The sequence below is a fragment of the Colossoma macropomum genome, unplaced genomic scaffold (genome assembly GCF_904425465.1).
Source record: "Colossoma macropomum unplaced genomic scaffold, Colossoma_macropomum, whole genome shotgun sequence".
In the NCBI taxonomy this organism is placed as follows: Eukaryota; Metazoa; Chordata; class Actinopteri; order Characiformes; family Serrasalmidae; genus Colossoma; species Colossoma macropomum.
Genome location: NW_023494805.1, coordinates 44,091,988 through 44,215,090, shown reverse-complemented (window position 1 = coordinate 44,215,090; position 123,103 = coordinate 44,091,988). Strand labels below are relative to the sequence as shown.

General features: G+C 39.9%; 5 protein-coding genes and 1 long non-coding RNA gene across 12 annotated transcripts; 1 reads left to right on the top strand and 5 right to left on the bottom strand.

The window, feature by feature from the left end:
* Positions 1-7,396: 7,396 nt before the first annotated feature.
* Positions 7,397-17,436, bottom strand: klhl6 (kelch-like family member 6). The gene is made up of 7 exons (XM_036597574.1): positions 17,044-17,436; positions 15,339-15,504; positions 11,487-11,936; positions 10,543-10,780; positions 10,234-10,436; positions 9,310-9,523; positions 7,397-8,724 (listed from the first exon to the last, which is right to left on the bottom strand). Exons 1-7 carry the CDS (start codon positions 17,307-17,309, stop codon positions 8,423-8,425), a joined length of 1,839 nt encoding a protein of 612 aa, XP_036453467.1. The 5' UTR covers positions 17,310-17,436; the 3' UTR covers positions 7,397-8,422.
* A 4,386-nt stretch (positions 17,437-21,822) lies between these two features.
* Positions 21,823-42,795, bottom strand: pak2a (p21 protein (Cdc42/Rac)-activated kinase 2a). 4 transcript variants are annotated; one of them, XM_036596580.1, is made up of 15 exons: positions 42,738-42,792; positions 42,386-42,453; positions 31,507-31,731; positions 30,976-31,082; positions 30,279-30,423; positions 29,587-29,714; positions 28,485-28,620; positions 28,315-28,378; positions 27,966-28,014; positions 27,735-27,847; positions 27,422-27,539; positions 27,016-27,115; positions 24,861-25,057; positions 24,353-24,490; positions 21,823-23,490 (listed from the first exon to the last, which is right to left on the bottom strand). In XM_036596580.1, exons 3-15 carry the CDS (start codon positions 31,676-31,678, stop codon positions 23,404-23,406), a joined length of 1,554 nt encoding a protein of 517 aa, XP_036452473.1. In that variant the 5' UTR covers positions 31,679-31,731; positions 42,386-42,453; positions 42,738-42,792; the 3' UTR covers positions 21,823-23,403. The 4 variants fall into 4 exon arrangements, with proteins under 4 accessions (XP_036452473.1, XP_036452475.1, XP_036452474.1 ...); XM_036596582.1 differs by lacking the exon at positions 42,386-42,453 and having other exon boundaries at positions 42,738-42,795; XM_036596581.1 differs by lacking the exon at positions 42,738-42,792 and having other exon boundaries at positions 42,386-42,727.
* A 1,961-nt stretch (positions 42,796-44,756) lies between these two features.
* On the bottom strand, positions 44,757-50,850 carry ing5b (inhibitor of growth family, member 5b). Its single transcript, XM_036596625.1, has 8 exons — positions 50,661-50,850; positions 48,584-48,655; positions 47,889-48,055; positions 47,697-47,808; positions 46,609-46,702; positions 45,770-45,893; positions 45,128-45,189; positions 44,757-44,991 (listed from the first exon to the last, which is right to left on the bottom strand). The coding sequence occupies exons 1-8, from the start codon at positions 50,695-50,697 to the stop codon at positions 44,952-44,954; spliced, it is 708 nt and encodes a 235-aa protein (XP_036452518.1). The 5' UTR covers positions 50,698-50,850; the 3' UTR covers positions 44,757-44,951.
* A 248-nt stretch (positions 50,851-51,098) lies between these two features.
* On the top strand, positions 51,099-77,002 carry LOC118825601 (NACHT, LRR and PYD domains-containing protein 3-like). Of its 4 annotated transcripts, none has more exons than XM_036596283.1 (12): positions 51,550-51,657; positions 52,072-52,197; positions 55,107-55,355; positions 63,707-66,628; positions 67,909-68,082; positions 68,716-68,877; positions 69,354-69,527; positions 73,272-73,445; positions 73,932-74,105; positions 74,230-74,403; positions 74,543-74,589; positions 76,112-77,002. In XM_036596283.1, the coding sequence occupies exons 2-12, from the start codon at positions 52,106-52,108 to the stop codon at positions 76,651-76,653; spliced, it is 4,884 nt and encodes a 1,627-aa protein (XP_036452176.1). In that variant the 5' UTR covers positions 51,550-51,657; positions 52,072-52,105; the 3' UTR covers positions 76,654-77,002. The 4 variants fall into 4 exon arrangements, with proteins under 4 accessions (XP_036452177.1, XP_036452176.1, XP_036452174.1 ...); XM_036596281.1 differs by having other exon boundaries at positions 51,597-51,657; positions 52,061-52,197; XM_036596284.1 differs by having other exon boundaries at positions 51,099-52,197.
* LOC118825602 lies at positions 66,446-73,451 on the bottom strand. Its single transcript, XR_005008671.1, has 3 exons — positions 73,343-73,451; positions 71,217-71,329; positions 66,446-66,554 (listed from the first exon to the last, which is right to left on the bottom strand). It is a non-coding gene; the product is annotated as an uncharacterized LOC118825602 (long non-coding RNA).
* A 28,526-nt stretch (positions 77,003-105,528) lies between the features above and the next one.
* LOC118825787 (NACHT, LRR and PYD domains-containing protein 3-like) lies at positions 105,529-115,865 on the bottom strand. The gene is made up of 10 exons (XM_036596607.1): positions 115,681-115,865; positions 113,696-114,046; positions 113,550-113,606; positions 110,478-112,242; positions 109,419-109,589; positions 107,796-107,966; positions 107,406-107,576; positions 106,502-106,675; positions 106,285-106,331; positions 105,529-106,193 (listed from the first exon to the last, which is right to left on the bottom strand). Exons 2-10 carry the CDS (start codon positions 113,961-113,963, stop codon positions 105,652-105,654), a joined length of 3,366 nt encoding a protein of 1,121 aa, XP_036452500.1. The 5' UTR covers positions 113,964-114,046; positions 115,681-115,865; the 3' UTR covers positions 105,529-105,651.
* Positions 115,866-123,103: the final 7,238 nt, after the last annotated feature.

Sequence of the window (123,103 nt, the reverse complement as noted above, 5' to 3'; positions counted from 1 at the left end):
CTAAATACGGCATGAAGCTCGTTCAGAGAGTCGATCCAAACCAGGATCAAGTTCAGCTCCTTTCATCACCTGCTGCTGCTGCCAGAGCCCTGCAGTCCAGCGCAGCTTCAGTTAGTCTGTGACTTTCTGCAGGAGGAAGATCTCATCTGAGAAGCCCTTCACAGAAGGCCAAGGGTGAGTCCGGTGGGTCAGAGCAGGTATCAGTGACACCTGGCAGAACCTCCACTTCCTCTGGGCTGCAACAGGAGAACTCTCTCCTCTGACTCGCTGACCCCACGACTGCTGCAGCAACGTCCTGCACACAGATCAGATTCAATCTCGCTGAGGATGGAGCAGGTCAGAGGTCAGAGCACAAATCACATTTACAGCCTCATTTAAATACATAAAGCAGCTCGAAATGCATATTAACAAATTCCATTTAACAATTCATAATAACAATACACAACAAGTTCCAACTGTTACATTCTGGTACTTGATGTGACAGTTCCAACTTAAATGGTGCAGCTTTTACATTCTGGCGGCTGATGTGACAATTCCACCTTAAATAATGCGGATGTTACATTCTGGCGTCTGATTCAACAGTTCCACCTTAAATGGTGCAGTTTTTACATTTTGGCGCCTGATGTGCCAGTTCCATCTTAAATGGTTCAGCTGTTCCATTCTGGTGGCTGATTTGATAGTTCCACCTTAAATGATGCAGCTGTTACATTCTGGTGCCTGGTGTGACAGTTTCACCTTATATGGTGCATCTGTTCCTTCTGGCGGCTGGTTTGACAGTTCCACCTTAAATGCTGCAGCTGATCCATTCTGCTGCCTGATGTGACAGTTCCAACTTAAATAATGCAGCTGATCCATTCTGGCAGCTGGCAGTTGCACCTTAAATGGGGAAAATTAAATACTAATTTATCAGTGTTTACAGTTACAGCCGGTGTGCGGAACACAGCGGCTCAGTGATTCATAAAATACAGATAAACACATATAGTTACTGATTTGTGCAACAGCTGCAGTTCCTAATGTATGCACTAGAGGCTCTCTGCATTCTTTAGCATACTTTTGCATTGATACAAACGGGGAAGAATATAATGGCTGAACTATTTAAGGTGGAATTGTCACATCAGCTGCCAGAATGGAACAGTTGCACCATTTAAGGTGGAACTGTCATATCAGGTGTCGAGTTATAATCAATATATTACTATTATAATCAATAAGAAATCCATAACCATATACTAAAAAGTTGATTGACAAAAGTGTATTAATCCTCTCACTAAGGATAGGCCATGCTGTGTGTAGGTTAGGGGATTTTTGCATTGGAGAGTCCCTGGAGTTCAGAAGCTTCTAGAAGCCAGTGTACTTTGTTGCAAGGACAAGCTGGCCCGTGAGAGGGGAGGTAAGCTCAGACAGTATCAGTGTTGGAACCAGTTTAAAAAGACAAAATTTAATTAAAAACCTTGAAAGGATGGGGGCAGCTTAGGATAGCTGAGCATGCAAGTTTTTAAAAAATCAAGGACGCGTGCGGTCGGAAATAAGGGTTTCCAACTGAAGTGTAAGGATGGGAAACAATGGGAACCAAAGTGAAATGAGAAAAGGTGAGAAGAAATATAAATGATGTTTCTGTAATGTACTTTGCATTTGGCTGTCCGGGAGCCATCTTGCCACCTGACGCTCAATAAATGAAGAGGGCCTTTTCCTTCCTTCACAAAGAACTCAACGGCTGAAGTCTTTTATTCAACTTTTTTCTTTTATTTTTGACTGAACTTGATTTTATTTTGCGTTTATGATGAGAACAAGCAACTAGATTTATTAAAAAACTAAAACATAGTTATAGAACAGATTAGTGTTTAATTATCCATATGTTGGGGCTCTGAGCGAGCGGGAATCACACTTAGTCCTGACACAGGCGCCAGAATGGAACAGCTGCACCATTTAAGGTGGAACTGTCATATTAGCCGCCATAAGAGAACAGCTGCACCATTTAAGGTGGAACTGTCACATCAGCCGCCAGAAGAGAACCGCTGCACCATTTAAGGTGGAACTGTCACATCAGCCGCCAGAAGAGAACAGCTGCACCATTTATGGTGGAACTGTGTGGCATGTGCCCACCCCCTGGGCCCCAACAGCGGTTGCGAGAGCCTGCCGGAAGGCGAGGCCTGAACATCGAGCGGCGGCCAACCCTGGCAAGGAGGGCGCGAGTGGGTGGGGGATGGAGCACAAAGCCCAAGCTCCGCCGAGGGACGCGAGTGACGGCGGGAGGAGGAAGACAAGGAGAACGACAATTCCGGCAACGAGAGGCACGAGGCCAAGGAACGAGCCCTGAGCTCCGCCGCCCAGGCCCCGCCCCTTGTTACGCAGTGAGGCCGCTTCACTACACATCACGCTCGACCCAGGCGGCTGAGCTGCGAGCTGGGGCGGTGACGAGGAGGCAGTGACGAGGAGGCAGAGCAGTGAGCTCTCATTCCCTCTCGGCTCGGGTGCTCACAGCTGCATGGAACAGCTGCACCATTGAAGGTGGAACTGTCACATCAGCTGCCAGAATGGAACAGCTGCACCATTTAGGATGGAACTGTCACATCAGGTCACAGAATAGAACAGCTGCATTATTTAAGGTAGACCTGTTATATCAGGCACCAGCTGCACCAGAACAGAATAGCCATACTATTTAATGTGGAACTGATACAACATACAGGGACATGGAGGAGCCTTAGTGGAGTGGAGCAGAGTGAACAACTCAAGCCTAAATATTGGAAAGACAAAGGCTGTCCTGTTGTGGCTCCACAACTGAATTAGATTAGTAGGTAAAAATAAAATAATCCTCCTTTACAGTAAAATAAAGCTCTGCTGATCGTTCAACACAGTTTAACAGTAAATGGTCTTAAACTCTGGAGTTAATGTAGAACTGCTGATTCACCCTTTAACCCTGAAGATCAGCGCAGACTGCTGGTCACCATAGCAACGCAGACAACAGTCTCGCCTAACGAAACGGCAAAGAGAGAGATTTAAGATGAACATTGATAATTTGGAGATGAATGGACTTATTTGCGTTTATAATCACTCCAGCTGGTTTCCTGATACGTTTAATCTGCAGCAAAAAACTGACAAACACTAAAAAGTCGCACGACTGAAGCTTCTCTTTTGTCAGCTTCTTGTTCGATTTTTCCTGTTCCACCTTAAATGGTACAGCAGTTGCATTCTGACGCCTCAGGCACCATTTAAGGTGGAATGGGAAATGTCAAACAAGAAGCTGGAGAATGAGAAGTGACTTTAGCCTTGTTAAAATTTAAGCATTGAGACATTTTACAAGAAACTGTTCTACTTTTGAGGAAAGGTTTCCTGCCAGAGATGTGAGAAAAGCAGCTATAGCTCAGCTAAAGCTGAAAGCAGAGCAAAGTGAGTCTGTGTTTTTGTTTATATTATATTTTTAGTCTATACTAGAACCTCAGCACATACCGAGACATATTTACAGCCAAAGTAACATGGACCTAAAACGTTGTGGCTCCCGAAGCGAGTGGTCTGATTTTTGTTGAAAGGACAAAATGTCTCTTCTTAACGTTTGGGGTGCGACCCCTGAGTTGGTGGCTGACTTCAGGAGACGGAAGAGGGCCTACCATCTCTGACCATAACTAGTGAGGAGGTGGAGATGGCTGCCTCCTTTAGGTTCCTCCTTGAGAGATGAACATCAGCTCATCTCTTAAGTGGGAGGGCAGCACTGCTGTCTCGTTGGTGAAGCTCGTCAGAGGCTCTTCTTTATAAGACAGCTTAAGAATGATATGCTTTTATAGAGCTGTTGTTGAAAATGTGTTGACCTCCATATGTGTCTGGTATGATAGTACAGCAGTATATGAGAGAGAGCAGCTAGAGACAGTGGTGCCTCCAAAATCGCTGGTTGCGACCTTCCATCTGTTGTTTCTGTTTACCCGAAATGGATGGAAAAGAAAACATTAAAATCTATGTAGAAAGTTCAGACCCAGCGCAGCACCTTTTTAAAAAGCTCCCTCTACTGGCACAAGGGTTAGAGGAACACCTTGGCTGTACTTACCCTCCCTCTTAAACTCCACTCCACAGTTTTAACCTTGTTTATTTTAATTAACATAAATGTTATTTATTGGGATTATCTATGTTTTGTGTATGAGTGTATATTGTTTGTGTGTTGTGTGTCACACGCGTCTCAAGTGACTGGGGGAATTTGATTATTGGCTCAGGTTTCAGTAGCGAGCACACGTTCCTCTTTTAATATCTTCAGTTCCTTCATTAACGTGTTAAGCTTCATTTGGTTCTCTCTGATTCACAAACTGGCTCTGTTAAATCAAAAAGGGTTACAAGTCTGACATTGTAACACTAGCAGAACCTTTTTGGTGCTACAAAGAACCATGTAAACACATTCTAAGGTGCTGCGAAGTGGTTCATAGTGTAGCGAGTTCAGGGACTGTTTTTCATGTTTATTCTGATTGTTTGACCTGCAGCAGTTATTTTTCGGGTTTGTTGTAAAAGGACTCTGATTGTGGCACCTTTTTGGGTTGTGTTGATTCTTAGTGCAGCAAGACAGCAGAGAGTCGAGCGCTGCCAGCCGACCAAGCGACGTAGCCAAAGCTCAGAGCGCTCTGCACTTACCTCTTCTGTGTGAGGCAAGGCTGGAGCCACAGACAGCCTTTAAAAAAGTCTACAGTTGTGGAAAAGCTGTGTGCTTCGCACACACACATGCATTTTTTCACATGCATAGCTGCTTATTCTCCTGGGTCCAGCAGGGGGTGCTGGAGTCTATCTCAGCGCTCACAGGGCAGAAGGCAGGCAACACCCTGGACATGTTGCTAGTTCATCACAGGGCAGACAGACATACATACACACTCATGCACCTAGGGAGAATTTAGTATCTCCAGTTGGCCTGACTGCATGTGTTTGGACTGTGGAAAGAAACCCACGCAGACACGGGGAGAACTCCACACAGAGAGAATCCTGGTCGCCTGGACGGGGAATCGAACCCAGACCCTTCTTACTGTGAAGCGATAGCACCAGCCTAAAACTAAAGAAAATTCGTCCCCAAAAAAGTCACCCATCAAAGGAAACAAAAGATAACAAAAACATTACCGAACTTCATGGCAATTTAGAACCCCCCCAAAAAAGATTACACTCCCCACAGCTTCCAATATAAAGGATAGATTTTCAAGCCCAAGAATTCACACACCACCGTAGTGGAACTATAGTTTAAGCGTCACAAAGACGAGCACAACACACAGAGAACAGGCCCAACAACTCCACTGTAAGTACTCTCTTAGTCTGGCAGGCGGAAACATCGCAGCATGCGCAGACTGATAAATCCGAAAGAAATCAGAGTAAGAGTTTACATGCACTGAGAAATCTGATTACTGAGCTCAAATCCAGCCTCTTTATCAGATTCCTTAATCGGATTTCTAGATCAGAGTATGGTGTTTACATGACACTGCAGAAATCTGATTATGATCGGATTACTGAGTGCATGTAAACACACTCACTGTCAGTGCACTGTCACAACCTACTAGAATCCTCATAAGTTTTATTAAGTTGTGAATGGAAACTTGTGACAATGTAAACAGCACCACCTTGTGACAACATTGTGTGTTTGCTGGGCGCCGCATCTCCATCAGCAGCAGCACCTGTAGACTAACACAGAACAGGAGAGCGAGAGAACGAAAGGGAGTGAGACAGCTCATACAAGAGAACGACAGAACACACGTTTAAATAATAATGTGTCCCTGAATGTAACAGTCTGTTATATGATGTTATAAAAGCCACATATTATTTTCTTAGAGCTTTGTTTATTGTACAGGTGGACGTTGGATCTGGTGATACAGTCAACAGCACCAAAATGATAAAGTGTGTAGTTTGATTAAAAAAGGCACAGAATGATGAACATCATTAACCCTAATTATCCAAATGTCTCCCTGTGATCAGTAATAGAGGTCTGTACTGTTTTTTCAGTCCCGCTTCCATCCGCAGTTCCGTCAAAGCAAACTGACATCCAGTATCTGTCAGTCTATTCACAAACACATTATTCTCTGCTGAAATAACAGGTCAGTCGTGGTCATCAGGCTCACTATGAGTAACTTCACCAAATGCCATTTATTCCCAGTAAACACAGAGCAGGAATTAAACCACAGAGCGGTTATTTTTGGTGTTTCCTGGCCGTCGGACTGAAGGCTCCGTCTCTGTGATATACAAGAATCTGCGTGTTGTTGACATGATCGGCTGCTTCACAGTTCTTTAGAATGACTTCATTCACTTTAACTGTTTTACTGTTATCATTTTATATTGTTTACATATGATTTAGTGAGTGTTCTACTTTATTTAGGCTGGTCATTAATCTGCGGGATTTCTCTTCATGTGTGCTTCGTCCCGCTCCCGCCTGCAGGGGGCTGGTTTCCCACCTCCTCAGCACACAGTGCTGAAAATTACTCCTGCACCACAAGATATTGTGGTGAGTCCAGCAGAAATCTGCGAGAGTGCAGAAATCTAATCTCAGTGCTGTGTAGATCCCAGTGTTCTGTACGCAGCCCCAGACGCTCACTAGAGACTCTGAAACTGAGGATGTGCTGCTCAAAAACCTTCACCAGGTAAATCATCTACCACTGAGAGCTCCACAGCTGTTTGTCACACAAATCTCACTCATTTTGGCCTAAACTGAAGGGGAGATACTAAATTCACCCGCTGGGCGTGCATACCCACAGTGCATTACGCAAATAGTCAGAGCTGAAATGCTGGATGAGGCGGTCATCGGTTGAGCGGACTGTTCAGATGGGTTAAGCGAGCTGTAGTTAGTGAACTGGCTAACTCAGCACACAGTGAGGGAGGTTGGGGTGACCTTATTCTGCAACATTATTAAGGTCTGCAATTGTATTACAGAAACATCCTATCTCTGAAATCTGATGTGTTTAGTCTCCATGACGACTTCAGTACGGACTGAATTTAGTTCAGTATCTATTCCAGAATAACAGTTCCTAACTTCATAATCTCATCATGAACTCCAGATAAGAAAACAGCATCACACAAACATCCTAACTAGACTAAACCTCCTAAATCCTGTCCTAACTTTAGGATGAACCCCAACAGGGTCCTCACTTCTGTTTAAGGTCCGCTTCTATGGTTTTTAGGCAGCTGAGTCAGCAGCATAGTTCACTACCAGCATAATGAGCTCCATTTATCTCTACTGTAAAACGCTGCTTTCACTGTGAGATGATTTTCTTTTCTAACTCTGCGTTTTAAAGATCTCAGATGCTGCAGACTCGATCTCCACCGCCCCTCTGATCACCTTGGTGTGTTAATGTTGATGATGAAATATTACAGTGATGGTGGTGAATAATGAGGAGACGGAGCTGAACGTGTGTCTGTTTATTAGGAGGAGTAACGTTAGCGCGCTCGGCTAAAGCGTTTGGGAAATGGAGACTGAAACTGGGGAGCGGCGACGCTCTGATAAACAGCAGGGGGCGCTCTCACAGTATTCACTACTCACCGTCTATCACACTTCAGTTCTGTTTGACCTTTTTTACATCAGTAACTGTAGCTGTATCTCAACCTCTCAGATCTTAATGTAGAACTAAAAAGAGGAAGTTGCTGTAATGCGGCTCCAGGTTTACATTGTGTGGCATTTATGGACAGTTGTGGTCTGAAATATTAATAAAGTGGTTCAAAAGGGACTGTTTATCTGTTTTATTCTGTGCAAACCTGCAAACCTGCCTACTCGCTTGTTGTAATGTTAATGCTAGCCAGCGTGGGCGAGCTGCTGTTAACAACGGTAAACAACTTGTTACAGTGAGAAAATGTCCTGAATTAAACAGGCAAGACTAATAAACTCTTCATCTGTAGCACTTTAAAAAATGTAAAGACAACTGAACGCAGTAATTAAATTTAAGCCTAAATTTAAGTTAAATTTAAGGCTTTTAATATCTGATCAATCAAAAGAGTAGGTTACCCTTAACAGTGCTGATGATATTTTTATTCATCAGTATTGCTTTATTTCACTGAATGTTCATTTTAGGTACATAATCTGGCCAAAGAAAATGGATTTAATGTCTCAGTCACTACTTTTTGAGAATAAACATCCCAAAATTAAATTGGGATGCATTTTTAATCACTAACAGAGCAATATAAGAGCACAGAGCCCATTTCTGATAAAATATACAATCGTTTATACACAGTAATGTTACGTTTCTGTATTTACAGAAATTATATAACAGAAATAGAACTAAACATAAATACAGTAAAACGCACAAAGAGCTCGTGTCAGACGGTGAAACTGCTGCTTCACTGGATCACAGTTTCGTTTGGCTCTAACTGTTTGCACAGTGCATTGTGGGAATGCACGCCCAGCGAGTGTGTTCAGTATCTCACATGGTACCAGAAAAATCTGTGTTTTCAAGTCTCTCCGGTATAAAAGCGTCCCGGAGTGAGTCCGTGGTTATCCAGCACCGGTGCCCGGAGTGATCCTGCGTATGTGTGTGTAGGACTTCCTGAGGGTCACGCTGCCATGGTGGGAGACCCCCCGGGGCAGCACGCACTCCTCCGTTAGCCGGCGGGTCTGAGGGTCCCAGCACAGCACCGTGGCGATCACCTCGTTCCTCTCGTCTCGCCCACCTGTGATGAAGAGTTTATTACTGCAGGCGGCGATTCCACAGCTCGCCCGCTCACTGCCCAACTCCGTCACCAGCGTCCACTCATCAGAGTCCGGCCTGTAAGAGAAAAGAGCCTTCATCGCCCCGCCTACAGAGAGAGAGAGAGAGAGAGAGAGAGACGGAGAGAGACAGAGACAGAGAGAGAGACAGAGACAAAGAGAGAGACAGAGAGAGAGAGAGAGACAGAGACAGAGAGAGAGAGAGACAAAGAGAGACAGAGAGAGAGAGACAGGGAGACAGAGAGAGAGAGAGAGACAAAGAGAGACAGAAAGAGACACAGAGAGAGCGAGAGACAGAGAGAGAGACAGAGACAAAGAGAGAGAGAGAGAGAGAGACAGAGTCAAAGAGAGAGAGACAGAGAGAGAGACAGAGAGAGAGAGAGACAGAGACAAAGAGAGAGAGACAGAGAAAGACAGAGAGACAAAGAGACAGAGAGAGAAAGAGAGACAGAGAAAGACAGAGAGAGACAAAGAGAGACAGAACGAGAGACAGAGAGAGAGAGACAGAGACAGAGAGACAGAGAGAGAGACAGAGAGAGACAGAGAGAGAGACAGAGAGAGAGAGACAGAGAGAAAGAGAGAGAGAGAGAGATACTGCATCAGCACAGTTTCGGACAACAAAATCATTTTAATCAGGTTTCTGTTCTCAGTTAAAGCTCAGAAGATCTCCTGACCCACGACGTAGATGGAGTCTCTGAAGGTCACAGCATTTGTGCATTTGGCCTCGACAGGCATCGGACTCTTCAGCGTCCACTTATTAGCGGTCGGATCGAAACACTGAACACTGTTAGTGGCCAGTTTTCCGTTCGGACCTCCTCCAATCACGTAGATACATTTTCCATAACTGGCTGCAGAGAAGGAGCTCACACTGAACATCAGAGGAGCAGTCTGAAACACACACACACACACACACACACACACACACACACATAAGGTTCAGCTTCGTCTGTTTCTATGGATACCACCGCTGCGTGTTTGATTGGTTAACATCTGTTTCTTTGTTCAGAAGAGACAGCGAGACAGAAGACAACTGAAAAGACAGGAGAGTTTGGGAAAAACAACATCAGAGCTCAGGCCACGAGACGATTCTGGTACTCAAAGATGACGCAAGAGATTCCGCTAACCTAGTAGCTGACATTAGCATACGTGTTTCGGAAACTGTGAGACATGTTAGCGGGAAAAAAAAAGCAGAAAAAGAAGACGAAGAAGAAGAATAAAAAGAAGAAGCATATAAACTTTGCTTTGCAATGCACCATCAATAATAACTGACAATCTAAAAAAAGAGTGGAATGGTTAACATGTGGATTCAATCAGACTCCTTAACTGATTGGTAACTGATTGGTACCTGATTGGTACCTGATGGCATATTTTCAGCATAAAGCGTAACTGATGCTTTACTGATGATAGTCGACTGTCTCATTTCCCGTATCTGGGTGGTCAGAAAGGCGGCCCTGCTCTGATCCAGTGTGGCTGACCGCCTCTCGGTTCCCCTCTGGAAGTTCTGCTGTGTTGGAGTGGTTTGTGTTTGTGAGCGGCTCTAAAACAGTCAGAGTCCTGACTGACCAGCAGTGAGGCCGCGGTTTGGTGTGAGAGCTCACCTCGGTCCAGCAGTTGTGGAAGGGATCATACGCCTCCACACTGCTGAGCCTTTGAACGCCGTCGAAGCCCCCCATCACGTACACCTTCCCCCCGACCACCGCCATTTTGTGTCTCCAGCGGCCGATGCTCATGAACTCGATCTGGATCCACTTGTTGAGGGAAGCGTTGTACTTCCACACGTCGTGTTGGGTTTCTTTACCGCCTGCACACGAGTTCATAATTACAGCTAAAATCACTGAAACGTTGCTATAAACGTGCTCGTCATGAAGGAAACAGCACTGCAGTCTGACAGACAGAGCTCAGCTCACCTGACAGGTACACTTCATTACGGAAAGTGATGCACGCAAACTCCACCCACTTCTTGTTGTCAGTCTCCGTCTCCATTTCTGTGATTGGCAGCTTGGCCACCTCCAGCCGGCTGCGGCGCAGAGGGTCCAAACACGTCACCTCCGAAACGAACTTCTCGTCTTTAGTGCAGCCGCCGATAATCATGAACACCTCTGACTGGAACTGCTGCAGCCTCGGCTTAGTGCGCTCTGAAATCACCTACAGTGAGAGAGAAATACAAACTCAAACTCAAACAACAAATAATACAAGAAAACAACCTTAACCTTAAAAATAATACAAATAAAACAACTTTAACTTTAAAAATAATACAAATAAAACAACTTTAAGATTTAAAATAATACAAATAAAACTACATTAGCCATAAGAAAAACTAAAAATCAACTTAAAACAAGTTAATAAAGCCGGAGTAACACGGAGTAAAACTTCAGCTAAAATCAGGACGTTTTAGCTGAGGATTAATTTTTGTATCAATAACTAAAATTCACTGGTTTAAATTGACTCATTAGCTATTAGCAAACTAGCTAGCTCTTAACTTAATTGATGGACAATGTGTTCTAAATGGTTCTATATATCACCAAAAAAGGGTTCTTTATAGAACTGTATACAACACATTTCCCATCATTCTGAGGAACCGTTTCACTATGCAGAGAACCATTTAAGCATGAAATCTGTAAGTAGTGCAGTGTTCGCTGTATCTGTGGGATGTTTATGTCTAATCACGCTCAGCTTGTTTACAGTCACTCATCAGTGATTTTTAACGTGCTGTTCAGTCAGCAGAGCCGTGTTCAGTGGCGGTTTAGTGACCACATTTGTGGTAAAAAGGGGGAAGTGTGTAAATCTGATTGCTGTTTTAAGTGAACGCTGTCGCTGCACCTGGACTGGACATGTTTATGGTTGTCTTTACCTCATTTCCTGCCAGGTGGTACGTGCGGGCCTCCTGAAGCAGAGGGAACAGTTCTGGGCAGCCACGGATCAACTCATCCCCCTCCGCCTTCTCCACGAAGTAGCAGGGGTCCAGCAGGGGGAGCCGTACGTGCGCAAGGATTTGGGGCAGCAGGGGCAGTCTCTCGGCCTGGTCTGCTCGGACCCAGCGCATCACCGCCTCGAACACCTGCTCCTCCTGACTGACCCCCAGCTCGTCCCTCTGCAGCAGCGCCATCAGCTCGGCTGCCGGCAGCTCCGGCAGCTCCTCCCCCGAACACGCCTGTCCGAAGTTCTGCACCAGGTGCGCCTGCGCCTGTGCCTTCAGCCCCGCCAGAGCGTGAGTGTCCGCCAGACGCAGGATTCCCACGCAGTTCTCCGGCTGCAGCGCCTCTGCCAGGTAAACTGCACACGCCTCCACCACCCGCGGAAACTACTCAGATAATCATAACATCATAACAACAATAACAACAACAACAACAACAACAACAACAATAATAATAATACTGGTATAACGGCCCAACTTTCTAACTGTGACTGTCCAACAGTCCTTTCCAAGTGTTACTGTCCTGCTGTCCAACAGTCCAGCTTTTATTGTCCAACTGTCCCTGTCCAATTGTCCTACTGAGGTTAGCACAGTGAGGTTAGCATAATGAGGTTAGCACTGTGAGATCAGCACAGTGAGGTCATCACAGTGAGGTTAGCACAGTGAGATTAGCACAGTGAGATTAGCACAGTGAGATCAGCACAGTGAGGTTAGCACAGTGAGATTAGCACAGTGAGGTAAACACAGTGAGGTTAGCACAGTGAGGTTAGCACAGTGAGATTAGCACAGTGAGATCAGCACAGTGAGGTAAACACAGTGAGGTTAGCACAGTGAGATTAGCACAGTGAGGTTAGCACAGAGAGATCAGCACAGTGAGGTCGGCATAGTGAGATTAGCACAGTGAGATCAGCACAGTGAGGTAAACACAGTGAGGTAAACACAGTGAGGTTAGCACAGTGAGATCAGCACAGTGAGGTAAACACAGTGAGGTTAGCACAGTGAGATTAGCACAGTGAGATCAGCACAGTGAGATTAGCACAGTGAGGTTAGCAAAGTGAGGTTAGCACAGTGAAATTAGCACAGTGAGATCAGCACAGTGAGGTAAACACAGTGAGATCAGCACAGTGAGATCAGCACAGTGAGGTAAACACAGTGAGGTAAACACAGTGAGATAAACACAGTGAGATAAACACAGTGAAATTAGCACAGTGAGATCAGCACAGTGAGATCAGCACAGTGAGGTAAACACAGTGAGGTAAACACAGTGAGATAAACACAGTGAGATAAACACAGTGAGATTAGCACAGTGAGATCAGCACAGTGAGGTAAACAGTGAGATTAGCACAGTGAGGTAAACACAGTGAGGTTAGCACAGCGAAATTAGCACAGTGAGATCAGCACAGTGAGATCAGCACAGTGAGGTTAGCACAGTGAGATCAGCACAGTGAGATCAGCACAGTGAAGTAAACACTGAGATTAGCACAGTGAGATCAGCACAGTGAGGTAAACACAGTGAGGTAAACACAGTGAGATTAGCACAGTGAAATTAGCACAGTGAGATCAGCACAGTGAGATCAGCACAGTGAGGTAAACACAGTGAGATTAGCACAGTGAGATCAGCACAGTGAGGTAAACACAGTGAGATTAGCACAGTGAGATCAGCACAGTGAGATCAGCACAGTGAGGTAAACACAGTGAGATTAGCACAGTGAGATCAGCACAGTGAGGTAAACACAGTGAGATTAGCACAGTGAGATTAGCACAGTGCAGGGTGGAGAGGTTGTATATGGAATAAATCAATGTGTATCTCTGTCTTTATGCACTTATAGCGGCTGTAAGATGTTAAAAACTGATAAAACTGTTTTCTGGCTTTAGGACACGATGCTGGATATTTACTGGTGTTTGTTGCTGTTTGTGATCAGCCGTGTGACCCGCCCTGCTCAGCTGCTAACAACAACCTCCAGAAATGGAAAGTTTCCTCTGACGGTTTGTTTCAGTTCCCTGTCTGCTGCTGTTTTTCTCTCTGCAGTGAGACGAGCCGGAGTTCATTCAGAGATTTTTTTCCACATTTTAATTTTTTTGCATCATTTACTTGAACAACAATGATGAAGCTGTTGTCTTGTTTATTGCTGTAAGTGTGAGTGAAGCCTTCAACACCTTAAACACCAATGATAATGTAAAAAGCTCAGAATCAAAGTGTCCATTTCAAATCATTCCAGATCACACAGAATGTAGACAAATTAACAAGCATACGGGGTTACGAGCAGCGTGTAACGGTCAAAAGTGGTGCTTTTGGTGTCACAGTCGAACACTTAAGAAATCATTTTAAAAGTGACGAAAACGAGAAACAGTGATTAAAACGCTGCTTGTTTGCGCGCCGGTCAGTACAGACATGATCAAACGGTTTGATCAGCAGCAGATCAACAGTGAAAATATCAGTCGTGTGAAACTATTTCACAGTTTCTATAAGGAACATTAGACAGATTTATAATCTCTGAAATCTGTGGTGCATCAAAATACCCAAGAGCCTCTGCACTGCAGGTCTGATAGAACCTGAAAACAACTCGATACGCAGAAAACAGCAGAACATCATGAGCAGAGAGGAAAGTCCTGCATCACACGATGAAAATATTCACAAAGCAGAAACCACTGAGCCCTTTCAATGAAAAACAGTATAAGTGACATTTTCATAAGTGCAGTGTGGCACGATGTTTAAAATAAAGGCGTCACTAAAATGTAAATAAAGCACAGTTTGGTTTTTTGATGTAAAAGCTTGTACAAAATAAAATAGAAAAGTGTGGAATGATTACTATGGTTTTATTGGAGGAGCTCAATGAGGAATGTTCTGTACACACTGTACTCATTTTAGTGTGTTTATTTACTGTTTTGATTTACTGTCAGCTCCGTTTTTTCTCAATGAAAGCAGATTTTATCAGTTATAAATATGTATTGTTTACTGTTGAGCATTATCAGTAGTAATATAATGTTTCAATGTTTTTTAATGTTCATTCCAAACCAGGAGGCCCATTTGGTCCTGAATAACACAGACCAAACACACCTGCCTCTGAAGGCCTTCAGTACCTGAATCAGGTGTGTTGGATCAAGATTGGAGCAAAACTTGTAATTTTTTACTTTTTCATTTAAAACACCAGCAGCTCTTCACACGGTGTTAAATTATTATATGCTGACCAGACCCACAGAAATTACTTGGGAAATAATCATGTTATATTAACTGTCATTTAAAGTTATATAAAACTTTATTGTAAAAGCCCTTTATTATGATTTAATATGAGCGCGAGACGTTATAAATGAGGAGACAGTCACTGGTTGAAATGCTCAACATGGCATCTGTTTATGGAGAAAGTCCCGCCCTTCATGAAAAAGAGGCAATCAGCTCCCCCCAAATTGGAGATCAAACGCAACAGCCAGAAAAACCTGAACATCACATTTTTTTGTTTTACTGAGCCAAACGCAAAAAACGATTTAAGATGTTTCTGTCAGATTTTATCAGTGATTTCAAATCTGTTTTCAAACAGTAGTTTGACCTTCAGTTTGGAGTATTTTGGTCTCTCCTCATTCAGAGAGGGAGGAGTCTGAACTTGTATGGCTGGAAATAACTGCCCTGCAGTGCTGTAACGATGGCCGCTGAGTGAACAGACTTTCCTGTAAGGACTTTGTGTGAGTCGTTAAGCTGTGATTTAAATATTCAGAACTCCTCGTGTCGTGAGAGCTGTGTGTTCTACAGCAGAACCGTACTGAGCTGTAGACGGGTCGTTATTTCATACTGACCTGGAACAGGCTGGCCGCCTCCAGAGTTTTCTGAACGTTCTCCTTGGTGATGTGCACTTTGCTGGTGTAGGTGTAGTCCAGCAGGATCTTCATGTTCTCCGCATCGATTCCTTTAATGTTCACACAGTCCTCGTGTTTCTCTCGCAGGTCGTTACAGAACATCGCTCTAAAAAAACATCCAGGAAAAGAAGAAGAAGAAGAAACTCTCTTAAGAACATTAAATTAACTTTATTGTGAAAAGAACAGAACAGAACCCTCAGTGTTCTGATATTAAACACATGCAGAACGTAATGCAGTGGTCACTAAACTCCACCTTGGATCATGATCGTAGGGATGGGCAACACGGTGATATCGTGATCCTTATATCTGACTATATGATGGTAAAGTCTGGTTTTCTAGAACACTGAACAGCTGTGTGGATCCTGAACAAGACTCTAAACGTCCTAAACTCACCTGTAACACGATCAGAGCTGGGTAGTAATCAGTAACTTTACCTCGAGTACTTTAGTAAAATACTGATGGATTTGTGATCTGCTGAGTATTTTCATATCTTAATACTTTCACTTCTACTTAAGCGAATTAGTGAGTAAAGGAATCTACTTTTACTGTAACATTTTAGCCGTTCAAGTTTAGTTACTGATTCCTTTTTGTGTTTAATTTCATTCTGTTCTGTTGTTGAAAGTGTCTGCTCTGCTCTGTGATTGGTCACACTGCTCACTTTAGTGATAGTGTTTCATTTTAAACCAAAATAACACAAAAAAGAGAGAAATAGAGCTGAACAGTCTTCAGTTCCTGTGCTGAGAGATGCTGGATTTACTAAGAAGTTACACTGCAGTTCTATGCGTTACTGAGTACTTAAGTACTTAAGTAACTTAAGTTGTTTTATTTGAAGGTACTTTTACTTGAGTATTGATTTGGCTACTCCACTCACCTCTGAACATGACTAAACCAAGACTCACAGGGATGCAGGAAGTGGTGTTGAGGGGGCTGGAGCACCCCCTGATTTCAGGACTGCAACTGTTAATAATAATAACAAAACGTTCTAAACTTTACGGTAATTTGAGCGCAGTAGAGAACCACGTGTGCTTGTTTTAGAACAGAGTTTAGAACAGTGAGCAACAGCTGCTGACGCTTTGGCGGCTCAAACTCATGCAGGCTGTGCAGAGTGCTAACACTTTACTGTAGGGTTCTGTTCATAAGGCTACATGACGCCTACATAAGATTGTCATGACAACTCACATAACCTTACATGAATGTTTATAAATGCTTATTCCAACAGTCATTATGGACCTATACCAATTTTAAAGACATAAAAATTCCAAAAACAGATAAAAAATCTGATTTAAAAAAAAAATAGAAAACAAAATGACTGACAGTTGTCAGGTCATATGGTCAAATTTAAAAGAGGCTCCATTAGTTTTAGTTAACAGTACTTTACTGACTGAAGCGATTGACAATTACATCAATTAAACTTACATAAACAGCAGAAACCCACATCATAAAAATCTAAAATATGTATTGTGTTTTTGTGTATTGGGTCTTGTTGAATAGTGATATTCTGATTCTCCACACTGCCCAGTCAGGAGGTGGCCTGGTGAATGCTGGTGTAACGAGTGAAGACCAGAGCAGGTTTATCAGTCATTTCATTTTTTTTGTTTTTATAAATACACACTGAGCTCACCTGTGAAAGTGGGCGTTTTCTTACCTGAAATACAGACTGGCAGCGGCGAGGACGGCCCTGTGGCAGGGGAAGAGCTGGCCCTGAACACTGAGCGTGACGTCTGTGAGGAAGCCGTCCAGCCGGAGACTTTGCAGGCCGTCCTGGAGCTGCTGAGGAAGTCCGGAATCCTCGAACTTCACGCTGCCGTCTTCCAGCCTGCCCTCGCTCAGCGTCTCCAGCAAGTCTGCACACCCTCCAGAACCTTCCACGGGCCGGGGGCCGTCCGAGCTCTTCTCCACAGAGTCCCCCATGGGTCATTCCCCAACACCGGCTAACAGCAGGAACCTCCTCTAGATAATCCCTCCAAAGATACAGACCACAAGTCCAGATCAGAGCAGAAACCCTGCAGAGGACCGGTGGTGCTTTCTATCAGGACGCAGTAGATGTTTTCTCTCAGGATGTGTGCTAACAGCTTCTACAACAGCTTCCTGTTCTTCAGCGTATCTGACACTTGCGCTCCGCTGAGGTCAGGTGCAAAAACAGGAAGTTTTGAAACTTCTCAAAAAAAGTGCCTGTGAAACAATGAGAGGCACGCCGGCCTACGCTGTTCTTCTTTCTGTGGATCTTTTGGAACTTCCCTTCTCTTCTGAGTTCGGCGGCTGGTGGACAGAAAGCAAACGCAGCCTGAATCGCTTCATTGTTCACAAAACTCAGATTGCAACATTTCTACATCAGTAACAGCGGTTTGGTTTCTGAGAGATTATGAAAGTGACACGGTCAAGCGTCAATCCTGAATCCTGACTCCAGGATTTGGTTGAGGTGATGTGGACCTTCTACGCATTTCCCACTTTAAGGAGCATTTTGTCTTATTAAGCAAGTAATATATATTATATTGGAAATCCAAAAAGAAGACAGCAGTTCAAAGATCGTGCGTCCTGCAATCCTGAGAAACAGAGCCCAACACAACTAATTACTGGGAGCTTTTACCCTCAATTAATTGGAATAAACCAAATATTTTTCTAAATTTATATCACACATCCAGTTGTGTAAATAAAGTGTAATTTAAACTGTGGAAATGTGTAATGTGAAGACTTCTGTGTGGTGTGGACAGAATATATATAATTCAGTAATTTTTCATTCATTTTTTAATTTGACTAATTTTGTATTTATTTATATCCTTAAATAAAACAAAGTGCATATTTGTGGTTTGTTATGTATAAATAAAGCATTAAAGAAAGTGATGTCTGTTGCACTGGAGAAAATAACACTAATAAAGTTCAGTGTTTGCAATTATGATTTCATTTAATGAGTATAACTGCTATAATTTTAGTTTTCATAGCTGATCTGACCCTAAACCTAAACCTGTTAAACTGCTACTCCTAAGCAGTGAGTTTGGACTAAAGATAAATCTAATATGAGGATTATAATCAATTGTTTGTTCTTTGAGTGTGGCTAACGTAGGCCTAGTAAGCATGAACCAACACAAACTCTATGTGTTAGGGCTAGTGTTAACTGCCCAAAGGATCTCTGATTAACTGCCCAAAGGATCTCTGATTAACTGGCCAAACGATCTCTGTTTAACTGGCCAGACGATCTCCGATTAACTGCCCAGATAATCTCCGATTAACTGCCCACATGGTCTTAGATTAACTGCCCAAACAATCTTCGATTAGCTGCCCAAACAATCTCAGGTAAACTGGCCGACCGACCTCCGGTGGTGAACTGGCCAAACGATCTCTGGTGCACTGGACGAACGATCTCCGATTAATTGCCCAAACGATCTCTGGTGAACTGGCTGACCGACCTCCGGTGAACTGCCCAGACGATATCTGATTAACTGCCCATGCGGTCTTAGATTAACTGCCCAAATGAGCTCAGGTAAACTAGCCAACCGACCTCCAGTGGTGAACTGGCCGACCAATCTCCGCTGAACTGTCAGGCCGATCCTTGCTGAACTGGCCGGCCGACCGCCGGTGAACTGGCCAAACGATCTCAAATTAACTGCCCAAACGATCTCTGGTGAACTGGCCGAATGATCTACGATTAGCTGGTCGAACAGTCTCTGATTAACTGGCTGAACTCTTTCCGATGAACTGCCCAGACAGTTTCTGATTAACCACCCAATCTCTGATTAACTGCTCAAATAGTCTCTGATTAACTGGTTATACGATCTCCAGTTATCTGGCCAAACAATTTCTGATTAACTGCCCAAACAAGCTCTGACTAACTGGTCAAATGACCTCCTATTAACGGCCCAAACGAACTCCAATTAACTGCCCAAGATCTCCGGTGAACTGGCTGAATGATCTCTGATTAACTGCCCAAACAATATTTGACTATCTGGTCAACTGATCTCCGATTAACTGCCCAAATGATATCTAGTGAACTGCCCGAACGATCTCAAGTTAACTGGCCAATTTCTGATTAATTGTCCAAATGATCTCCAGTTAACAGCTCCTTACAGTGAGCACACTCAAAAGTACAGTCATAAAAACACACTTTAAAGCTCAAAAAAGTGAAAACCAAAAATAAAACTTAAAATAAGCAGCAATTTGGAGCTCAAGTTTGTTTACATTAACTCAGACTGAATAGAAGTGTGAGGCATAATTACATTCATAATTAAATGCATACATTGATTTTATTTATTAAAATTCTCTCTGCAAAAGTCAAGCATTAACCTACGACAGGTCCACGTACATCTTCTTCACTCTGGTTTGGCTGCAGTTCACAAGTTAGCGGCGCTGCATGCTTCTTAACATGTTTACAGACTAGACAAACTGTTTTAAATGGAGCGGAAACTTAACAGACAGAGCTGTCAAAACAGGCCGCGTTTCATGTACAGCGTGAACAACCATGTCAGTCAGACCGTTTACGACTGTTCAGGACGTCTCATACTGTACACTGTGCGCTCAGCTTACTGCAACTAACGGGTTCATCAGATGCAAGTGGAACATTTTAGATTCACCAACTCGACCTGCAAGGTTTAAGTCCAATAAAGTCTGCAGAAACTCAACAAAGCAGCACTGAAAAGTCCAGCAAAACATTTCAGTAGAAAATGGTGGGAAAATGTGTGTCAGAGGGTCACATGATCACTCCAAATGTGCTGTGCAAAGGCTTATGGGACCCAAACACTTTAATGTTCCAATATTGCAAAACAAAATAAAAAGTGTGACACAGAGTTCCACACTATCACACCATATATATACCTCCTTATTTCTACACTCACTGTCCACTTTCAGCTGACCGTATAGTTTCACTCTGTAGTTCTACAGTTACAGACTGTAGTCCATCTGTTTCTCTGCATACTTTGTTAGTCCCCTTTTACCCTGTTCTTCAGTGGTCAGGACCCCCATGGACCCTCACAGAGCAGGTACTATTTGGGTAGAGGGTCATTCTCAGCACTGCAGTAACACTGATGTGGTGGTGGTGTGTTAGTGTGTGTTGTGCTGGTCTGAGTGGATCAGACACAGCAGTGCTGCTGGAGTTTTTGAACACTGTCTCCACTCACTGTCCACTCTATTAGACACTCCAACCTTGTCAGTCCACCTTGTAGATGTAAAGTCAGAGACGATAGCTCATCTTAACTTCTGCTTTTTATCATCTACAGTACATAATATCATTAAAAGATTCAGAGAATCTGGAGAAATCTCTGTATGTAAGGGACAAGGCCAAAAATCAGTATTTGCTGGCCGTGATCTTTGGGCCCTCAGGCGGCACTGCATTAAAAACAGACATGATTCTGCAGTGGAAATCACTGCATGGGCTCAGAAACACTGAAAACCACTGTCTGTGAAAACAGTTCATCACTGCATCCACAAATGCAAGTTAAAACTCTAAAACGCAAAGAAGAAACCAGATATAAACAGGATCCAGAAATGCTGCCACCTTCTCTGGGCCAGAGCTCATTTAAAATGGACTGAGGGGAAGTGGAAAAGTGTCCTGTGGTCTGACGAATCAACATTTGAAATTCTTTTTGGAAATCATGGACACTGTGTCCTCCGGGCTAAAGACCACTCAGCTTGTTATCAGTGCACAGTTCTAAAGCCAGTATTCATGATGGTGTAGGGGGGCATTAGTGCACATGGCCTGGGTGATGTGCACATCTGTGAAGACACCATTAATGCTATACATGTTTTGGCAACATATGCTGCCATCCAGACAACGTCTTTTTCAGGGAAGGCCTTGATTATTTCAGCAAGACAATGTCAAACCACATTCTGCACATATTACAACAGCATTTATTTATTATTAAAAGAGTAAAGGTGCTAAACTGACCTGTCTGCAGTCCAGATCTGTCACCACTGAAAATATTTGGCGCATTATGAAATGAAAAATTTGACAAATGAGCCCCTGAACTGATGAGCAGCTGAAATCCTGTATCAAACAATAATAAGAAAACATTTCTCTTTCTAAACTACAGCAGAGTCTCCTCAGTTCCCAAACACTTGCAGGGTGTTGTTAAAGAAGAGGTGATGAAACACAGTGGTAAACAGGCCCCCGTCCCAACTTTTTTGGAACGTGTTGTTGGCATCAAATTCAAAATGGGCAAATGTTTAATTGCATCCTATTTTAATTTACGTTCTATACAGCATCCCAACTTTTTTGGAAATGTGGTTGTAGAACGATCACTAAATAAAAAAAAAAAAATCACAATATTTATATATATATATATTTATATATATATATATATATATATATATATATATATATATATATACACACACAAAAAAAAGATTAAATTAAATAGTTAAAATGAATGAAGTGGGGTTATAAAGATAAAAGATAAAAGCAGGAAAGAAAACTTCGCTCACACAACTGAAACTGAACCAAGTCTATTTTAATAATTTACAAAGAATGTTTTAAATTGGTTTCATCATTTAAAAAAAACACTGTTTTATTTCTCGTGCAGGGGGAAGACCAGAAGTGTAATGCTGACGTCTCTGGAATGTCTTCTACAAAAAGGTTTTCACTGAAATGTAGTTTCACTTGAAAAACAAGTTAGATTTCACATACAAAGAAATACAGCAAATTATTATTTCTAAGACAACAATTGAAAATACATTAACTTGCAGTACTTTGTCAGATTGTTAGTTAAAATATAAAATATAGTATACATATCCATAAATATAAAACAGCTAGTCAAAAATGTCCCGATTCCGGTTTGTTTGTTTTTTCCATTTAGGTTTGCTACTGAAGTACATAATATACAAAACGATTTAATACACTTTCAACTTATTAGGTTTTTCCTAAAACAAAAAAATCTAAACTTTTAATCAAAGAAAGAAATAATTCTTTTTTTCATACAGCAAACACTTTCCATTGAGTTACATATTTGGAGACGAGGGTAAGGCAGACGGGCAGTAGGCACGAGTGACTGGTCGTTTGGGGCTTTAAGGGGCCAAGATATGAGATTTCAAGTATCAATGCTAATCTGAAAAAGGGGATAACAGTGATTTTCAATCGATAAATGTCACTGACCGGTCAGGTAGTCTGATGAAACCAAGGCCACAGTGATAACCGCTTATAAAAAAAAACAACAAAAAAAAAAACAAAACAAAAATAAAGACAAAAACAAGTTACTAGAAAAATCTAGACAAACGTTACAGTTCGTGGTTTTGTTTGTGGCTCTGGTGTTTTATGGGCTCGTGATGGAGCCGAACACTGAGAGTTTGGCACGGGGCAGGGCTGGAGATGTAGCTTTGGGTTTGGGTTTTGGATGCAGGGCTCTGTGTAGCAATATCTGGCAAAGTTTGGGGTGTTTGGGAGTTTTTTGGGTTTTAAGGTGCAAGGATTGAGGGTGGAGTTTGGGGGCGGGGTTTGGGCTGAGTTTCAAGGATGAGGTTTGGATCAGGGTTTGGGCTTGGGTGGAGTTTTGGGGCAGAGTTTTGGAGTGGGGTTTTGGGTGGAGCTGCGGAGCGGGGTTTGGTTTTTCATGGAGGTTTGGGTGGACTTTTGGAGCAAGATGTGTGTTTTGTTAGTATTTTGGGGCAGGATTTGGGTTCGAATGTAGTTTTTTTGGTGGAGTTTTGGGGCAGGGTTCGGGTTCGGGTGGAGTTTTGGGGCAGGGTTCGGGTTCGGGTGGAGTTTTGGGGCAGGGTTCGGGAGGACTTTTGGGGCAGGGTTTCGGTTGGGGGAACTTTTGGGGCAGGGTTCGAATGGAGTTTTGGGGCAGGGTTTGGGTGGAGCTTTGGGGCAGGGTTTGGGGGGTGAGGTGCTGATTGTGCAGGTCAGCCACTCTGGGCAGAGCCGCTGATGTCCACTGATCCGGGCGCTGTGGCTCTGTTCAGCGGTTTGGAGTGGGAAAGGTCCACACAGGGACCGGCAGCAAGAAGGGGGCGGGGCGTTGTGGCACTGTGGGCACATGCTGGCACAGCACTGGCACACGCTGGCACGCCGTTTCCACTGCTAACGGCTGCTCTTCATGGCCTCCTTGGCAGCAAGTATAAGTGGAGTGAGGCTGGACAGAGGCTTGGCTAGTTTCAGGAAAGGATGCTGCAGAAAAGTGGAGATTATTAATTTCATCATAACAACATCTGAGTTTTACGTGAGACATTGTATTATTTTTTAAACTTCCTGCATGCTTGGAAAAACTGACTGGGCCTCACCTGCAGGAGCTCTAGCATTGATTCAGTAAGGCTGCGTTCACATTACCAGGCTGAAGTGGCACAAATCCGATTTTTTGCCCTAATGTGACTCAGATCTGATGTTTTCAGAGCTGTGTGGACACAAATCTGATCTTTTCAAATCCAACCTGAGCCACCTTCATATGTGGTCCTAGATCAGACACGTATCTGATTCGTGGCCATACGACCTTAATGAGACGCTCAGATCGGAATTCATGTGCTTTTTTTCCACTGCGCGTGCGATATCATTCAGCGTTACCATGGCAGCAGCGCCGAACAGAAGTTAAAGCCTGTAAACGGTGGAAAAGCAGCTCATCTCACCTTTTTCTCCTCCGTCTCGCTCTAATAATGAAGCTGAGAGCTGATCAGAGTTAATTATCTTCTCAGCGAAGCTCGTTCTGCTCGTTAGTTTGTGCTGATGATGAACGTGATTCACTCACGTGACGTTACTGAGTACGATGAGCTCATGAGGGTCATTTCAGGACGCTGGTTCACATTAATGACAGATTTGAGTCACTTACCTAAACGAGTGTGAACCATCGAGTCAGAGAGATCGGATTTGAGCAACGATGCTTGTAATGTGAACGGAGCTTAAGGTTCTGCTTGGAGCTCCAGCACTGGTTCAGTAAGGTTCTGCTTGGAGCAGGAGCTCCAGGATTGATTCAGAAAAGGTTCTTATTAGTCCTCGCCTGCAGGAGCTCCACCACTGGTGAACGTTAACATGGGCTCACCTGTAGGAGCTCTTTACTGCCGCCTCTTTTCTCCACGTCCATCTCCAAGCAGCGGTTCAGGAAGTCTCTGAAAACTGGAGAAAGTTTCTCCGGGTTCTGCAGCTCAGGAGTGCCGTTAGTGGCAATGAGGTACAATGCCTGGACAACAAACGCAAGTAGGAGTTCTGCTTTAATTATAAGGTTTGACTTCTAGTGCAGTTTTACAACTTTTCAAACAAAAATCATGTGATACAAAATGGGTTATGTGGCAAACACATCACAATACTTGAAGAAATACATTTTCTTTGTGGAGTGTTAATCTGTTGTTGTATCATCTCTGTCAGCTCCTGCATTACTGTCTAATTCTAAAACACAGACCCATCATATACTCAGATATGTACTGTCATGATGTACAGCGTATTGTGATGTATCATGATAACAATAATGAATCGCCCAGTCGTGGCGATGTCCTGATAAATAACGTGAATGTGCTTGTGTTGAGAGCAGGTGCAGGAGTGTGAAAGCTCACCCTCAGAGGATTCTCGTTGAGATACGGAGGTTCTCCCTCCACCATCTCTATAGCCATGATGCCCAGGGACCAGATGTCCACTTTGGGGCCGTAAGCTTTACGCGTGACCACTTCAGGGGCCATCCAGTAGGGGGTGCCCACCATGGTGCTGCGTTTACTCTGCTCTGGAGTGATCTGAGCGCAGAAGCCAAAATCCGCTACACAGCAGGAAGGACAAAACACAGAATCAAAACAATTACACTCTCAGCGTCTCACATCTACAGACTTTTCTGGAAAAGTTGAGCTATTCCGTAAAATGCAATAAAAACAACAATCTGTGATTTGTTAATTGTCTCGAATCTTTATTTATCCTACAAAAGCACAAAAAAAGACTTTTAATGCTTTGGCTGACCAACTTGATTGCATTTTTGTAAATACGAACAAATTTTAAATTTAATGCCTGTAACCCTCAAAAGAAGTTGGGACAGATGCAAAATAAGAGTGAAAAGTTTATAGAATATTATAGTTACACTATTTTGAAACATTCCACAATAAGCAGGTGAACTGGTAACTGATGAGGGAATCATGATTGGGTATAAACGGAGCATCCACCAAAGGCTCAGTCTTTGCAAGCAAAGATGGGTCGTGGCACAGCACTATTTACGTACATAATATTGTGAAAAGATTCAGGGAATCTGGAGAAATCTCAGTCCGTGTGGGTCAAGGCCAGAAACCACTGCTGAATCTGTGACCTTCCAGCCCTCAGACGGCACTGCACGAGAAACCGTCATGCTACTATGTTAAATACAGCCACATGGGCTCGGGAAGACTTCAGGATACCTCTGTCACTTAACACCATTATCAAAAAAATATTCTGCTAATAATATTCAAAAAAAACTTTGAGCTCTATTACGCAAGGAGAAAACCATACGTCTATCCTATGCAGAAACGCCGCTGAGTTCTCTCAGGGCCTGGGCTCATATTAGATGGTCTGAAAGAAAGTGGAAATGTGTGCTGTGGTCAGATGAGTCCACATTTCAGCTTGTTTAAGAAAAACGGAGGTCGGGTTCTCTGTGCTAAAGACAAAAGGGCCCATCCAGACTTTTATAAGTGAAAGGTGCAAAAGCCAACATCTCTCATGGTATGGGGGCATCAGTGCCCACAGCATGGGTAACCTGCATATTTATGAAGGCATCACTGACACATAGGTGTATTGTGGGAATTTAGAGAGACATACGCTTCCATCAAGAAGTAAAACAATGCTGCTCCTCATTCCATATGTGCTACAACAGCGTGGCATCGTAGGCACAGAATGCATGTGCTTGACTGGCCTGCCTGCAGTCCAGATCCGTCTCTACTGAAAATGTTTGGTGCGTCATAAAGAGAAGACTTGGACAATGATGACAACAGGCTGCTAAGCAGCTGAAGTCTTGCATGAGGCAAGGAGGGAAAAAAATCCCACTTGCAAAACAGCAACAATTTATATCGTCAGTTCCCAAATAATTAAAAAGTGTAATTAAAAGGAAAGGCGATGAGAAACAGTGGTAAACAGGCCTCTGTTCCAATTTTTTGAGTGTGTTGCAGGCATTAAATTTTAAATTTACAAAATACAATTAACTTGGTCAGTGATAACAGTGGAAATCTTTTCCTTGTACTTTTGTCAGTTAATTAAAGATTCGAGAGAAGTAACAAATCACGGATTCTTGTTTTTATTGCATTTTACAAAATGTCCCAACTTTTCTGCAAATGGGGTTTGTATCATCCTCTCAGCGATGCAAATATAACAGCACTCATTCCGGATCAATAACAGGTCTGGACAATTTTCAACAGCGATGCAAAGACAGACACCATGACTGAACAATTCCTGTGCAACACTTTTCAAATTCAAAAATTACATAAAAAACAGATCCATATAGTAAAAATTCAATTGTACCTTTTTTTTTAAAAAAAGAAATAACTTTTGTTTTTCTTTTTAAATAGATTACAAAAAAACCTGTTCCAGTACAGTACCTAGCACAGTACCCAGCACAGTACCCAGCACAGTACCCAGCAGTGTCTGACATTTAATATAATATGGTAAGGGTGACTTTATAATGGCGCAGATGAACTTCACAGTAGAGCAGCTGAACAATTTTACGTTGAAGCAGCTGATTTTACAGTAGAAGGTGAAACTCACTCAGTTTGACCGAGCCGTCCATGCCCAGCAGCACGTTGTCACTCTTGATGTCTCGGTGGATGACCTGGTTAGCGTGCAGGAACTCCAGAGCCTGCAGGCACTGAGGAGGAGCCAGACAGGAAAAGAGTCAGTAACCATGAAAACCAGAGCCAGCAGACCACCAGTGGGCGCCACTCTGCAAACAACTTATGATGTCCCTATTGTTTGCTGGCTTTAGGATACGTCATCAGCTTCTGGCTCATGTTAACAAAATGCTATCCATTCTTCTGTTGTTAATTGTATGATCAGGTTTATTGAGCGGCACTTCTGTTTTATTGGCTTTGTTAATCAGATGGCGAGTGGGGTCAAAGGGAACGACATTAGCAGGGTTAGAGGGGAGCAGTGTGAGGTGTTAAAGGTGCGGTACCTCTCTGCACACAGCAGCGATTTGGGCCTCGTCCATACACGTTTCTGTCACCACGTCTGTCAGAGAACCTCCAGCTAAATACTCCATCACCACAAACAACTCCTCACCAACCAGGAAACTACACACACACACACACACACACACACACACACACACACACACACACACACACACACGTCATCATTATCCCCAAAATCATGAAATACTGGAATCAAACAATTGAAATGATAACATTAAAATAATAAATAACATAAAACAAGGACCCAGCGTGAAACCCTTTAGTGGACACGCAGAAATGTAATGCTGAGCTGACCTGTCTAAGAAGTTAACGATGTTGGGGTTTTTGAGCTCCTTCATCACCAAAATCTCATTAATGATCAACTCCTTCTTCGGCTGCTTCTGCAGGTTAATCTGCTTTATGGCCACCTAAACACACAACAATAAGAACGATAAATAACAATATTTAACAACAATAAATAATACATAATATTAACACTATAATAATACCAACAATAATAGTATGCAAAGAGATGATTCAACTCACCTCTTGCCCTGTGGCAACATCGATGGCAGTAAACACAGTACCAGACGCACTGCAGAGAGATTACCAAAGATGGTAAATAAGAGATGCTTTAAAAAGTTTCACACAAGCATTTTTACAGTTTTTCAATACTGCACTGAAATCATTACAGTCGTATCCATCAAACTAATCACTGATATCTTTGGTCATGTTTGACTTTGTGCTGATCAAATTTGGCAGTTTTTACGTATGTTTTGAACTTTGAGGCTGCATTTACTTTATTTGAAGCAGTTGATTTTGAACATATCTATGTTGTTCAGGTAGAAACAGCAATAAAAAATATACAGACGAAAACAGTCGCAGACACACTCACCCCTGTCCAATCTTCTCATATCGCGTGTATTTCTTCTTAGGGTCTCCGATACTCACTATTGTTCCTAAAAGAAAACAAAACACATTCAAATAAAATCTGCTTCCCTTTAGATCAGGAACCATCACCACAGCAGAAGCTGATTCATTCTGCAGTTAAAGACGGAGCCGTACTCAGTTTCTCCATAATCTCCTCATCAGTCATCTTGCCCTTGCCCTTCTTCTGCCGGTCTGCGGCTCTGGAGGTGTCCGAGTCCCCGGTGGCGGCGGGTGGGGGCAGGGGGTCGATCATGGAGGGACGAGTCAGGATCTGGAACAGTTCAGAAAAAATAACAACAAGGTGAGGATACAAAAATGGAGGGACACAACTCCACCACCTCCATCACCACCACCATCACCATCATTCCTATGATAATCACTACATCATCACCACCATGATCACCATAATCACCATCATTACTGTGATCAACATCATTCCATCATCACCACCACCATGATCACCATCATTACTGTGATAACCATCATCACTACTATGATCACATCATCACTATCATTACTACCATCATTACTGTGATAACTATCAAAACTACTATGATCACCGTCATCACCATCATTCTATCAGCACCATCACAATTGCCATCACCATCATTACTGTGACCAACATCAGCATTACATCACCATGACCATGATCACCACCATCACCACCATCATTACTGTGATAACCATCACATCACCATCATTATCACCATCATCATCATTACTGTAATAACCATCATCACCACCACCACAATCATCACCATGATTACCACCATCATTAGTGATAACCATCACATCACCACCATGATCACCATCATTACTGTAATAACCACTATCACTATCATCATAACCATTGTCACTGTAATAACCCTTGTTACATCATCATCATTACAATGATCACCGCCACCATTCCCATCACCTTATCAACACCACATAATCATCACCATAATCATCATCTCCACCATCACCATCAATACTTCTATCTACATCCTCCTCATCACTATCATTATTACTAACAAACTTTTCAAATTAAATTCTGTCACTGAATCGCGTGTTTATTGAACGTTCTCAGGGTGGACGTGGAGCCGCCCGGTCTGTGAGCATGTGGAGACGCCCGGTCCGTGAGCATGTGGAGCCGCCCGGTCCGTGAGCATGTGGAGACGCCCGGTCCGTGAGCATGTGGAGCCGCCCGGTCTGTGTGGTGTTAATAGACTGCAGACAGATGGAGGTGTTCACTCACAGATTTGGTGTGTTCAGGGCGAGGTGCTACTACAGGTGGAGGGGCGTCATCGTCATCAAGGTCATCAGAGTCCTTGGTACTGGGGGGCGATGGCTCTGAACCTTTCTTCGCTGGTGGGGCGTCTTTATCTGGAAAATCATTTTTATTTAGATTTAAACCATCTGTATCTATACCTGAAACAGAGAGTCAGTATTTAGGAGTGGAGAGAGAGAGAGAGAGAGAGAGAGAGAGAGAGACAGAGAGACAGAGAGACAGAGGGAGAGACAGAGAGACAGAGAGACAGAGAGAGAGAGAGAGAGACAGAGAGAGAGAGAGAGACAGAGAGAGAGAGAGGTGAAGGGAGAACAAAGTAAAGGGTATTTACTGTAAATCTGAGGCAATTCTGTGGTGTTTCCCTTTAAAGCTGTGATATCTACCAGTAACGCTGATGTATTTGTGGTGTTTACCTGTAAAGCTAAGGTATTTCTTTAGCGTTTACCTGAAAACCGAGGTATCTACCTGTAAAGCTAAGGTATGTACCTGTAAATTTAAGGCTGTTGTGTTTATCTGTAAACCTGAGGTATTTTTTTACAATGTTTATCGGTAAATCTGAGGTATGTACCTGTAAATTTGAGGCTGTCATGTTCATCTGTAAAGCTGAGGTATTTCTGTAGTATTTACCTGTAAAGCTGAGGTATTTCTGTAGTATTTACCTGTAAAGCTGAGGTATTTCTGCTTGCCGTTGCCCGTTGAATCATAGAATTTGAGGACGTCCAGCACAGCCTGAGGATTCTTCTTCTGCTCAGATTTGGTGATGTTGGAGGTCTGCAGGAGTCGAGCCCACTGCTCCGGCATACCCTGCATAAACAAACAGGGGGACAGAGAATACGCTATATGTCAGATATGCTACAGGCATGCTAATCACTGGATAAGCTAAAAAGCCTCAAATCATCAAAACAGATAATAAGCTAAAACTTCATCACAGTGTGGTTTTGGCTTGAGGTTAGGATTAAGACCAGGGTGAGGGTTAGTATTAGGTTTCAGGGTAATGGACGTACCGTATAAAGTCTGTTTTATAAAACATATCAATACATTCACTTACTGTAAGTAACGTATCAACAGTACAACTATAAGCTATTTACTTCAGTGTACTCAGATGCTTCACTACTGCGACTTTACTAATATGATATGTTACTGATAATCTGAGTTTATTCATCATTATTCATAAAGGACCACTCAAAATAAGTGTTACTGAGTAAAGTTGACAGAAAGGGGAGGGGCTTATTCTGTGGACACACACTCTCAAATGACCGGCCTTTTTATCTGAACAGCTTATAAATTCTAGAGGTTCAATTTAAAGTTTAATACGAGGCAAAGAGGTAATAAAGACAGAATGTGCGTCTCACTCACGGTGAATTCTCCCGTAACAGCATCGAAACCAACGTGAATGGTGTGTTCGAAGTCTGACGGAGGAGAAATCTCAGGCCGTTCTTTATCTTTATCCTTCTTTCTTCCTCCTGAGAGAGAGAGAGAGAGAGAGAGAGAGAGAGAGAGAGAGAGAGAGAGAGAGAGAGAGAGTCTGATTACAGAGTGTATTCGTAAAATGTAATTTCAGACAAAGACTGGTAAAAACTCCTGTAGACTTCGCACACGCACACATATTCTGACTTCAGTCGTATTCTATACTGCTGATTTTGGAGAGTCTATTAAAGCCCCTATTAGAATGTGTGCTTTAGAACTTTCAGCAGATCTTTACTGCGCATTAGATGAGCACCTACACACCAGCACACGGGTTAAATATAACAATCAGTGAAAAAATAAAAGTGCACTGAATATTTTCGTAAACACTTCACGTGCACTAAATGCTGAAATACTGGATACTGAAAATGACAGAACACCATAAAGAAAGAAAGTGTGTTTTGGGAGAGTGTGACCTCTGACCTTTCTCAGAGAAGATGGAGATGATTTTGTTGCGAGAGGGCTTCTTCTCCTCGGGTACGGAGGGGAGGGGCTTCGAGCTGTGATTGGTGGGAACTCCGTCTTTACTGCCTGTGCTGCTCATCCTGACTGGGGGGGCGGGGGGCTTATCCTCCAGCTCACCGTTATCAGACATGACAGGGAAACACACACGCACACGAACGGAGCTACCGCGCTTCACTCACCGACCTGCAGGGGGAGACAAACAGCATTTATTAACACACAGAATACAAACAAACAAGCACAGCTACTGCGCTTCACTCACTGACCTGCAGGGGGAGACAAACAGCATTTACTAACACTGGACTGAACTGTAGCGGTGTGTACAGCCGAGTGCTGCTGCGCTCTGATTGGCTTTCAGAACTAAATTTTTAAATTTAAACGGTGACTCCTGCTAACCGGTTTATAAGCCACAATGCTATTTTTTACTTTGCTAATTACTAAAAATTAAAATATCAAAGTAAAAATCTGTTACTAGAAATAAACTTCAGGAAAACTACAATGATTTAGTTCTACTCCAATAAAAAGGTACCATTAAGCAGAAATAAAACCTGCAGAACTGTAATGAGGGCAGAGTGTTAGTTTCGCCCTCAGCCTGAAATCAGACACACCGCTGAGGAGTGAAAGGTGAGAAGTATCAGATCGGAGTGTTTGTTCTACTTTCATTGTTCGGTCAGAAATCACTTCCACGTGGTCACACTGCCACCAGCAACACCACCAAACATGGTAAAATCCTGTCTCACCTCAGCAAGATCAATTCAACACATCAGTGAGACACGGTGTGACCTCAGCGCCGCCGCAGACACTTCCTGTTCCACTGCACGCGGCTCATCTGCACACGCAGCGCAGACAGAGCTGCAGTCTGAGCAGAAAATCTCACACCATCACTGCGTCTGCACCAATAACACCATCAGCTGATTTCAGCAGCGGCCTGAATAATCACAACTGTCACGGAAACAGAACATCACAACGAACTGGATCAAACTGAAAGATACCAGATTAATGATACAAACACCGAACAACCAGATTACTGACATAATCCACATGTTCCAGAAATCTGCAAACAACACAGAGTCCAACAACACAGAGTCCAACAACACAGAGTCAAACAACACAGAGTCCAACAACACAGAGTCAAACAACACAGAGTCAAACAACACAGAGTCAAACAACACAGAGTCAAACAACACAGAGTCAAACAACACAGAGTCCAACAACAAAGAGTCAAACAACACAGAGTCCAACAACACAGAGTCCAACAACACAGAGTCCAACAACACAGAGTCCAACAACACAGTCAAACACAGAGTCCAACAACACAGAGTCCAACAACACAGAGTCCAACAACACAGAGTCCAACAACACAGAGTCAAACAGAGTCCAACAACACAGAGTCCAACAACACAGAGTCCAACAACAGAGTCCAACAACACAGAGTCCAACAACACAGAGTCCAACAACACAGAGTCAAACAACACAGAGTCCAACAACACAGTCAAACACAGTCAAACAACACAGAGTCAAACACAGAGTCAAACAACACAGTCAAACACAGAGTTCTCTCAGTCTGAGCATGTGTGAAAACAGAGCAGATTATTAAGTGTAAACACACTGAACCAGTTACTGAGGCAATCTGATTTTCTGCAGTTATCGGATTATTAAGTGAATGTAAACTCACTCAAATATAATTATAATAAACTATATAGTATTCCAACGGGAATTTAAAATACAAAAATCCAACAACACAGTCAAACACAGAGTCCAACAACACAGAGTCCAACAACACAGAGTCAAACAACACAGAGTCAAACAACACAGAGTCAAACACAGAGTCCAACAACACAGAGTCCAACAACACAGAGTCCAACAACACAGAGTCAAACAACACAGAGTCAAACAACACAGAGTCAAACACAGAGTCCAACAACACAGAGTCCAACAACACAGAGTCAAACAACACAGAGTCAAACAACACAGAGTCAAACAACACAGAGTCCAACAACACAGAGTCCAACAACACAGAGTCCAACAACACAGAGTCAAACAACACAGAGTCAAACAACACAGAGTCAAACACAGAGTCCAACAACACAGAGTCCAACAACACAGAGTCAAACACAGAGTCAAACAACACAGAGTCAAACAACACAGAGTCAAACACAGAGTCCAACAACACAGAGTCCAACAACACAGAGTCCAACAACACAGAGTCCAACAACACAGAGTCCAACAACACAGAGTCAAACAACACAGAGTCAAACAACACAGAGTCAAACACAGAGTCCAACAACACAGTCAAACACAGAGTCCAACAACACAGAGTCCAACAACACAGAGTCCAACAACACAGAGTCCAACAACACAGAGTCAAACAACACAGAGTCAAACAACACAGAGTCAAACAACACAGAGTCCAACAACACAGAGTCAAACACAGAGTCCAACAACACAGAGTCCAACAACACAGAGTCCAACAACACAGAGTCAAACAACACAGAGTCAAACAACACAGAGTCAAACACAGAGTCCAACAACACAGTCAAACACAGAGTCAAACAACACAGAGTCCAACAACACAGAGTCCAACAACACAGAGTCCAACAACACAGAGTCCAACAACACTGAGCTAAACAACACAGAGTCCAACAACACAGAGTCCAACAACACAGAGTCCAACAACACAGAGTCCAACAACACAGAGTCCAACAACACACAGTCCAACAACACACAGTCCAACAACAGGACAACTAAGAATGTGGCTACATAAAACCACAGCTAAACAACAATGCAGTAAAACACTAACTGTGTTTAAATGTACTTAATAATCCGATCATTATCAGATTTCTACAGTTCTCTGATTATTAAGAGGTCATGTAAACTCATTTCTCAGATCAGATTAAGGTCTATAAATTGATTAGTAAATCTGATAAAGAGGCTGGATCTGAGTCAGTAAAGGGGTTTCTCAGTGTAAACTCTGACTCTGATTTCTTTCGTTTCTCTCAGTCTGAACATGTGTGAAAACAGAGCAGATTATTAAGTGTAAACACACTGAACCAGTTACTGAGGCAATCTGATTTTCTGCAGTTATCGGATTATTAAGTGAATGTAAACTCACTCAAATATAATTATAATAAACTATATAGTATTCCAACGGGAATTTAAAATACAAATTATTATAGTATAAACTGTCAACTAATCACTGCCCATGCAGACAGAGCACTGTAATCAATGTATTTATTATTCCTAAGTAATTGATTCGTGGCTGCCCTGCTCAGAGTCACTGCACTGCCACTCTGTTTACGGCAGCTGCTGAGTTTTGAAATGGTCGATTACTCTGCAGGTATTGCGAAACTGCTGCAGGCTGGAGCGGGCAGGTCCACTTCCTCCGAAAAAAAAAAATACAAAAGAAAAAGTGAAGAACATAAAAGCTCTCAGTCTGGTCAGTGTAGTTTCACTAATATATGCCAAAATACCAACTCAAACAAAAAAAAAACAAGCAGGAATAAACAAACAAGAACAAAACATCACCAATACATCACGCTTACAGAACAGTCACAGTGCAGCTACTGGAGCTGAGGAACTTCAATAACTTCTCAAAATTCCCATAATTCAGTGTGTGAGATTTAAACAAAGTGATTCAGAGTGGTTTGGTGTGAAATGGTTCAGATGTCTTTACAGTGGTGGTGATAGGAACCAGGGGTCGCCATGACTACAACACACTACTTTCTCTGGGGACTATTTTGCCTCACAGCGCCCTGCATGTATCCCTCCACCATGAATGGAGTTTAAGTTCTCTAAACTATCATAAAACAGCGTCTCAGTCATCAGGCAGTGAATTCATAACCATTTCATGTAGGAACTTTCTGTGAGGGAGCTTTTAGAGGTGGACGTCTGGTTCCTATCACCACCACTGTGAACAGTTCTGACTCGGTAAGTTTATCTAGAACAGAGCGTTTCACACCAAACCACTCTGTTCACACTCTAAATCTTTAAGTATGTATAAAATATATGTTAATTATGTAGAGATCCCTTTTAAGGAGCCTCCATATAAAAGCTGGATGATGTTTTTAGTGAGTGGACACAGCAGAGTCTACAGCACCACCTCAGTAAATAGAGCCCGATTCACTCACACTGTTCTGTTCAGTTCAGATTCAGTTCGGCTGGCAGTGCTGGACTGTCAATCATGTCAATCTCATTAGAATTTTAGGTCACATTAAGATGCTAAATTTTAACATCACACAAACATTTTAATATTTTTTCACCATTTACCCTGGAATTTTATATATGGAGACAAGTTTCCAAAAAACATTGACTTTTATTCTCTGTGGCCCAAATAAAGCTGATACGTTTTGGCCAGCAAGTACCTTCAGACATTTAAAACATTTGTAAAAGCATGAAGGGAATAAAAAACAAAACAAGCAAACAAACAAACACCCAGTAATCAGATTCCATGGTGATTCTGAGGGTCAGTCTGTAAACCTCGCCAACGTTGATGCTAATGAGGCACTGCGCTCACCAAAGATCCCAAGACAGTTTAAACAAATTACAATTCAATATGTTTGTTCTTGTGAGCAGCTGAATGAACTGAGCACAAAACGTTTGTGGTGTTAAACAGAATTTTAACTTTTTAACCAAAACTGTTTGACTAGAGCCCATGTTAAAGGGTAATTCCACCCTAAAACTAGAGTTTAATATGTTTTCTGGTGTCATACTGTATTCTGTAGTGCAGTTCATCACTCAGCCTCATCATTTTGGCAGAATTAATAATTTCACTTCATTTTCATTCATCACTGTTCTCTCACTGCAACGTACACAACATACAATACAATCCTGACTGCTAGCGTAGCCGCTGATTTAGAGACTAACAAACACAGACGTAAAATTTGTCTTCCCAGCTGAAACGTTACTCTTCCTTCTACATTACACTGTGAGAAATAAAGGTTCTGTTCAGGTACATTTTTCGGTCATCAAGGTACAAACAGTGTAAACGTTCCCTCAAAGCTCCAACAGTGGTTTTAAGGTCTGATTGTGAACCTTAAATAAGTGTTTCCAGGTGAAAAGTTCGTATTTGTACCTTTTCATAACCGAATGTTTTAAACAGAACAGTAAAATAAAAGCCTGGAGTCGAGACGGGGTGTGTGGAGTCAGTACAGCTTAGAACATATCATTTCAGTGGATTATGGTTCAGTTATGTTCCCTGACTAAAGGTACTGAAATGGACTCTGCTGTAGTTTATATGCCCCCCCCCATTCTGAGTGTACCACTACGTACCCTCTCTACCTTTAACACACCACTAGAACCCTGCGCTGTTACTGATGCTGTACAATGGTAACGCTTTGTTACACACTGAAAAAACACCACAAACACCGAGCTAAACTGAAACAAGGCAGAGAGAGTGAAGGTCTCCGTGGAGACCACTCACCCCGTGGACCGGTGCCAGGAGCGGTGCGGAGCCCGGTGGTTCCGACTGGAGTGCGTAGGGGGGCACGACGTGGAGTGTGTTCAGCGCGGAGTGTGAGTGCAGGGTTACCTCTGTCATGAACGAACACACACACACACAAACAGACAGACGAGTTCACACACGCAGCTTCATTCCATACACACACACACCCCGCCCGGCGCCCCGGGGGTCCGAAAAACACTAAGGAGTAACATTACAGCCAAACACACAGGGTTCTTCAGTGGAGAACCGGGACTGCTAGAGCTGGATCTTCAGCTAAGGATGTTCACACAAAAAAAACTCAAGAAACAAAAATAGAAAAAAAGCTCAGCTCTATCTTAATGCTAACTTCTGCTAGCACCCATGTGGGATTTCTAATGGTATGTTAGCACTAAGCTAAGACTAATGCATTTTTGAAACTTGTAAAATGCACTAATATCGATCTGTTATCATCTCACTAACGACAGATTTATAAAAAAGATATTTTTTAATTGTTTTTTTTTTAAATAGAGCTGAAATGATTAGCTACATGAAGCTCGCCGAGCCCAAAGGAATAAAGAGAGCTGATCATTTAAATCTGCTGCTTCCTGTTCGTCTTCTTTAGCGACAGCAGCATCACCTCATCAATATCAGTGTGCAGAATCGGGGCTTTCTGTGATCGACTGAGTTTCCTATCACCATGTAAAAAAAGGCTTTGTGACTTTCTGAGCTCGTTAAGGACTTACGATTGATTAATCAGAGTGACGATAAAACTTGACTGATGTGTGACTTAGAGCGCTGGCAAAAATATTCAACCCCCCTTAACGGACTCAGATTCATTTGGATTACAGGTAACACTCCGTGGTTTTGGCTGAAACGGCAAAAATGTCGTATCACAATACATTTTCAGCCTTTACACATAAAACTTCATTTCCAGGGTCTCAAAACAGAACAACACACCGTGTCGTTAGTAACCCAGACGAATCTGATGACCTTATAAGATACTGTGTCTGTGAAATTAACTGAACATAAACTACATATTTCTGTGTAGAACAGATAAAATAACAGAGACCCTTTTTAAAGGGTTTACGGTCCCAGCCTGACTGTAAAGGAGCTGAACACTCAGGGAGCAGTGGGTTCGGCTCAGAGATGGAAAATACTGGAAGAAGTGGAGCGTTTTTTTAATTCCCTCACAGAGAGGAATCCACACACACAGTGCCAGCTCAGCAGAGTTCCAGAGAGGATTTCTCCGAGGAAGAGCGCCTGAAATCAAGTCTTAACTCGTCCGCCCGCAACCCCCAATCCCACAATCCCCGGCTTCACAGACGGGCTGGGCTCCCTGCACACGCAAACACAGCCTGCTCATCAGGAGCGATCCTACAGCGCTCTAACCTCTCCCTCTCTCTCTCTCTCTCTCTCTTTCTGTCTGTCTGTCTGTCTGTCTGTCTGTCTGTCTGTCTGTTCAGTGTGATAAACGCAGTGAGAACTGAATGAGCAGAACTGAGAGGCTGCTTTAATTTTGTACACCTTCAGGCTAAACTTACACTGAATAAACACTCCAACACACTCCACACCCTACAGCAACACACACACTCACACACTCCACTCACACACCTCACTCACACACCTCACTCACACACCTCACTCACACACCTCACTCTGAATCACTACAGAACAACCTGTGATTAATTTATAAAATGTGGAGCTGAAATTTCTAGCTACATCTGCAATATCTGTAACTCCACACCTGGTACATTTATACACGTGTTCTGGGAACTTTCTGAAGTTCTAAAGTCTAAAATAAGGAAAATTGTTCTTCAAGCGTTCTTTAGTAAAGAACATGGTTATATATAAAATCATCAATACTCAAAGAACCCTTTACATGCTTAACGGTTCTTCGCATGGTGAAATGGTTCTTCAGATATCATGGAGAATGTGTTTTTGAAAAGGGTTCTGCTATTGTTGCGATATCAGCCTTGTAACAAAGCTCGTTCTATATAGCACCATTTTCAAACAGGTTCTATCAGAACTAACATAATAATATAAAACACATTCTCCGTCAATCTTAAGAACCTTTCACCATGCAAAGAACGCATTAAGCACGTACAGGGTTCTTTGAGTGTTCCTGGTTCTATATGAAACCTTTTTCTTTACTAAAGAACCCCTAAAGAGTGAAACAACAGTGTACCAAAAACTGTCTTACAACTCTGGATCACCCCACAATTTCCAGCTATTAAAATTCTGGATATCTAGTTTTCAAAACTATGAAACGTCTTACAGCGGAACTCAAATCAATCAACAATCAGTAATCGGAAAAATTTATACGACTGTTTAAAAACTCCAGTTTCCAGCTGAATTACGCAATGTTTACTGTCTGTTTGTTTGTTTTTATGGTCTTTGTTTTATCTTTGATCTGTGTGTATTTCTAACAATGCCACCGTCCAGTTATCCCCACCCCCCCCACACCTTCCCGTACCCCCCACCTTCCCGTATCCCCCACCTTGCCTGTTCCTGTTCACATAAAACTGATGTGGCGCTACACACCGTCGAAGGAGAGCTGAGTGGAGGGGTGTAGTGGGAGATACCAGAGGAGAATTTAATCTCATCAGCCAAAAAACTGGATCTGGAGACAGGTTTCAACAAGACAGCAACACCAAACACAGAGTCAGAGCTCCAGACTGGCCTCTAAAGAAGGTGAAGGTCTAATCCATCAACCCTCCGGACTGTTCTGGGAGGATCTGAGCCTCGTAACGCTGGAGGACTGAGGACGGTTTGCTGAGAGGAATAGACTGAAACTGAACCACAACGCTGTAAAAATAATAATAATATACTGTAAGGCTGAGCAATATGCCAAAAATATAACGATACAATTCTTGACTTTCTCACGCTACATGATAAATATCAGAATATTTAGTGTTTCTGATGTTTGTACAAACACATTAATAAAATCAGATATAACAATATCAGATATCAGCTACTAGTATACTATACAGTTACTGTTCGCTGGCTGTTATTATTATTTACAGACTCTGTAATCAGTCTGTTATGATCAAGCAGCACTGACTCATCATATACGCAGAAAACTGTATCGGCATGAAACGTATCACAATAATGATAATATATCGGCACAACACTAATAAACCTTCACTCTCATTAACAGCCTGCACAGCGCATCATTAACACGACGATACGAGTTACGATCCATATTATGAAAATTATGGTGCACATCATGAATGTTTTATAATATTTATAAATATTATGATGCATATCATAAAATATCCCACAATTAACAAATATTTTAACATATTCATGACTATTATGATGTGTACATATACATAATATATATGATAACCAGTTTGATATACATCATGAATATTATTATACACATAATGAGTTATGATGTAAATTATGAATATTATAGCACATATCAAATGTTTTAGCATATTAATAAACACTATGATGCATTATTGCAATATGAATGTTATGTGTTCAGACTAAATGTATCTTCACCATCATCATCATCATCTGTGGTCTCACTTTTTTTTTGAGTTTCACAACATTCACAGCCACAAACTGAGTGAAAGCCTCAGTTTAACATCTGCAGATAAGATATAATTTAGATTCATCATCATGTTCTGGCTAAAACACGTGTTACTGATCCGTCAGCAGAGCCGCACTGCAGAACGCTAAGATCAAATCTTGAAGAAAACATTAAGAAGAAAAAAAACGTGAGCCTCCATTTCCCATCGCTCACTTCCTGTCCACATCTGATTGGCCGCTGGATAACAGAAGCATTTCCTGTTCATGAGGGGCCACTATGACCGCTCAATCTGACCAAACGGACCAAAACAGAGCTGCGTGTTCACGCCTCTCTTTCGCAGATGTGAAGCCGTGTAGAGGAACTGTTTACAGGAAGAGAGAGCGGGGCGCTTTTGTATTTCAGCTTCTATAAAAGGAAATTCTCTATAAGGCTTCCTGCACCGAGAGAAGCTGCTCTGACCCGGCTCCACCACCGGGGAGCGTGCTCCAGAGCCCCAGACCGAACCCGGCCAAAATCAGAGGAGAACGCAGGCCCACCTGGTCTGAAAGAGACCGAAACAGGTGAAGGAAAGACCATCTCTTCTCATAGAACACCATCTGATCTCAAACACCGTGAAACATCATCTCGTAAAACAAAATAAATGACATAAAGGTCCGTCTGATCTTATAGACCCCAATAAAGACAAACTGACACTGAAAAGGTCCATCTCATGTCACAGAAAAACATAAAAACCACAAAAGACAATCAGATCTCAAAAAATACCAACACACACCAAGTGATCTAATAAAACACTGTCTGTTCTCACGGAACCTCCAAAACACCAGGCCTCAAACTCAACCTGCGGACGCTGTTAGATTAAAGAGAATTCTGAAAATAACTGATCTTATTTGACCATTTTATATTTTTAAAACAAACAGCACCACCCAAACCACAAAGACCACAACGACTGACTGTTCTCAGACATTTAGGATGAACACTGGCCTAAAAGTCTGAGATACGGCCCTGTTTTCCCTCCTTACAGCAGAGTACAGTCTGATTAACGACTCAATCAAAAATGCTGAGTTATGTTTGGGTGATACAGCAAAATGTAATATCACAATACTTCAGGACGTTTTTCACGATATACGATTTGTCATGATATTTATTGTTTTCTGACAGCTGATAAGTCAGAACAGACAAAGTAGTGCCAAACACACACTGCGCTGCACAAAAACCCACCTGAAAAGGATTAATTATGCTCTCTTTTTAACTGAATATGCAGTGATTTTTTATCCAGGATATGCTCAGAAAAGGATATTGAAACACACGGTTATGTAATTTATCACGATAACGATAAACATTGCCGCACTGCCCAGCTCTAATTTGAATACATGGATAGACACAGATACAGGAAGCTAACCATACCATATAAATGACATACAGACTTATTCTGAACTCTTTAGCTAACTAAACTCAGAGAGCCAGAATTTCACACTATTACTTATTTAATTACACACTTTATTACAATATTATTGATGCTGGAACCTTTAAGGGTTGTTAAGTGTGTTTCTCTTACAAACAGGATCAAACAGGGTGAAGAGGCAGTAAATACCGAAGCTAAAGTCAGCTTTTGTTCGAATTTCCAGTTCCACCTTAAATGGAGCAGCAGTTATTATAACACCTCAGCGCCAGAATGGAACTGCTGCACCATTTAAGGTGGAACGGAAAATTCGAACAAGAAGCTGGCAAATAGTCCTTTAACCCACTTAACTGCGCTCTCAGTGGATGTACTGTAGCTCACACGGTGACTAACCTGCGTTAGAGCTTTTAAACTGTGTATAAAATCTGTTCACTAAATCCCGCAGAGTTTACTGCTGTTAGCGTTAGCATTAGCATGAACTCACTCAGCAGCAGACACTCCGCAGAAGTCTTCAGGTCTCTCCGCCTCTCCGGGTTTCACAGCCTCGCCGAGCTGAAAACAGAGCTCAGTGAGTGAAATCAGAACCGCGATCTTTCAGATCTGCGCAGATTTTTAACTCTAAAGTGTGTTTTTCTTGTTAAACTCTGCCGCTCAGTCTGCGCTGCGATGGCGGAGCGGAACTAGCGACCCGCCCAGCTTGTCACAGTAAAACCCCCTTTACAGAAACACCTGCTACACCTGTACCGATCCGCCCAACCGCACAGCGCTCAGACGGAGGTTCGAACAGCCGCAAACAGTTTAATTCACAAAGAGTTTTCAGCAAACTACTGCCAAACCTCTGCTAACGGGTCCCGTCCATAGGTTCCGTTGAATCCTGCTGCATGATGGGAGTTGTAGTTCCTGAAGTATCCGGGAGTCGTGGCTGAGGCGCAGCCGAAGAACTACAACTCCCATCAGCACACAGCGCCCAAGACTGACGAAGCCGAGGGCCGGAGTTTTACTTCCATGCAGTAATTCATACGAAGCCCCGGGGGCGAGTTTTTTTAATTAGGCGTGACCACGAATTAACATACGGAGGCCACAAATTAGTACATTGACGCCATGAATTGCTATATTGAGACCACAAATTAATATATTGAGGCCAAAAATGACTATATTTGGACATATGGAACATGGCATGTAAATGAATGTATATGTGGAAATCTGTGCAGACTGTATTCAAAAAAGTAGAGCAGGTTCCCAAATATAGAAGAAAGCTCAGATGTTTATACCGGAATAAGACATGTTTCCCAGTGCATGCTGGGAAGAGGATCATGGAGACAACCTTATCTTTCCTAGACTACAGTGATGTAATCAATAGATACAAGCAGCCTTAAACTGCTAGATTCAGTCTATCACTCACCCTTGAGACTCATCACTGGAGATTCCTCACTGGAGATCTGTACAGAATTCATCACTGGAGATCCCTCACTGGAGAGCCTTACAGAACTCATCACTGGAGACCCTCATAGAACTTATCACTGGAGATTCCTCACTGGAGAGCCTCATAGAACTCATGACTGGAGATCTCTCACTGGAGAGCCTCATAGAACTCATGACTGAAGATTCCTCACTGGAAAGCCTCATAGAACTCATCACTGGAGACCCTTACAAAACTCATTACTGGAGACCCATACAGAACATCACTGGAGACCCTCATAGAACTCATCACTGGAGACCCTTACAGAAGTTGGTTGGTCCTCTGTAGCCGTGCGGTGGAGAACTCGTTGGCTGGTTCTTATTTACAGTGCGCTCTCCAGCCGTCTTATCTCACATCTATGTTCTCTGTAAATAACGGTGTTCATCAGATTCGCCTGCCAGGTTCTGAGAGTTTTTACTGAACTGGGAAAATCTGCTTTTAGCTTTAGCACTAGCAAACTGGAGTCTCTAAAGCTCCACCCACTGGGGTCACTCCACCATTTTAAACTTTAAATCTCTAAGCACCTCCACTCAGCCTGACGCCGTTTGATCTTATTTCCTTTCTGATCTATTCTACTTTATTTTTCTGTTTTATTTGATGTTAATTATTTTACTGTTTCATTTTATTTTACTGTTATTAAATAAATTGATTTCTAAGTTCTATTTTATTTTTTCTTATTGTTTGTCTTATTTGGTTCTTTTACTTTTAATTTGTTTTCATTATATATTTATTGTTATTTTATGCTTTTTTCTTATTTAAGCTAAATGAAATAAATGTTATTATGACTTTTTTTCTTCTCTGTTTAACTTGCTTGGCTACCTTGTGAATGAGGATCACTCTCAATGTACTTCTGAGTCAAAATAAAGGTTGATTGATTTATAGTTTTGGGAAGATTTTGGCCTTAAACGTCATTCATGGTGGAGGGATACATGCAGGGCGCTGTGAGGCAAAATAGTCCCCAAAGAAATTATTATTTCAGATTTTCCACTATTTTCCATCATTAACATTATAAATACTGTGATATATATTGTGTATTGTTATGTTAAATATTTGCCATATCTCTGTCTGACAGAATGAAATGGTGTTTTTGTCTTTTTTAACCCGTTAATGTTCATATCTGGAATTTTATATCTGCATCAGTCTGTATGTTCTCTGAGCTCTGAGCGCAAACCTGAACAAACTTGTCAGACTGTTAGAAATTAAATGAAATGACTAAGAAATGAGATTTCATCACTTAAATTAACACTGAAACAACAGAGCACAACTAAAAGAATCTATATTTAATAGTAAAGATTAGATATAATTAAAAAATTAATCAAACGTGCTGATAGACTTTCAAGATCAGATGATCACAGTGAAGATTAAAGATATTACAATAAAACGAAACAATCCACAATCATCTAAACAGAATCTTTATTTATAAAAAGCTATTTTAAAAGTGAGAGGCAGATGCTTCTCCTCACTGCAGTGATACACAGTTCAGTAAAAATGACTCTTTGGTGAAGCTGAATTACAGAGAGATCAAAGTGAGCTGAGTGTCTGATTGAGCTTTGGATCAGAGCAGCTGATAAACTGCAGTGATAAAGCATCTTTACTTCTTCTTCATTTCCTGAACACATCGAGGACAGAACCTGAGGATCGAGACAAACACACACACAAATGATAATACTACTACTAATAATAATGCAGTAATATTAATATTCAGAGAGTTAAATAACGCAGTATTAATAATGAAACAGGTTTAAAGTGATGCAGTGAGAATCTCACCATTTCCCCTTCGGTTTAGTCGTAAGATCAACACAGGCAAAGTGAAACCATTCAATAGGACACTGTTAAAAACAATGAGGGCGATTAATGTTTCCCATAATCCTTCATTTTGTTTTTCTTTATTCTGGGACCCATTTTTCAGAAACTGCTTTATTCTAAAACTGTTTTTTTGTCTTGCTGCAGAGAGTAAAAACTGAACAGACATTAGAGAAAATGTACCTTTTTACTGAGTAATTAATCAGCCAGTGTGCGACTCTTAGAGTTTTAGAGGTGTAATTTCTCTTGGCTGCTGTGATAAAGACTCTCTGCTCTGACTGAAACATCTACACAGTGTCACTGCAGGAGAACCAGGAGTTCCTTTAAATGATCATCTCAAGTTTATATTGATTTTCTTCCTGCTGGAACTTTGTGTATAAATACACTCTGTACATGCAGAATGTAAACTGAACGTAAATGTAATTGATTATATAACTCACTGTATAATTAAATATGTAATTATATTTAAATTGTATACCGACAGAGTTAATAACTCTGTAAAGGGTTGAGTGAGTGTGTGAGCTTATGAACTGTTATAGATTATTAACTGAATGTGTGATAAATGTACGTATTGAGTCAAATCAGATTCAGAGCAGCTCTGCTTACATCAGCATTGTCACAGCCAATCATCTCTCCGTATGAGACCTGACTGCACAGGCAGTAGGTGGGCTCATTAGGGTCCACCGGCATGTCCAGAACGTCTGAGGGGTGCATGGCCAGGAGAGCATCACTGAGGATCACCATCAGAGAGACAGACACATTTTACATTACATCTGCACAAATAAATCACTCGGTACTGTATTAATATTAATACAACCCAAATAGCACATTAAAATAAACACAACCCAAACAAATAACACGATAATATAAACACAATCCATATAAATAACACATCAGTATAAACACAATCTATATAAATAATACATTATTATAAATACAATGAGAGTCAAATAAATAACACATTAACATAAATATAAATCATTTAAAACAGCAACCTTCACAGAGAGGCACAAATAAATAACTCAGTACTGTATTAATATTAATATAACCCCATACAAATAACGCAGTAATATATACACAATATAACACAATATACACAATCCATACAAATAACACATTTAAATAAATACAAAATCATACAAATAACACATTTAAATAAATACAAAATCATATAAATTAACACATTAAAACAGCACTGAAGTTTATATTAAACCATCACAGACAGTCAGACAGACAGACAGACACTCAGCTAGTTACAGTCAGTCAGACAGACAGACACCCAAGTCAGTCAATCAGACAGACAGATAGACAGACACTCAGTCAGACAGACAGGTACGTGTACAGATGGATTAATTGACGAGATTCTAACGTCTCAGTGCAGAACCTTCAGTGTGACTGCAGATGTTAGTTTATTCTTTAGAATTTTGAGTTTCTCCTGACTGTACCTGCCCTTCTGTGCCGTCTGTTTAGGAGACTCGTGATTGGATGTTTTCTGGCTCCGCCCACTGCACCTCCTCTTCTCTCTGACGCTTTTATCTTCTGTAAAGAGGAAATTTCCTTCAGAAGGTCTGAAGCACAGAGACTCACTTCATCACTGAGAGCAGCGACACTGCAGCTCCCCCTGCTGTCAGACGCATCCAACTACAACTGCTAACAAATTATATTAATATTATTAAAATTAAAGAATTTAAAAATGATTTTGAGCACAGCATATGCACACGTGCCTGAAGGCTCACTGTCCATTTTATCAGCTCCTCTGACCATACAGTTTCTCTCTGTAGTTCTACAGTTACAGACTGTAGTCCATCTGTTCCTCTGCATACTTTGTTAGCCCCCTTTTACCCTGTTCTTCAGTGGTCACCATTCTTCACTGATGTGATAGTATGTGCTAAGCTGGTGCGAGTGGATCAGACACAGCAGTGCTGCTGGAGTTTTTAAACACCTCAGTGTCGCTGCTGGACTGAGAACCAAAAACATCCAGCCAACAGTGTCCTGTGGGCAGCGTCCTGTGACCACTGATGAAGGACTAGAGGATGACCAACACAAACTGTGCAGCAGCAGGTGAGCTATCGTCTCTGACTTTACATCTACAAGGTGGACTAACAAGGTAGGAGTGTCTAATAGAGTGGACAGTGAGTGGACACAGTGTTTAAAAACTCCAGCAGCACCGCTGTGTCTGATCCACTCAGACCAGCACAACACACACTAACACACCACCACCACGTCAGTGTTACTGCAGTGCTGAGAATGATCCACCACTCAAATAGTACCTGCTCTGTGAGGGTCCATGGGGGTCCTGACCACTGAAGAACAGGGTAACAAAGCATGCAGAGAAACAGATGGACGACAGTCTGTAACTGTAGATCTACAGACTGAAACTATACGGTCAGTGGAGCTAAAAAATGGACAGTGAGTGTAGAAACAAGCTACTTTATTTCTTCATGTGGAGTTTTTGGTTTTCTGTATTAATCAGTGCTGTTCAGATTTCTGCATATTTCTCAGATGAGAACCTTTCAGAGTGAGTTTATCTTACTTCTGCTTTTCTTTTCATCCGAACTCTCCTGACCGCTGGAGTCCAGTTTGTCCTTCAGCTCACTCTCGAAGCGCGCCAGTTCAGCATCCAGCCGCCGAATGTGTTTATCCACCTGCGTACATGAGCGTTAATGTCACAGGACAAGAAAAACAACAACAAAAACAACAACAACAGAAACAGCGTCACACTCACCATCTCGTATATCTGCATCGCCAGCTGCACTTTATCGTCACTGAACTCTCTGCACTTGTTGTAGGCGTTTTCAATCCTCTTCAGGTGATCTACTCGCTCCTCAGATGACAGGTCCCTCACGTTCGCAGTGTATTCAGCCGCGAGATTATCGATCTCCGCTTTCTTCCCTGCAACGGCAAACAAAAACAAGGAAAATATTAAAGGGAAGCCTGACTGTTTAGACTTACAGGCCCCAGTATGTCCATTCAAATATACTGTATTAACCAAGCAAAATACTGTATTTATTATTAACAATAGACCAAACCCTTTTACCTGTAGGCTATATCCTTCAGCCTTTCCAGCTTTAGCTAGAACTTGACTTTACTGAGAAGAAACACTTTCTGACTGTCTTATTTTCCCAATGCAAACATATGACATCATCACAGTGCGACAGTGGTGGCCAAATAGTGAAGGACTTTTGCCTGTTTGTCTTTTTTTTATAATAAATAAAACATTCCAGTTTGGTTTACACGTCATATTTTAACAGTGTTGGACATGTAAACTGTTTTAGACGTACAAGTCTTAATCTAGAAGCTGCCCAGTGATGCTGTTTTGCTTTGCGTGTCTCTGGTCACTCTGCTGTGCTGCTGCGGTTTGTTTATTTATTTGAGTGTGTAGCTGAATATTATTAACTGACCACGCAAAACCGAAAGTACCTTCAATCCTGCCGTCCAGGTCAGTCATTAAAGAGAAGTTTCTCTGCAGTTCGAAGGGAAGACCCTCGATACCTGAGGAGTTAGAGAAAAGATCTCATACATCAGGTGTTATTAACTTTGAACCGTCAATTCAGAGCGGTTTGGTGTGAAATGGTTCAGATGTCTTTACAGTGGTGGTGATAGGAACCAGGGGTCGCCATGACTACAACACAAATATAGACATTTTATTTACTATCCAGAACCACCAGTGAACCTACACGAGTCTTCTGAGTTTATATGGAATGTTGATGATGGAAAATAGTGGAAAATCTGAAATAATAAGTTTTCTTTGGGGACTATTTTGCCTCACAGCGCCCGGCATGTATCCCTCCACCATGAATGGAGTTTAAGATCTCTAAACTATCATAAAACAGTGTCTCAGTCATCAGGCAGTGAATTCATAACCATTTCATGTAGGAACTTTCTGTGAGGGAGCTTTTAGAGGTGGACGTCTGGTTCCTATCACCACCACTGTGAACAGTTCTGACTCGGTAAGTTTATCTAGAACAAAGCGTTTCACACCAAACCACCCTGAAACACTCTGTTCACACTCTAAATCTTTAAGTATGTATAAAATATATGTTAATTATGTAGAGATCCCTTTTAAGTTTAAGTTTATCTAGAACAGAGTGTTTCACACCAAACCACTCTGAACGACTTTGTTCACATCTTAACCAGTTAATCATATAGGAATTTTGGGAAATGGGTGGAATTCCCTTTAAGCCCTATATACATATACACTGATCAGGCATAACATTCTGACCACCTCCTTGTTTCTATGCTTATTGTCCATTTTATCAGCTCCACTTACTATATAGGGTCACTCTGTAGTTCTACAGTTACAGACTGTAGTCCATCTGTTTCTCTGCATACTTTGTTAGCCCCCTTTTACCCTGTTCTTCAGTGGTCAGGACCCCCATGGACCCTCACAGAGCAGGTACTATTTGGCTGGTGGATCATTCTCACTGACGTGGTGGTGGTGTGTTAGTGTGTGTTGTGCTGGTCTGAGTGGATCAGACACAGCAGTGCCGTTGGAGTTTTAAACACCTCAGTGTCACTGCTGGACCGAGAATAGTCCACCAACCAAAAATATCCAGCCAACAGCGTCCTGTGGGCAGCGTCCTGTGAGCACTGATGAAGGACTAGAGGATGACCAACACAAACTGTGCAGCAGCAGATGAGCTATCGTCTCTGACTTTACATCTACAAAGTGGACTGACAAGGTAGGAGTGTCTAATAGAGTGGACAGTGAGTGGACACAGTGTTTAAAACTCCAGTCAGTGTTACTGCAGTGCTGAGAATGACCCACCACCCAAATAGTACCTCCTCTGTGAGGGTCCATGGGGGTCCTGACCACTGAAGAACAGGGTAAAAGGGGGCTAACAAAGTATCAGAGAAACAGATGGACTACAGTCTGTAACTGTAGAACTACAAAGTGCACCTATATAGTAAGAGGAGCTGATAAAATGGACAAAGAGTGTAGAAACAAGGAGGTGGTCAGAATGTTATGCCTGACCAGTGTGTAACTTATAGAGAGAGAAAACAGAAAACAAAGTGTGATTTTACCAGTAAAAGCATAAAAGCCATTATGTAACATTAGTATAAACACAAATAAGTAAACAGTCAGAACAACGAGCTGTTGTTCAGGGTGTTGGTCACCCTGCTGAAAAAGGACCATTAGAAACCACTAGGATTAAAAGTTAATGGTTTTGCTTTTTAATGAGATTTTAATGGTTTGACCATTAGTTTCCTGTAAAACACCTTTAGATCAGAGGCCTTTAGACCTTTAAATGCCTTTAGAATCAGCCACTGGTCACCTGTTAAACCATTAGGGCCCTTTACACTGTGATATCAACCCATTAAAAAGCCAAAACACATTACAAAACCATCAGGAACCAGCAGACGCACTTAATGGCTGCTGTGTTTTTCAGCAGGCGGAGGAAGCTGGTGAACTTCAGCCCCGATCAGAGTTTATAATCAGTGTTATCTGTAACTCTCAGTCCAGCAGCGGCTCTGTGCAGCTTTTCGGTTCACTTACTGTCCAGATAATGTTCTAGATACATCGCTGTGGCCATTTCCGTCCGCACTGAGTCTCTCCGTCCGGTCAGCGGTAACTTTCCCCGCGCTGCGTTCAAACGGCTCCAGTTCAGCTGATCAGCACAGCATACTGAGCCCACCAGAACCGGCTATAAACCAGCTATAAACCAGATATAAACCCATCCGCAACGTCTACAGATCAGCGCTGCTACCGCGCTGCACTTCCGCCAAAACTTCGCCCCGCTCAACTCAGCGGCTCCCCCTGCTGTTCTGGAGTTTTATTATTCAATTCATTTTTAGTTCCATTTTGACAAATAATCGTGTGATTCTGTCTGAATGTAACCACATCACTGCTTTACTTTGGCTTCTTAAGAGACTTAATATAAGCAGCGTCTTAGCAAAATATGCAGTAAAATAGAAGAACTTACTGTGACAGCTGTGTTCGTGTGCAGTGGTGCTGTTTGGACAGCAGGTGGAGCAAAAGGACTGCAGTAATAAAGAAAGAGTGCGTTCAATTTACTGATTTTTCCTTCCTTCCTTTCTTTAGCTACACTTTGATATTAGTTTAGAAAATGATTTAAATCCAGCTCAGTGTCAACAACAACACTGTCTACAAAACCATTTTACATCAGGCCTAGTCATTACTTTTTTCTCTCTCCATTGTTTGTAATATTTGTCAACATTTATTTTCTAAAATAAAAGTCTCTGTGCATTTAAAAAATCCCTAAGGAGTAATGAAAGGACAACCAGCCGGTGGCGCAGTTCTGCACCTTTTCTTCCCAGTGAAGAGTCTGTCCCAAACGCACGTCTTTAACCACTGGCACTCTCGAGGACTCTGGCCTCACGGGTTTGTAGTGTTGACGTCACTAAGTGCTGACTTAGAAGAGGCACTGAGGTCTGTTTGGGACACACCCTCGGCGCATGCGCAAACAAAACCGAAAGCAACTTCACCCGAGAGGGAGAGAAGATGACGCACATCATCGTTTGGATTAAACACTGTACGCATATAAATAATTACAAACACTAAAACAGAAATGCTGTATTGTGTGTAGCTAAAAGTGAGAACGTGTTGTATTAAAACAGAACTGTTCTCTGTTTAAACTCAGCGGTGGATCAGACTGGTAGTCTAAGTTAGAAGATGTACGACACTGAAACATCAAAACATCAGAACATCAGAGTGATGAAATGTCTCAGTGTAAACGGGTCTAACTGCTGAAATTTGCTGTAAAACTGGAGTTTAAGCAGGAACAGAAGACTGTGTCGGTTATACTGGACAGTGTCGAATATTCCATGAATAGTTGTTCAACAGTTTGCATGAACAGACAGTTGACAAATTAAAGGAAAAACCTTAATAGATAAGTGGAGAAACATAGTACAGTTAGGTAATTAACATCCCACCAGCTCTGCTGCAGGTCTGACATGCTGAGCAGATAAAGAGTGAAAGGGATGGATGGTAAAAAGAGAAGATGCTTGAAGAGGAGAATCTCTATGATGGAGCTTCAGAACTCCAGCAGTGGAGAAGGAACCTCTGGTCTGAAGTGAGTAGAAGCTTTCTGTCAGTTTGGAAGAGCAACAAAAAAGTATCTCAACCAGAAACCAAATTATGACATTTTAAAAGTCTGAAAAGCCAAAACTGAGAAAAACAGTTGATCATTTAATGATCTGATCATTTAATGGGTGCAGCTCATCAATTTAAGCTAATTAGGCACTCAATCAAAACAAAAGTATTAAAGAATTGTAGCTCATTCACAACACTGTCTGTCTTCCTCTGTATTTGAGAAGCCTAAAAAATGAGGTTTCCTTGAAACAGCGCATCTTACTCTTTAAAAAAAAACATTAACCGTGTTAAACACACCTGCCTTGTGCTCAAACAGAGTAGATGGATCTTATCAGTTCTAGAAGTACATGTGAAGACTTTGATTGGGCAGTCAACACAAAAAATTCAAATATAAGTACTAATTTTTTTCCTGTCGTAGAGCTTAATACCCAGACTTTACCACCACCTGCCAAAGCTATTGACATAGTCACATTCAAATTTCATTATTAGTTATACATGTGTAATTATGTAATTTAAAGCTTAAATAAAAAATAATAAAATAAAAAATAACAGCTCACAGCTGGGATGGGCTCCAGCACCCCACCGCGACCGCGGTTTAGATGATGTGTGTATGTGTGTATACGCACTCACACACACCGACCACACTTTCCTCACTCAGACATTTAGTAGTTTTACTTGCACGTGGATTTATTTAAACGATAACCTGGCGTTTTTCGTTCTTCCTCTTTTACTGTGAAAATGTAAGAAAGTGATAGCAGTGCAGATGTTATTAGTCTAGCCTTCTAACTGGCGCTTCATCTTGCCTACGTCTTTAAAAAGACAAGAAAATTTTGAAAAATCAAATTTATTGATTTATTTATTTTTTAATTTTTGTGTTTCTGCAAAATAGGTATCCGTGACACCTGACAGGTTTCTTAGGTATGTGTAACTTAAACAGTAATTCAAAAACAAATCTCCACAAGGGGGAGCTATTAGCACTTAAGTAGCTTTTTGTGCATCACTGAAAGAAAGAAAACACATGAAGGCACATGAAATAATATTTAGTATTATTATATCAAATAACATAATGGAGAATTTGACTTAAATGTGAAACATTTCTGCAAATTTTAATGTATACTTATTATTTATCTTAACATATTGGAAAAAATCTAACAAAATGTGGCATGTGCATAAGTGTGGGCACACTTTCAGTCAGTAGTGAGTCAGATCCCTTTTTCAATTAATTAATTTTAATTAATATTAATTAATACTAATTTGTCTTGCATGCACGTCATGTAAGAGATGTACCCACAGATTTTCATATTGTTTAATTCTGCAAATGATGAAGGCCATTAAAACTTTCCCAAACTAAATAATCTTTTATTTCTTAGCTCAAGGTTGATTGTGATGTATGTTTTGGATCATTGTCTTGTTGTAATATCCACCCCCTCTTGTCCTTTTTGGTTTGTGGGGACCGTGGGAAATTAGCTTCCAGGTTTTTGTTTATGTTTAGCAGAATTCTTTCTCCCTTCTATCCCCATAATATTTCCTGTGCCACTGGCTGCCACACGATCCCAAAGCCTAATAAATTCATCACCATGCTTAACAGTTAGTAAGATGTTCTTTAATTGAAATGACGCTCCTTTTGTCTTTAAACTTAGGTGTTTCCTTTTCCATTTCTTTTTTTGTTTCCAACATAGTTCTAGCTTACTAAAATGTTGTGTTGCATAATTCTGACATTGACTTTTGTGATTAGATCACAGTTAAGATACTGATCAGTGTTGGGATTAGCATTGTTGCTGCTTATTTATACTGATGAATCCATCATGGCAATCAAAATTAATGGCAGGTCAAGGTTTTAATGACAGATTGAATACATTTGATCTTATGCAGCTCGTGTTAGCCCCCACATACAAACCATCATACTCTAGATCTATTTCTCCTAATGTAGGGTTTTTTACTCCTTTAATATCCTATTTCTTTACATTATTGTCCTTTATTTTTATGTTAAATAACATTTTATCTTTTTTATGTACTCTGTCTTTTTATTTGTTTTCAATATGCTTGTAAAGCACTTTGTAAACGTTTTTAAAACGTTTTTTAAAAGTTATTGTGGTATTATTACTTTTGAATTTATTCTGTTTTTTAAAGAAACAGAAGAGTGACAGAGATTTTGAATAAATATTCCCTTAATCAGTAATCAAATAGATTAGATGTTGTAATCAATAACCAAATAGGTAGTATTGGCTAACAGAGAATTAATTCTCTCACAAAGGGTCGGTCTTTGTCTGCATAGGAGATTCTAGACATTGGAAAGCCCCTGGGTTCACAGAGAGGCCTGTGGGTACTTACTGACCCAGTGAAGAGAGGGGCATGTTGACCTTGATAGGTAAAACAGACTGGTAAAAACCGGTTGAAGCCAGTTTTGAGGAGTGAGCTCATCATGCAATGACCAAATTGATGGATGAAGAGATGCACCTATTAGAGAATGAGCTAATATCAAAATTTGAGAAGTAAGGTGTGGGGATATCAAACTACCCCAGATAAATAGTATAAACTGTTGTTTGGAACACTGTATTTGTGCAGTTGGGTCTCTCTGAGCCACTTGATGCTGAAATAAAGAAGAAGCCTTTTTCCCTCTTCCACAAACTCAGTGTTTGAAGACTCTTTCCTTTTTGACATCTTTTGAGAACTTAGACTTGAAACAGTTATTAGTGTAAGTGTTTAGTCAGTTTTAAAAAATTTATTTTTATTCATAATATTATGTTGGAGGCCTGGGATGGAAGGGGATAGCCTTTGGTCCCGACAAGAGTATGTTACAAATGTCAAACATTGCCTTATTGAGGAACCGAAGTAAAATGTACTGACTTTGAATAAGAAATGTGTTGTTTATGTGTGTGATCTTTCCAGATTCCAGAGAGACAGTGCAATGTCCAGCTGTGTGTCTATGAAGAGCGAGTGGTCCATTGGGAACCCTCCTAATTTCAGCACAGGGGGAGTAGAACCCAGCTGTGTGTCTATGAAGAGTGGTTGGTCCATTGGGAACCCTCCTAATTTCAGCACAGGGAGAGGAGAACCCAGCTGTGTGTTTGTGAAGAGTGATTGGTCCATTGGGAACCCTCCTAATGTCGGAAGTGCAGCGGTGCCTTCTGACCCAGGGTAAGTTATTGTCTTCCAGTGTAACTAGGTAACCGGGAGGTCACGGGTTGAAATCCCACGATTGACTGGGTAAGCCTGGTTGTGCCCTTGTGCCCTTAACCCTCCACTGCCCTGAGCAGTGCTGCTCTGCTGGTGATGCTATGCTGCTCCCAGGGCATGGGTAGGCAGCAAAATGATAAATTTCCCTTGTAGGACCAATAAGGTACCTAATATATCCAATCAACTTCTCTCATTTTCTTTAGAAACTGAGTGCAGTGATATCCAGTCAAAACAATTCTCCTCATTCCTTTTAGAAATCCAGTGCAGTGATATCTAATCAAATCAACTCATCTGATTTCCTTTAAAAATCCAGTGCAATGATATCCAATCAAATCAACTCCTATTGTTGGACTTAACACAGTGCAGGGCAGACCAGTCGCCACCTGGCTCGGTATGGTGCATGCCAGTTAGATATTTTTGTCCGATTTGGGTCGGTGTCACCGGTGTGTCACAATAACATACACTGTTATAATCTCATGGGAGCCCAACGCAAACTGTGTGGAATACAGCATGTGGCCTATCAAAATATGTAGTGTTTGTGGTTATTATTTTATTGGGTAAAATTCAAATTTTTGTTCTTCAAAGAAATGTTATATCTGATATGTGAATGCCGCAAAAGCTGCTGGTAAAATTGTCTGATATTACGGCTGTCTCCTCAGCTCCTCCTTTAACAGCAACCAGTTACTCTTGCCAAGTCGAGGCACAGTTCATTTTGAACAAGCCCATTCTGTTGCTACATTGTGCAACTCAAGTGAAATTTGATGCAAGTAGTTTAATGTAAATTTTAAGCAGCTAAAGCTAGGTAGAGAGGTAGAGAAGTACAATTTTGGCCCAAAGTGAGTTGACTGTGGTGTCAATTCAAGCACGTTCATTCAGACCATCAATTTTGGTAATGATCTGTAGAAAATTAAAGACATCTTAATTTTTTACTTTTCAAAGGAACAATTACTACCTTGTTTTCAAAAACGTTGGGACACTGGGTAAAATGTAAATTAAAAACACAGATCATATAACCCTGTATTTCATTGAAAATAATACAAAAACAACATATTAAATGAAACTGAGAAATGTTATTGTTCATTGAAAAATAGAATTGGAATTTGATGCCAGCAACACGTTTCAAAAAAGTTGGGACGGGGCAACAAAAGACTGATAGAGTTATGTAATGACAGAGTTATGTAATGCTACAAAAAACACGAATAAATTTAATTGGCAACTGTTCAGTAACATGATTAGGTATAAAAAGAGCATCCCAGAGAGGTTGACCCTTTCAGGAGTTAAGATGAGGAGGAGTTTACCACTCTGTGGAAGACAGATGTGGGCAAATAGTGCAACAATTCAAGAATAATGTTTCTCAACATAAAATAGCAAAGAACAAAGAGATTTTATCATCTATTGTACATAATATCATTTAAGATTCAGATAAGCCAGAAATCTCTGTATGTAAGTGACAAGGCCGAAAACCAATATTGGCTAGTCACGATCTTTAGGTCTTCAGGCAGTGCTGCATTAAAAGCTGACATGATTCTGTAAAGGAAATCACTGCATGGGCTCAGAAACACTTTTGACAACCACTGTCTATGAAAACAGTTACTGCATTCACAAATGCAGGTTAAAAACTCTACCATGCAAAGAAGAAATCACATATAAACAGGATCCAGAAACACTGCCTTCTTCTCTGGGCCAAGCTCATTTAAGATGGACTGAGGCGAAGTGGAAAAGTGTCCTGTAGTCCAACGAATCAAAATTGTAAAACATGGACATCGCATCCTCCGGGCTAAAGACCACTCAGCTTGTTGTCAGTGCACAGTTCAAAAGCTAATATTCATAATGGTATGGGGGGCATTAGTACACATGGCATAGGTGACTTGCACATCTGGGAGGGCGCCATTAATGCTGAACAATATATATGTGTTTTGGCAACATATGCTGCAATCCAGACAACGTCTTTTTCAGGTAAGACTTGATCATTTCAGCAAGACAATGTCAAACCACATTCTGCACATATTACAACAGCATTGCTCCGTATTAAAAGAGTCTGGGTGCTAAAATGGCTTGACTGCAGTCCAGACCTGTCACCTACTGAAAACATTTGGCACATTATTAAACACAAAATATGAAAAAGAAAACCCTTAACTGTTGAGCCTGCTGAAATCCTTTATCATGCAAGAACAGGAAAACATTTTACTTTTAAAACTACAGTAGTGTCTCCTCAGTTCCCAAACGCTTACAGAGGTGATGTAACACAGTGGTAAACATGCCCCTGTCCCAATTTTTCAAAACATGTTGCTGGCATCACATTCAAAATGGGCTTTTTAAAAAAAAAAAAAAACAATAAAATTTCTCAGTTTCAACATTTGATAAGTTGTCTCTGTACTATTTTCAATTAAATATAATGATTTACATATCATTGCATTCTGTTTACATTTACATTTTGAAAGTGTCCCAAGTTTTTTGCAAACAGGGTTGTATAAAGGTAACACTGTCATCATTATAGGAATTCCAATTTGTTAGTGAGTTGTGTTGTATGAAGGTACTGTATGTGACGATGCAACAGGATTCAGACGCTTGCGGATTAAAAGCGTACACCAAGCTTTATTCGAGGGCGACAAAGAAGAAGTCAAAAAACATGCGTGGGTCGTAACCAGAAAGCAGTACAAGATCACCGAAGTGATCATAACCAAAACAAACAAATCCAAGGGAGTGATCCGATATCGTAGTCAAAAAACCAGGCCAAACAATCAAAACACGTATCCAAAAACCGTCAGCAAAAGTACAAGAAGGGACAGGCAAAAATCAAGGTCAGAGAGACAAAACGTAGGTCATAACAGGTCGTAGCAAACAGAATAATAGAAACGCTCAGCAAGTTCTAGCAGAAACAATACCTCGCAATGACTAAGGCTAAAGCCCGGGCTTATAAGCTATACTAAGTGGGTCATATGACAATAAACACAGAAGAATGTATTTAGTATTCCGGTGAATGTGAGCGCTGATAGGAGCGTGCACAACCATCTAAAGTCATATGATCTCCCGAGGGGTTGTGGGCAATGTAGTCTGAGTCCTCCTGAGGCGTGACAGTACCCCCCCCCAAAGAGTCCGGGCGGGTCTCGGATCGAGACCTGCCAGGACGACCACCACACGCACCACCGGATCTCCGCACAGGGGCAGAGCCTGAGCTGCCGAGGCGCTGGACCGACGAATCCTTCTGCTGTGAACCTCCTAGACGCGTGGGAAGAGAGCAGGACAGCTGTTTCCTCGGACGACCCCTGGGTCTGGGAGCGGGCTTCTGTGGGTTGCGGCTGTGAAAATCCGCAATCAGAGCCGGGTCCAAAACGTCTTTGGCAGCCACCCAGCATTGTTCTTTTGGACCATACCCCTCCCAGTCCACCAGGTATTGCAGCTGTCCCCCATGTCTCCGGGAGTCCAGCAGCCTACGGACAGCATAAACAGGAGCCCCATCTATCACCTCCGGTGGGGGTGGCACGACGTCTGGCACAGCCTCGTCCAAGGGCCCTGTAATGGCAGGTTTGAGAAGAGAAACATGAAATGACCTCGAGACTCTAAAGCGAGGGGGTAAGTCTAATCTATAGGTGACATCATTGATACGCTTTACTATTTTATATGGCCCAATATATTTGGGTTGGAGTTTCTTACAACTTCCCTCTGAGTGTCGAAAGTCCTTCGTAGCCAGCCATACTCGATCGCCGGGTTGATACACTGGAGTAGGTCCACGGCGATGGTCCGCCTGTTCCTTGTGTCTTTGAAGTACCGCTTCTATTCGCTGGTGAGTTTCTTCCCATATTCGTTCGCTCCTCGTCATCCATTCATCCACGGCGGGGAGGTCCGTCTGTACCCCTGTCCAAGGGGCTAGAGGTGGCTGGTATCCTAAAATACACTGAAATGGGGTCATGCCTGTAACTGAACTGGTTAATGAGTTTTGTGCCATTTCTGCCCAAATCAAATATCTTGCCCAGTCCGAAGGGTTGTCATGAGAGAAAACCCTCAGGAATTTACCCAGTTCTTGGTTTACTCTCTCGCATTGCCCATTAGCTTGCGGGTGATATCCAGAAGTTAAGCTGACAGAAACCCCCAAATGTTCAAAAAACGCTGCCCACACCTGTGACGTGAATTGAGGTCCTCTGTCTGAAACTATGTCTTCGGGGATGCCGAAGTAACGAAACACCTGCTGGAACAATGTCTCGGCTGTTTGAAAGGCACTAGGAATTGTGGGGAATGGAATGAATCGCACACCTCGTGAAAACCTATCCACCACAGTCAAAATGGTGGTAAATCCTAATGATTCTGGCAAGTCAGTCACAAAATCAATAGCTATGTGGGACCAGGGTCAGAGGGGTACCGATGAGTTTGCCCGCCGCATGAGTTTGCCCGCCGGAAGCGCTTTAGGTGTTTTACATTGGGAGCATACTGAACATGACGAAACCATAGAATGAATGTCTTTGCTCATTGATTCCCACCAATATCGTTGTGCAATTAGTTTAAGAGTCCTTGTCTCCCCAGGATGACCCGATGTGAGGGATGAGTGTGCCCAAGTGACGAGTCGCGTGCGAAATTCGACAGGAACATACAGTTTCTCTGGGGGACACTGAGTGGGAATATCTAGTGTGCTATTGGCGCGTTCAATTTCTTCATCTATTTCCCATCTAATCGACGAAATGTTCACTTCAGGCGGCAGAATGCGCTCTGGTCGTTCTGTTTCTGAATGGACCGGCTCTTCTTGATGGATTCGAGACAGGGCATCGGCTTTTGTGTTACGAGACCCAGGCCTATATGTGATACTGAACCTGAATCGGGAAAAGAACAAGGACCAACGGGCTTGGCGTGCATTTAACCTTTTAGCAGTACGGAGGTATTCAAGATTTTTATGGTCTGTGATGACCGAAAAGGGATGATTAGCCCCTTCTAGCCAGTGCCTCCATTCTTCCAAAGCTAGTTTTACTGCCAAGAGCTCCCTATCTCCTATCCCATAATTCTTTTCTGCTGGTGATAACTTATGGGAGTAAAACGCTATGGGATGCAACTTTTGTGGAACGCCCGTTCTCTGTGACAAAACCGCCCCTACTCCAGTCTCCGAGGCATCCACTTCAACTACAAAGGGTTGTTGTGGGTCAGGGTGCTTTAAAATGGGGGCCGAGGTAAATGCTTCCTTGAGGTTTTGGAAAGCCCTTTCTGCTTGCGAATTCCAGACAATTCTCTTTGGGTTTCCTCTTAACAACGACGTAATAGGGGCTGCAATAATGCTGAAATTTCGAATAAATCGGCGGTAGAAGTTTGCGAAACCTAAAAACCGTTGCAATTCTTTTACTGTTTTAGGGACGGGCCATTGTATAACAGCATCCACTTTCTGATCATCCATGACTACACCCTGTTGACTGATAATATAACCTAGGAAAGCCACAGATTGCAAGTGGAACTCACATTTTTCCCCTTTCAGATACAGATTATTTTGCAACAGGCACTGCAGTACAGTTCTAACCTGTTTTACATGGCTTTCAAAATCGCGAGAGTACACCAAGATGTCATCCAAGTAGGCGATGACGTATTGTCCCAACATGTCCCTGAGAACGTCATTAATGAAGGCTTGGAAAACAGAGGGGGCGATAGAGAGCCCGAATGGCATCACCGTATATTCGTAGTGCCCCCTAGTGGTCAAAAATGCAGTCTTCCACTCATCTCCCTCTTTTACTCGAATGAGATTATAGGCGCTTCTCAGATCTAATTTGGTAAAGTATCGAGCCCCTTGAAGTTGTTCTAAGGCCACAGGGACTAAGGGGAGTGGATACGGATAGGCTTTGGAAATCTGGTTAAGGGCCCGATAATCAATACAGGGACGGAGCCCCCCGTCTTTCTTCTTGATAAAGAAGAAACTTGATGCTATGGGTGAAGTGGAGGGTCTAATGAAACCTTGGCTGAGCGCTTCTTGAATATAGACATCAAGAGCCTTTTGTTCTTCTTGAGTTAGAGGATAAATTCTGGCTTTGGGGAAGACAGGATTTTCTACTAAGTCTATTGCACAGTCATATGGCCTATGAGGGGGCAGTCTAGTGGCATTGTATTTGTTAAACACTTCCTTCAAATCAATGTATTCAAGAGGGATTTCGAAGGGGTGTTCGGCATTGGGGCTTTCTACTGAGGTCGAACCGAGGGTAAGGGTAGGAGTATGTATACAAGATTGTAGGCAAAAGTCCGATCATCTAATTATGGAGTGTTCAGACCATGATATGACAGGATTATGTCTCTCAAGCCAGGGGAGTCCTAGAATGAGTTCAAATTCAGAATGTTCCAGAACTAGAAATGACATGTTCTCTAGGTGTAGGGCACTGGTTTGAACTTCTAAAGGATCTGTGACTTTTGAAATCGTGCCCACGCCCACTGGTCCTCCGTCCAATGCCGCCACCTTAAGCTGAGTTTGTAGATTTCTTACTGGAGCTTGTAGTTGTTCAACCACCTTGGCATGGATGAAATTCCCCTCTGCTCCAGAATCGATCAGGGCTGAAACGACAAGAGATCAGAGATGACAGTATATTGTGACAGGTAACATAAAAGATTTCGAAACCAACCCCTTTGTGGGAACACTCACCACATTAGCACGTGGAGTAGACCCCACGTGCTGTCCAGGGGTCGGCGCCTTGCATTTTTGAGGTCGTACATGGCACTCCCGTACTTGGTGGCCAGCTTTCCCACAGTACAAGCAGAGGTTGTTGTCAAAACGACGTTGCCGTTCTTCTTGTGATAGCTGGGAGGAGTCACACTGCATGGGCTCGGCAGTGTCATTGTCTTCCATCCGGAATCTCCGTCTGTTTGGGGCGCTTCGTGGATTGCGATCACTCTTGACTTTGTTTCGATGGTGGATTAGCTGATCAAGCTTTATGGCTAGTGTGATCAGCTGATCCAGTGTTAAGTCATCGTCCTTACTAGCCAATTCACTTAATATGTCCGCATGCAATCCTTGGCGAAACATGACTAAAAGTGCCGCCTCGTTCCAGCCACTGCTTGCAGCTAAGGTTCTAAATTCCAAGGAATAATCAACTACAGATCGATTCCCCTGACGTAAATTCACCAATAACTCCCCGCTCACTTTCCCTTCATAGGGATGGTCAAACACCATCTTGAAGTCTTTCAAGAATTGTTCATATGAGAGACGGTGTATTTGAGCCCAACTAGCTGTAGCCCATTCGAGAGCCTTACCGGCTAAACTCGAAACTATAAAAGCGATTTTTGCTTGATCAGAGCTCGCCGGAGAATTTTCGAAATACACAGAACACTGGAGCAAAAATCCTCGACATTTGTCCGGCTCCCCATCAAATTTATCCGGTTTACTTACGGGAAAGACAACATGCGAGGCAGCAACGGGCATGGTGGGTCCTCTGGAGCTAGCGATGGGTTCAGTAAGAGTCATACTTTGTAGTTGGCCGGTCAAACCTCTTACGCTGGTCACCAATTGAGCCAGTTGAGCCTGCTGTTCCGCCTGTTGATTAGCGATCGACTCCAGAGACTGAGTCACCCCGGATAGGACCTGCTGGTGTCGTCCAAGAAGTTGTCCCTGTTCCGTTAAAGCCTTTTGGAAGGCTTCTGGATCCACCGTCTGCATGCTCGGCGAGGTATTCTGTGACGATGCAACAGGATTCAGACGCTTGCGGATTAAAAGCGTACACCAAGCTTTATTCGAGGGCGACAAAGAAGAAGTCAAAAAACATGCGTGGGTCGTAACCAGAAAGCAGTACAAGATCACCGAAGTGATCATAACCAAAACAAACAAATCCAAGGGAGTGATCCGATATCGTAGTCAAAAAACCAGGCCAAACAATCAAAACACGTATCCAAAAACCGTCAGCAAAAGTACAAGAAGGGACAGGCAAAAATCAAGGTCAGAGAGACAAAACGTAGGTCATAACAGGTCGTAGCAAACAGAATAATAGAAACGCTCAGCAAGTTCTAGCAGAAACAATACCTCGCAATGACTAAGACTAAAGCCCGGGCTTATAAGCTATACTATGTGGGTCATATGACAATAAACACAGGAGAATGTATTTAGTATTCCGGTGAATGTGAGCGCTGATAGGAGCGTGCACAACCATCTAAAGTCATATGATCTCCCGAGGGGTTGTGGGCAATGTAGTCTGAGTCCTCCTGAGGCGTGACACTGTATCTATGATATATTTTGGCAAGTTAGTTATCGAGACTACCCAGCAGAAACTGAATGCATGTATGCTCAGCTCAACTTCAACACATTCTGTTTCATAAAAAAATGTTATGTTTGATGATGTTTGTGTTATTCTGTTGAACCCCATTAGGAAGTGTTTCACAAAAGAAGCACTGCAGATAAACCTTTTGGCAGAAGGAACAGGTGAGCGACAGCAGGATTCTTACCAACCAGCTGGTGATGTCCCACACAGAGTGTTAGAAAAATACAAAACTAGCATGAAGAACAAGTACGAAAGCTTATTTGAGGGAATCAGAACAGAAGAGAACAAAACCCTCCTGAACAGGATTTACACCCAGCTCTATATCATAGAGGGAGGGAGTGAAGGAGTGAATAAGGAACATGAGGTTCTACAGATGGAGAAAACATCCAGGAAACAACTACATGACACTCCAATCAACTGCTCAGATATCTTTAAATCTGGACAAGGTCTTAAAAGAGAAACGGAAGAAGAAAATGTCAGAGCTGTGACAGCAAAAGATTTCAGACACAAAGCAAGAAAAGAAGACAAAGAACTAGGAGTGCAGAACCTCAGAGCTGTTCTGACTAAAGGCATCGCTGGAATTGGAAAAACTGTCTCTGTGCAGAAGTTCATTCTGGACTGGGCTGAAGGAAAAGCCAATCAGGATGTAGATTTCATGTTTGTGCTTCCGTTCCGAGAGCTGAATTTGATTAAAGATGATAAATACAGTCTTCATGGACTTCTGTGTGACTTCCATCCTGAGCTCAAAGATCTGGACCCAGAGATTTATGATCAGATCAAAGCTGTGTTTATATTTGATGGTCTGGATGAAAACAGAATTCCACTGAACTTTTCAGAGGGTGAGAAAATATCTGATGTAACTATGAAATCGTCAGTGGGTGTGTTGATGACAAACCTCATCAAAGGAGAGCTGCTTCCTTCTGCTCTAATCTGGATAACCTCCCGACCAGCAGCTGCCAATCAGATCCCTCCTACATACATCAACCGTGTGACAGAGATTCAGGGATTCAGTGAGCCACAGAAGGAGAAGTACTTCAGGAAGAGGATCAGTGATGAAGATCAAGCCAAGAGAATCATCTCCCACATTAAGACAGTGAGGAGCCTCCACATCATGTGCCACATTCCAGTCTTCTGCTGGATCTCAGCCACTGTTCTTCAGAGAATCATGAAACAGCCTCATACAGAAATCCCTAAAACTCTGACTGAAATGTACTCACACTTCCTGATCACTCAGACAAACATGAAGAACGAGAAGTATGAGGAGGAACATGAGAGAGACCCAAAGAACCTGCTGGAGTCCAACAGAACCGATCTTCTGAAACTGGCTGAGCTGGCTTTCAAACAGCTGATGAAGGGCAATGTGATGTTCTATGAAGAGGACCTGATAGAGAGCAGCATTGATGTCACTGAGGCCTCAGTGTATTCTGGGATTTTCACTGAGATCTTTAGGGAGGAATGTGTGCTTTACCAGAGGAAGGTCTACAGCTTTGTTCATCTGAGCTTTCAGGAGTTCCTGGCAGCTGTTTATGTGTTTCACTGCTATATGACTGACAACAATAAGGTACTGCGGATTTTTAAACCAGAGACGAAATGGAAGAGTGTTCCACTGTATGTCTTGATACAGGGAATTGTGGATAAAGCTCTTGAGAGTCAGAATGGACACCTAGACCTTTTCCTCCGTTTTCTGGTGGGCATCTCACTGGAGTCCAATCAGAGACTTCTATGGGGTCTCCTGGCAGATAATCACAGCAGCTCAGAGAAAACCATACAATACATCCAAGGGTTAATCACAAGCTCTCATTATAAAGTGACTTACACACAGAGCAGCTCAGAGAAAACCATAGAGCGCATCAAGGGCTTAATCAAAGAATCGGATAAATTTTCCCACAAACAGAGCAGCTCAGAGAAACCCTTGGAGTTAATCAAAGAGCATAATGATAAACAGACTCAAACAGAGAGCATCTCAAAGAAAACCATAGAGTCAATCAAGGATTTAATCAAAGAACATGATGAACTCAGCCACATACAGAACAGCTCAGAGAAAACCATGGAGTTCATCAAAGTGCATCATCATAAACAGACTCAAACAGAGAGCATCTCTGAGTTAATCAGTGAACAGGATTTTGAACAGATTTGCACACAGAGTAGCTCAGTAGGTTATTTAAAAGCTCCTGATGTAAAACTGACTCAAACACACAGCATCTCAGAGAAAATCATAGAGCACATCAAGGGCTTAATAATAAAATATGATACATTGACTCAAACACAGAGAATCTCAGAGAAAACCATAGAGTTAATCAAAGGGCCTGCTGATCAACAGACTCAAACAGAGAGCATCTCAAAGAAAACCATAGAGTCCATCGAGGATGTAATCAAAGAGCATGATAAACTGACCCACACACAGAGAAGCTCAGGGAAAACCATAGAGTTAATCAGAGAGTTAATCAAAGGATATGATGATAAAGTGATTCACACACGGAGCCCCTCAGAAGAAACCATAGATTGCATCAGAGACTTAATCAGAGGATATGATTATATGTTCATTCAGATAACAAACAGCACAGAGAAAACAATGAATTGCATCAATAAATTAATCAAGGAATATTACTATACACTGACTCAGGCAAAGAGCAGCTCAGAAATAACAATAGAAGACATCAAGAAATTAATCAAAGTGTATGATTATACATTGACTCTGGCACAGTGGAGCTCAAAGAAAACAATAAAGTACATCAAAAAATTAATCAAAGCAGAAGACAGACAATATCACATCTCAATTGAAAGATCTCTCAATCTTTTCCTCTGTCTGTCTGAAATGAATGATCAGTCTCTCTCCAGAGAAATTGAGGAGTATCTAAAATCAGAGAAATGCTCAGAAGAGAAGCTCTCTCCTGGACAGTGTTCAGCACTTGCCTGCATGCTCCTGATCTCAGAGCAGGTGCTGGATGAGCTGGACCTGAGGAAATACAACACATCAGAGGCAGGTTATAGGAGACTGATCCCAGCTGTGAATGTCTGCAGAAAAGCTCTGTGAGTGTTATATTTCAGTTTATATAAGGTTTGTTAGTATTTGAGTAAGACCACTGAGCTCAGAGCCCAAGAGCCCAATAGAAATAACAGAACAATTCAAAGATTTACTCTGATTTGTGAGATGGAGGTTTATTGGCATGCTCAAGTGATTTAATCCAGGTATATCATGGACAGTCAGTAAGGTGCTCTTTAGTAATACATTTAATAATTTCAATGTTCAAAGTTTAGGACACACCAAGGCACTCTTACATGTTATGATATAAACTTTAAATGGCATTTATTTACAGGGCAAATCCATTTAAAACTGTTAAAAAGGCTATGGTAGAAGAGTGAAAACTACCCATACATAGTGGCCATTGTTTTTATCAGGGTGCAATCTCAAACAATGAAAGGTGTATTTCAGCTTTTTGGACAACAGGTGACAATCATTCCATTTACCTACACAGCTGATTAACAGACTCCCACAAAGGGAATTTGTCAGAATAAGAGACCCAAAAAAGAAAACAAAGAAAAAAGCAAAACATTCCAAATTAGCATAAAATTCTGAGGCATACAGGAAAGGCCCAAAATCTACTTCCTGATTCAACCCAGGCAACTTAGTAGCCCTAAGCTTCCAATTCACAATGTTTCACTTTGAAGTAAAAGTCTACCTCAATGATGAAGGATTACTTTGATAACTTTGCTTGTAATGTTTTGCTATTAAAATACATTTACTCTAATTTACAAAAAGATATCACTCATCCTGCTTACAATGTTAGCTTGTAAAAGATCTCACTCTTCCTGCTTCTGATCAGTATGTTATAATAAATAATAATAATAATGATAAAAAACTTTATATAGCACCTTTCATACATTGAAATGCAGCTCAAACATAAGGAGAAGGCAGAAATTTAAAAATGGGGTAGGAATAAAAAACGAATGTAATAAAAATGAAAAAAAAAGTAGCAACATATGCAATAGTTTAGGACCATATATACTAAATGCTGTTAGCTTGATAAAAATCTCACTCAACCTGCTTCTGGTCAGAATGTTAACTCACTTGCCCTGCCACTGTGCACTGTATATATACATATATATATATATATATATATATATATATATATATATATATATATATAATCCAAACATTAAAACATACAAACACATTTTTTGTACAATTTACTATGTTTTATACAGCAGGCTTTTTGCATTTAGTGTACTTAATTTCCTGATACACTTTATTCCATTCCAATTTTCCTGATTAAAGTGTATCTTGTACTGTATTTGCTCTCACTTTACAGACTAGCTGGTTGTAATTTCACAGTGGATACCTGTGAAACTCTCTGCTCAGCTCTACAATCAGAAAACTCTCCCCTGAGAGAGCTGGACCTCAGTAATAATGATCTGCAGGATTTGGGAGTGGAGCTGCTCTCTGCTGGACTGAAGAGTTCACACTGTAAACTGGAGACACTCAGGTAATGTGTCTTGTGATTTTTAAATGATGAAAAAAGCTCAAAGGCACAAAATATGAATTAATTCCTGTCTCCCCTCCATGCTATCAGAACTGCATGGAATATCATTACCAGTGTTGTAATAACAATAATCAGATAACAGAGACCAAAGCCTGTGGTCTGTGTATATCTTGTTCAGGACCATTTTGCCAGTGCCATGTATTTATTATAATTAGACCATGAGACTGTTAATAATACTGTCAATAATAATAATAGTTCAATGCAAATTCACTTTTATTGTGGAAAAAAAAAGTTTACAGAAGGCAGAATGTGTTGTTTATTCACATGTAAGGAAAAAAGATTTACCTTTTTATGTGAATTAGTTAGGCTTCTGTAATTCATGGCAATGAATTTGTAATTCAATTTCATGGTAATTCCATTTATGACTAAACCTTAGCAATGATAGTGGCAAAAATCTGTTGATATTTCAGTTGTTTGATACATAAAACAAATTAGGGAAATACAAGAGACTAGACTAGAGTTAAAAACTTTTTCACTCAAAACAAATATATCAAACCAATAAAGATTCTTGTTTTCACCTCTTCTGTTGTAACTATGCTATACACTTATAATAACATGTTTATTAACCTTTTGTAGACTCTCAGCCTGTAATCTCACAAAGGACACCTGTAAAACTCTTTGCTCTGCTCTAAAATCAGTAAGGAATTTGGATCTCAGTAATAATGACCTGCAGGATTCAGGAGTGGAACTGCTCTCTGCTGATCTAAAGAGTTCACACTGTAAACTTGAGATACTCAGGTGAGCTTTATGTAATTCTTGAATGGATACACACATGGAGAAAGCATACATTATATGCAATAAACATTATATACATTAAACTGATAGTATTATTTAGAAATTATTTATTAATTTATTGAATATGAAAATTCATTTGAATCAACCATCTTGTTCTCAAAACAATATGACATTTTTTTATTTTGTTCAGGAAATAATTTAAGCATAAGATCTGCTGTGAATTTATGATAACTTATTATCATACCATAGACTGGCCTCATAATTGTGGAATTTTACTTTCTCCTGTACAAGTAGCATCTAATTAGAGAAGAAAGACAATTACTGTTATATTTTCAAACAGGTTTACCTTAATGAAGTATTAGGTTGAAACATTCAGTGTATTTAATCTAGATGCAATGTGATACATGGAGACTAACATCACTTGTTTTATATTTTCACATATTATTGCACAATATAAAGTATTTATTCTTTCTTTACAGACTGTCTGACTGTAATTTCACCACAAACTCCTGGGAAAAACTAGCTTCAGCTGTACAATCAGTCAACGCCTCCTTGAAAGAGCTGGACCTCAGTAACAATTATCTGCAGGATTCAGGAGTGGAGCTGCTCTCTGCTGGACTGAAGAGTTCACACTGTAAACTGGAGACACTCAGGTGAACTTCCTGTGAATTTAATCTTGACTGAAAAAAGCTAAGATGAAAATACATATTAAACTGTAAATAAAGTGTAACCATGATAGTAATATGTAAAAACACAGAATGTGAGTTTCTGAACTACATGATATAGACCATGGTTGCCCAAAGTCTTGGTGGGCAACAGTGCAGTGTTTATGGTGGGCCGAGGGCCAAAAAGGTATATAAATGAAGTTGGGTAAGTTTAAAATGTTTTAGAGGTTTTTTAATATGTGAACAGAAGTCTAACTAATCTCTCCTTTAAGCAATTAGCAAAATACAATACTGTCAAAGCACCATTTACTGTTGTGCAAAATAAAAGGAAATGAAATACTATCACTACTTACATTAGATCTGCAAACATATTTTGTGCACTAAACTGCTGAGAAACAGTCAGCATTGCCTCAACAGCTTTTCATAATGACTACAAAAACAAAGGTGTACATGTATGTATATATATATATATATATATATATATATATATATACACACACACAAACACACACACAAACACACACGCACATATATATATATATATATATATATATATATATATATATATGTATATATATATACATATATGTAGAAATTACTGCCCACTTAAAACACAATGCTGAGTGTGAGAGCAATCATGTTTAGCCTAATTGTTAAGTTACTTGTCTCCTGCGTTAGTGAGAAGTTAAATCCTAGCATAAATAAACACTCATTAGGCTTCTAACAGTTTGTGCTGGCAATGTAATGACATCTCGTTGGTGTTACATGTAAGGTAATTTCTTTTGCCATTGCAGCTCTAACAATGTGTTTTGGCAGAAATTCATATCACGATAGTGATAAAAATACAAATAATTAAACAGCTATCTATAACACACTTATATACATTTTAATGCACAATTACCATTCATTAACATATTTGGAAAATATGGGGTGGCAAGATCATCACTGCTGCCGCAGTGTTGGATGCTTCAAAAGAAGCATAGACATTGTTTAAAGCAACTGGAAGCATGCACTGGTTTAGGCAAGGTGATTCATATCTTACAGACAGTGGCAGTTTGAATGCCCTACCACATACATTGTGGGTTCTTTGTTGTGAAGTGTTCCTGTATTTTCAGTGAATATGAAGCCTTGGCACTGTTGATGCCAGTGGAGAGGCTATTTCTAGCTGCCCTGAGTGCCACTGTCACCCACCCTGAATGCATCTTTGCAAGCTTTGAGCAGGGAGTGGACCTCGGCGTTCAGCCAGGGCTTCTGCTTGGGCTGTGTAGTGACAGTTCTTGTGATCACTATGCTGTCCACAAACATCCTGATATAGTCAGTGACAGAAAATCAAGTCACCAAGGCTATAAGATCCCCACATGTAGCAGCGTCCTTAAACATGCTCTGGCCATAAAGCTGCTCCTTTCAGCCACACTGATGGTTTTTAGAACTGTTTTTTTTTTCTTTTTAGCAGTTGTTGGTAATCAGGGAACCTCTCAGGATGTTTGTTTTGAAGTAAGCTAACTGCATAATAGAGCATCCCAGTACATCCTTAGTGATGGCATTTGGTGTGATGTAAACACAGAGAATAAAGATGGTAGAAAGTTTTCAGTAAATAATGGGGCTGGCATATTATTGTTATGTATTCCTCTGCTGCAGAACAGTGGCTAGAAACAACTGAGGTGTTCATACACCAACCTTTGTTCATGTAGGTGCACAGTCTGCGTCCTCTGGTTTTCCCAGATCATACGTGCCTGTCAGCACAGAAGCAGGTTAGTCCATCCAGTATAAAAAGTAGCAGTCCTGTCCATCTGGTAGTACAAAAAAGAACAAGTACAAAGAAGAAGTACAAACTCAATTCCAAAAATGTTCGGGACAGTAGGTAAGATGCAAATAAAAAACAGAAAGCAATGATTTATCTATTATATTTTGACATGCCTTTGAATGAAAACACTACAGAGACAAGATATTTAATTTTTTATTTTATAAACTTCATTGTTTTTTGTAAACATATGCTCATTCTAAAATGGATGCCTGCAACACATTCCAAAAATATTTTTGAAAAATGTTCAAACATCTCAAGCAGATGATACAATCATACTTGGATGTGAAAGGAACATCTATGAAAGGCCTATTTCTTTGTGATCAAGGATAGTTTGACCACCTTGCTAAAATACATCTGCATAAAATTCAGCAGTTTAAAAATAAAGTTCTTTAACACACTCACTATTGTGCATAATTTAAAAATCACAACTGAGTACAGCTAATCTTCGATCCCATCCCGCAGATCGCACTACACTAAAAACTGGCACGGTTTTGTGAAGAAGGATTACCGCATGGGCTTGGGAATACTTTGACAAACGAGTGTCAATAAACTTCACAAACACAAATTAAGACTTTACTGTACAGTGAAGGTCTTATGTCATCAGCATCCAGAAATGCTGCTGAATTCTCTGGGCTTGAGCTCATCTGAGACAGACTGATGGACAGTGGAAATGTGTTTTGTGGTATGAGTCAGACTTTCAGTTTGGAAGTTGTGTTCTCCAGGCCAAAGAAAACAAGAATCTTCCAGATTGTTAACATATAATTCGGAAGCCAGTGTTTGTCATGGTATTAGTGGATAATATACAGATCTGTGAAGGCACCTTTAATGCTGACCTCATTTTGAAGCAACATATGCTGCCTTCTAGATAATGTCTTTTCAGGGACATCCTTGCTTGCTTGAAACATGACACTGGTGTACCACATTCTGTATGTGTTACAGCAGCATGGCTGTGTAATCAGAGAAAGTAGGTCCTAAACTGACCTGCCTGCAGCCCAGAATTGTTTCCCATGGAAAATGTGGTGCATTATGAGGCTTGAATATGACACAAATGAACAAAGGCTTGTATTGTTGCACAACTGAAGACTTGTATAGCAGAAGAATGGCAAAACAATTCCACTTCTGAAACTGGATGAGTTTGTGTCTTCAGTCTACAAAAGATTATTGTGTTATTAAAATTAAAAGTGATGTAACACCAAAAATCCTTCAAGTATATTTGAATAATCTTTAATAATAACTTTTATGTATAGAGCACTTTTTATACTGGTGGCAGCCCAAAGTTCTTTACAGGCAGGTGATAAAGTCTGTCTGTAAAGATAGAATTTTAATTAGTGCTATATTAAATAGATACATTTTCAAAAAGTGTGCACTGAGATTGACTGTTTAATAAAAGGTGGAAAATGGTTCTACAGTTTAGAAGTGTTATAACAAAGAGAGCTTCCCATGTTTTCTGTATTTTACTGAAAGTATTTGCAGAAGGCCAGTATCTACAGAACTAAGATACATAGGTGCTAGGTAATTGAAAGCCTTAAAGTCTATCCTAAAATATACAGGTAGCCAGTGCAGCTTTCCGTTTTTGTTGTTGTTAAGGTACTGCTGCATTTTGTTTGAGTTGTAAGTGGACATATTGTTTTCTTGGGAAGCCAAATAAGAAGAACATTGCAGTAGTCAACTTTGCTTGTAACAAATTAAATCAGAAGACTGGTGAACTTGAGCGGGGACAGGTGGATCTGCGTGAGTCCTGAGTCACGTGATGCAGTGAGGGGTTCTGGGAAATGCAGTCCTGAGCTGCCAGGTTGGCTGTAGGCTCAGCCATGTCCAAAGGACGCATGGCACTGAGCTACACTTTGCCTTATCAAGGTTATTTTATTTTGAAAATGAATTATAAATTTAATATTGTAAAGTCCACAGTAATTTCTCTCCCTCTGCAGACTAGCTACCTGTAACCTTGGGGAAAAGGTTTGTGAAAATCTGGGATCAGTTCTGCAGTCAGTAAACTCACCCTTGAAAGAGCTGGATCTCAGCAACAACAAACTACAGGATTCAGGAGTGGAGCTACTCTCTGCTGGGCTAAAGAGTCCACAGTGTAAACTGGAGATACTCAGGTGAACTTTTTGTAAAGCCATTTTTGACTAGAAAAAAACTGAGAAGAAATTTCTTCTTAAGAAAGGTCTTAAGAGAAAGTCTATGCCAGATTTGTGATGTGTTCCTAAACTTTTGTGCTTGTGAGAGTGCATAGATTCTGTTCTTACCTAAAAACAAATCCCAAATAAAACATTGGTTAATGTCAGAATATTTGTAAAAACTGTGACAGTGGGTTTTAGAAGAAATTTGTTCTAAACAAGTTGATCAGTGAAGCCCAATAACTGTATAGTTGAGATAGTAACATTAATTATGTATGTTTCCACATTTCCTTTTGGTTTATGTTCTACTATATTGTCAATTCTACTGTATACTTCATCTCAGTCATATACAATTACACAAAAATGAGTAGGTGTTTCCTAAACAATCTTACATTTTTCTCTTATTCAATTCCAAAATATATATTTGCATATATCATAAGATCAGTTGTAATTTGTCTCCCCTTGCAGATTAGCTTTCTGTTATTTTGGAGGAAAATGTTGTGAAACACTGGGATCAGCTATACAGTCAGTAAACTCCTCCCTGAAAGAGTTGGATCTCAGTAACAATGACCTGAAGGATCTAGGAGTGGAACTGCTCTCCACAGGACTGAAGAGTTTGTACTGTAAACTGGAGACACTCAGGTGATAATTAGATATTTTTATATAATATTATAAATGATAGTCTTTGGTATTCAGTGACATTCAGATATGAAAAAAATAACGCTGTATGTAAACTAGTTCCTTCCTTTTTCTTTCTTTTCTGCAGATTGTCTGGTTGTATGGTCACAGATGAAGGTTGTTCTTGTCTGGCTTCAGCTCTGAAATCAAACCCTTCTCACCTGAGAGAACTGGATCTAACCTATAATCACTCAGGAGAGTCCGGAGTGAAGCTGCTCTCTGATCTACTGGAAGATCCACATTGCACACTGGAGAAACTACAGTGAGCTACTGACTTTACTGTCTTTTTACGCAAACACACTAGAGCTTGAAATATTTGGTTGCTCACATTGGTCAATTTTGAACAGGTTCAGACATGAATTTGTAAATGTGTATGTTTGTGTTTGTATTTTCTTTTTCAGCCTGGAGCATAGTGAGACAATTAGGATGAAACCAGGACTGAGGAAATGTAAGTTCATTGTATTCAGTGTAAAGTTCACACATAATATTTATAGTGCTTTTTTCAATCACGGCTGTCACAGGGCATCTTTTCAGGGATTATATCAGAACCCAGATTTAGGAATTAAGTGGTAAAAACACAAGTTTGTGTTCATGTGGAGACAGAGTTAGTGAACAGTTAGAGTTGTTAGAGAGGATTAGAAACGCATGTTAATTTTAATAAAGGATATGGAAAATCTGGAGGCATTGTTCATGTCTCTTTGGAAATCCTGCTGTGCTGGTGAAACAGGATGCAATAAGATCTAGCAGAAGCAGGAACAACAAAAAAGCAGAGATAAGAAAGTAGACATTACAGCAGTGGTCACCAGCCCTGGTCCTAGAAATAAACCTTCCTGTGGAGTCTAGTTCCATCCATAATCTGCCACACCTGCTCCAGTTAGTCCTTGTTTGGCCGGATAATCTCCGGGAGGAGACCTGGTGACCACTGCATTAGAGAACATATAGTTAATTTAAATGGAAGAACAAAATTCTGATGGTATTATCTATGTAACTACATTTTCTTGCTTTTTATGAATAAAAAAGTTTGATGTAAACATTGTTAAATTTTCAAGATGTACCATAAACTCCCCAGATCATATATGAAAACTATACTGAAATTACAGCTCCTTTTGATCTCCTTGTTTTTTTAGTTATGAGAACTGAATAATTTACATATATATGCTCATTCTGCCAACATAAGTTTAGCCCCACACTGTCATGCTGAAGTTATAAGGATTGTTTCAGCCAGGACAGGACAACCAATCACAACAGAGCTCATTTACATATATCAGTCTTAAAGGCAAGGCAAGTTTAATTGTATAGTACCTTTTATACACTGCTGTCTTTCAAAGTGCTTTACAGAAAATAGAGTTGTGTAAACACGAATAGAAAAACAATTGAAAATAACATTAAAAACTTAATTAAAATGATTGAAATTTATTGTTTTAAAGAGAAAATCATTAAATTAAATATCCAATTAGAAATTAAATTAGGACTTAAGTAATCATATTAAAAATTAGGAGTTAGATTAGGATAAGAAAAAAAGCTGTTACAGAGGAAAAGGGGCTAGAAATGCTAACAGTGTATAAACTGAGCTGCAAGGTGCTCAAATAGGAATGTTTTGAGCCTGGATTTAAAAGTGTTGGGGCTCTTCTAATGCTCTCTGTTAACTGGGTCCATTTAAGAGCAGCGTAATAGCTAAATGCTAAATGCTACTTCTCCATGTTTAGTCTTCACCTTCAGCAGGACTAACTGATTAGTTCCTAATGATCTGAGGGTTCTGCTTGGTCATCAGTAACAAAAAACAGCCAGTTTAATTGTAAGTGATAAAGAGATGGAAAATTGAAATTGGAAAATTATCATGTAAAAGTTAATTATGACAGTTGATGAATAAAATGCAAGAACACTGTTGGATTTGGGCTTTTTCAGAGAAAGTTGTCATTCAATGCACACACCATTTATTTTATCTACTCTAATCTGTGTTTTCGGTACAGATGCCTGTGAGCTCACTCTGGACCCACACACAGCACACACACGTCTGTGTTTGTCTGAGGAGAACAGAAAGGTGGAGTGTGTGAAGAAACATCAGCCGTATCCAGATCATCCAGACCGATTTAATCACTATGAGCAGGTTCTGTGTAGAGAAGGTCTGACTGGACGCTGTTACTGGGAAGCTGAATGGAGTGGGGTGGGGGCTGATATAGTAGTTACATATAAAGACATCAGCAGGAAAGGAGACAGTGATGACTGTTGGTTTGGATGCAGTAATCAGTCCTGGAGTCTGTACTGCTCTGAGAGTGGTCATTCTTTCAGCCACAATAAGAAGAAAACTGCTGTACCAGCCTCCTGCTTCAGTTCGCACAGGGTAGGAGTGTATCTGGACTGGGAGGCCGGCACTCTGTCCTTCTACAGCGTCTCACCTGACACACACACACTGACCCACCTACACACAGTCCACTCCACATTCTTTGAGCCACTCTATGCAGGGTTCTGGGTTGGTTCTTTCTCCTCAGTTTGTGTCTGTGAGGTAAAATAGTTTACGGTGTGCTGGGTTTTTACAGAATTTTCTAGTTATAACTTGTCATGCTGCAAACCTAGCAGAGCAAATTTAAGTCAGATTCAAAACATGTAGCTCATGTTACATATTATCTTATGGTATTATGTATTTTGTGTATTACATTGTTATGCATGTATTATTTTGTGTATGCATTTTATGTATTACTTTTTTGTATAATACAGAAGAGAATATGCAAACATATCCTATTCACCAGGTTGGGAGGGTTACTTTAAAAGTGTATTCCGTTACATATTACTGATTATCTGTTACACATTTTAAATTGTAACCTAATCCAAAGGATTACTATATTAAAGTAACGTAATCTGATTACTTTTTGTTATTTTTGCATTACTTGTCGTTTAAAATCCACATATTCAACTAAAGGCAAAAGAAATTTATTCAGATAACTTTCAGCTAATGTGTAAAGTTACATAAAACAGTCCTTCATCTACATGAATATATCATGTGTTTGCATGAAACAGTCCTGTGTCTACATGATATTTGAAAGAATCTTGTATCTACACAAAACACATCAAGCAATATTGAGTCCATGTGACATGAAACAATCTCCTGTGTGCATGAAACACATGAAATAACCTAGTGTCCACATGAAAGAAATCGTGTCCACAGCGCAGTACAAGATAAAAAGAGAGTTTAAAATGTCAACGAAAAAATTAAAAAGGCCCTTTTTGACATCAAATGTAGGTAATTTTAGTAAATGTATATTCAATAATATCATGCTTGTATTTAACCTGTTAAAGTATTGCAGCACTACTCATGTTTCATTCCAAAATTTTGAAAGGAAACGAACGGGTTAAATTCCTGAAATGCCAAGCACCAATCAGGATTTTTATTTTTCTGTGATATCTATTTAGATAGGAGTTAAGCAAACTCCTAACTTGGTTAGACTTTCTAGAGCTGTACTGAAGTCCCAAGGTGTTAGGTTAACCATCAGCATAATTGCAAAGTGGCAGCAGAATCAGCCAGTCATGTTTTAATTTTTTAAAGGCAGGACCAATTTTTGTGAGAAAAAAACTATACCAATTTTCTGTTTCACGTTAAATGCTGCAGTAGTTACATACTGGTCCCCAAATGCAAGGTAGAATGGAAAATTCAAATAAGAAGCCAATTTCAACCTAGTCAGAAAGTGTTCATGTGAATTGACATTACCTTAGTGCTAACAAACTACTAAAATAACAGTTAGTATTATTATTGTGGTGGGTTTGTTCATGTTTTGAAGAAGTTCCAACATTTATGACCCAAACTGAAGGCCTAGGTCACGGTTCACCACTGTAATTGTGCATTTGTATACTTGCTGCATGTGGTACATACATACAGCAAGTAGAGATTTAGAAATTGATTATTTTTATTTACAGAATATTGCAATGGGATTCACACAGCAGTGGTGCAGCACTTTCTTTTACATGAAACAGGGATACAGCCTAGTATTTAGGGAATTAATAGCTCCTTGATAACCTTACAAGCTCCAGTCCATGAATTGCCTCACTATGAAGGAGGAGGAGAAGAAGAAGAAGAAGTACATTCTTTCTCTGGCCTTTTATATTTCAGCTATAACAGACAGTTTCAATCTTTACTATTTCTGGACATTTTGCAACATTTTTATTGGCATTGGATGACTTTATTTACAGCATTCAGAAACCAGGGGCGTAACTACAGGTGGGGGGACAGTAGCTATGGCCCTTATTTCTGAATGCTGATAATTGCATAGTTATATAAGTTCATTTTATGTAATTTGATCTGTGTGTAGGCACTATCCACAACTAGTCAACTGCTGCCCACACATTTATTATTATTACAATTATTACAAATATTTTTTTTGGTGAATGATTTCCCAGTGAAACCAAAAACTATCTATTAATTAAAATGATTTAAACTATTCTAAAATTGTGCCTGTGATTAACACTGTGATTAACAAAAGCTGCACAAATATCCAATAAATCCAGAACAGAAGGATTTTGTGCATCAGCGCTGAGCCTGAGGTCATTCACACCATGAAACAATGCTGTCTCAGTACTATGGTTAGAATGAAAACCTGAACTCAATCAAAAAACATCTGGTGTGTGGGCAAAAGTGGGTTGCACAAATGAAGAGGTAGCAACAACTGTGACACACATGGTTTGTGAGAAGGGTTTTTGTCTTCTTACACTCAATTTACTTCAATAAAAGGTTAGGTTTCTTTGATATATTATGATGTATCTACCACAAAAAATACATGGCAGTTTTATTAAGGATGGCAATAATTATGGAACTGACTAACACAAAAATGATTACAATCTTGACAAATCATGGCAAAAAATTAGAAAAGAAAAATATGACTTTTGATAACAAGTGCACAACTTACAACAGTCAGCCTTCATATCCCTCAGCCCCACTGTCCTATTACTGTCAATTAATATGAAAAAAAACAAGAAAATAGATTTTACAGTTATAATGACACATTGAGAATTCAGGCATGAGGAGCATCACTTACTCATATGCTCTGTGCAGTAGTATTTTTTTTTCTCTCAACCTTCTTTCTTCTCTCTCCCCTGAGTCAGGTTTATATACAGACATGTCAACATTTTTACTTAAGAAGTGAAGTAATTTAAAGTTAATCAGATCACTGATCCATGTCTTTCTCCATAGGAAATCAAAATACTTATAAAAGTTATGAAACAGACTGTTAGGCGATTAGAACGTAAATGGCGTCAGACTAAACTTGAGGTTTTCCATTCTGCCTGGAAGGAGAGTCTTATAGACTATAGAAAAGCACTAAAGTCAGCACGTTCAGCCTATCTCTCGTCATTGATTGAAAATAACAAGAATAATCCTAGACTACTATTCAGTACTATCTCTAAATTAACTAATAATCAAGCAGCTACTGAAGCCCAGATACCATCAGCATACAGCAGCATTGACTTCATGAACTTCTTCAATAATAAAATTGAATTGATTAGGCACAAAATTCAAAATGCGCAGCATTGCAGTGCAGCGTCCTATAAACCTAATCTAGATCTAGAGTGCAGTATAACCACTACAGAGACGCTGGAGTCTTTTACTTTACTCCAACAAACAGAGCTCGTCCAAATTATTTCATCTTCAAAAACAACAACTTGTATACTAGATCCTATTCCTACAGGTTTACTTAAATATGTTTTGCCAGAAATAACTAAGCCCTTTCTAATTATAATAAACTCTTCTCTCAGCCTCGGGTATGTTCCAAAATCTCTTAAATTAGGTGTAATTAAACCCTTAATAAAGAAACCCAGTCTTGACCCCTCTGAGCTATCAAACTATAGATCTATTTCAAATCTTCCCTTTTTATCAAAAATTTTAGAGAAAGCCGTGGCAAAACAATTATGTTCCCATCTGCATAGGAGTGATATATATGAAAAATTTCAGTCTGGCTTCAGGCCTCACCATAGTACCAAAACAGCATTAGTGAAAATTGTGAATGATCTTTTATTATCCGCTGACAAAGGAAACATATCCTTACTGGTTTTACTCAATGTTAGTGTAGCTTTTGACACAATAGACCATTCCATTCTATTAGACAGGCTTGAGAAACTAGTAGGAGTGACAGGTAAAGCTCTTTCGTGGTTCAAATCTTACCTTAGTGATCGCTTTGAGTCTGTTAATGTAAATGGTGAACAATCAGCTCTCACAAGAGTAAAGTATGGTGTTCCACAGGGCTCTGTCTTAGGACCCATGTTATTTACCTTATATATGCTACCACTAGGTACCATCATTAGAAAACATGGCATCAGTTTCCACTGCTATGCCGATGATACACAATTGTATATTTCAGCTAAACCAGAGGACAAAACTGAACTTAATAAGATAGAGGACTGTGTAAAAGACATTAAAGACTGGATGTCAAGCAACTTCCTTTTACTAAATTCAGACAAAACCGAAGTCCTTCTTCTTGGTCCAAAAGCTGCTAGGGATAATCTGCCTACGTTTACTCTTAATCTCGATAGTTTCTCAATTGCACCAGGCACATCTGTAAAAAGTCTTGGTGTCACGATTGATCCCAGTCTGGCCTTCGATGAGCATATTACCAACATTACCAGAATAGCTTTCCTCCACCTGCGTAACATCGCTAAATTAAGAAATCCACTGTCGCTACAGGACGCAGAAACGTTAGTTCACGCCTTCATCACGTCCAGGTTAGATTACTGTAACGCTCTGCTTTCTGGCTGTTCCAGCCAAAACCTTAACAAGCTTCAGTTAGTCCAGAATGCTGCAGCCAGAGTTCTCAGCAAAACCAGGAAATTTGACCACATTAGCCCAATTTTGTGTACCTTACATTGGTTGCCAGTTAAATTCCGCATTGAGTACAAGATTCTTCTGCTGACGTATAAAGCTTCGAATAGCCTTGCTCCTCAGTACCTCAGTGACCTTATTTCCTATTATCAACCGACACGCCCACTTAGATCACAAGGTGCTGCTCATTATTAGTACCCAGAATAAATAAAGTTACGTCAGGGGGAGGAGCCTTTTCATACAAAGCCCCCCAGCTTTGGAATAGCCTACCAGTCTGTGTTCGGGACTCAGACACAGCCTCCATCTTTAAGTCTAGGCTAAAAACTTACCTTTTTAGTCAAGCCTTTGATTAATTTGTTTTCCTAACTATGTCCCTCTCATCCCCTTGTGAAGAATACAGAGAGAGAGAGAAAGGCATGATCTACATTTACTTGAACAGTTTATTATGGTAAACGTACAATAAAGTTTGAACACCCCAAGTCAAACTGTATGTTTTGACTAATTTTTTGTAAATGCAAATAGGTTAACATCCTCTTTAGAGAACAAACATAAATATGGCACTGTTCTGCAGATTTTTAGCACATGATTTATTAAATGTTTGTATTTATTTATTTAAAATGTATGCATTTGTTATACAAATTTAATATTTGCTGGGTTTAACACTGGAAAAAAATAAAACAAAATATAAAATGTGTCATAACTTTTGTAGAGATTACATTTTACTTTTTTTCAATATGTTAAATTTTAGCATATAAACACTAAATGTGCATTAAAGTGTGTTCTCTGTAGACAAGGTGTAGAAAATCAATAAAAATAACCAAACTTTTGCATGCAAATGTATATATCTAGATTGCACTGATTTACACAGTGCAATTAGCATCAACAAAAATGCATGCACATACTGAGTCACAATAAACCCTATACCTTACATAGAGGCTATTCTACTTTACACAGAGACACAAAGGTCCCAAAGCCACCCATCAGCCCTGCATAGAGCGGCTCAGTGAATGTGGTGTGGACTGTGTGTAGGTGGGTCAATGTTTGTGCATCAAGGGAGACTTTGTAGAAAGACAGAGTGCCAGCTGGCCAGTCCAGATACACTCCTACTCTGTCAAATTTGGGGAAGAGGGAGGTGTAGAAGTGGTATGGAAGAATGCTAGTGGAGGAAGAAGAAAGTTCAATTTTTTTCTTATTATGCAGCACAGAGTGTTTGTTCTTAGAGCACTCCAGACTCCAGGATTGTTCATTGGATCCAAACTCACATTCCTTTCTGTCTCCTTTTCTGCTGATGCTTCCATAAGCCATGGCTATAATAGCCCGAAACCCAATCCACACAGCCTCCCAATAACAGCATCCAGTCAGACTCTCTCTACATAGAACCTGTGGACAGTTTTCAAATCTGTCTGGATGATCAGGATGCAGACCAAACTGTGGTAACCAACTTATTAACTTTAGTTCCTCAGAGAGACACAATCCTTTGTGTGCTGTGTTTGGGTCCAGAGTGAGCTCACAGATATCTGCACATTAGAGAACATCAGATACTAATAATAATAATGATAGTAGTAATAATAATAATAATAATTTTCTCTGAAACTGTTAAAAAACTGCACGGCTGGAATAGAGGTGACAGATCAATTCAGTTATGTACTTTATTTCTAGTAGTATATTTGAAGCCTCTGATTGGACAGTGAACACCTCAAATCCCCCTCTTATAAGCACTGCTTAACAATGTTAAGTCTAAAGAAACTAACAATTCACAGGACTCTCAATCAGTCCGTGCTTAGCAACCACCTCTAACCAATACTTTCTCCATCAAGCAAAGAAAAAATCTTGCAGATTATTGTTACTGAGGTCCAGCTCTTTCAGCAGGCAGTTTTCTGATAGTAGAACCGGTGAAAATGTTTTGCAAGAATCCACAGTGAGATTACAGCTAGCTAGCCTGCAAAAGATAATACCATACAGTACACGATACAGGTCAATTAGGGATTATAGAATCAAATAACAAAAATGTTTGGGCCAGACTGATGAGTAAAATATAATTCTAAGAGTCTTTATATTGTCATGTCTACAGATACATTTTAAAACTTTAAGAACTATACATAAAATAATAAAATGCCAGTAAATGGCTGTTTAGTCCTATTGGTCTGGCCATATTATTTGCCATATTATCATCAAACCTAAGATTCCCTTTTTTTAGACACTGAGGAAAAAATCTGTGCATACCTTATCCATCCCTGCTGATTTTCAACTCAGCTAAAGAATCTACTCTATTTTGAATATTTAGATTTGTTGTTTTGTAGTAGGTCTTAATAATGCATTTTAAATCTACATAAGTACCAGTATGGCAGCATATATGAGAATTTATTAAAATACAAATTTGCAAATGCTAATTCAGTTATGTATTTACAATTGCATTTCCAATGTGAGTGTGCAGTATTTAAGACATAGTTCAAATTCAAATACAAAATATATACTTGTGCTTGCATTTCTTTGTATAATGGCTGGAAAAATTTATATGGAAAATCAAAATGCTTTTGACTTTTCATTTTCACTGTCTTAATGTCTTAATGACTCTGACATATGAAAAAGGGAAAACAGTTGCCCATTTGCAATAGCAGTTCCTTATCATGGCCCTTTAGTGCTGCCAAAATGAAAATGCAACTGAAATCCTGTTTGCAACTGCATTTTTACTGTCAATAAGGCTTCCTGTCAATCAAAACACTCTAGCCAGGCTGAGAAGAATTCTGTCCAAAGTTATTTTTGTGTGGAAGTGATTCTTGACCAACTAGGAGAGCTTATGGCTGCACAAACACCAAGGTTTGTTACAGTGTGACCAGCTTTGGGCAGAGGCTCACTGTTGGAGGAACACTGGTCCTGAATAAGCAGAGTGAGGCATTCGCTTGCACTGGCTTTAAATTTTGAGACAATGGCATTTTAGTTGCAGAGTAAGATCAAGCTGAACATCAACGATCAAACAGGAACAGTCAGTCCACAACTACATAGAGAGCAACATTATGATATAGTAGGGTTGCAGCACAGAAACCACATTACAAAGATGAAGACACACTTAAGAGTTTAGAAACGTGAAAAAGGGATATGGTCTGAATTCTGAGAATCACCTTTATCTTGTGATTTCTATCTATGCATGTATTAATTATGCATTTTTATCTATCCTGGCAAAGCTGTGCTGTAACTATTTTCAGTTATTTTAATATTATTTCTGTGATGTATTTTTTTATTTTTTTTTAGAAGCGTATAGTTTAAAGACATAGACAGTGGCAGATTTAACTGACAGATTTGGCAGATATGTTTTCTGAATTTAAAATAATAGTGTGGATAAATACTGTATCTTACCAGTCCTTTGTCAATTATGTCAATAAAAAAATATCACCCTACACAGATGTTTTAAGAAAAAATGTGTAAATGGTACTTGCAGGGCTCGTCTTATGTTTTTCACCACAGGCAGGAGTCTCCTCAGTCCTTCGTCTGATGATCTGTAGTTCCTCAGTTCAAACTTCTCCTGAGTCTCCTCTGACATCAGCAGCAAAAAAACCAGAGCTGACCACTGTGTAGATGAGAGTGTTTGTGTGGTGAGATCACCTGAGTTCAGGTAGTTCTGGATTTCAGTCATCAGGGAGTTGTCTTTCAGTTCACTCAGGCAGTGGATGAGATTCAAGCTTTTGTCAAATAAGACTTGCTCACTCAGTTTCTTCTTGATGTAGTCAGCGGTGCCACTGACACTCTCACTTTTCATCTTCAGGCTTGGCAAAAGTTCAATTAGGTCACTTTGATTGGACTCCAGTGAGAGGCCAAGAAGGAAGCGAAGGAAAAGGTCCAGGTGCCCATTTTTACTCTGTAAGGCCCTGTCCACTGCATATTTATGAAGATCTGTTAGACTCTTCATCTTCCATGTAAGTTTGTTCCAGAAATCCTCCTGTATGAATGCATTCCTTTGCTTGTTGCAGTGGGAGTGATGAACATATAGAGCAGCGAGGCTTTCCTGAACACTCAGATGGACAAAGCTGAAAATATTCCTTTCAGAAACTCCTTCCTGCTGACTGAAAATCTGTGTGCACACACCTGAGAACACTGTGCCATCATTGACATCAATGCCACATTTCTGAAGGTCATCCTCATAGAACATCAGAGTGCCCTGCTCAAGGTTAAGGAAGGCCAGTTCAGCTCTGCACCATCCTGTCCACGGTGTCATGTCTACTTGCCTTCTCTAGCTGAGCCCTTGGGATGTGAGTAAATCCTTTCACACCATTGATCAGATACCACTGGAATAATTTTAAATCTTCTTCAAATAAATTCTGAAGAGTATGCAGCAACAGCTCTGTAATTTTCACCATTTTGCATCACTGGACAGGAATTCTGGTAAGCAAGCAGAAGATGTACAGCTTATTGAATGCATGACAGGCATATGAGAAAGGAGCAGCACATCTTTGTAGGTCAAAAGGACCTGAAGATGGACAGCACCAGTTATATAGTAGGTATTTAATGATGTTCATGTTTCCTCACATAGTCATTTTTTTAAAAACAGAATCACGATTGATTGCATTATTTTTTGAATTTCATTCTAAATAATAATTATTTAATAATAATTTTTCTTATATGCTCCCAACTTGAATTTTATGTCCTAAACTTGGTTCTACTTACTTAACCTTTTTTCCATTTAAACAGCATTGCATTTCATTATAGGTATATGTATATGTAACACGATTTTACATATACACATATGAAGTTTCATCCAATTTTTCATCATCAACATCCAATGACAGCTACAGTGTTTGCATGTTCCAATGAGGGTATATATCATCAATATCATATATACAGTCAATGAGTGTATATATCATATATGCAGTCAATGGGTGTCAATGTCATATATATCATATATACAGTCAATGAATGCACATATCATATATATCATTTCTTTTTGGAAACTGCAGCCATTCATGCGTTTAACCTTCTTTTTGCCCACTGATTTAGGACTTCTGATCTGTGCAGTAAACCTGCCTAAGTTGCTAATTTGGTCTGGTTAAATGAGCAACTTGCTGAAAAAAATGCTTTGTTCAGATTTTTAGGGTTCAAGCACACAGTGTCTAGAACTCTATTGTATTAGCTAGGATTTTTTCTTCATATTATTATTATTCTTTTTCTCATCAAAAATGTGTGGCACAGAATAGATAACGAGTCATACAGACACCAAACTAGAAGGGTAGGTGTAGGTTTATGTGCATTTAGCCAGGCAAAAAAAAAAAAAATTACACCTATTGACCAAGGGGGGGTCGGGGGCACTATAGTGCACTTTGCTTTCTATCTCCTAAGCCAAACTTTTCAGAGATAAAATACAGTGCCCCCACAAAAAATGCAGACTACTTTGCAACTAGTCCTAGAGTTTTTGTTCAATCTTCATGTAACTGGTATCAGAAATTCACAATAGCCTGATCCTCAGTAATCATCAAAATATGTTGACTTTTATAAGCAGTATGGCTGCCATATGCTAAATAACCCTTCTGAAATAATTCAATATTGTTTAAGAAATCTATAACTCAAGAATGCTTCATCCAAAAATTTTAAACTTGTAACTTATGTTCAAAAGTAGACTCTACAGTAAGCTCTCAATTTTGGTGCATGCACATTGTGAGGGCGCTGTAACTGCTGAATAACTGTTTCTCAGCATCCGTACAAATGAACTCCAAACAAATTTGCTCAAAATACTCTCTAGGTAAATAAGTAAATTAATTAAATAATTATTGTTGACTTTTTTATTTATCATGGTGTCTCTCTATCAAAACATTCACACACACACACACACACACACACACACAGTCTGCCCTTTGTCTCTCTAAAGGCAAAAGAAAAGTTCCAAATTATTTAATAGAATAATGAATAAAATAATACAAATATATTGTTGTTGTCGGGTGAAAACCTCATGTCTCCAAAATGGTAACTTTACAGGAAAAGGAAAAACATACTTTACTTTTAATGCAAATCAATGGAACCAGACTTTTTTCCAAGTCATTTTGGGTCGTTTCCTTTGGTCCATTCATCATTAAATTTACACACAATGTAAAGAGCAACAGGTTTTTCAAATTATGTTAAAAAACTGAAAAACAACAAAAATGGAGATATGAGGTTTTCTTCTGACAGCAGTGATATAGTCATTTTGACATGGTGCTGACCAATTTTTATTACATGCTACATTTTAATTTAATTAATGGGAAGTACTAAAAGTCTTTTTCAAGCTTTAAAGTGCTGTATTGCTAGAGTAAAATCTCTAGAATAATCTGGTTTGTAGCTTAAGCATCAATATACTTATATCAATATACTTATATACTTATTGGAAGAGTGGTACAAATATCTGTCTTCAAATCATTTGTTCCTTCAAAGTCAGTCTTAAAATCATTTGTTTCTTCTTAATCAGTCATGAATAAATTATGTGTTCCTTCAATCTGTCTTTAAAGAACTACTTTTCTTTTAAAGTCTTTCATTTATTGATCCTTTCAAAGTAACCTTTTAATATAAAATGTACTATTTGTTTTGGTAGAGCGCACAGATGAATAATGAGAGTAAATCAGATAAATGTGAAATGTTTTTACCTGCTTTATAAAGTTGCAGTGTCACTTCAGCATCTTTAGACTTTAACTTCTGAAGTCCTTGATATTTTAGGAGGTACAGAGAAATAAATTTACCTTTAAGGTGTATAGATATGTATAAAAAAACTCTTCTGATCTGTGAGAAAGACATCAGTGCAGGTCTGCTGTCAAACAGAAAATAACAAGCAGAGTAGAAGAAGTAGAACTTGAACTTCAAGTTTTTCTGCTCAACAGTGACAAGCAGAAAATTGTTAAATCAGCACAGTTGACACAAAGCCAGACACAGCCACAGTGAGAAACAAGCATTCAGACACTTTTGTTTTTGTTATCTAACATACATCCAGTGCATAAACCTTCTTCAAATTTACACATATAATGTCATTGTACGTATAAACATGAACAAAAAATGTAGAGAGATATGTTTAAAAAATTACAGGGTAAATATTCAGACACTACATTACAAATAATATTTAAGGAATGTATCTATATAACAGAAGATAATAAAAAGCCTTTTTTTATAAAGATATTCATAAAGGGCTTTTAGTCACAGATAAAGATAAAGACTAGTAGTAATCTATACACAGGTATATAAAGGCAAAGGCCAATAGTCATGTGTGCACGGGTCAGGGATGGGGGAGTAGCTAAGTAGCATGCTAATTTTTGTAGTTAGCTACAAATTTTTGTAGCTAATAGCTGTAGCCGCTACAGTTGTATGAAATGTAGCTAACAGCCGTAGTGCTATATAGTATATATGTAGTGAAAATTTTCGCTACAATTTCGTTACAGGCTTCAGGTGATCCGCACAAAATCTGAACCACAGAACACGGTCGTTAACTGGGCCGGTAGCGACTGTGCGATCCTGACTGAGCCGCAGACAGTTCGAGCAAACGGTCACTCGCTGATTACCCCTTAATAGCAGGCTTAGATCAGGGGTCGCAACCCAAATGTTAAGAAGCCATTTTGTCCTTATGAAACCACCTTGGGAGCCACGACATTTAATGTCCGTTTTACCATCTTGGGTGTAAGTATGTCTCAGTATGTGCTGATACTATAGACTAAAAATTAAATAAACGCAAACTCAGACTTACTTTACTCTGCTTTAACCTTCAGCTCAGCTGTAGCTGCTTATCTCGCATCTTAGGAAACTTTTCCGTGAGTGTCTTTTAAAATGTCTCTCATTGTTTGACTTTTTACGAGGCTGAAGTTCAGCTTCTCATTTTCCTGCTTATTGTTTGAATAGTCCCATTCCACCTTAAAGATTGTACAGCTCCACTATTTAAGGTGGAATGGGAGAATTCAAACAAGAAGCAGGAGAATGAGAAGCGACTTCAGTTTCACAAGTTGTTACAGATTAAACGTATCAGGAAACCAGCTGAGTGATTATAAATGCAAATAAGTCCATTCATCTCCAAATTATCGATGTTCGTCTTAATCTTTGCCTTTTCGTTATCTGCACTGCTGTGTGACCAGCAGTCTGCGTGTCAGTTTTCAGCTTTAAAGGTTGGCGAATTAGCAGTTATGCGTAACTCCGGCATTTAACACCATTTATTGTGAAAACTGTGTTAGAACTGTGTGTTACAATCATTTTACAGTAAAGGAGGATTATACCTAATATTTTACCTGATATTTTACCTAAAAATCTAGTTCTGCTGTGGAGCTGAAGCAGCTCTGCAGCAGTGGGGAGATTATTCAGGCCTGATTCTCACCCCAAACAGAGCCAGAGTCACTGATGAGAATTTTGAGGCTAAAGTGTTGCTGAAGTTTAATAAAGACTCTGAATGTCATGTCTGTACATACACTGATCAGGCATAACATTATGATCACCTCCTTGTTTCTACGCTCATTGTCCATTTTATCAGCTCCACTTACTGTATAGGTGCACTTTGTAGTTCTACAGTTACAGACTGTAGTCCATCTGTTTCTCTGCATACTTGGTTAGCCCCCTTTTACCCTGTTCTTCAGTGGTCAGGACCCCCATGGACCCTCACAGAGCAGGTACTCTTTGGGTGGTGGATCATTCTCAGCACTGCAGTAACACTGATGTGGTGGTGGTGTGTTAGTGTGTGTTGCGCTGGTCTGAGTGGATCAGACACAGCAGTGCTGCTGGAGTTTTTAAACACCTCAGTGTCGCTGCTGGACTGGGAATAGTCCACCAACCAAAAATATCCAGCCAACAGCGTCCTGTGGGCAGCGTCCTGTGACCACTGATGAAGGACTAGAGGATGACCAACACAAACTGTGCAGCAGCAGATGAGCTATCGTCTCTGACTTTACATCTACAGGGTGGACCGACAAGGTAGGAGTGTCTAATAGAGTGGACAGTGAGTGGACACAGTGTTGAAAAACTCCAGCAGCACTGCTGTGTCTGATCCACTCATACCAGCACAACACACACTAATACACCACCACCACGTCAGTGTTACTGCAGTGCTGAGAATGATCCACCACCCAAATAGTATCTGCTCTGTGAGGGTCCATGGTGGTCCTGACCACTGAAGAACAGGGTAAAAGGGGACTAACAAAGTATCAGAGAAACAGATGGACTACAGTCTGTAACTGTAGAACTACAAAGTGCACCTATATAGTAAGTGGAGCTGATAAAATGGACAATGAGCGTAGAAACAAGGAGGTGGTCTTAATGTTATGCCTGATCACTGTATCTTGCTGAAATGTTTAAATTAGAGCAGTTTTATTTCAACAGTTGACAATGCTTTGCACAAAATTCTTTGGTGTGTATTCGGTTATTTTTGTTGATTTTTGCTAGGAAAAACCTGGAATGATTAACTTTGCCTTTAGTCTAAATCTTTGTTGGATATCACACCTTTGGCTGTGTAAGTTTGATTGTTGGTTACACTTAAACTTAATTTTTGATGATCTTTTTATATATTTGCAATGCGATTTTCAGTTGTGTGTTTCTGGCACATGATTAAATGCAGTGTCTTGTTCACACTTTCAGTTGGGCTTGTTTGGTGTCTCTGATGGAGATTCACAAACATTCTTACAATCGCGCTTTGAAAATAGCTAAAACGTAGTGCATTACTTTTCAAAAAGTAGCTAAAAAGTAGCCACTACTTTTGCTGGAAAAGTAGCTAAATTGTAGCAGCTACAACCTTTGGGAAAGTAGCTACAAAGTAGCTAACTACTAATTTTTCAGTAGCTAACAGACTCATAAAAGACTCATAGTAACCTATACCAATGTATATAAAGGTAAAGGCCAACAGTCATGTCTGCACAGATTTATAAAGATAAAGACTAGTCGTCACCTATATGCATGTATATAAATTTAATGGCTAGTAGTCACGTGTACACAGCTATGTAAAGCTAAAGACTAGTAGTGATTTATACACAGGTTTATAAAGATATAGGGCTTTTAGTCACACGTATACAGGTATATAAAGATAAAGGCTGGTAGTCACCTGTACACAGGTATGTAAAGTTAGAGGCTAGTGGTGTCCTGTACACACGTACAGTGCCCTCCACAAGGTAAAGACAAGAAGTTACCTGTACACAGGTATATAAAGGTAAAGGCTATGTCACCTATACATAGGTTTATAAAGATAAAGGGCTTTTATTTGTACACAGGTATGTAAAGGTAATGATTAGTAGTCACCTGTACACAGGTTTATGAAGATAAAGGGCATTTCGTCACCTGTACAGAGATATTCTTAAGAAAACTGCTGCTGTCTTGACCCACCAAAAAAAGTGTAGCATTAAATACAAACAACCAATACGAATGAACAAAAAAGAAGAAAGATAATAAATTGTATGTGTAAAAATGTGTGAAACATTATATGAAAAAGGAAGTAGATCACACAAATTCCACTCTCGTGATTTTTGCTCCTATTCACAAAACTCCCACAGGCATACAGTTTCAGTCTGACACTACACAGCAATTGTTATAACCAGAACAGCTCTTGCACATTAAGGTTATTGTTATAACTTGAGAGACACAGATGGAACCATGGTGCAGGAAAAAACAGCAGAACAGAAAAGAAGAAAACTAGATATTTCAGCTTTCATTTTAGTCTATGGAGGAACGTCCCTAATGACCAGATAGAAAGTTTCATCTCTGGTCTTCAGAACCTACTTTGGGGGATTACATAGATTAACAGAAAATAACAAAAAAGGTAACCAGAATCATTTGTTGAGTGTGTGTCCAGATCACACCCCAACTGCTACCAGTTCTCAAGGTCTAAAGCCTCACAGAACTTGGATTCCAGAGTGAGAGTATGCACACACACACACAGAAACGAGGAAATGGCACAAAAATAAACAGATTTAAAAAACCTTGAGTAGGCTGAAAGTTGTTTCCTCTTTAGAACCCTAGTTCCCTCTAAAATGTGTCCACATGAAAGATTAACTCTCACAATTATCATTGGCCAGTGTAAAAAACATATTGAAAAAATAATTATTGTGTGTTGAGTGACAGTGTGGGGAGCAAAGAAGAGTAATTCTGGAGAAGTATAGGTTCTGGTGTTGGAGAGATGCAGTGTTTAATGCTGCTATGATGGCTCACATTTTATACCAGTGAAGTTCCTACAGTGCTTATTTTTCTTCAGCCTTTAGTCTGACCCATAATATAAACAGCACATGGGCTTTATTTCAACTTGTAGTCCTACAGCAGCTATAACATACAGGATAGACTAGTGCCCGGGGCAAGTTATCTTGTGTGCTCTGCTTTACACAGTTAGAAGCTATCCTCAAATATTGTTTATTTCACCATTTCCAAGTAAAAGTTTAAACAGATCAGGCAGTCAGTAAAGACACATGCATGTTATCCATTGCAGGAAAACATGGGGAATGTTTCTCCCATCAGTGGCTTTCTTTCTGACCCACATGGTAATTCTTGTAATCTGCTTTTAGCTGTAAAGCATTGCTATGTGAATTTATTTTGGAAGTACAGTCTGAAGCATTAAAAATGAAGGTTAGCTTCTGTACAGAAACAAGGCCCATCTTACTCAGTTTTGCAGAGAGAGATCAGTGGAGGTAGTTTTCCTATCATCTAGAGGTGTCACATCAACTCAGTGCAGAATGTGCCCTGGCCTTCTCTTTATATTTGAACTGGATCCTGATCATCTTATCTTTGAAGATTTAAATCTTGTCAAACTTGTTTCCAAAACTGAGACTTAGAGTAAACAGTGATCTTGGTACGTTTATATTTAGATATTTCCTGCTGTCTACCAGGTTAGTTTTAACTGTTAATGTTTTTAGTGATGAAGATGGAAAAACATTCTCCCTGCACTTTAAATGTACCTTTTGTTGTGTTTTAATCTTTTGAACTATATTTTTCTATATATTTGTTTTTTTTTATTATAGTTGTATTGCTTTTCACATTGTGTTCTAAATCTTTTCTATGTAAACTTGTTTGCAAAGGAAAAATAACATTATGTATCATTTCATGTACTTCCTGTAAAACACCTGACCCTGTTATTGATGCCATGTTTCTGAAGTTCCTTTGTGGAATCATAACAAATGGAATTGAACCAAGCTCTGCTACAGTTGTTTTCTTGGTAAAACCCACCTCAACTGAGGCGATTTCATATTTAAGAGGGCAGGAGGTATTCTGCTCCTCATGTACTCCACTACATAAACCACCCCATTAAACAGAACTTTTGAAGTATGGAAAAGTATCCTTGCAGATTTCTTTGAGAAACTGAAAGTGAGTCCCCAGAAAAGAAGGGAAGCTGTAATAAAGGTAAAGAGTGGACACACTAAATAGTAAAAAGTAATATAATAGTTAGTAACTTCTGTATTATTTTCTTTTAAATACATGTTTCTGCTTTATTTCTGAATGACTAACAGAAATCACAAAGGAAAAGATGTGACCAGAGAAATCCACCTCCGTCAGTCCCTGATTCAGAGGTTTTCCCTGATTAGTCCAAGATTTGTTGTTGATTTGAAGTCCCAAACACAGCAGCAATAGTTGCCATGGTAATGATAAAACATTATCCAGTATCATGAGAAACAAAATCCAGGGTTAGATTAAACTAAGATGGCTAAGCAAGAAGTCCTGCTTTGTGAGACTTTTCTCAGAGAGTTTTCAGTCACGTTTCAATGAAAATACACCAAGCCCTCATCTCCCGCTGTGTAGTCATTTACAGTCTAAGGTAAGAGTAGTCCAGTTCGGTGTTGAAGGAGCGCACTGTTCATGTTCTTTTTCAGATTGATCACCACAGTGCACTGAAACCACAATGCACTGAAAAATGCACACGAAAGCTCCATAAAACTGCTCTTTCACTCTGTCTCTCATCCCAGCATGTATGTGTGTGTGCAAGAAAAACACAGCAAGATTTGTTGTTGAAACGTGTCTGTATTGCTTATCCATTTGATGTAATTCTTAATGATTATGAGAGAAATCTACTATTTCTACCAATTCTGTGAGATATGTAGTTAAAAAAGAGACAAAGCAAACAGAATGTCCAAAATTATTTACAGTTAAATCTCCCAGTAGAACATAGTTTGTAACTGCTAAACTAATACAGGGTTTTTTTTTTTGTTTTGTTTGTTTTTGGTTTTTTTTTCAGAAAATGAAATCATTACATAAAGCATTTTATTGCTAAAAGTCAGTTTGATGGAAACAAGCTACTGGGCAGAAAGAACACATTTTCTTTTAGCTTTTTAATTTTATCATTTGCAGCTTGCACAGAATGTCACAGACACACCTGAGGACACCCTCTGCAGGTAAGGAAAATGTACAGCAGTAAAACATTTAAACATATCTAGCTGAATGAAAAACAATCATGAACTAATTTGGCTGATATATTTTTTTTTAACAGGACCTTTAAAGTGTGCATCTGCAGCTGAATCTGAAGCTCTGCTCTGTATTCTATATTCTATTCTATACTAATTTTATTCTCTCCTCTCTCTCTTTATTCTGCATTGTATCTCTTTCATCCCTCTATTTCCTTTATTCTGTTTTTTCTTTCTATGTTTAATAACAAGGTTCACAGCTGTGATTACGAAATATGTGCAGATTTATTTACTGAATCAGACACACTGTCAGTAGTGTGAGCTCCTTCCTTCAGTCTTCAAATCATGGCTGCCATAATTTCTGCAAACCACCAAATCACAGGTGCTCACACGCCTTACTTGTTTTTGTTGTTCAGAGCTTTTTCAAACTGATGAGACCACAATGCCGGGTGGTCTCAGTGGGCTTTCTGTTTTCAGTGCTGCAAAGCTTTGAATCGTTTTTCAAACAACATCAGGAAGAAGCCTCAAAACATCTTGTGGCTTCGTCCGTTTTTTAAACAGTCAAAAACAGAATCTAATAATTCAAAGTCATAACAAGGGAAAACATCCAGAAACACAAGGTTTGGAATTGCTTTACATAACCAAACAAGACTTTGCAACAAGTGTGCACTAACATTCCCATTAGGCCTTGTTCAGACTGCCAGCCTGAATCTGATTGTTGGCATGTCCAGATTGTATCCTGATTGATTTTGATAATCTGGACAGCAAAAAGGCCTCACATGAAATCTGATTTTTGCAATTCAGATCCAAACCACATTTAAGAGATGGTTTGAAATGTGACTCCAATTGGATTTTTACAGATGCGTCTCAGTCTGGATGCTCTGGCTGCTCAAAACAGGTTTTAAAGTACATTTTGCGTCACTCGCAACACAACAAACGACGTTGTTGCTATGTAGTTACTGATGTCTATGTCATTACCACAGCAGCCCATGCAGATACATTGGTGTTGTCTGGACACACAAATTCGATCTGATCACTTAATATTTAAAAGATAATGTGAACAGCCAAACAAAAAAATCGGATTTGGTGAGAAAATCAGATTTGGGCCACTTCTACCTGCTGTGTAAATGTAGCCAAAGTGGCCCAAATATGATTTATTCACCAAATCCGATTTTTTCGTTTGGCTGTTCACATTATCTTTTAAAGGTGACCTGTATGCAACATCAGTCTGAACAGATTCCACTCCTAAACCGACTCGCATGCGCAAAAGAACAGTGTCTCACGTGGCGGCTCGGCCAGAGGTAAACACTCATGACGGCCAGTGAACGCCAGTTGCTCCCGGAGGATCAGTTTCATCTTCGCCAGCATCACAAGAGCGGGTATAAAGTTCCAGTGGTTGACAGCAGGACTCATCACCCACAGTGTGTTCGAGTTCGCCGAAAAAGGGCGTGTTATTCGGCCACTTCTTTGGTTCGTGTCCTTGGATTTTTTAAACTGTTCTCTGACACTGCAGCCTTGGTCTCCTCTGGCCGCGTTCGGCCGTTTCGTTCTAAACCTCTCCAATCACGGAGCGGTTTGATGAGTCTCTTCTAATGTTTTAGTACAGAAACATCAGACTAAATGTTTATGAGTCTCAGCAGTGTGAAATTATGACGAATGTCGAATTGTACTGACGTAAAAGTCGCATGAATTCCGATCTGGCTGTTCAGACTGAGTCGCATTGCCGCAGATCGGATACGTATCGGATTTCAGTACCACATATGAAAGCGTCTCAAATCAGAATTGAAAATGTCAGATTCAATGCATTTTTTGCTGTTCACACTGCCACACAGATGACACATCTGTGTCACATTTGAGGAAAAAGATCGGATTTGGGCCACTTTTACCTGCTGTGTAAACATAGCGTAAGAGTGAGCATTAAATATTGCTGGATGTAGAGCTTAACAACTTACAGGTTTTTGAGTGCCCTAAATACAGGCGGCACAGACATGTTAGGGGTTAGGTGCTCACTCTTGTCAAGAATGACAATGTAATTATGTTTCAGAGGAAACCAGATGTAGAATTTTTCCCAAGGCAGACTGAAAATTAGCTTTACTGCCCAAGCAGGGATTAAAACACCATCATACAGCAACCAAAAGAGTACTTCTACAGAAGATACAGTCTATGATCAAAGGACACCTATGGGTCTTTCTGTGCACATGCCAGGGTTTGCATCACAGTCTGAAAACACATATAGGATCAGAGACTTATAATAGTCACTAATAATAATAATAATAATAATAATGATAATAATAAAAAAAATACATTTTTTTATTTATACAGCACTTTTCATGCCAATGGCAGCTTAAAGGGCTTCACAGACAGGTGATTGTCACACATCGACCCGTGTCACAAGAAAACTTGGACTTCAGTTCCCAGAATCCTCAGGAGGATCACGTGACAACGCAACTTCCCTCCGACTCAGAAAACTCAACAGACTGCATTACCCACAATACTATGGGGAATCACATGACCTCTGAGGAGATTACGTGCTCCTATCAGAGGTAACTTTTAAGCCCGGGCTTTAGTTTAGTTCTTTGCGAGGTATTGCTTCTCCGCGAACACACTATCCCGTTAAAGTATTTTCCTTCTCCATGAACACACTGTCCTGTTAAAGGATTTAATGGGACAGTTACAGCATATGACCCTCACAGACCCAGCGGTAAGCCCAGTTCCCTCTCCAGCGATTGTGGAAAACTCAGGGGCATGTTTTCCCATTAGTAAACCTGATAAGTACAAAGGTGATCCAGATAAATTTCGGGGTTTTTTGCTACAATGCTCTGTGTTTTTTGAAAATTTCCCTCATAGCTCAGATCAAGCACGAATTTCGTTTGTTGTATCTCGCTTAGTGGGTAAGGCACTGGAATGGGCTACCGCCAGTTGGACTGATATTCATCATCTGTCGTATGCTCAGTTTGTTGCACAATTCAAAACGGTGTTCTACCATCCCTATGAAGGGAAAGTTAGTGAAGAACTCTTGTGCAAGCTACGTCAAGGAAATTGCTCAGTGGTTGATTACTCGCTAGAGTTTAGAACTCTCGCTGCCAGTAGCGGCTGGAATGAGACTGCACTTCTGGTTATATTTCGTCAAGGGCTAAATCCAGAGATTCTCAATGAACTGGCCAGTAAAGATGACAATTTAACACTTGATCAGCTCATCACTCTAGCGATTAAATTAGATCATTTATTACATCACCGTTCACAACCCAGACCCATTAGAGAATACAAAAGAGCTCTCCCGCGAGGAAAAACTCCTCCTGACAACAACGATTCCTCTGAACCTATGCAATGTGACTCCTCACGGTTATCACAGGAAGAAATACAACACAGAACGAAGAACCATCTCTGCCTGTACTGTGGCAAGGAAGGACATCGGCTTTGTGAATGCCGAGCATGGCCACAAAAACCGAAGGCGCCGACCCCTGGACAGCATGTGGAGTTCACTCCACGTGCTAATGTGGTGAGTGTGCCCACAAAGTCGGTCTCTAAATCAGTATTGTTACCTGTGACTCTGTACTGTCATCCCAATTCTCTTGTTCTTTCAGCAATGATCTACTCGGGAGCCGAAGGAAACTTTAGAACAACTGCAGATCCCAGTGGAGCCTCTCAAAACTAAACTGAAAGTAGCTGCCCTGGATGACGGACCGGTCGGCATAGGTAATATCTCCCAGATCACAATGCCGGTGGAGCTACAGACAAGTGCGCTCCACAAAGAGACTCTGTCACTCCTCGTCTTAGAACAATCTGAATTCGATATCATTCTAGGACTCCCTTGGTTAGAAAACCACAACCCTATAATCTCCTGGCCTAAACATACCATTACCAAATGGTCTGATTTTTGTGTAAAAACCTGCCTCGCCCCTCCTGCCCTATCCCTGTTATCTACATATAATCATCTACATCTGTAGAAAGCCCTCACGCAGAAACTGACTTTGTGATTCCCCCTGAGTATATCAACCTTAAAGAGGTTTTCAGTAAGAAAAACGCCACCAAGCAACCACCTCATCGCCCTTATGACTGTGCAATAGATCTAGTAGAAAACCCTGTATTGCCCAAGTCTAGAGTATACCCACTCACACAGGAAGAACAAAAAGCCCTAGATGTTTACATTCAAGAGGCCCTAGATCAGGGATTCATCAGACCTTCTACGTTCCCTATAGCACCTAGCTTTTTCTTCATAAAGAAGAAGGATGGAGGATTGCATCCACGTGTTGATTATCGGTCCCTTAATCAAATTTCTAAATCATATCCATATCCCCTTCCCCTAGTACCTGTGGCACTAGAACAGCTAAAAGGCGCTAAGTTTTTCACTAAATTAGATCTCCGTAGTGCTTATAACTTGGTTAGAGTGAGGGAAGGAGATGAGTGGAAGACAGCATTTTTGACCACCAGGGGGCACTATGAGTACTTGGTGATGCCCTTCGGCCTCTCTATCGCCCCCTCTGTGTTCCAAGCTTTCATTAATGACACACTCAGAGACATGTTAGGACAATATGTGACAGCATACTTTGTTTTTTAAAAGCCGAAAAGTGTGAATTCCACCTACTGTCCGTATCCTTTTTGATTTTCAGTACAGAATCATGTCTGTTTTTAATGCAGTGCCACCTCAGAGCCCAAAGATCATGGCCAGCCAATATTCATTATCAGCCTTGTCCCTTGCATACAGAGATTCCTCTAGATTCTCTGAATCTTTTATTTATGTACTATGTACCACATATGATGATGGAGAAACACTGTTCTCGTTATTTTACATTGAGAAACATATGCTAGTGTAGTCTTTCACAGAGTGATGAAGCCCTTCCCATTTTTACTTCTGAAAGACTCGGCCTCTTTTATACCCAATCATGTCACTGACCTGTTGCCAATTAACCTAATTATTTGCTTTTTTAGCATTACACATCTTTACCTGTCTTTTGTTGCCTTTGTCTCAACCTTTTTTGATACAGGTTGCTAGCATCAAATTCAAAATGAGCATATATTACAATAACATTTCTTAGTTTCAACATTTGATATGTTGCACTTCTACTATTTTTAATTAAATATACTGTTTAAATGATTTGCATGCCATTGCATTCTGTTTTTATTTATATTTTGCATAGCGTCCCAACTTATTTTGGAAACAGATTTGCAGAACACACTCTTCATGTTCTACACATATTTCTCTCTCTGTCTTTTTCTCAAAGAAACAGTTAAAAGCATATTAACTTAAATACATTGAAAGACAAATGAATAAAATAGCACACTCCTGGTCAACGTCAATTACACACCCCATTTTAACTAAATTAATAGTAGGTACTAAAAATCCTTCTCAAGCCTTAAGGTGATGTGGTCAATGCAGGTTTTAACAGTGTTAAATGACAAAGCTTTAATATTTTAAACAGATGTAATCTGCACATGAATTTAGCTTCATATTTAAAGTAAAATCTCTAAAATAATCTGGTCTGGAGCTCAAGCATCTGTCACTGGTGTTGAAAGAGTGGCACAATACCACAAATTTTAAAACTCTGTAATTATTCTAAAATCAAAAGCCTTTAATTATGCAATTTATCAAAGTCAGTCTTTACTTATTTAGTTGTTATCTGTTTTGTTAGAGTGCACAGGGGAAAAATGGAAGGAAATCATGTGAATATATGTAATGTTTTTACCTGCTGTATGTAGTTATGGCATCCCTCCAAAAACTTTATACATTCTTTCATATGTACCTTAACATTGCAACCTTTTCTGAGCTGTTGAAGAGACTTCAGTGCAGGTCTGCTGTGAAACAGAGACTGACAGGCAGGAAACAGAAGGTAGAGCTCTCCTGGCCGCACAAAACAGGAAATGGTCAATTAGCACAGCAGCACATTTATATACAGTAAAAGAACACACTGTGCAGTGTCATTTCAGTTCTGCTGTGCTAGGAGTGTATGAAGGGCTTCCACTTTCACTTCAGTTTAGTGTAGCACAGAATTGTAGTCCTAATTAGCAACCGGAGAGAAAAACTGGACATTCTCAAAGGTCTCACAAAACATGTTCTATGTGTTGTGTACTGTATGCTTAAAATTAATAAACCCTGCTAAGAAGTCAATTGTTTTGTAATTATACATTAATTCAAGTCCAGAGCAAACAGTTACAAAGAAAACAGCATCAAATTCTCAGATGAGGTAGAACTGTTATGCTCAGAAAAGTGGTTTATTGCATCTCTGCTGATTTCTGTGCTTGTCCTTGTGTATGCATGTGTCCTTACACATGCTTTAACTGAAATAAATTTTAAATGATTATAATTCTTGTATAATGGGTGCCTAATTATCCTTAAATATTTTTAAATTGATAGCATGTGGATATACAGTGGTGTGAAAAAGTGTTTGCCCCTTCCTGATTTCTTATTCTTTTGCATGTTTGTCACACTTATATGTTTCAGATCACCAAACAAATTTAAATAGTAGACAAAAATTACACAAGTAAACACAGAATGCAGTTTATAAATGAAGGTCTTTATTATTAAGGGAAGAAGAAATCCAAACCTACAGGGCCCTGTGTGAAAAAGTGATTGCCCCCCTGTGGTTTATCACATCTTTGGAAAGCTGAGTTCAATTTCCCTAGCTACACCCAGGCCTGATTACTGCCCCACCTGTTCTCAATCCAGAAATCACCTAAATAGGACCTGCCTGACAAAGTGAAGTAGACCAAAAGATCCTCAACAGCTAGACATCATGCAGCGATCCAAAGAAATTCAGGAACAAATGAGAAACAAAGTAATTGAGATCTATCAGTCTAGAAAAGGTTATAAAGCCATTTCTAAAGCTTTGGGACTCCACAGTGAGAGCCATTATCCACAAATGGCGAAAATATGGAACGGCGGTGAACCTTCCCAGGAGTGGCCGGCCGACCAAAATTACCCTAAGAGCGCAGCGACGACTCATCCAAGAGGTCACAAAAGACCCCACAACAACATCCAAAGAACTGCAGGCCTCATTTGCCTCAGTTAAGGTCAGGGTTCATGACTCCGCCATAAGAAAGAGACTGGGCAAAAATGGCCTGCATGGCAGAGTTCCAAGATGAAAACCACTGCTGAGCAAAAAGCACATAAAGGCTCGTCTCAGTTTTGCCAGAAAACATCTTGATGATCCCCAAGACTTTTGGGAGAATACTCTGTGGACTGACGAGACAAAAGTTGAACTTTTTGTAAGGTGTATGTCCCATTAAATCTGGCGTAGAAGTAACACAGCATTTCAGAAAAGGAACATCATACCAACAGTAAAATATGGTGGTGGTAGTGTGATGGTCTGGGGCTGTTTTACTGCTTCAGGACCTGGAAGACTTGCTGTGGTAAATGGAACCATGAATTCTGCTGTCTACCAAAAAATCCTGAAGGAGAATGTCCGTCCATCTGTTCGTGATCTCAAGCTGAAGCGCACTTGAGTTCTGCAGCAGGACAATGATCCAAAACACACCAGCAAGTCCACCTCTGAATGGCTTAAGAAAAACAAAATTAAGACTTTGGAGTGGCCTAGTGAAAGTCCTGACCTGAATTCGATTGAGATGCTGTGGCATGACCTTAAAAAGGCAGTTCATGCTTGGAAACCCTCCAATGTGGCTGAATTACAGCAATTCTGCAAAGGTGAGTGGACCACAATTCCTCCACAGCGTTGTAAAAGACTCATTGCCAGTTATCGCAAATGCTTGATTGCAGTTGTTGCTGCTAAGGGTGGCCCAACCAGTTTTTAGGTTAAGGGGGCAATCACTTTTTCACACAGGGCCCTGTAGGTTTGGATTTCTTCTTCCCTTAATAATAGAGACCTTCATTTGTAAACTGCATTTTGTGTTTACTTGTGTTATCTTTGTCTACTATTTAAATTTGGTGATCTGAAACATTTAAGTGTGACAAATATGCAAAAGAATAAGAAACACTTTTTCACACCACTGTAATTATAAAGAATCAAAATCATACGTTATTATAAGATTTTTATTTGAATCTATAGGCGATGATCTTACTAGTCTAACCTTTATTTTTAACATTTAATCTTATTTGACTGTCTTGAGCCCCATCCTCACACATCCTCAAGTTTGCTGATGATATTACAGTGGTGGATCTTATCAGCAACAATGTTGAGTTACCATACAGGGAGGATGTGGAGCAGCTTGCAGACTGGTGCATAGACAACAATTTATCTAATAAAATGATGATTTTTGACTTTAGGAAGACCTGTGGTGATCACTCTCAAATGAACATCAATGCTTAAATTGTGGAGAGAGTCAAAATCTCAAAATTTCTTCAGGGTGTGCAAATCACCAACAACCTCACCCAGATCTTCAACACCACCTGCCTAGTCAAGAAACCCCATCCTCCTGTCTTCTGGCAAAAGGTATCAGAGCATCCACCACCATCCACAACTGATCACAGTTTGCTCTGCAAGAGCACATCTACACACCTTTCTGTGAACTGTGTAAGGAACAAGGCTTACATTACACTGCGTGCATTTCATAGTTAGATGATTATATAAAACTTAGTTTATCTGTTTCCAATAAAGAATTTTAGAATCGCTGAAAGACAGTCTGAAGATTGTTAATGTTTAATTAAGTTCATTTAAAAGAAAAAAATTATGAGTAGATCACACGTAGTGTGTTAATTAATAATGTAATTTTTGTGATTTTAGAGTCCTGCTGCCCATCAGCTCCCTGGACTCTAGCTTACATTAATAGGTGTGAACTTCTACAGACAGTAAACACATTCACAGCCTTCACACTGTATATTTAGACTGATATCTGTTCAGAACATTTACACCAATAAAAGCAGCAACATCAGCAAATTACCCAGCTTTGATTTTACTGTAATATATTTCACTGGAAATCATGCTGATCACTTCATACAGAATCAGACAGACAGAGAGAGAGGAAGACAGAGAGGAACAGAGAGAGCGGAACAGAGAGAGAGAGAGAGAGAGAGAGAGAGAAAGAAAGAAAGACAGAGAGAGAGAAAGAGAGACAGAGAGAGGAAGAGAGAGAGCAGAAACAGGGAGGTGGGGATGGATCAGATCAGGCCAGTCAGCTTAAAGAGCGACAGCGTGACAGAATCTCTGTCCAGAGTTGATGAAAAACCATATTAGACTAGAATTCTTGTCTCACAGCCATTCACGACCATTGATCTCCAAACAGCAGCTAAACTAGGCTGTATACACGGATGAACTGCAGGCTGTGGGCGACACCTGTTCACTAAAGTGTCTGAGAGGCACTTGTGATAAAATAAACGCAGCAGATTTAAAGTGTAATAAACAGAATCTTTATAAAGACAGAAGAAACCCGTGAACACGGTACCTGTTCAGCTTGGATCAGCTCGCTTGGCTAACGCTGCCTCAGGCTGGAGTGGAGCTGTGAGAGTGGATCTCAGCAGGTTTCGTGTTCGGCCGCTGATAATAATTCAGTTTTCTTTAGTTCATGTTAAATGAACATAGATGACCATTTGGGCACGGTCAGTTCCTCCTGTGTGCTGGTTCAGTTCTCCTCTGTCCTTCTCCACTAAACTGGTCATCTCTGTAGTGCTTTTCCTGTCGGAGCTGCTGTTTAGTGATTTGGTCAATATTTTAAATTTAATCGAGCGTCGTTCGTATTGGTTTCCGAGCTGATACGCTCATCATTTATTTTTACTCTGTAATGTTATGAAAATTAAAGTAGTAAAGTAAAAGTATTTTATTAAAAATGAATTCAAGTAGAGTAAAAGTATGATTTAATTCTACTCCAAAAAGTACTGTTACAGGGAAAACTGTACTCAAGTACAGTAACAAGAGCAAATGTAATTCGTTACTTACACCTCTGGTACCATGTATATTTATTGTCCAATATGTTTATTGTCTGGTGTATTTATTGTATATTCTGTATCTCTTTGACAGTGTCATTTGTCTGCACTTTATGTAGTGCTGTGTAATGTGCAGCTGTTGTGTGTTGCTCAGCCAGGTTCAATGAAACAGTTACACTTTATGGAAGATTGTGTTAAAAATGCATGATTGTATGACCAGCAACTTCAGTATTCAATGTTTTCACAACTACTGTGTTAAGATAACATTACAGAGTCCTTCTGCTGGAGCTGCAAGAGACAGGCCTTTTGGAATGCAACAGCCTGGGCATTTACCAAGAAAAGAAAATGTGAACATATTACTCTGGTCTCGTACATTTTAGACTGAAGAGAGAAGAGAAGGAATGTGAAGAGGGCAGAAAGCAGAGAGCAAATGTCAGAACTGAAGAATAATAGGTAGAAAAATAGAGCAGCAACAAAATATGTTTAAAATTCAAGAATTTATTAGATTAATAAAGTTTATGAATGTAAAACATGTTATTTAAAACAGACATTAAGTACACAATTTCACAATGAAAAGTAGCATTCCTCCAGTAAAATCTGGCCATTTCCACCACTGGTCATAACCAGTGGTGGACAGTAACCAAGTAAATGTAATTTGTTACTGTACTTAAGTAGTTTTTTCATGTATCTGTACTTTACTGAAGTATTTCCATTTTGGGCAACTTTTTACTTTCACTCCCCTACTCCACTACATTATGCGAAATCTGTTGTTCCTTTTGTCTTATGTGTGTATAAAAAAAAGTAACATGTAAAAACAAAAAAGCGCGAAGCAAGAACACCAATCAGGGTACACGTTGCGCACGTTGTTTTGAGCTTGTTCTGACCTGTTGGACACACCTACCCAGTCCAAGCATACGGTTCAATGACAGTGTAACAGCATAAATGTTTGGGAGTGTCTATTCCAACATAAATGATGAACTAACCTAACTTTGTGTAAATAGACCACAATATAGAAATATGTACACATATGCAGTTGCGACTGGCGTGTTTCTTTTTTCAGAATTTATACAAACACTATTTCATTTTATAGTAAATTTGTTTTGGCTAGTTTATGTTTATGAACAGAGACCTACAGATGCAGTTTAGTAAAGGAAAACTCATTTGTGAATCTGTGTTTAAAGCAAGTTTTTATTAAACTTAAACTTGTAACTAAGTTGCAAGTAAATCTTAAACTGAAACTTTGTTTGCAAAATGTTATTTCACAGTCACTCGGTTCTACCTAATGGAAATTGTTTTCCTTCAGTGTTTTGTGGTCTTGATAATTTTAATAGACATCAGTGACAGACTAATTAATGACATTCTATTTAAAGACTGGTTTAGGACATTAGAGTCATAATTAATCTTTTAGTACTTTTACTTTCGATACTTAAGTACATTTGAAGGCAAATACTTTTGTACTTTTACTTAAGTGAAGGTCTAAAGGGAGAAACTTCTTCTTTTACTGCAGTAATATTTTACCATGGGTATCTCTACTTTAACTCAAGTACATGATTTGTGTACTTTATCCACCACTGGTCATAACACAACTAACACAAAAACGCTGTATAAAGATTATTCCATCTTACAGACACACACTGATGACTCAGGACCAACCCTAAACCCTGCGTAGAGCAGCTCAGTGAATGTGGAGTGGAGTGTGTGTATGTGAGTCAGTGCTTGTGTGTTAGGTGAGATGCTGTAGAAGGACAGAGTGCCAGCCCTCCAGTCCAGATATACTCCTACTCTACAGGTGTGGGAGGGGAGCACAGGTACAGCAATCATCTTATAATTGTGCCAAACAGAGTAATTGTCATTAAAGCAGCTCAGACACCAGGATTGATTACTGAATCCAAGCCCACAGTCCTTAACATCTCCTTTCTTCCTGATCCCTCTGTAAGTTACAGCTATAACAGCCCCCTTGCCACTCCACTCAGCCTCCCAGTAACAGTGTCCACTCAGACTCTCCACACTCAGAACCTGTGTATAGTACTCAAATCTGTCTGGATGATCTGGATATGGCTGCTGTTCTTCCACACACTCCACCTTTTTGTTCTGCTCAGACAGAGAGAGGAGTTTGTGTGCTGTGTTTGGGTCCAGTGTGAGCTCACAGGCATCTGCACACGCACACACACACACACAAACACACATTAGAGAAGAATACATGCACAGAGTATGTGTGTGTGTATGCATTGGGGCAGGTCTTACATTTCTTCAGTCCTGATTTCATTCTGATCTTCCCACCATACTCCTCCCTACACATACACATTTATGGATTAATATATCTATTCTCTATTGAGAAAGCATGAAAGAGACATGAGCAGCTCACTGTTAAAACTATTAAAACCACACACAGACCAAGAGCAGAACTTTTTTTCTTATTCACTGTGTGTATGTGTATAGAGACAGTAAATCAGTAGCTCACTGTAGTTTTTCTAGAGTGTAGTGTGGATCCTTCAGTAGATCGGAGAGCATCTTCACTCCAGACTCTCCTGGGTGATTATAGGTGAGATCCAGTTCTCTCAAGTGGGAAGGGTTGGATTTCAGAGCTGAAGTCAGATAAGAACAGCCTTCTTCTGTGACCATACAACCAGATAATCTGCAGAAACAGGGAGCAAAATGAGTGGTGGGACATGATATTATCATAGCTACGTAGATGAACCCAAATTATGTCATCCATTTACCAAATGGCTACAATTCTATAGATTATTTATGTAAATGCATTGAGCAAACTAAAAATTTAACAAAACAAGGACAAAATTGATGTGTTTGTATTTTGCTCTAGTGAGAAAAAAACAATCTCAGTTTCAGTTGACTCAAGACCTCAGCTATAATATCCATATCAAATCCATAACAGTCATATATCTCTGGCCTCAGAAACAGTGAAAAATTCAGTTTATGACTGCACATGATCTAGAAGAGCTAATTGATGCATCTGCCTCTAACAGGCTAGATTTATTGTAGCAATCTCCTTACAGGAATACCTACTAATCTGTCAGACGGCTCATCTACCAGACAGCTGCAGCTCTTTAACACTCAAGTCTTACACTGGCTCCCAGTCAGATATAGAATACATAATATACAGAATACAATTTTTAACAGTTAACTATTAGGTGTCCCTTCCTTTTACTCTGTTTATTATTTTATCTTCATCAAGTGCATTTTAATTTATTTTTATTTTAAAATTTTAATTTTGCTTTATATCTTCATATCTTGCTTTATTTCAAGTTTCACTGCACCTATACAGTGGTGTTTCTAATTTCTTTTTATGTTTTTAATGTGTTTTTATTTAGTTGATTTTTTTTACAGCATTTTCACAGAAAGTTTACCTCAATATCTCCAGTTTACAGTGTGAACTCAGTCCAACAGAGAGCAGCTTCACTCCTGAATCTTGCAGGTCATTGTTACTGAGGTCCAGCTCTTTAAGGGAGGAGTTTACAGACTGTAGAGCTGATTGCAGATTTTCACAAATATTTTCCCCAAGATCACACATAGTTAGTCTACAAAGAGAGAGAAATTATAAAGGATCTTACAGTATACTCAAAGAATTGATGGAATAAGAGACAAAGTAGGTCAACACTATAGTCATTTTTTATTTTTCATATTTCATATTTGATTAGTCAGAGATACGGTTGACTGAATGACTTTGTGTCCTGAGTTTACCATTTCTTTATTTTTCAAGCTGATGTTTTCCACTTAAGAATGAACAGAAAGTTCACCTGAGTATCTCCAGTTTACAGTGTGAACTGTTCAGCCCAGCAGTGAGCAGCTCCACTCCTGAATCCTGCAGGTCATTGTTACTGAGGTCGAGTTCTTTTATGGAGTTTACTGATTGTAGAACTGATGTAAATGTTTTGCAAGAACTCACTGTGAGATTACAGTTAGCTAGACTGCAAAAGGGGGACAAAATACACTTCATTTAGGGAATTTAAAATCAAATCACACAAAAGGAGCACAGATTTATTTGGTTTAGCATTTATATTGTGTATTTCTATAGTAAACATTAGGCCTACTCTTCCTTGTCTTTTTTCTTTTACTAGTGTATATCTCACTCCAACTCTTTTGTGGTAACACAATCGTTTCATGCTTGTATTGCTTTTGAAGTTTGTTCATAATTATTTGTCAATGTAGTCAAATTTCCTTTTTGCACATTGTTGGTTGTTGACAGGGTGTGCAAAAACATGATACACATCATCACTACTCTTGTTTTTGTATATGCACACACTTTAAGTATCAAGTTCATAACATTATTAATCATTTAAAATACATGTTTTGGCCATGTTTTGTGAGGTGTAAAATTTTGAAGTTTAGTCTTATAGGCTCTAGCATTGTACCCAAATGTTTTAGCCAGTTAGCAGCAGTTACCTAGCATTACAGACAATCTAATAAACTGATGAATCCAAAAGAATTGCTTTATCAGCCAGATAAGGGTAGACCTCTGTAACATATAGTATGGTCAGTTTCACCTTAATTTAGCCAGTTGTTGTTAGCCAGGAAGTCTTTGTTTGTTCATTGTCATTTCTTTCATTGTGTCCATTTTGGCAGCCAACCCAAGCTTCACTTGGCATGAGTCTTTAATATGCATGACTTTTTACATTTTATTTACATGTTGATTTTGATTGGCTCTTGTGCCTAAAACACCAGTAAAAACACCACAGCATTAAAAAGACACCACTGAACTAATCACTGCCACAGTGATGAAAAGGTCTTATTTACAGACCTGCACATTTTGCATAGCATAGCGCTGTTACCACCAAGTTTTATGAATCTGGCCCACAGTGAAAAGACTCAAGTGAATAATTCTTAGATCAATGCATGTTGTACAATCTGTTCTGCTGCTATAGAGTGCTGCAAAGATAACCCTTGCCCATTTTTTCTGTGAAAAAAATTAAACAGTGAAAATGTATTATGTTAACAGCTATTGTAATACTGCATATCTGTTTTACACAAGAAAAATAATCATTTAAAATAAAAAGAAATGTAAAGCTCTTAATTGCATAACTCTGGCATATCCTACTGATTTGGAAATTTTATAGCCCATGTTGAAATTTTATAGCCCATGCAGACCACTTTACTTAGCTGATGAAAACTCCTAGGATTATTTACAGTTCAGGTGCTGGACCGAGAAATACTCACAGATCAGCTGGTATTTTATTACTGCAAGGTAATACTTGCAACAAAATTATATGTTAAGCTTACATAGAATCTTACATAAAAATTATTTGTACTGAGCATTTTTCCCCTATTCAGTCATATCTTGTTAATTGAAAGAGGGGTTTGTATGTTGCAGGTAACATATAATATGTCCATGTAGAAATTTTCTGTTATTCGGAAACACTGACCTGAGTATCTCCAGTTTACAGTGTGAACTCTTCAGTCCAGCAGAGAGCAGCTCCACTCCCAAATCCTGCAGGTCATTGCCACTGAGATGCAGCTCTTTCAGGGGTGAAACTGAATTGAAAACTGAAGCCAGTGCATCACAGCTGTCTGTACTGAGGTTACAGTGGTCTAACCTTCATCATAAACATTGTTTTAGTTTTTATTCATGTCATACAGCTCCTTTAAAAAACACAAAGGATTACAGTAATCCCTAAATCAAAAGAATTTTACACTTTTGTTAGAAATGCCAGGCAAGTGGATTGGAATTGGAGTTGGTAGGTTTATTTTAATGGATTTGGTATAGATGGGGAGTGTTTTCTTGCCACTGCCACCTTTGGCTTGCTAACAGGGGCTCAGACCCAGATGTTTCTGTAAAGCTGCTTTGTGACAATGCCTGTTGTAAAAAAGTGCTATATAAATGAACTTTGTCTTGACTTGGCCATAACAAGCCAAATCCACTGTCTGGTTTAGTTTATTGTTGTAGAGATACCACAAACCTGCAGATGTGTTTTCAGAAACAAAGTGGTTGAAATATTTGCAATAAATGTCTTCAATGTGGAAAATTAAATTTATCTGCAGTGTTTTCACTGCTTTTAAGCTTCATGCCATTCATTATAGATGCAATTCATTATAATTTGCAGTCTAGCATTTCATACTTAAATTATGTGCCAGCATTATTTATGAAAACACAAATGGTAGATGACATTAATATTGGCTCATACTCAGTTTTAAAATTACTTAGATCAGATTGAGAGGCAAAAAACTAGACTGCAACATCCCTAGTTTTCAATTTAGTGTTCTAATAGCTTTAGGACACTCTTTCTCTTTTAGATCACTGCATAGCTCATACATATTATATACGGTAGCTCATTACCTTGCAAATTTGATTAATGTATGGATGGCATTTAAAATGAATGCAGAGTGAAACATTGAGACATTAACACTTATTATGTCCATGTTATTACACCAAAATTGTAAATCTTCATTTATAAATATAAAAGAATAAAGAAAATGACACTTACAGGGCTTTTCTTGTGTTTTTCACCACAGGCAGGAGTCTCATTAGTGCTTCATCTGATGGTCTGTATTTCTTCAGTTTAAACTTCCCATGAATTTCCTCTGACATCAGCAGCACAAAAACTAGAGCTGACCACTGTGTAGATGAGAGTCTCTGTGTGGAGAGATCACCTGAGTTCAGGTAGTTCTGGATTTCAGTCATCAGGGAGTTGTCATTCAGTTCACTCAGGCAGTGGATAAGATTTAGGCTTCTGTCAAAAGATACTTGCTCACTCGGTTTCTTCTTAATGTAGTCAGCTGTGTCAGTGACACTCTCGCTTTTCAACTTTAGGCATGGCAGAAGTTCATTTAAGTCACTCTGATGGGACTTCAGTGAGAGGCCAATGAGGAAGCGAAGGAAAAGGTCCAGGTGTCCATTTTCACTCTGCAAAGCCCTGTCCACTGCACATTTATGAAGATCTGTTAGATTCTTCATCCTCCATGTAACCTTGTTACAAAGTGTCTTCTTTCTGAGCGAATTCCTTCTGTAGTAGCAGTGTGAGTGATGAACATACAGAGCAGCAAGGCTTTCCTGAACACTCAGATGGACAAAGCTGAAAATATTCCTTTCAGAAACTCCTTCCTGCTGACTGAAAATTTGTGTGCACATGCCTGAGAACACTGTGCCATCACTGACACCAATGCCACATTTTCTCAGGTCATCCTCATAGAACATCAGAGTGCCCTGCTCAAGATTAAGGAAGGCCAGTTTTCCAAGCTTCAGAATTATGTGTTCAGCATTAACAGTTTTAGTTCTTCTTTCGTGATATTTTTTTTTCATTACATTTTTCTGCTGTAGTAGGAATCTTAGATACATTCCTGTCAGGGTTGTGGGGATGTCCTTGTTACTCTCTTGAGCCATCAGTGGCTGAAGCACAGTGGCAGAGATCCAGCAGAAGACTGGTATTTGACACATGATGTAGAGGCTCCTTGATTTCTTGATGTGTGAGACTATTTTAAATGCCACATCTTCCTTACAGTATTTGCTGAAATATCCCTCCTTTTGTTCATCATTGAATCCTCGCACTTCTGTCACCAGGTCAATATAGTCCCGGGGAATCAGATGGGCTGCTGCTGGTCGGCAAGTTACCCAAATGAGAGCAAAAGGAAGCAGATGTCTCTGAAGAAGATTTGTGATCAGTGAGCCCACTGAGGTCTTCTCATTGACATCTTTTACTTCCTCTCCACCCTCAAAGCAAAGAGGAAAGCGGCATTCATCAAGCCCATCAAAAATAAACAAAACTTTACCATCATTCTCTGAAAGAGACTTTATTGCAGTTTTTGAAGTGAAAAAACATTGATTTAGTAGTTCTATCAAACTGAAATTCTTATCCTTCTTCAGATTGAGTTCTCGAAAGGGGAGAGGGAAAATGAAGTGTAAGTCTTGGTTCTCCTTTCCTGTCGTCCAGTCAAGTATGAATTTATTGACCGACACAGTTTTACCCACTCCTGCAATTCCTGATGTCAGTACTTTTCTATTGCATCGATTGGTATCAGACTGGATTTTGAAAAGATCACTGCATTTGATACAAATTTCCTCATCAGTACAGGAAGGCATTTCAATTTGCATCACTTCATGCTCACGAATGACTCCTCCACTCTCATCCTGCACTATAATCAGATCAGTGTAGATATCTTCCAAGAACTTCTTGTGTCCTGTCAGTGAATTTCCAATCAGTATACGTTCATATGTCTCTTTCAGGATGGCCATCAACTGGGTGCGTTGCAAAGCTTTTGTCAGAGATTTAAAAAACATATCAAGAGTGAGACTCACTACACAAATCATACTATCCTACCCAGCAAACAGGCCTGCCCAGGACAACTGTGTGTCTTCTGTACAAGACTGGGCTATACAAACCCAAAGAAATTCCGTTTAGGAGCATGGTGGATTAACCTAGACCACAGAACCATTTCCAGATGTGGGCCACTGTGGGCTCTGTGTGTACAGTGTAGTGTAGGACCTACCCAATCAAATGTTACATGCACCAACTACAGGTTACCACATACTGGGCCAGGAGCATCTTCTGACCACTGTGAGTTTGCATATTCTGGGCCTGAAGCATCCAAATGGGGCTACTAAATTGAAATGTGATGCTTGTGTTGCTAGACAGCAAACTGATTAGTGTTGTATTGTTACCCAAACATAAGCTCAGGAGAAGAAGCAGTCTAGCACACTCAAGGTAATGCCATTTCTTGGTGCTGAGATACTAATGGCATCTAAAATCACATAGGAGAAGATGCGGAGCTCTTCTGTAAAGATTCATTTATTTCAATGAAATAAAAAATGTAGCTAACAAAAATGAATGAGGACTAAAAGAATACATGTTTTTTTGCTTTCAATTACTATTTATTTTGCTTAATGTTTGCTTACTGTGCTTTTTCCAAAACTGAATTAATTAGTGTTTTCAGTCCTCAAATTATTATTAAGTGTAGTTAAATGGACAAGTGATGTACCACAGTGGTAAATATGCTCCTGGGACAGCCCATTTATTGCAGTATGTGAACCAAGTGGGTACAGTCTCTATGAGGCCCCACATCATGGGAGCCTAAGGGGATCCTCACTCCATGGGGATATTATGGAGCTCTTTGCGTCCTAGTGTTTAAGCCCAAAGGGGCTCACTGTGGGCTTCTCACATGGGCCCCAATTTTGAGCCCACATTGGGCCTGCACAGGACCAAAATAGGCTTATTTGCTGGGTTGGTTGGGTTTTTTGTCATTCAAAATAAGATATTCTCTCAAACACTACTCCAGATATTATTCAAAATTTAAATTAGCGGATTATGCAGTAAAGAAATGTAAAAGCCATAGTCTTATTAGGATGATGCTCAGGACAGAAATTAGATTCAATAAATATTTGTATTCACTACTCTAATGGACACAATATTGTGAATACTGAAGTTCATTTGGATCTAAAGCTTGTAAAACTTAGCATTAAGAAGACCAAACTCATAGGGGGCACAATAACCTGATTTTTTGTAATAAGAAAATTTGACAGTGAGCAGAATGTGTTTTGGCCTTATTTGCATTGAAAACACTACCTGATTCTCCATTCTGAGCTGTACTCATGCAGGTTTCTGGGTTCTTATCAGTTATGTCTAGGAAAGTGGACAAAGGTACAGCAGTTCATTATAAAGAATATAAAACACAGAAAAAGTGTAACAATGAAATCATCTAGCCTCTTTACCTTCTTTGTGTTTGGTTCTTAGTTCCTCAACCAGTTGGTTTTGGTTTATCTTCTGCAGGATGGCCTGTGTGATCTCCACAGCTCCATTATAGCTGTAGCTCTGCACCATCTTATCCACAGTATCATGTCTGTCTGCCTTTCCTAGCTGAGACCTTGGAATATGAGTGAAACCTTCCACACCATTGCTTAGGTACCACTGGAATGATTTCAGGTCCTCTTCCAACAAATTCTGAAGAATATCCAGCAGCATTGGTCTAATGTTTACCATCTTGTATCACTGGACATGATGAAGGACAGTAGATTCACGTGCACTGAAGGATTCTTATGACCAAACACAAGAGATGTCCATTCCTTAAAAAGAGTAAGATGTTTTGGCTTTAAAAACATTACACTTTTTTGGATCCAATTTAATTCGACCCATTAAAAAGGTCTAGTTGTCTTTTTTGTATTTAATCATTAAAAATGGCTTATCAGACACTGTTTATATATTGGCCTCCTTGTGGCTTAAGGTTCAAAGGGTTCACCTGAAGGCCTCTGCTGCTTAGAAATGTTCTGGTATTTTCCAACACACAGACAAAGTCTCAGGGGCTTTGCTGTCTTATGTACACTTTCCAGTGTTCTATGTATATACCTTTGTTAACGATGTTCTCTTTAATCGTCATGTTTGATTATTATGTTAAAATTTTTCATTTTATTTTGTCAATACAAAGGGTTTTGTTCAAAATAGAGTTAGCATTTAAGCTAGATATTAGCGCAACTTTGTCAACATATCTGTTCCCTGCATGTTTGTTTTTGTTTCAGCCTGTTTAGAAAATTGCCTGTCCCTACACATCATGCTGAAACAAAGGTCTGTGGTTGGTTATTTTTCATATCAGTCAAATTGCCTTTCATGTTAAAGTAGCTGGTTTGATAACATACATTGCAGTTGATATATGCACAACTAATATAAGCACTTCAGTACTCAAGACCACTTGATTTGGGGAAATTTTAAACATTTAAATGAGCAGTGTTTCTTGCCTTTCTCTCTGTTAGTATTACTCATTATACTTTCAAAATTTCAGATATAGATTTATCCCTTAACTAATTTGTAAATTTTTAACTATAAGCAGTTCAGAACAAAAAAACAAAAAAGCCCCTGGTTTTCTTATAAAACATTTTTAAAGCGTTTTTGCTTAAAAGTGGCCTTTCTTAAATATCCACTTCTAAATCTCCTTCACAGAAAGTTATTACATCAAAAGGTTATTAATATGCTGCCTGATATCTTAAAATCCATTCATGGGGGAGGGATACATGCAGGGTGTTAAGAGGCAAAATAGTCCCCAAAGAAAACTTTTTTCAGATTATCCACTATTTTCCATCATCAACATTTCATATAAACTCAGAAGACTCATGTAGGTTCACTGGTGGTTCTGGATAGTAAATAAAATGTCTATATTTTTGTGCTAGTCATGGTGACCCCTGGTTCCTATCACCACCACTGTAAAGAAATCGGATTGTCTACGATCCTCTATTTCACACCAAACCACTCTGAATGACTTTACTCACATCTCACACCCTAAATTGTGTGGTAATTTTGGAAGAAAAAAAAACAGTGGACTTTCCCTTGAAAGTGATTTTTATTAAACGAAACTGACATTTTGGGAAGTGCTGTAGGCACTGTAAGTTTTAGCAGTATTACAGCAAACTGATTTAATGTTTAATTAAACATGGAATGTGGACATGAATTTAGTTTCATGTCTAAAGTAAAATCTAAAGGAATCTAGTCTGAAGCTTAAGCATCTGTGACTGGAGTTGAAAGAGTGACACAAATATCTGACTGTAGGAAAAATCACAAACACTTGTTCACTTTGTAAATAGTCCAAGGTCGATCTTTAATCAATCCTCTTCTTCTTTTGAAGTCTGTCTTTAATTAACTGTCTGCTATTTGTTTGAGTGCACAAAGGAATAATGTGAGTAAATCATGTAAATATATTAAATGCTTTTACCTGCTGTAAGTAGTTATGGCATCACTCCAGAGTCTTTAGTCTTTCAGTTCTGAAGGCTTACATTTCTTGAGAACGGATAGAGAATGCAATAAACAACCCAGCAGCTCTGTCAAATAAACATATTGCTCTAAAACTACATAACTTTAAAAACTCCTCTGATCTGTCAGAGAGACTTCAGTGCTGGTCTGCTGTTAAACAGAAAATAAGAAGTAGGACAGAGGAAGCAGAGCTCTCTGAACAGTGAAAACAGGAAAGAGTTGCAATAAGCACATCTGACATATAGCTATACATATATTAAGCGTTTCAGAGAGCAGCAGTGATTTGACCTGCTTAGGCCCTGAGGTCTAAATACGTAAAACCAGTTTAACACAACACAACACAGCTGAGTTCCCTCCTGACTGATGTGGACAAATTACCCTGACTTTGGTAATCATGGAAAGAGAAAAAGCAACCATGAGGATCAGTAGACCCAACAGCTAAATACATAAAGACTGAACATGTATTGTGGATGTCATCAGTATTGAAAGAAGACTTACCAACTGCAGTAACTGAAATCTTGTCTTTTAAGATAATTGTTGATGTATCCAACAATGAACATGTTTTAAAACAGGCTGATACAGAGAGTTTAAATTGGTTGCTGTCTGCAGGTTTGTAAAGTATGATCAAAATGAAGGCAAAAGCTTTCCATTACATTAAAAAAAAAATAAAAAATCTCTCCTTAAATTTAAATAGTAAAAATATAACCACAAAACATGCCTCAGATTCTAATCTTAACTAGTATGGATTTTTCATTTCAGCTGGTATGTGGAAAGTTGTTAATTGTAGTACGGCCTGTGCTACCCCAGGATCAGGAAGGACGCTTGAGGCAGGACTGACAGTTGCAGCAGCCATTTTAACTTAATTTTCATGCCAAACAAACAAAAGCAACTCAACACCAAAGCTGGCCACTTTTCAGTGGTTTCAGAGCTAGACTTTTTAGTGCTTTTCTCAAAACCAAGCTCTTCAGCTCCTCAGTCTTTTCTGATGCCTGTCCCTCTTCTGTTCCCTGTTTACTCTTTTCAAAGGCACTTATGGCAGTGTGAGCTCCTGAGCCGAGAAGAAAAGAGAGCTTGCTAAATAAATAAAAAAATAATAATAAAAATATTTATTTATTTAATGCTGATACCAATACCTCAACTTTGATACCCACTAGTGAGTGTGGCTTAAACCAGAAATGGTTTGGTGAGGTGAGGTGCAGGAAGTGGGGATATTTACCACAGCCATAACAGACTTCAGAGTAATTAAGAAACACAGACATCAATAATATGCATATGTAATGTTCTTTAGTCAGTGAATCACCGGGCTAGATTTTGGGACAGGTGTGCTTATTGGCTTTCTGATGGAATGATAGAATTTTTCAATACTTTGTAGTATTGAAGTAAATTGGTCAGTACCAAAAAAGTGTTGAATATTAATAGACAGTTATAGTCCCTGTAGTGGTGGTATTCATGATTAACAATCTTTGTTTTTTCTTTAATTGTATGAACATGTCTCTGTTCTGTTCCCTTGACTACAAGCACTGTCTGAAAAGCCAAAGCTGAAGGATGCTCAGCCAGATGACACACTCCACAGATACCAGGTAAGAGCTGACACTCCCTCAACATAACACTGTCTGACTCACAAAAATACGATACTGTGCAAAAGTCAAAAAGGCCATTAAGCACAGGTTATTAATTTTTTAGAATCAGGTAAAAAGGACAAAACATATAGTTAACATCTATTTCCTTTTCTCAGTGAGGTTCTTCTTGACAGCTACACATCCTTTCAGACCCATAGCACTGAGTCATCTTCTCACAGTGGAAGGATGGACAGAAACACCTGTGCATGTTTTCAGATCTGAAGCAGCTTGATTTTCTCCTCTCTCTCAAAGATGAAAGCTTTAAGTGCTGTTTATCTGATGGGGGCAGTTTTGGGGTCTACCAGCTCTTCCAGGTGGTTGTTAGGAGACACATTTTCTCTGTAACTTTTAATCAGTTTTTGTAACTCAAGTTTGGAAACTCCTTTTTTCACTTTGACTTTCTCCTTTACTTATAAAAGTGGATTTTCTTGTGTGTAATCTCCTCAGAAGCATCTCCCGAAAATAAATAATTTGTATTACATATAGAAAATTTCATACCTGCTATGACTTTGAAGGTTTAAATAATGGTTTCAGTGCACAATGGTGCCTTCAGAATTAAAAATTAATAGATCTTTATCTACGTTTGTTCTCTGTTAGAAGGAGAACAAGAAGCTTTTGCTTCTTTGCTTTGCAGACAGAGAACCCGTTGAAAGAACTGTCAAAAGAACTTTTAAAAGCCAAACAGAAACTGCTTGTGACAGAGGAGGAGAAGAGGGGGAAAGAGGAAGAGGCAGCACGGGTACCCAAATTATTCGGTAGTGTTTCGCAGTGGCCACAAGGGGGTGGTTTTTAATCTTTTTAATGGCCAAGATCTGCCTGCTGTTCCAGGCTTTTATTCTACAGTCCTATACTTTAAAAACAACTCAGTCAAGCAGCCAACAGACTGACCTGTTACAGTAAGCCATCAGGCATGCACTAGTTTGTGATGCAGAATGTGTTTGTGTGTCTGCTGAAAAAGGTCTTTAGGAGGAAAACGGACAAAGCAGAAGCTGGAATCCAGAGAACAAATGTTATCATTGCTGACTACAAGAAAGTTATTAATAAAATCAAAGGGGAAAAAAATCTGTAACCGTTGCTGTCATGGAACAACAATGTTCCCTCTGTTGTAAGCTAGAGTATAAGTCATAAGTTAAAAACAGCAAAGCATTCAGCTCTTCTATATTATTTATTGCTTGAAATTTAATGTATTGAATCAATTGTTTTAATTGATTTTGAAGAAAAATGGGGTTCCCCTAGTAAAATCTAGCCATTACCACCATACATAAGAACACTGCATGAAGTCTAGTCCATCTTGTACACACACTGAGAAATTAGGACCAACTGTAAACCCTGCATACAGTGGTTCAGTGAATGTGGTGGGGAGTGTGTACAAGTGGGTCAGTGTTTGTGTGTTAGGTGAGATGCTGTAGAAGGACAGAGTGCCAGCCAGCCAATCCAGATACACTCCTACTCTGTGGGAACTGAAAGAGGGGGCAGGTACAGTTTTCATTTTATAATTGTGTCAGACAGAGTAACTGTTATTAAAGCAGCTCAGACACCAGGATTGATTACTGCATTCAAGTCCACAGCTTATAACATCTGTTTTATCCCTGATCCCTCTGTATGTCCCTGATATATCAGCTCTATCCCCACTCCACTCAGCCTCCCAGTAACAGCATGCAGTCAGGCTTTGTCTACACAGAACCTGATTATAGTACTCAAATCTCTCAGAACCATCTGGATACAGCTGTGGATCTTTCATATGTGTCACCTTTTTGTCCCCCTCAGACAGAACAAGATCTTTGTGCACTGTGTTTGGGTCCAGAGTGAGCTCACAGACATCTGCATACAAAAACACATATTAGAAGTGATAACAATGTGTGTGTGTGTGTGTGTGTGTGTGTGCGTGTGTGTGTGTGTGTGTGTGGTGAGGTTTGGGGGAGTTACATTTCTTCAGTCCTGGTTTCATTCTGATTTTCCCTCCATACTCCACACTGAAGAAGAAAACATGTATCCAGATTTGTAAATTCATATATATTGTCAAATTGTCTCCACTCTCTGTCTTGTTTTTTTTTATCTGTCTCACTGTGAATGTTGAGTTTATGGTAAATTTCAGATTTCCAAGCAGAAGAATTAGACTGTGCACCCTTCTCATTTTGCTTTGGGTTTATTAGAAGACTGCCTTCGAAAGTGAGGTTAAGATGACTGATGAGAATTCATGAAATAGCATTCAGCTACAGAGAATTACCATTTGAACAAAGCTTTTACAACTGCATACAGACCAAAAGATCATTCTGTGTGTTCACTTGTGTATGTGTGTGTAGAGTCAGTAAGTCAGTAACTTACTATAGTTTCTTCAGTGGGCACACTCTCCTGGGTGATTATAGGTTAGATCCAGTTCTCTCAAGTGAGACAGGTTTGATTTCAGAGCTGAAGCCAAAGAAGAACAACCTTCATCTGTGACCATACAACCAGACAATCTGTAGAAAGAAAGAAAAAGCCGCAAAATGAGCAATGGAACATTATACATATGCTGAGTGATTTGGATGTGGGTGACTGCCTTCCAGAAAGTTCACCTGAGTGTCTCCAGTTTACAATGTGAACTTTTCAGTCCAACAGAGAGCAGCTCCACTCCTGAATCCTGCAGGTCATTATTACTGATGTCCAGCTCTTTTAGGGAGGCATTTACTGATTGTTTCACAAGTTTTTACTCCAACATTGCAGATAGTTATTCTGCAAAGACAGAGAAATTCTAACAGACCTTACAGTACATACATAGAAGGAAGTCTGAATGGAATGTAATAAGTTCATAATGTTTAGCAATATAAAAAGAAATTCCCTGTATTATAATATAAGTATAAATGTAGAAAATATCTTGTAGAATGTATAAATCTGTCTTTTTATTGTATGTGTTCTGTTATACAACACCATGCCCACGGTAATGTATGGAGGAGGAAATGTCATTATATAGAGCTGCTTCTCTGCAAATGGTATTAAGGCAGTATACATCATCAAAGAAAATATGAAGGGTGTGAAATAGATGGAGATATTAGAGGAAAAGTTAATGGTTAAAGTTGTGGACTGATAAGGCGAAAATAGAACTTTATGGCTTAAGTGAAAAATATATTTGGCAAAAGCCACACACTGCATTCCACTCTTCCTAACTGTGAAAAACAGTGGTGGCTGTATCAAGATTTGGGGCTGTTTTACTGCCAGTGGGCAGCTTGTTATCATTTGATGGAGCCATAAATTCTACATTGTATCGGGAAACTAAAGTAGAAGGTCAGGGCATCCATCCATGAATTAAAGTTCAACAGAAGATCTACAACCCTAACAAAACAGTAAGAATATTAAGGAAAGGTTGAAGCAGCGGAAATTCTGAGCTTTGAAATGGAAATGTTGTGGCAGGACCTAAAGCATGGAGTTCATGGAAAAAAGCCCACCATGGTTTTTTATTTTATGTTACACAAAAGTATTCTAGTACTTTTTACTTATTTAATTGTCTCTTGTGGTTTAAGGAAGTGGTCTGCGTTTATGACTAAGCAAGAGTAATGATCTGTATATGCCTTTACAAGCAACATCTATGTAACCTCCGTGTCAACTTTGAAATATTATGTCTAATTCAGAAACACTGACCTGAGCATCTCCAGTTTACAATATGACCTCTTCAGTCCAGCAGAGAGCAGCTCCAATCCTGAATCCTGCAGGTTATTGTTACTGAGGTCCAGCTCTTTTTAGGGGTGAAACAGAACTGAAAACTGAAGCCAGTGTTTCACAGCTGTCTTTACTTAGGTTAAAGATGTCCAACCTTCATCATAAATATTACTTTAGTTTTTATTTGTTTCGTACAGCTCCCCTCAAAGCACAAAAAAATTAAAGCAATCCCTGAACCAAATAATTTTCAGTTTTATTAGAGATGACCCAATCAGATCAGATCCAAGTACACTTTAATGAATAGCATATTGGATAAATTAAGCCTAATCCATTGTCTAATTTACTTCACTGTCAATTGTTTTGACAGCTTTGGAAGAAGCCCATTACACCTCAAGTTTTGCTTTAAAACTGTTAAGCAATTTGAAATCATAATGTATTCGTGACATTATGAAATATCACATGGATTGCCCACAAAGAAACTCAAAAGATAGTTAAGCATACATAACAGAGTGAATGATTTTGCCATAGCACTTCAAAGTTTCAAAGTAACTGATAACCACATTACCAGCTCAGTCAATCAAATGGTTATCATAAGTTATTAGACACACTAAAAATGGTAATTTAAAAAAGCAACATGAGAAAAGAACATGATGAACTCCACAGATATGAGGTACATACTACAAAGTAAGTGATACTACTGTAGCACTACTGTATCCTTATATAGAACAGTGATGGATAACAACAATGACAATAATGAAACAGAATAATGAAAACAATACTTGCAGAGCTCGTCTTGTGTTTTTCACCACAGGCAGGAGTCTCCTCAGTCCTTCATCAGATGGTCTGTATTTTTTCAGTTCAAACTTCTTCTGAGTCTCCTCTGACATCAGCAGCACAAAAACCAGAGCTGACCACTGTGTAGATGAGAGTGTTTGTGTGAAGAGATCTCCTGAGTTCAGGTACTTTTGGATTTCAGTCATCAGGGAGTTGTCATTCAGTTCACTCAGGCAGTGCATGAGATTCAAGCTTCTGTTAGTTGACAGTTTTTCATTCAGTTTCTTCTTAATGTAGTCAGCTGTGTCCCTAACACTCCATCGTTTGATCTTCAGGCTTTCCTGTTGCATTGATTTGTGTCAAACTGAAATTTAAAAAGGTCTCTGCATGTGACATAAATTTCTTTCCCAACAGGTGGACTGGAAGTCATTTGAATTTGTATTTCTTCATGTTCACGAATTACTCCTCCATCTTCATTCTGCACTATGATGAGATCTGTGTAGATATCTTCCAAGAACTTCTTGCGGCCTGTCAGTGAATTCCCAATTATTACACGTTCATATGTATGGCTCAGGGTTGTCATCAACTGCATACAATACCGTTTATCTTTTGTCAGAGATGAAAAAAAAAAAACATATTTTATCAAAGGCAAGAGTGCCTGCAGAAATTACTATACCCTCCCCAGCAAACACACCTGCATTGGACCACTATTGGTTTTCTGAGAGAAATGTGGTTGGGAAAAACCAAACAAAACCCACACAGGCCCACTTTCAGCCCCATTTTCATGTTTGCCATCAATGGGCCTACAGGACATACCCAAATAAATCTTGCATGTGCCAACTATGGGTTACTTAAGTGAGCTGTCAATCCTCATCAAGAGCGTTGTCAGCTGGCCAATCATGCATCGTCTTGTGGCAAGAAGGGGCAGAGCCTCTCATTCAAAACTGCAGGGAAGCTACACATCAGCCATCTGGCTCACTCATTTGTTTAATTACTCATTCATGATGATAATTTATTCTGTTCAGTAGTTTGTTTTTGCTCTCATCTGTCCGTTGCTGGTTTAATAATGTTGTTATATCTGTCTGATGGTTTTGTCTGTTTGTTATGTGCTATTAGTCTGTTGTGCCAACTCTCTTTCTCTCACTTTCTCATGCTGATGCCCTTGGATTGAGAACAGATTAGATTGTGTGTGCACTTACATTTCTAGGCACACTAGGTTAGAGGGCAGGTGCCAACCCCTTTATTTTAACATAGTTTAGCCTAGTGCAGCTTACTAGTTTTGTATTCTCTGTTGGGTAGTTAGGCTGACCTTAACAATACAGTTCAGTGAAATTTTTATTTTGTACTTTGCTTCTCTTT

Coding starts and splice junctions, on each gene's coding strand:
- klhl6 (XM_036597574.1), bottom strand. CDS start 17,309: ATGGGGGACTCTGTGGAGAAGAGCTCGGACGGCCCCCGGCCCGTGGAA. Junction 15,505..17,043: donor GCTGCCAGTCTGTATTTCAG/GTAAGAAAACGC, acceptor ATGTTTTTTTAG/AGCGATGTTCTGTAACGACC. Junction 10,437..10,542: donor TAATGAAGTGTACCTGTCAG/GTGAGCTGAGCT, acceptor ACTCGTGTGCAG/GCGGTAAAGAAACCCAACAC.
- pak2a (XM_036596582.1), bottom strand. CDS start 31,678: ATGTCTGATAACGGTGAGCTGGAGGATAAGCCCCCCGCCCCCCCAGTC. Junction 27,540..27,734: donor ATCGTTAACTTCTTAGACAG/GTCAGCTCAGCA, acceptor GTGTGTGTGTAG/TTTCCTGGTTGGTGAGGAGT. Junction 25,058..27,015: donor GGACGGCTCGGTCAAACTGA/GTGAGTTTCACC, acceptor CCTGCTGTGTAG/CGGATTTTGGCTTCTGCGCT.
- ing5b (XM_036596625.1), bottom strand. CDS start 50,697: ATGGCCACAGCGATGTATCTAGAACATTATCTGGACA. Junction 48,056..48,583: donor CCTGGACGGCAGGATTGAAG/GTACTTTCGGTT, acceptor TTGCCGTTGCAG/GGAAGAAAGCGGAGATCGAT. Junction 46,703..47,696: donor GGATGAAAAGAAAAGCAGAA/GTAAGATAAACT, acceptor TCCTCTTTACAG/AAGATAAAAGCGTCAGAGAG.
- LOC118825601 (XM_036596284.1), top strand. CDS start 52,106: ATGGATGGTAAAAAGAGAAGATGCTTGAAGAGGAGAATCTCTATGATG. Junction 55,356..63,706: donor GCGGTGCCTTCTGACCCAGG/GTAAGTTATTGT, acceptor GAACCCCATTAG/GAAGTGTTTCACAAAAGAAG. Junction 68,878..69,353: donor TGTAAACTTGAGATACTCAG/GTGAGCTTTATG, acceptor CTTTCTTTACAG/ACTGTCTGACTGTAATTTCA.
- LOC118825787 (XM_036596607.1), bottom strand. CDS start 113,963: ATGGTAAACATTAGACCAATGCTGCTGGATATTCTTCAGAATTTGTTG. Junction 106,332..106,501: donor TACACTCTAGAAAAACTACA/GTGAGCTACTGA, acceptor GTGTATGTGTAG/GGAGGAGTATGGTGGGAAGA. Junction 106,194..106,284: donor GAAATCAGGACTGAAGAAAT/GTAAGACCTGCC, acceptor GTGCGTGTGCAG/ATGCCTGTGAGCTCACACTG.